The sequence below is a fragment of the Vipera ursinii genome (assembly GCF_947247035.1).
Source record: "Vipera ursinii genome assembly, chromosome: 1".
NCBI lineage: Eukaryota > Metazoa > Chordata > Lepidosauria > Squamata > Viperidae > Vipera > Vipera ursinii.
Window position 1 is genome coordinate 119967512 of NC_139512.1, and position 130261 is coordinate 120097772.

Sequence of the window (130261 nt, forward strand, 5' to 3'; positions counted from 1 at the left end):
TCTTTGGATGAGAGTTATGATGAGTATGTTTCTTCTTTGGAAGTCCTGACCAGAGAGGAACTGACATTGACTAACATTACTGGGAGACTGCTGGAAGAGTCCAGAAGAAGGCGTGACAGAGACCAGCTGAGAGAGACACAGTCACAAGAGGAGCAGCCATTTACCACTGCTTACAATCTCAAGAAATGTTTTTCTTGTGTGGCTAGAGGGCATATAGCCAAATTCTGTAGGAAGGGTAGAAAACAGAATGTGAATAGCAGTGGGAAGGCTAAGAAGGGCATTGGTTTGGCTATTTCTGGTGAACCAACATCCAGAAACAATGAATTGTGGGTTGTTGATAGTGGGCTTCACAATGCATTACTAAAGTGAAAAAGAGGTTTATTAATATGAAAAACAGCAACCAATATGTTTCACTAGCCAACGGTTGGAGGATGAAGGCCTCTGGTGAAGGTAATTCCTATTGTCCATGCATTAATGAACAGTTACCTATGTTATATATACCTAAACTAAGATTCAACCTGTTATCTGTAAGGGAATTGGTTAAAGTTGGGTTTGTGGTAACATTCAGAGGGGAGCAATGCACTATTGAGAGGAATGGAACCTGTGTAACCGCTAATTTGAAAGATGGTTTATTCGTTCTCACAAGTAACCAGGTTAGTACAGTTAAAGCTACCTCAATATGTGAGAACAAGAAGCCACATAATGAATGCATACATTTATTGCATAGGCGGTTAGGGCATGTAAACTTTAACTCACTACGTAAAACAGTTGAATTAGTAGACCGAATTAAACTGAAGCCATGTAGTAAGTATTTGAATTGCAATGCCTGTAATCAGGAAAAAAGTAAGGCAACTCCTGCAAACAGGTTAAATGGTTTCAAAACAACTGTTCCTTTGGAAGTTGTGTTTGCTGAGTTAATTGGACCCATGAAACCAAGTTTAGGAGGGTCATGTTATGTTTTAAGTATATTGGACCACTACTCTCGTTATGGTTTTTGTTATCTGCTTAAGTCAAAGGCAGACACTTTCCAACAATTTGCAAACTGGCTGAAGTTTGTAGAGAGAAAAACAAAGAGAAAGGTTCAGTGCATAATTACTGATAATGGTACTGAATTTACAAATAAGCGTTTTGTTGATATGCTAGAATCAGCTGGCATTGAGCATAAACGTTCAGCCCCTTATAGGCCTCAACATAATGCTTTTGTTGAGAGACGTGGGCAAACGTTACAAGCCATGATGAGAACCATGTTACAAGATTCTGGCTTAACAGATAGACTGTGGGGGGAGGCAGCAAAATGTGCAAACCATGTTCTGAATTTAGTTGTTAATACTTCTACTGGTAAAATACCATACACTATATGGCATGGTAGAAGACCAAACCTTGATTACCTGCACACGTTTGGCACCCCAGCTTGGGTCCACATTCCTGCACAACTCAGGAGTAAAGGCCAACATAGGGCTAGGCAATTATACTTCGTAGGTTACGAAGCTAACCATAGATCCTATCGTTTCTGGGAACGAGGTACAACTAATGTATATAACAGTGCGAGTGCAAAATTCCTTGAGCACGTTGGTTGGGATAGGTTAGAGCAAGAAACTGTTAATACTGATCCTCTAGTGTTTGAGGACTCCCATGATAACGTAACTAGTAATGATAATACTTCTCCTGTAAATATAAAAGATGAAGAGGAGATAGGGGAGATTAAAGATGAAACAGAGGAAGGAAAGGAGTCAGAAATTCAAAGCCCTGTAATTCCTTGGCGTTCAACGCGCATCAGACATCCACCTGATCGCTATGAAGCTAGTATATGTCAAGTTAGTTCAGTACCTTCTAACTATGATGAGATCAGGATGTATCCTGAAAAGGAACAGGCATCATGGAAAGCTGCAATGAACAGGGAGTTGAAGTCTTTGCAGGATCTTAAAGTTTATGAGAAAGCTAAACTGCCACCTGGTGAACAAGATCTAAATATACTGATCTTCGTTATTTAAATGTCAGACAATGTGTCAAAGATAAATTAATACAGCTAGAGTATTGTTCATCTGATGTAAGTATTGCAGACCATTTTACAAAGGTACAAAGTGCTGTGAAACACAATGCTAATTGTGAAAGAATGTGCATAAGATTGTAAGAGTTATATATTATTCTACCCAAAGGGGAGAATGTTAGGCATATGGTGTTAGCCTACAATGTTGGGTTGAAAATATATTAACCATAATGCTATGGCTTTAAGATGTTAATTGGCCAATGGGTGTGTAAGTGTTCTCATGGCCATAAGAGGAAGCTAGGAACGTAGCTTCTCTCTCTCTCTGAATTCACTGATCTCTACTGCTACTGTTTTTGCTCTGCTGTTGGTTTACTACTGTTGTAACCTGAACTGTGTATTGACCTCTGGACCGGTAAGAAGACTTTGTAGTTTTGGATTACTCTTTGGACTGTTGCTATTGTTTATGACCTGGACTGTTTATTTTTTTGACTGTGCATTTTTGTTTTTACACCACCCTCAAAGTAAACTACTTTTTACTTTTTATAACTCAGTGTATTTCTGTGTGTGACTTTTACTACTCTCAGTACCCTTCCTTGTCTGTGCAACTCTTTGGTAGCACAAGGAGACCTCTGCACAATAAATTCCTTAACAATGTACATGTATATATGTATGTATACTCGAAGTACGAAGAGCTTCCATTCTGTGTGACCTCACATTCCTACGCAACTGTCGAGATCAAAATTTAATCCCCACATCCTTCCAATTGAAATTCCACTCCAACTCTGCAGCCATCAAACGCATCCTGATAAGAACCGAACTGGCCCTAATCAGAAATGAACTCCAGACAAAAAGATTCCTCCTGGACCGAATCAACAGAGACCTCCTCACACTCCACCTCAAACTCAGCAACAAGATCCACCCCACACTTTGGGACAAATTCAAACAAATTGCTGTCTGGAGAGCTGAAACAGAGACTGCCTACAAAACAGACACACACACCAATAAACTCCGAAGACTAAAGGAACGCCAGAAACAAACCCCTCCTCTCTCACAGCAACACATGAAACAAACTGTGCACAACATTTCAGATAGGATTCTCACCAAAGCTGAAACCAACGTCCTGTCTAAAGGATTTAATTTTGCAGTCGCTCCCAAACACATTCCCACGGAAACCATTATATGCGGAGTCGAATCCAGCCTGACCAAAATTAACCCTGACGCCAACAAAATCAGACTCGAAGTTACCAACATCCTCTGCACCAGCAAACCACCCAAAAGCAACTTACCCAAAGAGGAACAGACAGCACTACTTAACCTAAAAAAAGACACCCGCATAATCATTCTGCCAGCAGACAAAGGCAACGCCACGGTGGTAATGAACTCATCTGACTACCATACCAAATTATCCAACCTACTCCGAGATTCCACATACAAACTCCTCAAGACAGATCCCACCACCTACCTGGAAGAAACCACAAAATCCAAAATAAAAGCCACCCCCATCAGTGAAGAGATCCAGCAAACAATCATTCCCAGAGAAAAATCATCCAGATGTCCCAAGCTCTATGGTCTCCCCAAGATACACAAAGAAGGAACCCCACTCAGACCCATAGTCAGCTCCATAGGCTCACCTCTACAAAATCTAGCCAAATTTCTTGCCAAACAACTACAGCCTTACGCAAATTCCATCACCTCACACGTACAAAACTCATTCCAATTCATAGAGATCATAAGTAAACTAAACTTACAGCCCTGTGACCTACTTGTGAGCTTCGATGTCATATCCCTCTTCACCCAAGTGCCAATCAAAGAAGCCTTCACAGCTATCCTAAATAAATACAACCCCCCAAAACACATCCTAGATCTGACCAACCACTGCCTATCAAACACATACTTCATCTACAATGGACAAAGATACAAACAAATGGAAGGAGCACCCATGGGATCACCCCTTTCACCTGTCATCGAAAACCTCTACATGGAACACTTTGAAACCCTCGCTCTAGAAAAATCCAACCACAAACCCAAACTCTGGCTCAGATACGTAGATGACACCTTCGTAATCTGGCCACACGGCAAAGAAAAACTGGATGACTTCCTCACACACCTCAACAGCCTACACCCCAAAATACAATTCACCATGGAAACAGAAGGTAACAATCAACTTCCCTTCCTTGATGTCTTAGTCTACAAGAAATCCAATGGCTCCCTAGGACACACTATCTACCATAAAAAAACACACACAAACCGCTACCTGAACGTACTCTCACACCACCACCCAGCACAGATCAACTCCGTAGCCAAGACACTCATCTCCAGAACAAAACACCTAGCTTACGAACAACACCTAAAAACCAAACTACACACTCTCACTAATGTACTAACAGCCAACGGATTCCAAATAAACATCATTACCAACTTAATCCGAAGAGAGACACCCACAAAAATCCAAGACAGAGAACAAAAAAATGGCAAAACCCTCCTCCCATACTTAAAAGGGACCACAGACAGAATCAGCAAGATCCTCCAAAAACACAACATCAAAACAGCATTCTACACAGACAGAAAAATATCCACCATCCTAAGAAACCCCAAAGACATAATTGGGTTAGAAAACCAAGGAGTATACGAAATCCCATGCCCCACCTGCCCCACCACATACATCGGACAGACCAACAGAAGAATAAGTGCACACATTGAAGAGCACAGGAACTCACTCAGAAAGGGAGAACAAACTTCATCCCTGTTCCAACACTTTAAAGCCACGGGACACGAAATTGATTTTAAAAAAACCAGAACTATTGCCAAAATTGAACATTTTAACAACAGAATAATCAGAGAAGCCATCGAGATAGAAAAACGCCCCCACAGCAGGAACAAACGAGATGATACCTCTCGCCTACCAGCCATTTGGAAACCCGCCTTGATTGACAGATTAGTCCCAACCACCAAGAATGATACCAGACCCAAACTCATGATAACATCACATGACATCAACACACAACCATTCAAAAAGCAAATCTGAACCCACAACGATAACGACACACAACCACAAAACAGAAACCTAACTACAGCTGCAACATTAGCCACTTTAAACCCCTCCAAACCACATAATAAGCAAACTGACACCCACTATAAAAATATGCCACCACCACAAACACGGAGCCGAACAAAAGCAGCACAACTCACCAGTTCAGGTCTAAGGCTGGCAGCTGAGACCAGCCCATCCACTCAAAACACATCCCCACCCAATCAGAACACAGCCCCCATTCAAAACACACTCCCACCCAATCAGAACACATCTAAGCCCCCCCCCAATCAGAGCACACCTCCACCCCATCAGAACACAGCCAAGCCTCCACCCACAGAACACACCCCCTCTGGCAGTTTAATAAAGAAGAAAAAACAGCCACTATCACACACTTCTCCCAGAAGAACGAAGCTGAAGTCACCAGCCTGAGGATGATGGATGAGATTTCGTCAAAACGTTGCCCTGATACCTCCAATTCTACGTGGGGAAAAACCCGAATGACCAAAGATCTACATATGTATGTATGTATATATTTAATTTGTATGGGAATCCCTATCTTAAAACAAGAGACTATACGTATGTATATATTTAATTTCTATAGGCACCCATATCTTAAAACAAGTGATTATATGCGTGTATGTATTTAATTACTATAAGCACCCTTATCTTAAAACAAGTGACTATTTAATTTCTATGGGAACCCATATCATAAAACAAGTGACTCGGGGCAGCAAACAATCATAAAACAGAAACAGTTCCAATATCATACAAAAATAAATATAGATGGCAAGAGGGGAAAAACCATCATCATAGATGTCAATATATCCAGGAAATGGGACCCTTCACCCACTCGGGGGCCCAGGGACAAAGCCAGGCCTTCAGGTCCTTATGAAAGGCCAACAGGGTCAGTGTCAGCTCTGAGGGAAGAATGTTCCAGAAGGCAGAGGCTACGGCAGAAAAGGCACATCTCCTAGTCCTCACCAGCTGACATTCCTTGTGTGACAGAATGCACAGCATATCCAGACTATTGGACCGAATTGAAATCATTTTGTTCCTGGGTTTTGGTTTCCTTTGAAAGTGGCTAACTTTTGAAAAGTTGGCGCTGCCTTGGGAGGGGAGGCGATAGACGGCTGAGCCTCTTGTTGTTTTACAAGCCTCCTGCAGCGATATTCTGCCGTTTCCAGCCTCGGAGAGGCTGGGAGAAGCGGAGGGGGCATCTTCGGAGGCGAGCTGTGGTGCAACCACCTCTCTGGAAGAAAGAAAGCACCCCGAGGATCTGGAGGCTTGAAAGAGGGCTGCGGTTTAGCAGCCCCGAAGCCAATGACTCGGCAGTTTGAGAAGAAGCGGGGAAGCGAGAAAGAGCAAAAGTGAGTTTAAAGACTTTCCGAGCAAGCGCGCCGGTGGGGCGCTAAGCAGAAGTGAAAGGAGCGGCAGCCAGTTAACAGGGGTGGTTTTGTCAACAATTCTTTTTTACCACTTTTGTTTTCTGCTGCTGTGGATCCAAATGCTGATCAGAGGCTTAAATGGACTTGTTTACGAATATGACATGATTGGTGGAAGCTTCTTCTCCCCTGAAAAAGCTAGCGTACTGATTTACGGACTTATAGAAATTCTGCTCTTAACTGACGGATATTGATGTGACTTTTTTTTTAACCTAAAGAGTGGAAGTGAAATTTATTTACAGAACGGGTTTAGATAAGTTGTGGCAGAAGACTTATTAGAAGGAAGTACGGGGTTATTGGTAGTTTAGGTGTTGGCCCTGACAAGTTTGTGATAAAGTATCTGGGAAGGATACTATACACCTGTGGTGTATAGTAGTGTGGAGAAACCTCCTGGGACAAACTGAAATGTCTTTAACGACAACATCAACTAAAACCTTAAAGAAGGCCCCCTCCTTGACAGCAGCGGCCTCTCTGGTTACGACGCCACCAGGGGTTAGGAAGTTGATGGAGAGCTTATCGGCGACAGAAAAATCTGCTACAATTCAAGGGATTTATACGATGCTAAAAAATATGCAGGATATAATGGAGAGGAATTTCAACAGCCTGAGGGCTGAGTTGGGGGACATGAGAGAGGAGATGAAGGAAATTAAAGGAAAATTGGGTGTAGTCCAGGTGACCCTGAATACGCATGAAGAGCGAATAAAAATAGTAGAAAAGGACTCTGAGAATATGGAGAAGGGGATGGAGAAATGGGAGCACGGGTACATGCAAGGATCCAAGAAGCTGGAAGATGATATGGTGTACCTGGAGATGAAGAAAGTGGCCTTTTTTTTTGCGCTTCCAAAACGTGACGGAAGACAGAGAAGAACAGTTGGAAGAAGTGGTAGGAGAAATGATCGCAGACCTGATGGGGAAAGAGAAAAAAGAGGTTCGGTGCGATATTGATGAGGCCTTTCGAGTTAATACTAATAATACTAATAATACTAATAATACTAATTATGCCAGGTGATACAGCCTCCCTAGGGAAGTGCACGTTAGGTTTACCAAAAAGGCGCTTAGAGATGAAGTGATCTATAGAGCTAGAGACCAACCAATTCAGTATAAAGGCCGTCCGGTTACAATTCTTAAGCAACTACCAAGAAGGGTCCGAGAGCAACATCAACGCTATCAATTTGTTACTTCGCAATTGAGAAAAAAAGGTGTGGCATATAAATGGCTGCTTCCAGAGAGGCTCCTGGTGATGTTGGAAGACCGAAAGATAAAGATTGAGAGTCTACAAAACGCACAAGATTTCTATAATTTTTTTGTGGGACTAGCGATCAGGAGAGTGATGGAGAAGTGGAGAGTAGAAGTCAGAGGGAGGAGAGGAATCCAGGGGGAGCGGAGGGGGGAGGGGGGAGGGGGATGGAGAGGGAAAGGGAGAAGAATACAAGAGGGTAACTAGACAGACTACCAAATCTAAGGCCCCACGTAAGTTAGTATGTGTCAAGGGGTGAATTTTCTGATGCTCAATGTTAATGGTCTTAATGCTCCTGTTAAGAGAAAAAATATCTTAACTAGATTAAGGAAATGTGGAGCCGATGTATTATGCCTTCAGGAAACTCATATTAAGAAATTCCAAACTAATCTGTTGAATTATCCTAAACTAGGGAAATTATTTGTAGCGTTTGCTGAGGAAAAAAAGAAGGGTTGGATATGGTATGGTTGTCGGATGGGCTGCTATCTTATTCGAAAGATGCCATGATTTTGACGAACGAATGGGCGGATCACAACCTGGTGGCTATTACATTGATAAGGGGGAGTAGAGTGAGGAGTAGATGGATGATGAACCTGGAGGCTCTAAAGGATACGGTTTTTGTACAAAAAATTAAACAAGAGATGAGCCTGTTTTTTTTAGAAAATAGGACGGAAAGGATGCCCCTACGAATAGTTTGGGACACGGCTAAAGCTTATCTGAGAGGCTTGATAATAAAACAGATGGCAGTTAAACATAGGAAGGAGGAGAAAAGTAGGAGGAAAATTGCTGAGCAACTTACTAAGGCAGAGAAGGCTCTTCAGGTAAACCCACAGAAAGTGTATGGGAAGGAGCAAGTGGATTTTTGGAGGCATAAACTCAACCTTGTGGATCAAGAGAAAATAGCACGTCAAATTAGGGTGGCGAGGCAGAACTATTTTGAATATGCCAATAAGCCAGGGAGATGGCTTAGCTATAGAATAAGGAAAGAGAACTGATCAGTTAGAAGATAAGAGGGGGACACTGATAGGAGATAAAGAAGGGAAAGAAAAGATAGCGGCTGAGTTTTTTACAGAATTATATCAGAAAGAAAAGGTTCCTGAGGAGAGGATTAAACATTACCTGACGGAGTCAGACCTTCCTAAGTTACTTCTTAATGAGAAAGAGGCCTTAGATCAGGAGATAACAATAGCAGAAATTGAAAAAGCGGTAAGACAACAGAAATGTCAAAAAAAAACCCAGGCACTGACAGAATTCCTGCAGAATTGTATGAGGTATTAGTGGAAGCGCTTGGAAAACATATGAAAGATCTATTTAATGAAATTTTGGATAAGGCTATAGTCCTGCAAACTTGGTTGGAGGCAAATATTAGTTTGATCCCTAAGGATGATTCCCCTTCGAAGCATATTAAAAATTATAGGCCAATATTCCTTCTTAATTGAGATTATAAAATATTTGCGACAATAATTGCTGATAGATTAAAAATTTACTTAAACCAATTCATACATACAGACCAGAATGGGTTCCTCCCCACCAGACAAATAAAGGATAATCTCAGAATTATATTAAATGTTCTGGAGTATTATGAAAGCCGACCAGATAAACAATTAGCTTTAATATTTATCGATGCTAAAAAGCATTTGATAGGGTAAATTGGGACTTCTTATTGTGTCAGTTGGAACATATGGAGTTTGGGGCTAACTTCTGTAATATGAATAAAGCAATTTATACTAAGCAGGAAGCGAGATTGTTGATAAATTTATTTATTTATTTTTTATTTTTATTACATTTATATCCCGCCCTTCTCCGAAGACTCAGGGCGGCTTACAAGCTTAGCAGTAGCCTTCATTCTATGTCTATGCCTGCTTGTTAGGGCTTTCACACACACCCCAAGCGGCATTATTACAAAGTCAGCTTAATTGCCCCCAACAATCTGGGTCCTCATTTTACCTACCTCGGAAGGATTAACTTACAAATTTGATATCTGTAAGGGCACTAGGCAGGGTTGTCCACTCTCCCCACTTTTATTTATTTTAACCTTAGAACCCCTATTAAGAATAATAAGGAAAGATGAGGAGATTACTGGGCTTCAGATAAGAGACCAAATTTACAAACTGCAGGCGTTTGCAGATGATATGGTTTTTGTTTTGGAAAACCCTCTGGAATCCAGCACGGAATTACTAAAAAGGATTGAGGAATTTGGAATGTGGCCGGTCTACAAGTAAATAAAGATAAGACGAATATATTAACAAAAAATCTTTTGAATAGAAGTAAACAGATGTTAGAGGACACTACAGGGTTTAAAATTGTGAAGAAGGTGAAATATTTAGGAATTTGGTTGACGGGAAGATGTTCAAGTATTAGGGAGGATAATTATTCTAAATTACTGATACAAACAAAAATGGACTTGGGAAAATGGGGTAGGATACAATTGTCATTTTTAGGAAGGGTAGCCACGGTGAAATCTTATATTTTGTCGAAATGGAATTTTTCTTTTCCAGACAGCACCGGTTAAATTTTCGATGAAATTTTTAAAAGAGTTAGAGGGGGTAGTTTCTAGATTCGTATGGCAGGGGAAACAGCCCAGGATTGGGGAAAAAATGATGCAAGAAATCAATGAAAGAGGGGACCTTGGCCTGCCGAATTAGGAACTTTTAATAATAATAATAATAATAATTTTATTTATATACCGCCCTTCTCCCGAAGGACTCAGGGTGGTGAACAGGGCAAATATATAAAAAATACAAAAATACAAAAGTTAAAAGAAAATTAAACATATGCCCGACTAAAAACAGTAAATACAAATATTAAAAATGACTATAAAACCCAACCCATCCCCCATCAGGCCAGGCCGGCTTGTTCAAATAAGAGTCTTCAGATCGCGATGGAAGGAGCGAAGGTCGAGCGCCATCTGGAGCTCAACTGGCAGCCGATTCCGTAGCTCCGGGGCGCCCACAGAGAAGGACCTCCCCCTGGGGGCCACCAATCGACATTCTCTGATCGGTGGCACCCTGAGGAGGCCCTCTCTGTGGGAACGCACAGGGCGGAGGGAAGTTGGTCAATGTGACTTTATTATCAGGCTGCCCTTTTAGTTTGGGGCAAGGAATGGATAAGTTTAAGGAATAATTGATTGTTGAGTTTGGAAGGATTCGATTTGTTGCAGGGATGGCATGCTGCTCTTTGGCAGGAAGGTACTCCTCCAAGCAAACAGTTTACTCATCATTACATAAGGGATATACTGATTCGGAATTGGGATAAGATAAGGGCCAAGTACTATGCGTAAATTCCGTGTTGGTTATCAACCTTGGAAGCCTTGACCCATCCGACCCAACTTAAGAAGGGAAGAAGACCAACTTACAAAGAACTTTTAGATAGCAGGGGAGAACTCAAAACGCGACAAGATTTGGCTCAGCAAGGGTTTCAACTGGAGTGGTGGGCCTACCTGCAGATTCAGTCAAGGTATAAGAAGGATCTTAATGGCGGCGAGGATGGGGTATGTTCAATTTTGGAAGGCAAATCATACCCCGCCGGATGAAGCTATAATTAGGAGAATACTTGATTGTGCAGAAGCAGACACATTGACCAAGAGGTTGAAGGGTAAAGAAGAGACACCAGCATTTCTATCATGGAATAAATGGTATATTTGGATGGATAAAAGATTAAAGAAATGAGGGTGGCTTGGAGGTTGGTCAAAAATGAAGTGATATAGTTTTTGTTAATGAATAAGCTTTGGAGCTGGATAGTTATGAGATTTAGTGAGTGGAATATAATTGTCAGTTTAGATGTAGATACAAATTGATTTTTTTTAAAATGGTTTCCAATTTTTTTATTTCTTCATTTTCTGTATATTGTATGTTTTTTTGTCTTTGCTGGTGTATGGTGTGTGTTTTTAACATGAAATATAAATAAAGACTTATTTTTAAAAAAAAGAAGAAAGAAAGTGGCTAACTTTTTAGAACAGATCCATTTACTTATTTTCTAAAGGACTGAGCCAGGATTCCGGGCAGAGTCATGAGCAAGCCCTCTTTCTTCCAAAGCCTTGAAGTTGCCAAAAAGAAAACAGGTAGTCCTCAACTTAGGACCACAACGGAGCCCCGAATTTCCATCGTGCCAGTCAAGGCACTCAAGTGACCATCTTTATGACCTTTTTTTTCTTTTTGGTGCTGTCATTAAATACGTGGGGCAGTTGTAAAGCAAACCAGGTTATAAACTCTGCCATAACTTCAAATTGGTACTAGGCAACCAGTCGTTACGTGAGAACTGCCTGTATGATAAAAAGTCAACCTGAATACGCAAGTGGGTCCGTGCAGCCCTCCATGCCGTGCGCTTTCAAGCTTGAAACATCTTTCAGAACTGGTGCTGAGATGGCCTCCTTCCTCCTGTTGCTGATGTGCTGCAGAATAAAGTAATTTTATTCTAATCGTTTGAAGCACTTCTCTCTCCAGGCCAGAGGTTCTGTGCTAATGAAAGATCTCTGCACAGAGACTTCTTCCTTGGTTCTGTCAAAAAGGGCTAGTCTGTCTCATCTATTAAAAATGGTTTGAATGCTTTACGGGTGACAGCTCCTCTTTCCTTCTGTCCTGTGATCTTTGAAATTCAGGCCCAAGTGGAAGTGCTTACTATAGGCTGTTCTTTTTGCAGGGATAAGCATGATAAGAACCATCGGCCACAGTTTCACAAGGTAGGTAACACGGACTAGTTGGCCAGGGCGTGTTTTTGAAAGCTAGGCAAGCAGCACAGGAACAACTCACTAAGGGGCGGATTCAAATGCAAAACCCGTTCTTGAAATGGAGATTTCTTTTTCTTATTTGAGAGCCAGCTGTGGGAGTGCTCACAACAATGATAACCGTTTTGAATAGATTCAGGATTGGGGAGGGCTCAGGAGATACTCCATATGGCAGATGACTAGTGGAAAAGCGCTTTCTGGAGATTATGCTGTTGTTTTGGTGGCCTAGTTGTGGGAAAGTATACTAAAGGTAATTATTTTGATTGTTGGAAGCTATGTCTTCCTTCCTGTTGAGCAAAACAGTTGTGCTTCGCCCAGATGAAGAGATGGAAGGCGAGTTGGAGAAAAGCACACAGATAGGAAGGAAAGCTCTCTTTTTATATATTTTGTACCTTACATCAGTAAATTATTTATGTGAAGAGATGTATCCTTTTTAAGAGTTCAGAATCTGGTGGGAAGCACCAGTCGAACCCTTCCTGTTAGGGTGGAACAATTGCACATCTCAAGAAAGCCCAAGTAGAATTAACAAATAACAAATTTTCAAACTGGAAATTCAGTCTGGTGATTTGCTGTGCAGGGACCTGCTCTGAAAATAAACAGCAACCAACGCTATGCCTCCACTGCTGTCACGGAGGCATTGATTCGTGAGATTGCCACTCGTGTCAACGTTCCTTTACAAGTAAGCATTTTAAAAAGTAAAGATTCCCTTTATCCATGCACTTTCATTGGCATCACTACACAGACTCCCAGTCTAGCCCGTATCTCTGGTACTCCCTGGGGTTCTCTGTCCCAAGTACTAAGCAGGCCTGACCCACTTAATTTCCAGGCTTCCAGAAGGTTGGCTGCATGGTGCCAATGGCTGCATGGTGCTTCAGCCGTTACGAACTGCCACTGCGCTACATCACTGTACACTCCACTGGGGGCAAATCATCCTACCTGCCAGGAACGGGAGATAAGGCCAGGGCTTTATAGTTAAATGCTAAACGAAGGGCTTCTCCCTCTGAAGATGTTCCCTTTTCATTTGGCGGTTCAGTCCACATTAGAAACTTCAGCTTGATTGTAGAGTTGGACTGGCCAGTACCAAGGATCTGAGAACCCCATTCAAAAGATTCAGTTCTATAGCCTGCTCTCCCTCCTTCATTGCTATCAAAAAGATTTGTCAGCTGTCTGCTCTTTTTTTTCTCTCTCTCTCATGTCGGTTACAGGAATTTATGGTTCGAAATGATTCTCCTTGTGGCACAACCATTGGACCCATCCTGGCTTCCCGCCTTGGTTTGCGTGTTCTTGATATGGGTTGCCCACAATTAGCTATGCACTCCATTCGTGAGATGTGCTGCACCTCAGGGGTTCTTCAAACCATCACTCTCTTCAAGGTAGGCGACAGCTTGGGTGCTTCCGTCCTGGGAAGGGGGCTGAAGACAGCATGCAAAGTTACTGCCTCTTCTTTCCTTTGCCCTCCACCTCCCAGTGAAGACTGGTTGATCTAAGCACCTAGGTAGGGTAGCAAAGCCCTTTTGCAGATAAGCACCCTCCGATCAGGACTGGGGTAGCAGATTTGAGGGCGCGAAAGGAAAGAAGCAAATGGGTTCTTTGTGAGATGGGAGCAGGTCCTAATCCCTGCCTTCCTCCACTCCCAGTTCCTGGGTTGAGGTTTGGGCTTTGGTTCTTGTAACTCGCTGGCTCTTCTTTGTAATCTTGTCTTCATGTTGCCATGGCTACAATGGTGGCCTTGAATCAGTGATGGGTTTCCATGGTAACACTGTGCCTCACGATTCTCTGGCTGCCATGGTGACGCCATTGTATGTATTGATAGCTGCCTGCTTTTTTCCCTTTGAGAGCTGTTCTCTGCATCCCCTCTGACCCTGACTTCTCTCTTTTCTCCTTCCCAGGGCTTCTTCAATCTGTTTCCCACCTTGGATCAGGCACTTCTGAGCAGCTGATGGGCAGCCTGAATGCTGAAAGAGGCTCTCCCTTTTCCTTAGGCTGGATAATAATTAAAGCAGCTTTAATCCAGTGACCTCTGTGCAGTTCAGAGGCTTGCTGAGTTTTCATTTGTTTTTCTGTCTCGCTTCAGAACAGAAATTACCTCCTAGTCATATTTACACTATTATGGCTGAGCCCAAGAGGCATAAAATAACCTTTGAACTCTTTTTTTTCTGTCAACAGTAAGACGGTGAAATTTAAATACTGGGCCCCGGAATAATTTTAATTATTTCAAGTGGGAAGTAAAATTACAGATGACTTTCTGGTGTTGGTAAATGCCGAATGATGCAGATCTCAGTTTCTCCTTCCTCTCCCACACCTCCTGCTTGCACAGGCTGTGTGAAGATAGCAAGGCGATGCTGGCGTCTCAAGTAACATACGAAGGTCACGTATGCAGAACTGCTCCACATAGATTACGTTCCTAGTATGCAATCAGATGGTAATGGGAGGGTGAGGCTATTGCATATTGTACTTCTTTGCATATCTCAAAAACTTTAAAATATAGCTATGTGGGGAAAAGAGCAATCCAGAGTCACAAACCTGGCTGATACTAGCAGAAGTAGTGCAGCAAAGATGCTGGCGGAACATTTCCTGTCACTGTCACCCCATTCTATTCATCTGTTATCACAGAAGAGCGTTCCCCAACCTGATACTCTCTAGGTGTGTTGATCCAACTCCCTAGTTCTCTAGCCAGCAAAAGAAATAGATTTTCTGGACAATTTAGTGGTATCACGACCAGTTTATGATTGGTGTTTGTGACCTCTAGAAGATATTAAGTGCCATACAAGATTGAAGGAAAATTTCTATGACCTTTATGATTTTTTATTTTACCACTGTTGAGAGTAAAAAGCCAATATGGTATGCATTACCTTAAAGTCAACATCCAGCTTGAGAATACAAATAAAACTCCAGGTTCATTCCATCTCTGAAAATCTGTTTATTGAATAAACTGCATGGTAATGTCGAAGTAAAACTAACTCTGAGGTTCCAACACCAAATCACATTTAAAAAATAATTTTCCCAGCCAAACCCCCAACATCTTACATAGTTCATATAAACAAGTTCACTTTGTTATGGGAACCGTCTGCTTCAAATCCACACTTGTTATAGTGTCCTTGAAAAGGTTTCAGGTTCTAACAGTCTTCAGTGGAATCGTACTGTTTTCTTTTGTTTTCTTTCTCTATCTAACCCATTTGTCAATGCTGTGACAAACCAAACTGAAGCCATTTTCATTTTGTCTTTGTTGCCACATTTTAGTTTAGAGATTTTAGATGAAGGAAGAGGGGTAGGGGATGTGTAGTTCTCAGTGAGAAACAAGGTCAGTGCTGATAACATTTTGGGGAGTTGGGAGGAGACCCACGTTTTGCAACAATCAGTGAATGTGATTTATGACAGCAATTTTGGGTGGGAATTGCAATAGTAACTTTGTAACCAAGGAGAGGGGATTTTTAGTCTTGGGTTCACCTATGCATATGCCGATATTTTGTTTCCTAATAAAATATATCTTTAAGGAAGACTTTTTGCCTTGAAGTTCTTTTAAATGGTTTCATCTATCGAAACCATTATACCACTCAAAAGTAACACCTCCCCCTTACTCTAAAGGCATGTTGAAATGCAGAGGCATGTGGCTGCCATAGTTTCATCCTTGATACTTACATTTTTTACTTGGATAAGTTTCTCTACTTTTACACACTTTTATTATTACTACATATGAACTCTTCAGCATACATGAGATTTTTTACAGCTGTTTCTCTGTTGCATTTCAAAGTCAAATTAAATTGATTGCAAGGAACCCTGTTTAGTTGCCTATCAAATTCTTAGAAGCACAGAGTTGAAAGAAATCATGGTGGCAGTCTAGTCCCAATGACTGATTGTCCTCCGCAATTGATTCCCCTGTTAGATCTTTTTCTAGAGTTAGAATGAGTTTCCTAACATTGACTTGAAATTTGTTTTCTTACTTCAGGATTGAATAGATGGGAAAAAATTCTTTAATGGTTGAAATTTCAGTTGGCAGGAAGCCAAAAGCATTCTTGGGCAATGTCATATTTTGTTTGCTATCATTTTCTTAAGTGTGTTTAAATGAGAAGTTGGGTGCTTTTTAGAGACATGTCTGCAATTGAGTTATCACCCAACCCAATTTGAGGGCATGGCAAAACAGATAACTGACAATAGTTTGTTCCAGTCTCATATAAAGTAGATCATCTGAAGATTAAAAAAACTTCCCTCCAGTTCCTCTCAATCACTAAATTGGTAAAATAAACCAATGTATTGAATGAATACTGAAGGAGTTTAAAAAGGAAGCAGATTCATAAAGGATCCTATCAAGGGCTAAAAACAGGCAAAATGCTAAAAATATGAATCCTTGCATTTCAGTATCTGGAAGAATGTTTAGATGTTAATCTGTGGCACCTTAAGCCTAATGCATTTAATATTGCTGCTCTGGGGTTGCCAGTTTTAGGGCCTAAGAACAAGACATTCACCCTCTAGCTGTGTGCCATGTGGGAAATGGTAGATATTGTCACCTTCAGGGCTGCATAAGCTTAGAAGAGCTACAGGTATATACTGAAGCTTCAAATGAGCAAAACCTAGGCTGTGCTTAACGCCTGCCTGCAGGAGGGATAATTACCATTTCCCTGCATTGTAGTTGATGCAGGGCTGAAACATTATTAATCAGGAGGGCGTCAACTTCGAATATTAATGCAGTTGATTGGAAGAGGCATTGCCAGGACTTGGGGACGCGCTAGGCTAGGTATAATAGCAGGTGGGAGAGGTGAAGCTTCATTTTTTAACGCGGAGGCGTAACCCTAAAAGTCGGGCGTGGCCAGGGAGAGTTAAGCCCCGCGTTTCGAATTCAGGCGTGTCCTGTTCCTGGGCTCTGATAGGCTAATGGGGCCGAGAATCCATTTTGCACGGGTCTTGAGATTGGTTGGTTTGCGGGGCGGTGCTGTGCCAGTGTTGGTCTGGAGGGGGCGCTGATTAGGGATGGTGCAGCGGCCGTGGAAGTGGCGGCTGCCCGGGCTGTGAGCTGGGGCAGCGGCCGGCATGGGGCGGTGGCGGAGTCCGCTTCGGGCACTGGACGGTCTCTGCCTTTCATTGCTGCTGCTGCTGCTGCTGCTGCTGTTGCCGCCTCCGTTCTTGGCGGCCGGCGCTGCTGGAGATCGCTCCTTGCAAGTGCTGCACGGTGAGAATTGAGGATGAGGATGCGTATTGAAAAGGGGCTGCCGGGAGGGAGGGAAGATGCCCAAAGGGGACCGCATAGACTTGGTTGGGATGCTCGGAGCTAGAATTGGTAGGATGAATCGCGCCCCCCACCCCCACCCCGGGGCTCTGTACAGTCGCCTGGTCCGTGTCTCCGCTTTTTGCCCTTTCTGGCGACCAGCCATAGCTCCTTTGCTTCCATATGGTTGGATGGACTTGCACGCCCTTATCTATTCCACGCCGGACAGAGGTTATTTTTCTCCCTCCCTCTCTTATCTGCGTCCCCAGAATAAACTTGGTGGGATATATATATATATTTTTCCCCTGGGGAGGGGGGCGTTGGGAAGCGTCTTTTCGCTGGGTGGGATGAAACGGTGCTTTTGAGCTGTAAAGATGGTGGGGATTTGGGGAAAAAAGAGGGTTCACTGGGCAGAAGGGCGGGGAAGTCTTCCACCTCTCCCCTTTTCTGCAGGCTGCTGCTTTCCTGGAAGGGGCGGCAAATGGGCACCTTCTATTAAAAAAAAATGCATCCGTCAGAAGATCCGGCACCAGCTCCTTGGAAACGGAACCGAACCACTTATCCGGTCCTGGTGGGCTGAATCCCATGCTATCTCCCCACCCCTTTTCCATCTTGTTTTGCCCTGAGAATATTGGGGGGGGGTTTCTCCCGCTAGGCGAGTTAGCACCGCGCAGCTTCCTCCCCCCCCTTGCATCTCCCCTCTCCTTTTTGCTGTTGCATAGGCTAATATATTCCCCCTCCCCTCCGCTTTTGGGGCGAGTTTTCCCAAGTGCGGATTCAGGCCCCCTCCTTCCAAAAGGAATATTGTCACCATTTTGCGTGGCTGCTTGTCATGTTCGCGTCACAGCGTTGTCAGGTTTGGCTAGCTGCGTGTCTCCCCCAGCCCCTGCACACGCAGCTTTCTGTATTCATTTATAGAGCAGATCCCTTCAACCCACCCACCCACCCACTCCCGCATACGCCGTGTTTTCCTGCTCAGTCAATTCACTGACGTCATTCTTGATGGTCTCTTCATTCCCCCTCCACTTTTCCAGCCTGGCCCAGCTGCCTGTTGCAAATATCAGCTGTTCCGGCTTCTCCCTCCCTCTCTTTCTCTCTGGCTGCTGCTGCTGGAGATCGCTCAATTGTTATTGAGAGGGAATTCCTGTTTGGAATTAGTTCTGCATCTCTTCCCTTCCTCACTTATGCCAGAGTGACTATGAAACACTGAAGGATTTTGACGTTGGTACTTTTCCATGTCTGATTGTTCATCTTTGCTACCTTGTAGGTATCCTATAGATCCCTTGCATGAGGTTGTTGCAAGCAAATCCATGCTCTTTGCTTTAGGATTGTTCAGTTTGGGTCACTAGTGCAAAAAGTCACTCCAGGGATTTTGTAATATTAACTGTGATGAGCTCCAGCCAGTGTAGACAATGGTTAGGATGTTGGGAGCTGTAGTCCAAAATATTTAGAAAGACCAAGTTGTCCTACTCTTACCTTAGAAACTACAGTGACTATGATTGAAGAGGCACGGATGAACCATTATATAAAACTGGTACAGACTACAGAGAAATCATTTCAAAAATCTGAATCCAGTTTTAGAATTAGCAAGAGGGTGAGATTTTGTCTACCAAGGAAGAAAATGTTAGCAGATGGGCCCCAGCTACCACATCACATTCAGGAAGGATGTACCGAGAAAAATGTTGAAAAGCAAATACTTTTCTTTCCACAGCATCTTATGAAACAGATTCCAATGGAGTCTTACAGAAATGTTGGTGTAATATGAGAAACAAAAGGAGCAGGCTTATAAAAGTAAAATAGACAAGAGCTGAAATTCTTCATTAATATAAATATTGACTAGATCTCGTGGGAAGATATATGTCCCATTTGGTCTCTTCTCATCCATAAATCCAGAAATTTAACCATCAGCTTGGATATAACACAGCAGGGTGGATGATTGTGTATAGCTATATTTTCTGCAGAGAAACTGACCTATACTTCTATCCAAACTCTCTCTCTCGCAGAAGTAATGATCTGGATTGGAAAATGATGACAGGACTAAGAAGTGGGCATTATTTCTTTGCTTGTGGCAGATTGGTTGATGTTATTGCCCGATGAGTGTAGTAATAATAAAAAGGTAAAGGTTCCCCCACACATGCATGCTAGTCGTTTCCAACTCTAGGGGCCGGTGCTCAACTCCGTTTCAAAGCCGAAGAGCCAGCGCTTGTCCGAGGACGTCTCCGTGGTCATGTGGCCGGCATGACTAGACGCCAAAGGCGCACAGAACGCTGTTACCTTCCCACCGTAGTGGTCCCTATTTTTCTACTTGCATTTTTACATGCTTTCGAACTGCTAGGTTGGCAGAAGCTAGGACGAGTAACAGACGCTCACTCTGTTACGCGGCACTCGGGATTCGACCCGCCAAACTGCCGATCTTCTGATCGACAAGCTCAGTGTCCTAACCCACTGAGCCACCGCGTCCCTAGTAGTAATAATACTGATAACAAAAAAAGTAATACAGATAATGAACCTTCATGGTTGATCACAGCCTTATTCTGCATACTTTTACTGAACCAAAAGAAAAAAAAAAGGTGGATGTTGTAAAAAAGTGGCATGCCATGGACCAGTACCGGGCCGCGGCATGCCAGCAACCAGGCCACACAAACTAGTGAAACCCCATCTGTGGCATGCAGGCAGCACACAAAACCATGCCCCCTCTGGTCCACGGAAAAACCTCTCTCCACAAAACTGGTCCCTGGTGCCCAAAAGGTTGGGGACCTCTGTTGTAAATGAAAGAACTTTTGGTAGCATGCATGTGGCAGAATCATACCTTTTATTCCTGCTGAAAGATTTATGGTCAACATTGGTATTATTCTAACTTAAGATGGCTGAGAAACTTTTTACTTTTCTAAATATTATTTCATACTCTCCCAAAGAGAGTAAACATCCTTTTGCTGTCCTTAGGCCAAGACTCTTACTGGGTAAATTTTCTTGGAATGGCTCATTGACAAGACCTTGATGTTAATTCTTTGTGGCATCATTATTCTTTAACCAGGCCAGTTACATCTGACAACTGCATTCTACACAGAATGATTTAGGCAAAAATAATAATTGCAAATAGCTTTTAAGTGGTTAATTGCTGTGATTTCTGCATAACTACTAGATAAACAGAATAATCTTGATACCCACTTGGTACCCATGTAAGAGGGACGCTGAACCTCAGCATGCTTAATTGAGTAACCCAGACCTGAATAGTAGATTACTATTTCATCAGATTACATTCACTGGTGATGAGAGTCAGGTAGGGAAGAGGCACAAGAAGTAATTTTTCAAATGATATAGTAATATTATGAGCTACAGCAGCCACAGTTAATAGGAAATAATACGGGTCAGATTCCAAAAATGGACAAGTTGCTTTCCCTCTTTTTCTATGATGACTAGTTCTTGAACAAGTGTTTTTCCTTTAATCAAACATTGGTAAATGCTATCACGGCCTTCAACATTTTGACTCCAAGCCATATTTTCCCCCCAATCCATTGGCTGCAATTATGTAAATGCCACACATACATATTCACACATGTGCTATCGGGTTTACATTTCAGCATGGTGGTTGCACGAAAGGCTATTGCCACTAAGGAATATGGGCATTGATGTACATATCAACAGCAGGTTTGGTTATAATATTATGCTGCTACATTGATGCCTTGCCTTGATTTCCATTCCATTTCAGTGGATAGCGTCTCTGGCAAAAAGGCCAGATTTAAAACCAGGAAATTCTTTCTGCTTTTCAAGCATATACGGTTTTAGCAAAATGCTTTCAATAGAAGATATCGGATGAAGGGTTCCTAAAGGCCTTTTGCTACTTTGTCTTGAGCTCTGGAAGGACAGGGCTGAAGCTGGAGACCCCAAATCGGTAATCCATAGCTTTTGAAGCCTTAAAACCCTGCTGCCTCTAAATGTTTTCATTAGTGATTTAAAGCAGTCCAAGCAGTCAAAGAGAAATGGCGGATACAGTAAACCAGGAATTCTTGCACTGTACCAATTCTCACCTTTGTATAGATGGGGCTTTTTTCCCCTCTAGCCCTGAGTTCTTCCTGTGTCCAATAGATTTCAGAATTTGGAGAGAGGAAACCCAAGCTCTGTTATGAGATCCTAGAGCCTTGGTGGAGCAGTGGGCTAATGCCTCCTTAAGTAACACCAGCTGCCTGCAATTAGTGCAGGTTCGCATCCCACCAGGCTCAAGGTTGACTCAGCCTTCCATCCTTCCGAGGTAGGTAAAATGAGGACCCAGATTGTTCCGGGCAATTAAGCTGACTTTGTAATAATGCCGCTTGGGGTGTGTGTGTGAAAGCCCTAATAAGCAGGCATATACATAGAATGAAGGCTACTGCTAAGCTTGTAAGCCGCCCTGAGTCTTCGGAGAAGGGCGGGATATAAATGGAATTAAAATTAAAAAAATAAAAATTGACTGGTAAGCGAAAATAAAAAAAGAGGATGTTCTTCTCAAATGAGCTGGGTGCAGTTATTCCATGTTTCCTTTTTTGACTCTTTGAGAAATGTGGGCTTCTTTCCATCATTCATTTTAATGAACAGGTTTTTGGGGAACCTTCTTCTAACCTTCTCCCACATAATAATAGCCAACTACCGAGTCAGGCTGACCAAATTAATTCAAGATGTTAATTTTTTTAAAAAAAAATGGCAATACACAGCAATTTTATTTTTAAAAAGTATGAACCAGGATCCACAAAGCACAGTCTTGACTGGTGGGAAGCTTTTGTATGTTTTTAACATGATGGTGGTTATTCCTGTGGACGTTTGGGGATACCAAAAACAGCATATACCAGTTTCTACTTGAATTTTGCAGTTTTGCTGCAGGCACTTGAAATCCCAAGAGGAAAATTATGGCATGATTGAAATTAAAGAATAAACAGGAAATCTGGGGAAAGTTGAAAAATACAGGACTGATGCTACATGAAGCTTGGAGCCAGTTTTGATAGAAGTATAGTGTTCTTACTTGCTTTACAATACTGGGACATTATTGTCTTTTCGCCTTATTTTATGACTGAAGGCAGCCTGATCAATTGGCAGATGGAAACAATGGGGATTAACTGGAACAAAGCTCTATTGTGATATAATTTCTGCTATTTTACCAACCCTGGAGAGAGATTTCCTTCCTTAAATCAAGCATGTGGGACTACCTAACATTAGAGAATCTCCCACTTTAGTAACAGATAGGCTACACTTGGTCAGACAGAACTGGCATGCAGCTGACAGAGGGTGTGTGTGTCAGTAACCTAGACTCTTGCTTCCACTCAACTACAAGCTGCCACCCACAGGTAGGAGGGGTTTTGCACAATTCCACTTTGTGCACTAATTGCAACCTCTCCTGAATTGAGAGGCCTCCTCTTATCACTCGGGCCTTAATCATTTCTCATTTGGATTACTGCAATGAACTCTGCGATTACATTTCAATACCACTTGAAAGCTGTAGGTGGTGCAGAATATGGCAGTGCAGTTATAGCAATAGGACTTAGACTTATATACCACTTCACAGCGCTTTACAGCCCTCTCTAAGCGGTTTACAGGGTCAGCACATTGCCCCCAACAATCTGGGTCCTCATTTTATCAGGAAGGCTGAGTCAATCTTGAGCCAGTGATAACTGAACTGCCAGCAGCCAGCAGCCAGCAGAAGTAGCCTGCAGTACTGCATTCTAACCACTGTGTCACCATGGCTCTTTATGCACATGCCTTGATGCTCATGTCCTCCACTGGTTGTCAGTTGGTTTCCAAGTACATTTCCAGGTGCTGATGGTCAACTATGATGGTCAACTATGCAGACTTTGGTAACTTAGGGATTTGGTATTTGTGGGACTGCAGATCTCCATTATCTCTATCCATCCTATCAAATCTGATAGGGTTGGCATGCTCCAGCTCCCATCAATAAGAGAGTCATTTTACGGGACCCAGGAAGTACATCTCTTCTATCGCCATGCCTGATTTTTGGAACAGCATTCCCCACTCACAAGCCCTGCTGTCCTGGCTCTTCCAGCAGGCACTGGGCAAGAACAATTTGTGAACCTGCCAGAGTGAATGTGATTTAAGTTTTTCTGTCTCCTGGCAGGGTAGCTGTAATACAGTTTTGTTACTGCTTTGTCAATTAATGTTAACCCTCTTTATAATCTGTCTTCAGCTACTAGTCAGGCATAAAAACAAAAATAATATAAAACAAAATAACATTTTTCTAAAAAAAATTAACTGAGCCCTTATTCAGGCTGACCAAATTAATGTACTGGAGAGGCAGATGGATTTTTAGGGACTGTCATGGCATCTATCATTTTAATAGTTGAAACTTTTGCCCAGTTATCCAATATTTTCTGCTGTTTTGGATTAAACTGCAAGTGGTGGCCATTGCTATATCTGATCTATGGTTAGGTGCATCCTGATTGCCTGGTTTGATGAATATGTTGCTAGAATTCGGCTCGTAGGTGAGTTGACATGGCCACAGATGCTGCTATGGTTGGCTGCAGAATACTACTTCTCTGGAGACCTCTGAGTCACACTGATAAAGACGTCAGAGGAAGTGCAACGTGTATTATGTTAGCCCACTCTGACTCAGAGTAGATCGCAATGATATTTCATATGGAGGTGGGTGAAGATAAAAGATCTATTTTTATTCTCTGGTATTCTCTAGTTTATCTTCTTTGGTATTTTTATGGAATAATAAATGCATGGGGTTAAAATCCCAAGTTATATTTATGTGCTTGGGGCTGTATACCTAAAATACCTGCTATCATGAGCCAAAGTTTCCTAGAGGAGCAGCAAATTGGCCTTCGCAACCAGGGTGGACTGTTTTTGTACATCTGGAATCTGACAAGATTCTGATTTTATCCTGATAGATTCAATGATTCCTTAGATTTTTTTCTTCACTCATGACAGCTAATATGGGCTATGTGATTCTGAAACTTTGGAACAATAGGAATATCAAAACACTGACAGTTGAATGTATGACTCATAGCTATTCTGATTTCTCTTGATAAGTAAGGATAGAAATGCTTAGGAAAAAAACTGAATAAAATCATTGCTTATAGTTTTCAGCTTCCATTTCAGATAGCTTTTAATAAACACACACACACACACACACACACACATATATATATATATATATATGTATATATGTATATATGTATATATATATATAGCTATAACTGCACTGCCATATATATACACACACACACACACACACACACACACACACACAAACACGTGTGTATTTGTACTCTAAAGTTATCAGTCTATTTAATGAGGGAATAAAAGATGGTATGTTTAGAAAATCAATATTGGATTGTTTTAGAGGATATTTAGCACCTTAAATTTGTTTTCACGTAACTGTGAATGTATGCATGAAAATACTTCCAACAGTTTTTCAATATAGTGTGTAACTTTAGAGAAGGAGGGTAAATTTATAATTGTATTTAAAACTGCTTCTTATTTAAAAAGAAGAAGAAAGTATCAATCACCAGAAGCCATTCCTGCATTAATCTTGAATTCACAAGAGAGATGGTGATCTTTACACCTTTCTTCAAAACATCCATCGACAATCTAAAATAATACACAAAAGGTGGGTCAAACACTTAAAAACAGCAGAAGCTTTAAAAGAAAAAGGTAAGTTTTCTTAAAAGAAAAAAATACTCAAACGGCTGTGGAGAGAGGAAGAAACTATTGTCAGAACCTGCTTGGAAGACATCAGTATGAATAAACTGTTTTAATTGCATAACATGAATTCACAATTATATTTCCTGATGGAGATTCACGCAGCAAAGGCCTGCATTGCGTAGCAACACAATAGCTGGGGTGGAGCAACGGTGAGGACAGCACATTACAAAGTCATCCTTAGTGAATCCATATTACCCTCAGGCTGCTTTTTAGTATAAGACAAACATTTTTATATTAATTTTAATTTTTATTGGGGAAATAATTACATTAATTAAATGTGTCCAGGATTTTAGATGAATGTGTATTGCTGGCCTGTTTCTGAGATTACCTTTTATAAGCCAAGATCTGTCCTATATCTGGGTTGTTCCCTCTTATTTTTTGCAATGTGAACAGCACTTGGAATACTATGAAAAAGTTGGGCAGAATGGGAGTTTCTTAGTTGTAGCTGGCTGTTTAGACATTGCTTGATCTTTCTGTAGACTAAGGTTGGCAAAGCTGAGTTCAAGTGATACAAATGATGTATAACTGAGGTGGAGAATTATGGTCCTTTTATGACTTGTGGACTTCATGGCTGGCTCAAGAATTCTGGGAGTTGAAGTCCACAAGTCCACATGTATAATGAAAGCCCTTTAGGGAAAGGCCTCTCTCTATTTTTCTGGATTTGGGGTCTGATATTTGTGGAGTGTTGTGTACTTGATAGAAGGACTGGGTTTGTTTGGACACAGCATTTTTTACTGTTTTTTAAAATTGTTTTATTTATACTTATTTGGTGGAAGCTGCTTAGAATCATTTTGGAGTCAGGTTGCCTCTAAATCTCAGAAATAGATATTTTGAAGTCTGAGATATAAGAGCAAGGTGCTTGACTTCTTCCCCATTCATATCAGTTGAGAAACTGATCCTCTATCCATGTGTGGAAACCCTGTGGTAGTCGTTTACTCTTAAATATTCCCTCCAGTGCAAGAATTATTGCAACTACTACCGGTACATCCCAAGTAGAAAGCAGACTGACTTCTCCTTATGATCTTACAATAAAGCAGAATTCTTTACCAAATCTTAAGGTGAGATGTCCCAGTGTTCTGTATTGTTTAATGTTGCTCTGGTTCTTTAGCAGAAATATGCTTCTGAAGTCCTCTGGAGAAAGAGAATACCTGAATCTGAATATATTTGTTTGTAGTTACAATGTAAGCTTTATTTTGGTACCCAGACCATGGTTCTTTTCCTTCATCTTTTTTATTTAATTTGATTGATGAAGGAAAAAAACACCTCTCCTACAACTGCAGTAGGAGCAGACATGGCATAATTCTACCCTCATGCTATAAATATTTTTAGTATATTTCTCCATGCATCCAGTAGAAGCCTATCTATGATGTTCCCATGGTTTTGCTGGCGTTTCCAGGAAGTTGCTTTTTTGAGAGTTGAAACAATTGCCTATTTTGGCTGTTGTCCTTGATTAATTTGGGGCTTTTTTGGTTAATTATTTTGGTTGGTTCATTTTACGTATTACAGTTGAATTCTATTTTGCATGTTGATCATGTCTGTCACCTTGTGAATGTGCATGTTTTAAAGCATTTTTGTTCTTTAGTAAAAAGAAGGCAACTTGCAAAATTTAAAAGGCACACGTATTTTAATAAAAAGGAAACAAAAAAAGATTGCATGCAACAACAAGATATAGCAGCAACAGCAGCAGAACAAAAGCATAAGCAGTAATTGTATTTTAAAAAGAAAAAGTAAAAAATCCCCATCTCCAGGTATCTTTAGAATTAGAAAAGGTTTTCAGCAGTGATGGGAATGTAAATAGTTTTTTAAAAAAGCTTTCTAGGGAATACATCTTTGGAGCAATCACTTTGGGCAATTCTGTCCTTTGAACCAAAAAGAGTATATAAAAGTGGACAAGAATTACATTAAATTTCCAGTCTAGGCTAAATGGTTAGGGCTGTTAGTTTTTGATTATCAGCATAGAAGTATTTGAGGACATCTTTGTTGGATGACTGGTGCATGTGGCAGATTCTCCCAGATCCAGTGCCATACACAGAAACCTCCATGAGAGAAGTCCAAATGTTAGATAGTAAATGTGTAGGTGAGGACCTTCGCTCCTTCCGGCGCGATCTAAAAACGTATCTATTTGAGCAATCTGACCTGGTCTGATGGGTTAGGGTTGGGGTTTTAATATGTTTTAATTATTGTTTTAACCTAGGGCATTTATTTAATCGCTTTTAACTTTTGTATCCTGTTTCTGTATTTATTGCCCTGTACACCGCCCTGAGTCCTTCGGGAGAAGGGCGGTATAAAAATATAATTAATAAATAAATAATAAAAATAGTAAAATATCCCACCAGGCTCAAGGTTGACTCAGCCTTCCATCCTTCCGAGGTAGGTAAAATGAGGACCCAGATTGTTGGGGGCAATAAGCTGACTTTGTAATAATGCCGCTTGGGGTGTGTTGAAAAAGCCCTAATAAGCAGGCATATACATAGAATGAAGGCTACTGCTAAGCTTGTAAGCCGCCCTGAGTCTTCGGAGAAGGGCGGGATATAAATGGAATTAAAATGAAATAAATAAAAAAATAAAAATATTGCACACTTTCCCCTTCTCAGTGCAATAAGCTCTGAAGATAATGTGGCTGTGTAAATAGAAAATGGATATAATTCTTTACATTTTATGATATATTTGAAAGAATCATAGCACACTTGGCAAACAATTGTTCTCTGGGAAATAGCCATCTACTCTTAAATGAATTTTCTGTGTTCTTCCGCTTTTCTCTCTTGGTCACTGTTCACATGCATTACCTTTTATAGATACTGTAGAAAAGTGAGTTGCCGTCTTGGGGAGGGAAGTAGGAAACTGCCAGGTTAACATAGGGAAAGGACACAGCAGCCAACACTGCCATGCTCCCTTACATCTGACTTTACCTTCGCAAACAGGGTTTTCTTTCTCCATCTCATTGAAAAGTATTTGACACTGGGCTTGATGCATCTCATCTGAGAGGTTTGCAAGAAAATTTGCACAGATATTTTGACGCGTGGACACTTCTTTATCATTCTCTTTTTTCTTTTAAAAAAAAGTGATAGGGCCCAGGTAAGATTTATTTATTTATTTATTTTAATTCCATTTATATCCCGCCCTTCTCCGAAGACTCAGGGCGGCTTACAAGCTTAGCAGTAGCCTTCATTCTATGTATATGCCTGCTTATTAGGGCTTTCACACACACCCCAAGCGGCATTATTACAAAGTCAGCTTAATTGCCCCCAACAATCTGGGTCCTCATTTTACCTACCTCGGAAGGATGGAAGGCTGAGTCAATCTCGAGCCTGGTGGGATGCGAATCTGCACTAATTGCAGGCAGCTGGTGTTACCTAAGGAGGCATTAGCCCACTGCTCCACCAAGGCTCTGTCACCATTGCCCTAGATTTACTAACCCTGACTCGTTCTTATATCATTAGGAATGGAGGATCTGCTCTTTCTTTGTAAACTGAGCATCTTTTGCTGGCTCCAGTTTTAGAGATTAGCTGTGGTGTGTTTCAGCACCATGGTTAGCTCCTGACAGTCATTTTTGTCACTGGCTTTGTTTAATTGTATGGTTAATTAAGCTTAGAATAAGTTTTTTTTATCCCCTGCTCAGTGTTAAAAGGAAGTACAACATCAATGCCATAATGTTGCATTCAAGGCATTTTCATTCTTGGGTTTTTTTTCTATTATGCAAATGTTTTTTTGTCTTGAGAACACCAACTTCTACTCATTCCCCTTAAAAAGAAACAAAGATAATAAAAAATTCATGTTTGGTTAGTGATTGTTGCTATGATATCCCTTAATTGCTTTTAATTAATTTGTTCCTGTTTCCTGCAAGCAGGGAATCTAATATTTTGGCTATTTCTACGTAAACCTGAATAATTTCTACAAATTATTTGTATTATATTTATGAGATTGCAAACAGTGATTCTGCAAGGATTCCACAAGGTAAAGAAATGTTTTGACTGCAGAGAGGAAACCAGTAATTATAATCTCCTCCTCTTGTCCCTAAAGGGAATAAGAACCAACTAAGGACAATCCAGAATGTCCATATCGCTCAAATGAGAATCAATTACTTTCTTTAAAAGGGGGAGAGAAAAATCAGGGAAAGCTACAAATTAGGAGACCTTTCAGGGAGGGATTAGGATGATTGCTCAGTAATTTATTGTGGATTATTATGGGCAGGGAGGAGGAAAGAGAAAAAAGAGTTTACCACCTTTTGATCAGAGGCAATATTAACAACTGTGTGGTAATCATCTTAATTCTGCATTCAGCAATGTGGAAGTCTTCCGTTGTGGAATCAAGTTGTCTGAGACTGCAAAGGTTGAACCTAAGAAGAGCTTCTCAGTAATAAATATACAGGATCCATGCTTAGTGTTCTGTCATCTTCATGAATCAAGTAATTAACAGGTAGATCAATCTTCTTGACATAAAATTTCCAGGAGAGTTTGTTTCTTTCCCCCCATCTTTTATTGTCATTGGTGGTGCCACCCAAATCTTTTGGGCTTCAGCTTTAGTAATTATTGACTAAACTGGTTGAAGCTTCTGGGAATTTTAATTCAATATATTTTAAGAATATTTTAGCAGACAAAAGCAGAAATTTCCCTGGCTCGCTCATGCAATAGATGCATCTTTTTCCTGAGTTTGTATGATACTCCCAATGGAAAGCTGCTTTTATGATAGACTGGAAATGGTATAACAGAATAACAGAGTTGAAAGAAACTTTGGAAGTCTTCTAGTCCAACCCCCTGCTGAGGCAGGCTATCCCTGTACCATTTCAGGCAAATGGCTGTCCAAACTCTTCTGAAAAGCCTCTACAAAACTGGATGCCGTATTCAAAGTGTGGTCTTACGGAAACATTATAAAGCGGTACTAACACTTCACATACGGTCACTTGATATGAGTGGGCTGTGTTAGGGTGCACCCATCTTCTAGAACAGCATCTTTCCAGAGGTTTGTATGGCCCCTAGTCTGGCCTCATACAAGCTGCCCTTAAAAAACTGGCTGTTCCCCCAACAAGTTGCCATGTTTGAAAAACACTGATTTTAAATGGATATACTCCCCACTACCACCAAGTCAGAACACTTTGGGGCTGCTTTGGGACAGCTAACTCACAAGGAGCCAGTGTTACATTTGTATTTGGCTGATTGCTTTGGACTCCTGAGTTGGAAATCTTTGAAAGTAAAGTACAGAGAGGCTAATTTCTCTTCCCTCAGATGTCTAATGGATTAAAAGTGATCCAGTTTCCATATGTAATTTGCTGGATTCATAAACATTCTTCTCCATAATTATATCTCCCCACTATATGTCCCTCTAAACTTCTAAAATTGAAAGCCAGACACATCTGGATAGATCCCAGTTTGGGGGGAAAATGGTTTAAATTTCACATTTGAGAGCCAGCACAACCTTTTCAATTAAAATCCAAACCAATTAGGAGTATTTATAATGAACAGAGTTATAATCCACTCTGTAGGAGATGACCAGGCCTGAGGGTGGGGTCAAACACATCATCAATTTGGAGTAGCTCAATTCCCATAAAGAGACTTGTCCGGCCCTCCTTGAAGTCCATTGACTCTTATTTAGTGCCAAATTGCCTTAACAGTTAATAGATCAGATTCTTATGTTTAGGGAGCATGTAATAAACCCAAAACACAGAACTAAGCTGTTGTTTCTGGTTACTTGCTCTGACACTGCAGTTCACTGGTGGTTAGGATCAAGTTCCTTTTGATGGGATGTGATTTGTATGCTATTAGGGAAGGGAAAATGACGTTTTGGCGTTTCGATTACTGTGTAATATGTCAAGTACCAAGCCAAGTTGTATTCTGTCTGATCTCTCTATTCATGATTGAGGCAATTTTTAGAAATCTGTTTACTAAAACTGATTAATATTGTTATCCAGGTTTAATAACAGGATAATGCCAGGAAGGCAAAACCTGAATAGTTCTTACTTATCCATCTTCTTAAGCTTGAAAGCAAAGTTGTTTTGGTTTCTGATTGCCAAGTGTGTGTTGACTCATCTTGTAATTCAATACCTTATTAGAAACTATAGATAGATACTGTGCTAATCATTCCTTTAAAATTACTTAAAACTCAAAAACTGAACTTAAGTTTCTAAGTATCTATCATTTTTAATATGCTACTTCATATGCTTCCATCCTGACATTCCATTCTCTGCATGTTTAATTCTCCCTTTGAATAAGGAGGGGTTTTTTAAGGGTTGTATGGAGCTGTTTCCAGTAACAAGAAAAAGAATATTTGGACTGATGATACATTTCTTAAATTAATAACAAGCAATTATTTGCTGTTTATTTCTATTATATTAGATTTTTTTAAAAAACATAGAAGGTAAACATTGAAAAAAATAGAAATGAACTTAAGAAAAAATAAGTGCAGTAGATGAGAGAAGAAAATGAGAAGAAATGTTTAAAGAAGCAACTTCTGATCTTCCCTACCACAGACCCTACTGATTGTTGTTCCTTCCCAATCAAGACTATATCATATAGTTCACTTCTTCCTCTATTCAACCCTTTTCAATCACCAAATTCTGAAATCATCATGTCAGTTTTTTCAAATTATTTTTAAAAATAATTTGAGCAAAAAGTCACTAAAGGATTATCAGTATTTTAAGAAAATGTTTATTGTTTCATCTCTGATCAATCTTTTTCCATTTCTGCTTATTCTGTCATCTTCACAGTCCAATCCTCCATAGTGGGTTATTATTATATTACTGTATTTTTCTACCTTTGCATATACAGTAGCTCCTCTGCAGTTACCATGTATAAAACCAATCTTTCATACGTCTTTTATAATTGGCTACTCATAAATCCTAATAGAAAAATAATCTGGTTTCATCAGAATGTTACTTAAATTCTTTGCCTCATCATATGTATTTGCTTATTTATTTATTAGTTTATAATATATAATACAAAAATATAAAAGAAAATAGTAGGAAAATAGGGGAAGAAAAACGAAAGGGAAAAGTGTGGGGCACTAAAAAGATTTTACCTTCCAACTCCCTTTGGTACAATAGAATAAGATAGTAACATCAACCCTCAGCTTTTTACTTTTACATAATAATATAAGCTAGCCATTTCTACAACAGAAAACCTATTAATCAGTAAAACCCCAAATCAACGTTTCATTTTTCCCCCATCTCAAACACAAAGTCCAGAAGCAGTTTCCAAGTAGAAACAAAATTGTATTTTTTTCTTTGATCAAAGCAGTCAATTTGGCCATCTCTACTAACTTCATCAACTTTTGCAACCATTCATCCATTGTAGGAATCAAAGTGTCTTTCAATTTTTGTGCGTAAAGTAATCTTGCTGCCGTCAACATTTATAACATCAAAGTTCCAAATTTTTTCCAAGTCTTTTTCCATTAAACGCAGAAGAAAAATTTCTGGTTTCATCTTTATATTCACTTTGAGAATCTTCTCTATTAAGATGTGAATTCTACTCAAATAGCCTCATCATACGTATTAGCAATCAATATTTTTCCAGTCTTTTGCAAGTCTGCCATGAATGGTAAAATATCCCTTCGTGCTTTTCATATTTCCAACAATGACCAGAATTATACGTTCTTTATACATCTTAGAATCTAAAAGTTACGTAATATCTCTGGTATCATATACCAGTGGAACATCATTTCATAGACATTTTCTCTTAAATTTTAAAACGCAATGTGAAATTCAGTCTTTTTAAACACACTTTTCTATCGATCCATCTGTATATTATAACCAATATTCTTAACCTGTTTCATCATTTATTCTTTAACTTGTTCTTTTTCTATTTTAAATCTCAAAAGACATTTATACGAATTAGTAATGGTTCCTTTTTTTAAAAAAGTCAGTTGTTTATTATACTAATAATATACATGACTAACTAGATGCGCCTCAACCCTATGTGGGTTGATAGATACATTGCCTTTGTATAGTATGGACAAGAAATCAAATGGATATAAAAAAACTAAATGTAAGAGAGCATATGTTGACATTTATTTATTCTGTCTCATTATTCCCCCATTAAAAATTATTTCCATCAAATGAGAGTGGCAGTCAATTTCTTCAGCTTGCTTTGTCTGTCAAGTTTCTGCAGTGTTTGGTGCTTAGTTTGCAGTAAACATTAAGGTGAATTTATATTCTTTTTCTGAATGATTGATGAGATTTTGCAGAAAGCATATTTTTGTCTATCCCTCAGTGAATGCCTTTCAGGTACTTCAATGTGAAGTGGATAGAACAGCTTGAAACTCACTCTTCTCACTGGGTAACTTCTCAAGGGTTTTTACAGTGGAATTGAAAAGTATTGTTGAGGCTCATATGTGTTCTGTGATCTTAATTAGTTCAAGTAAGGGTACAGTAACCTTTGCTAGCTTTCGTGGAATCACAACCTTCCTAGGGATTGTCAAAGGTAGATGGTGCTATGATCTATTTATGAGCAAGCCAGGACTTTCCAGGGTTTAAGAATTGCTTGCACTTTTTTTTACAATTTTTTTAATTATGTTCAATTTATTCAGAACTTATATCTTGGGTTCCTGTTTTGGGAGGGCCAATAGCTCCTTTGACATTTTAAAAAACATGTGGATACTCAGAGACCATGGCTGCACACGGATGGGCAGATTAGCTGCCATGGTGGGTATTTTAAAAAAATTAAACACTAGATTGGTGTGAGGACTCTTGAAGACATTGGGGAATTTTAGGTTTATTCTAGATTTTCTGTCTACTTCTATCACATTATTGCAGAAAGCTGCATCACTGAATTCTCTAAGCTACTAGTGGTGCCAAAAACAAGGCAAAAAAACATTCTTACTATTAATTTTAATGCTTAGAATTGGTACTTGTTTAACTTGCTTAATTGAATTCAGCCTTTACTGAGTATATGGCAGTCATCTGAGATAACCCCATTTCTAAATTACTATCCCATGTTTTAAGGAAAATCTCTCATCTTTGTTTTCCTTTCTATCTCTCTGTGTTGTTTTTTTCCTGCAGGCTGCTTATTTGACAGGAGGCTATGCTCTCAGCAGGAAGTCTGTGTGCAAGGTAAATTAATATAGCACAGGGGGTTTGTGGCTAGGAGACAATCAAAAGTGTTAAAATAGTGTGGGGGGAGGTAACTCCTGTTGCTGGGGAAAGATGTGAGCTGCCTTTCCTGAGCCTATGAATTCACGTTTTGTTCAGGGAGACAGGAAGTCAACAGTAGGTCTGGTCTCCCCCCTCATTGATTGAGACAACTTCTTTAAGTGTTGATGGATGCCTTTGATATTAAATCTGCCCTTGAGATTGCATCATATTATTATTATTATTATTATTATTATTATTATTATTATTATTATTATTATTATTATTATTATTATTATTGACCTACAAAGCCCTACATGGCATGGGTCCGGAATACCTTGGGGAGCACCTGCGGCCGGCGTCAACTTCCCTCCGCCCAGTACGCTCCCACAGAGAGGGCCTCCTCAGGGTGCCACCGGTCAAAGAATGTCGACTGGTGGCCCCCAGGGGGAGGGTGTTCTCTGTGGGCGCGCCAGATTTATGGAACCATCTTCCGGTCAAGCTCCGGATGGCGCCTGACCTCCGCTCCTTCCAGCGCGATCTCAAAACCTACCTTTTCGAACAAGCTGGCCTGGCCTGATGGGATGGGGTGGGGTTTTATTAATCTGTTTTAACCTATTTTTTAATGTGTTTTAACTTATTCATGGGCATTTTATTTAATCGTTTTTAATTTTTGTATCTTGTTTTTTAATATGTATTGCCCTGTTCACCGCCCTGAGTCCTTCGGGAGAAGGGCAGTATACAAATAAAATTAATAATAATAATAAATATTATTATTATTATTATTATTATTATTGATTTAATCTTCAGTTCGATTCACAGTCTGGGATTGGTAAAAACTTAACAGTTCAAGTCCTAATCAAGGACCTAAGAGCTGTTAAGGTAGCGTCTGAGTATATAGGCAGTTATTATTATTTTACATACATATTTGTATATTACAGCTATATAGAAATATCAGTCTCCCTGGGTAAATAAATGAAGAGGAGTCCAAGAGTACATGCTTAACTGTTGAAAACATAATGATTTTCCTTTTCCTGTTTCACAATGTACTGGGAGCGGGGAATCTGTGCGATCCCCACATTGCTAGGCTACTTATCACAGCATTCTTTTGAGTGACAATTCAATCTGAAGTCCTCCATTGTTAATTATTCACATTGTGCACCTTGACCTAAATGCTTGTCCCTATGAGTGCAAGAGGGCTTACTTCTGGAAAAGTCTGAAGCCTCGGGTCTTCAAAGCTTGAAGAAGTGTATAATTTGTTCAGACCCTTTTGGTTTTTAGTGGATCATCAGAGAAGATCCATATACAACCCACCATGCAAATTATATCTAGTATGCCTGGTATTATTGGGTGCTTCCTTTCTTCTTCTCCCCACTCTACCCCTGCCATTCCTGGTACATGTAGACAACTATCCTGTGAGTTTGTTATCTTTCCAGATGGTTTATTTGGCCAGTGCCAGGAAAGTTCATTGCGAGACCAGCCCTACTTTCAAGTCACTGCATCAGTGCTCCAGCGTTTGCAAGCTATTCTACGGCATCTTATGGCACAAGGTGAATATCAGCAGTTAGAGGAGAAGAGCTAAGGATAGGATAGGGAAGTGAGCTATCCCTGCAACAGGCAAGATTTTGAGTGCCTCCTTCCATCCTTAATACTAAAGTCAGAAACATTTTTTCTCTGTATCAGATTCATAACACAAGGTCCAGGAGGAATCTTCTGGCACCTTTCCAAAATTACAAATGTTATTAAAAGCATTAACTTTTATGAACTGCAATTTTCTACAGAGACATATTCAAACTATGCCTCTTACCAATTTTTGGAAATATCTCTTATATTAAACCTTGCATATGAATGTATGCCACTGATTAAAATGTTTACTCCAAGCTGCTAGAATCTACCCTAGCTAGAGTTCAGCTTTCTTCAGTGATTAGAGTAGGGTTAGACAATTTAGTTTCCCCCAGATGTTTTGAACTTTTAAACTCTTGGCCTGCATGGAGAACTGCAAGAGATAGGAAGTATAATGCAAAACATCTCAAGGTTATTGGACTGCTGGCTCCTGAATCAGAGGATATGTATCGTTTCAGCATTCGAGTCAATATTCCGTTTTTGTAGCCATGTACTAACTTATTTTAACTTTCTATTTTCCATATCAGGTTTATCATGGCAGGATGACTTTACACAGAATGTGATTGCCCAGGAGATGGAACACATCCCTAGGCTTTATCTTCCTTCTTCATGGAATTCTGCAGCCGAGGATAGGTAGGAAGAATAGTTTGAGATGTAGCTACCGCTATTTCTTAGCAAATATCTATGGTTTAGTTGTAGGTTGTACTCAACAATAAACTCTCTCCCTTACCTTCTTTAGTACAGCCACTTGCCTGTTCAGCAGAATGATGCGTAGAGTGTAAAGCACAACAATACACAAAGATAGTTTGAAAAACTGCTGCAGTGTATTAATTATCAAGCCAAGAATCAATCCAGATCTTTCCTTCACTAATTTGCCCTTCAGATACCTGGACTTCAAACCCTAGAATGCTCATCAATGGCTATCAGGTCTGGCTGGGGGATTCTGGGAGTTGAAGTCTGCACAGCTGAAGGCAACCAGTTTAGGATAAGCTGCTGTATACCTAATTGGGAGAAGGTTCCACTGAAGTCAGTAGAGTTTACTATTGAACGAAGGCAGGGTTATACTGGATTGTACTAATAAGACAACCAAGATGTGAATCAAATATCAACTGGAGGTAAGAGAGAGAGAATATAATATTTTTAAAAAATGGAACAAAGAAACAACATACCAAACCACAGTATAGAATGAACTAGGATTATAAAATGGAAGAACCCTCTTTATGCTCTTTCTAGTTATCCAAGAAGTGAATCACCTTATATATTATCAGGCCTTAGTGCACATTTTTTCCTTTTTATTTATTTATCAAATTTATATGCTGCTGCAGTCAAAGTCTCTTGTCAGATAATAAGGCATGAAAATACCATGAATGTAGAAGCTGAGACAGATAAACCCTAAACAAAATGCAGTGGTCCTCAACTTACAACCATTCGCTTGGTGACCATTTGAACTTACAGTGGCACTGCAAAAATTTGATTGATGACCGCTTTTCAGTTATGACCACTGCAGCATCTCTGTGGTCATGTGATCAGAATTCAGACACTGGGCCACTAGTATGTATTTATGAAGGTTGCAGTGTCCTGGGGTCATGTGATCACATTTTGCAACCATCTGACAAGCAGGAAGCCAGATTGACTTAACAAATGTTTTACTAATCCAACAATTGCAGTGATTAACTTAACAACTGTGGCAAGAAAGGTCATAAAATGGGGCAAAATTCACTTCATTGCTTAGCAACAGAAATTTTGGGCTCAGTTGTGGTTGTAAATTGGAGACTACCTGTATGTGGCATCAAGCTCTGTCTCCAGACTTTTCCAGAAGACACACAATGCAGAGGTGGGCGGATCTCCCATGGGAAGCCATGCTTTTTTGCTTTTGTTATAAATTGCCAAGATGAGGATTTGATTGAAAGAAAGGGAAGTTTCTACGCTGTTCCCTATTGTGATCCAGTTCCACACCTGCCAGAAAATAATCTTTTTGTCACAGCCGATGTTTGCAGTATGCACTGCTGGTGCCTGGATCACAATCTAATCAGTATTACAGTGAGGGAGATGCAAAGCTTTTCACAGCTCAAATTCCCACACTTGCATCAAAGATGTTTTGTTGGCTACTTAAAAAGCAGAACTAAATTGTGCCCTCTAGCTAGAAGGACTCCTCAGGCCCTATTATAACTATAATCATATGAAAGATACACTGGCAGAGTAGGGCTTTGGGTATGACCGTAAGTTACCATGCAGAAATTGCCCCTTGTTGAACTAGAAATAGGGAACTTTTGATCCCCAGTTTACCTCTAACCACAACAAACTGCTCAGAATCTTCCCAAATGGAGTGACATACAAGCCAGCTAATGGATGGGTAGGTGGGTGGACAGACATTTTACCCTGGAATGTCCCCTTTACAGGTTGCCAGCTCATCACCTAGTTCCCAGGAGACCCTCTTTGTCATCTCAGCCTTCCTCCCCTCAGGGAGCTCACCAGCCTCCTCTGCCCCCAGCACTCCTGCAGAAGTATCTGGAATTGCTTTTGGCCTCTCAGCCTGAGCTAAGTCACAAGAATGCGTTCCTGTCTTCTTATCCTCATTACCAGGTGTGTGTATTTCAATAAAGCTACTGAGCATCAAGGAGAATGGCCTCAGCCTGCTTACTGGCTGTGAAAGAATTGGATTCGATGCACTTGGAGAGCACAGAGTTAGGCAATGTTGCTATAGGACTTGCTTATTTCCCATTGCTTGGAAATCTGTGGCCCTCCAGATGTTATTGGACTATTATTCTCATAATCACAATAATTACATTATCAGGCTGGATGGGGTTGATAAGATTTGGAAATGAACAATATCTAGACAGTCATAGGTTCCCCACCCACTTTGTTTTCCTTTTAAAAATAGTTCCATTTAAATAATAGCTCTTTCCCAGAAGAACGCCGGAACAAAAGAGTCAAGTTACTGATTGGACCATTTCATGGTTCTTTATAGCAATACATGTAGCACTTGGACTTATATACTGCTTCACAGTGCTTTACAGCCCTGTCTAAGTGGTTAACAGAGGCAGCATACCGCTCCCCCAACAGTCTGGGTCCTCATTTTACCGACTTCAGAAGGATGGAAGGCCGAGTCAACCTTGAGCCGGTCAGGATTGAGGGAATCAAACTCCTGGCAATGTGAGCAGAGTTAGCCTATAATACTGCATTTCAACCACTGTGCCACCACGGCTCTTATGATTATCTCATCTTATCTGAGATCCCTCTTTGTAACAAGGAATTGATTATGGGGGCTATAAATGCAAGGCACTCTGTAACTAAGCTATGACACTCCAATAAATCAACTTCAGTTCCTAGGATTCTCAAGGTAAACTGAGAAAGATTGTTGTCTGAGAAAGGACCAGTGTCAGGTCCTATCCCTATTTGCATCTAACTAGGGCTGACAAGGAAGGCAGGAGAAGTGTGACAGCCTGGGCCACCCTGCAGCTGTAGGGGCTGCCCAGGGAAGGCTCTCCTGTTTTAACAGGCAGCCTCTGTGATCTCATAGATCATCTGTCTCAGTACCAGATTTTGACAGATGGCTAAAGTCTAGCTATCTGTCTTAATTCATTTACCCATCACAGCAGTGTTGAAAAAGGGGAGGGGAGCAAAACCAGAGCGTTTCTCAGATGGCTTTGCTTAACAATATCCTGCAAAGCTAAATCAGTATACCACCATCTCTAGAAGAAAACCAGAGTGGAGACTTTAGCGGAAGAATAGAGCAGCAGCGTTGTGCCAATATGGTGTGTTGGTGACTTCAGATTCAGCGAAGAAAACTTTAATTTGGCAGCATAGCTCCTGCTACCTCCAAGAAAATCTGGGGAAGCTTCATATCAGAAACCCGGAGAGCCCTTGCAAATCAAACAATGAGCTAGATTGTCTAGTATTGTGACTCAGTGTAAGGCAACTGGATTCATTTGTTTCTAAATCGCCTTTCTGTGTACTTCTACTTCAGTTCAGCTATCCAGATGGCACCTTCCAGGGCAGTTCTGGTGGTCACAACCCAAAGTCTCCCATTTTCTTAGACCAAGCTGCTCCTTCCAAGGTCTTCATGAGCGCCAGCACTGCTCCTTTCTATAGGGAACAGCAGGGGCTGGATGGAAGCCAACTTTTCCAAGACCTGGGGGCACTTTACTTAACCCAGGAACAGACAGGTAAATCCAGAAACAGGGCTGAGAACAAGCAAGATTCCAAGATAGATTATCCTCTTCAGGACAATGGTAACAACCTTGAAAACAGAGCAGAGTCTCAAGCACACTCAACAGAGCCAGGTGAGACTTTACTTATTTTTCATTGGCCCTCTAAGAATCATTTAGCTTATTCATCTTGGTTTGAAAGCCTTGATGATAACTCGGCTGCAGAAGCAACACCATCCCCTCCTTTCTGTCCACAGACAGACTCGTACAGAGGCTTACAGCAATATTTGCCAACTATGGGATTAAACCACAGGACATGATTCAGTTCCTTCAGAGTCCCAATAAACATGGTGAGTGGAGGAATGAAGACTTGGAACAGAAGAGGCAGCAGGAGGGATGGTTATAGCTGGAGGAGAGCGATTGAAGGAAAGCTTGTGTCTGGGTGTAAAACAGGAACTCTGTGGACTGAAGAGAGGAGATTCCGTGCTGTCCCTGTGCTAGCTCATGCAATCCAGGCTTAAATGTGTGCTGGCTTCACCCCAGAATCTGTTTTTCCTCTGTTGGTATTTTAGCTCTGGAGCCTATGACATGGCAATCAGAGAACATGCTTGATCCTCCGCAGAATGTCTTCCCTTAAGTGCAAGGGTAGGAAACTAGTAACTCTCTAATGGTGGACTGTGACTGCCATGACCATTGGCCAGGCTGGCTGGGGCTGATGGGACTTTGACAACATGAAGAAAGTTATAGATTGTTAACTTCTACTTCACTACTTTGAAAATCAACACATTAAACTTTAAGGTTTTTTTTCTCCCCCTCATCTTAGAAAATAAGCACTTTCCTTCTCTTAATTCTTTCCTTAGCTGGTAGGCTTGAACAAGAGGCTCTGGAGTCCAAGCGGGTAAGTTCACCAGTTTCTTGATATATATTGAAATCTTTGGGTTTCTACAATGTCTCGTCCCAAAACATTGAAATGTGCTTACCTCTTACTCATTGGAAGATACACTGTACTTGAACCAACCTCTGGATATGAGAAGTAGATTCCGCTAAGCTGCACTTGGTGGTTGTTGTTTTTTTTCTTCTGCCATAGCACACAACTGGGCTACTTGCATGTACGTGAGGCAGAGTCATTTTTGTTTTTGTGAGTTGGGGGAGGAGTTGTTAGTCTCCAAAGGCCACAGGAAACGTGGAGGGTGATGGAAGTTGTTTCTGAACATAGCCAGAGTGGGGGGGCTTGCCCAGTTTAGTAGGGGGGGTGGAGCGAGTTCAAAGAGCTCACTTCATATTTTTGATCTAAATCCCCGATTCATTCTCTCCCCCTGAAATAAGACCAAACAATTTGGCCCTGTCCACTTGGGGCAGGGACTTTGGAGATTTTCTGGGGCCACGTTTAGACTATAATTTGCCCGTACCATCAGAGAACAACCATCCCCAGCCAATTCTTACATAGGTGGCTCCTGCGAAGAGGAAGAAAAGAGATCATTACACATTCAATCTTTAGGATGGAACCAGCAGCCTGAGGCAGAATTTGAGAAGGGAATTTACAAGGCTGCCTATAGTAATAAGCAGGAGTTATCAAGATAGCTGTGGGTTGTTGGTTGAAGTGTTGAGCACTGATGGGTGACCTTTCCATCTTTATTCAGGTGACAGAAGCAGAAATGCAACACAGGGAGGAGCCAGAGCCAGTCCCTTCTCAAGAAGACTCTGTCAGTGTCATTCCCACAGAGGGGCAAATTCAAGCACACAGGGAGACTCTTGGCTCAGCTGGGGCCTCCATGTCAATGACAACATCTCCCCCAGACTCACAGAGGCCCTTAAGCCCCGGGGAAGGTGATACCAGCAGTCCTGAGGAGCAGGGGGTGATGGTGAAGAAGAGTCGCGTGGCAGTAGGTGTGCTCAATAAGGATGGGGAGCAGCCGGAGACACCATTGGCGGCAGAGGAATATGGCTACGTTGTCACTGACCAGAAGTGAGAGAAAGGAAGTGTCTGGGGAAATGAGGGAGGGGCAAAATAAATGGGCGGATCCAGAGAGCCAAGTTGTATCGATGATCCTTAACTTATGACCTATCACTTAGCGACCATTCAAAATTACAAAAGATTCCCCAGGTCTGAAATTCCAATGATTGTATCCTCCTCCCCCCCTCCCATGATCACGTGTCTGTATTTTGGGCTCTCGGCATCTGGCCTGCATTCACAGCTGTTTGCAGCATCCTGCAGTCGTGACCATATTTTATTGCACTTTTTGCTGCAAACTTAGCATTTACTTGTGGTTTTTCAGAACAATTGTTGCAAAACAGGTCGTAAAATCAGACTGGTGATGTGAATGACCCGCTTTACAACTCCATTATGGCCATAAGTCAAGGACTACCTGTAAGGCTTGGTTTATTCAAGGTGTGGATGCACTTGACTAATACATGCGTGAGATGGATTTGGATCAGACAAGTGCATCTTACATCACCCCAAAGCCATGCTAGGCTAGGCTATGCCAGGCTGGCTGCTAGTGCAGGCTGTCTGGGGCTAATTAAAAATGAATCTATCTGGAGTGAACAAGGTTGGGGCAACCTGAGCCATACATTGATAAGTTCCAGCAGATAATAGGGTGATACTTATAATAATTACCCTCATTTGCATCTGCGCAGTGGTTGGATACATGTATGTCCAGCCATACTATGGTTGATTTATTTTTCACTTGGTGTGACATGGAAAAGAGAATCAATGAATAAATTATGGTTTGTTATAAAGCAGTCTGCTGCAGTAGCAAAGTCAGGGTGCATATTGGGTTTTTAATTGCAATTGTGGATTAATATAACCTATAACTTGGGAGCACGGGATTTGTTGGGTTTTCTGGCTTGTTCTTGGCTGGCATTTTAGTTCCACTCAAACCTTTACCCAATTCAAAAAGATCTCCAAAGAAGACAGATTGAAAAAGAAGAGACAGCAAATGTAGGATGAGCATGTCTTGATTAATTAAAATTACTAAAAAAACTTACTCTGATCATTTGTAGCTTGTCCAGCAAATCATGGTTAAAATCAAGTATGGTTCAGTGTGATAACTGCAGTTATTGTGATGCTGAATACATATAATTAACATAGGTGGGACAATTCAAGCAAATTAGAGGAGTGGTATAAGGTGGAATAAGGGGAGGGCGGGTGTGTTGGAAGTCAAGATGTCAGCCCCAGTAGATAGGACAGACTACAAAATCAAATCCATACGATGGATAAGTCTACTTTGACTGAGATGGGCTATGATAACAGACCCTTGCAAATCTGATTGTATTGTACCTTCTCCCCTTCAGTAAATTAGGGAGGTCTTTGTCTGAGTCACTTCCAAATGTTGTCTCATTTTTCTGGACTTAAAATAGTGTTTCTGCCCCCTTTGTCGCAGTAACAATTCCTGCAAGATTATCTTCTTTACTCTCTACACACTGGGACATCCTGTGATAAAACTGAAGGTTGTAGAGGTTAATGAGTGACCCTATTATGTTTGATTCACTTATCACAAACTATACAGATTTTTCTTTTGTTTATTGTGGTATTTGGATAAGTCAGATATGAACCCCAACAAATGGCTGATATGGTTGAGGTACTTTTACCAGCAGAAGATCTTTGACTATGTCAGGTATGTGCCAGGTGATGATTAATATCCAAGATGGAACACCCACAGCAAGGATTCCCAACCACGGTAACTTTAAGATGTGTGGACTTTACTTCCTGCATTCTCAGCTGGTATCCAGCTGGGGAATTTTGGGAGCTGAAGTTCACACATCTTAAAATTAATTACCTAAAGGTATTATTTATCTGCTGTTTATTAACCCACTCCTCTATATGCTTTTCCATTAAGTCTTGACATACTGCATTTTTACCACCTGCAGGCCATTAAGCCTGGCTGATGGCATTCATCTCCTTGAGACCCTGGCTGAACGTGTTCACTTATCGACTGCCAGCTTCATCAATATTAGGTAAGTGATATAGCTTAGTTGAGGTCTAGAGGTCCAGGAGAATCTGAAGTGTGCTGTTATTTGCAGTGGTTCTGGAAAGGGAGGAATCTAAGGAGAAACAATCAAAGGAAGTACCACTGACATAGTTAGCCAGAGTGTGATGCAGTTCTCATAATGAACAGTTTACAAGGACTTCCTTGTACTCTTGAGGTAACTTTCCCCAATTTAATGCTCTTCAATACATTAGGACTGTAACTTTCAGAATCTGTAGCCAATTGGCTATCCCAACATACTTGTAGGGCGCCATATTGCTTTGGAATGAATTATATCTCCTATCCTATATCTCCTATCCTATTGAGTTCTCATTATTGGGTGGCTAACACAAAGTCTTTTCTTTGTTACATCTCAACAGGACTCCTTATTTTCTTAAATGATGAACCCTTGTGCATATGAGCAGGGACCTTTTTTTAGCAACTATGTATTTGCTCTGGATTTTAAACTACCATACTTTGGGCTTTAAAGCACAACTTGAGGTCTTTCATATTTAGTAAAAACTGTAAACCTCTGAGTTTCATTTATTTATCTAAGAAAATGTTTATGGCCTCCCAATTCACTCTTGGTGACTCCAGGCAGCTTATTAGGATAAAACCCAAAGCAAAAATAATACAAAAGCTCCCCAATAACAACACCCCCCATCCCCCTGGCAACAGCAATCATATGAACCACTTGGTGGGCTCCATGTCATTCTGGGGTCCCATGGTTCATTATCAGAACCATGACTGAAGAGAAAACTAAGATAACCTTACATAAAGGGCATTGTAAAGAATTGTGATGGGTAGCTATAACAGAGACATCCTACAGGAATGGTCAACGAAAGCACACTTGTTGACTGAATGATGTGGTTAGTGAAAGCAGAAATCCTAAATTCAAATCTCTCCTTATGTAGTGTGTTGGGTCCAGCTCTCACATTCCGCATCCGTCAAAACCACCAAAATTTGTCTCTGAATGATGTCGCCAATAGGGCAGGTAAGTTGAGAGCAAATCAGTAGTCCCAATTATACCAATTCTGTGTCCTAGCCTTAACAGGACACTAAAATATCCAGTTTAATAAGTGCAGAATACCTTCTATGCTAAAGTTGGTATTGGCATACTTTTTTGGAACGTGGAGCCATACCATTATTATTTCTATTACTTTTATTGTCCGTATTACTGTAAACATCATTTTAGAATGTTCTCTCCTTCACGGAAGGTATGTTCAGCCTATCAGAAGATTTGCTTGGCTCTTTTACTTTATTTTGCTTGTTACGGTGATCGTTTTTTTTCCTTTTTTTCAGTAAAAATCAATTTGGTTTGGAAAGATGATTTTGGGGTCCATTGTTGGGGGCAATTAAGCTGACTTTGTAATAATGCCTCTTGGGGGTGTGTGTGAAAGCCCTAATAAGCAGGCATATATACATAGAATGAAGGCTACTGCTAAGCTTGTAAGCCGCCCTGAGTCTTCGGAGAAGGGCGGGATATAAATGGAATTAAAATAAAAATAAAAATAAAAAATAAAAGAGGGAGCAAAGGACTTCCCTCTATCATAGTATTATCCTTTCTTCTCGTGTAATAACCCCACCATGCCAAACAGAGACAGACCAACCCTGAAGTAATGCTCCCCTATCTTCCATTCACTCAGTTCCTCCCAGTTTCTGTTCTTCACTCATTTGCTGCTTTGCAGGTGCCCAAGTTCAGTCCTCTAGTATGGCTTGTTCATTTCTATCTTTCCTCTAGCCCTGGTGAAGTCAGAGCTGGAATCGGAGGTTGGAGTAAAGATCCTACAGATGGGTGTAGGACAGGTAAGACTTGCCTCTGATTGACCTCGTGGCATTTTAAAGCTTGGGCAGTGTTTGGCCAAGAGAGAGTTCTGAGAATTCTGACTCATAAGCCAAGGCCTCAAATTGCCCGTTTGGAAATTTTGCTTTTGCGCTAAAGAAGACTCGGGAGCAGGAGAAGAGATGGATCTAAAAAATTTAACCAGCTCTTAGAAGAAGAAAGGCGTTGGCTGCAAAATACGGAAAGAATAGAATGAAAATTCAGCAAAGGTTCCAGGTTTTAGTAAAGGGGTGGGACAAAGCCTGAGGAGATGTCAGAAGACAGCAATGGGCAATAGCAATTTTGATAAGGCTCCATAATGCCAGGATGATGGAATGGCGATTAATAGCAAAGCATGTAGTTTAAACCAGTGATGGCTGTGACTGTTCAAATATGGTGGAACTACTGCTGCCTCTCCCATTTTGCCATTGGCCATGCTGTGGCAGAGGCTGCTGGGAACTAGATTCCAGTGACACTTGAAAAGCTACCATCTCCCATCTTGGGCTAGACTCTGTGCTCCATCTGCCTTTGGTGCAGGTGGTTCTTTATCCTAAGCTCACCTGTTCTGTGCCTGTCTTTCCACAGCGTAACGAGGCTGCAACGTACCCCCATCCTGCCCATTTCGGCAATACCTTCCACTCGGTGCTGCTCACCTTTGTGTTACTGGCCTGTGTGGCGGGCATTGTCATTGCTGCTGCTGTGGTCTTTTGTCTGCGCCAGCATGCCAAGCAGCGGGAGAAAGAGCGGTTGGCAGGGCTGGGGCCAGAGGGAGCGACTGACAGCACCTATGAATACCAGGTACCAGTGGGATTGATGGCAGGGAGGAACTTTGACATCACTGAGTCTGTCAAGATCACTCTACATGTAGCGCCATGGTTTATCAGAAAATCATAGGCTGGGATGCCCGGCATTCTCCATTTAGTTACTGAAGCCATTTTTGGAGTTCCTCAAAATTGACTGAGATTGCACAAGAGCCCCAAACAAGCCCTAACTAGCCTAGCATGTTATGCAGCGATATCCATTAAGGCTTTAACTGGTGTGATTAAGAGTGTTGGGTAAACGCGTTCCTAAAACTGGCCTCTCATTCAGTGCCAGAATACAAGTGCAAGGACAGATGGCCGCTAGGCATGGCTCCTAGCTCCTTGGGAGGATTCGACTGAGGTGAACTCAGTTATGCCTTTATTTTCCTACTGCTTTTGCATCTCTGAGTGGAAGAATTAAGGATCTTTGGATGATTGGAATGCTTTTTGCCTCTGTCCAACTCTCTGCTTTTCCTATCTTTTGTCTGGTCTCAGTGACCAGTGTGCATGGGTGTTGTAGCTGGGTCATCTTTCTACAGGAGCTCTGCCGACAGCACATGGCTGCCAAGTCGCTCTTTGGCCGTGCAGAAACCCCTCCGCCCCCTGCTCCTGCCGAAAACTCTCGTGTCAGCAGTGTCTCATCACAGTTCAGCGATGCACCCCAGGCCAGTCCCAGCTCCCACAGCAGCACGCCATCTTGGTGTGAAGAGCCTGTGCAGTCCAACATGGATATCTCCACTGGACACATGATTCTGGTGAGGAACACCCACACCCTACACATTTGTGTTGTTGGGACAGCTTGACGGAGGTTTGCAAGCTTGCCAGATGGAGCTTTACAGAAGACATAGATGCTTGGTGTCATTTTTGAAGTGAAACACCAACCTAAGTGGCCCCACTTAGTCAACCGGGGCCGATCCCAAAAGCTAAGCAAGATTGGATCTGAGGATAGATTTGATTGGAGACCAAGAGGAAATTCCAGATTGAGAAGACAATGGCCAGTGCAAAGTAGTTCCATACTGCTCCCTGATGATTGCATGGTTGTATACACGAGATCATCAGGAATTAGGTATGACTTTTAGGAGGCTGTACTTTTTTCCTTTTTTAATGAAATTAAAACGTAAGTAAACTCATAGTAAACTCAACATGGCAGGCTGGGGAATTCTGGGAGTTGAAGCCCACACTTCTTAAAGATGCTGAGGTTAAGAAACAGTGACCTAGATTTCGACAGCAGTGTGACAGTCATTAGATGTAGTGAGATTGTCGATTCTGGGAATTCAGTCCCCAAACTTCTTGAAGGTATCAAGTCAGAGAACGCTTTCAATAGATCTCAGTAATCTCTTTGGGGGGTGGGGAGGGAGATGGAGAGGTATATGTTTAAGTCCAGGATATGACAACTGTTCTGTTGCCACCACAGGCATATATGGAGGACCATCTACGTAATCGTGATAGGTTGGCTAAAGAGTGGCAAGCACTGTGTGCATACCAAGCAGAACCAAACACTTGTGATGCTGCCCAGCGTGAAGCCAATGTCAAGAAGAACCGCAATCCAGATTATGTGCCCTGTGAGTCCATACAAGCACTGCCTATGGGCACTAGAGAACGTGATTGTCCCATTTTATTCCTGTTCCTTGCTGCCTTAGCAGAAGGTTTGGAGTGTGGCCAGAGCATGTTTCTACGGTGATGGCTACAGGCCCACACTTAACTGGGCACCGGGGAGGGGAGTGCAGCAAGACTGCGGTATATGGGACAACAGTACAAAATGGGCAGTACATAAAGTGAGTAGAGCCACACCAAAGGGCAGATAGAGCCATGTTTTCTTATTTTCTCTGACTTGGGGTGGATTGTTTTTTTCCTTAAATACATTCAACCTATTTAAAGGATAATGCTCTTTTCACAAGCTTCCAATCTGCAAATAGAGGGAAGCTGGAGTCACATTACTGCTTTTTTTTTTTTTTTAGCAATCACAACCCTGAAATTCAAACTCATTTTGGAAAGAATTTGTAGTCACATGCAATTCTGGGGCTGTGAATTCCTTAACACTGGTCCAGAGATTCATCTCTGGGACCAACAATTCAGCGTTGGGGAGATGATACTGCTGCTTCACAAGAATTCCAGCCTCCTGCTACTCCGGCATCTCTAGACTAGACCATCGGCTCCTTGTTTTTTCTGTTGTTCCTAGATGATCACGCACGCATCAAGTTGAAAGTGGAAAGCAACCCATCGCGGAGTGACTTCATTAATGCCAGCCCCATTGTGAGTGACAGACACCCACGTTCCTCTCCTTGCTATTACACTCCGTATCCCACCAAATGCTGCCTCACTGGCTCATTTTTTAAGAGGCTGCCTCTGCCACTTTTCCTGCCAAGTCTAGTAGCAGCCATTGCTCAGCTAGAAAGGACACTCCCAAAGCCCCCTCAGCCCTGCCACTTTGGATTAAACATGCCACACTCATCATTTTTTTGAAGGTGTAATGCCATCTGTTCTTTTCAGAGTTCTTCAGCCAACAGTTCTACCTTCTGTTCCCGGGACGTATTTGTCAGCGGTGCCTCACAATTGTCTCTCACCTGCCTTTTAGAAGTAGATAGACTTCCTCACTTCCTGGTGTGAAGTCTTGCGGGTCCCAATTGGACAACTGATCCATTAAACTAGTCTCTCCTTTTTTTCAGTCTGTCTGCATATTTTCTCACCTTAGAGAGATATTCTGTGTCTTTCTTACTACCTTCCATCAAGGATATAATATTTAAACGGTGTCTCTCCACAGTGTTCTGTGTTCTGTTAAGGGTAATAGGTGGGTGCCTCAGGACAGCATTTATTTCTCTGGCTCAGATGTTTTCCTCTCTTTCCCCTTCTCTTCCCCAACCTGGCCACGATTATTTATTCTTCAGTCTAATTCATCCAGGTTCATCTTGATCACCTAGTTTGCTGCTTGTGGATAATTTAACCATAGGCAATACCATTTCATAGTAATACCTTGCACTTCTAATAACACACAGTCAAGTTTCGTTGCTTTATCCAGAATGAACTTGATAAGCAAAGTCAAATAACTGTATTCAGGTGTTGTGCCTCAACTTCCATAGGTCTCAAGAGATTATTGGGTGTGTGCCCAAACATCTGGAGGGTGGTAGTAGATCTTTAATGTAGATTCATCTACAGCTCATTCTCTTGAGCTCACTTTATCAAGTCTAATTCTCTTCTGTCCCTTCATTTTTAGAATTCCCAGCTAGCATAGAAGAACTAGGAACTGTAGTCCATACTCCGTCAGAGAGCATTAGGGTGAGGAAAGTTATTTTACTTCATACTCTGTTTCTTTGCAGATTGACCATGATCCACGGATGCCAGCATACATTGCAACACAAGGTCCATTATCCCACACCATTGCTGATTTTTGGCAGGTAAGACAGCCATGGAGATGTTTATTCTAAAGGGATAACTTTCTTGTGCTGCCTGATAGAGCATTTGGACTGATAGTCCCAAAGATGCTTTTTTCAAAAGGTAACTGGACTTCATTTTTCCTTGAAGACGTTTCGCTTCTCATCCAAGAAGATTCCTCAGTTCTGAACTCCGGAACTGAAGAAGCTTCTTGGATGAGAAGCAAAACGTCTTCAGGGAAAAACAAAATCCAGTTGCCTTTTGAAAAAAAGCACTTTCAGGACAACCATGACCTGGATGACTCAGAATCTCCATAGACATTTGGACTGATATTTCTCTGGCGCAGGGGGTTCTGTTATTCCTGGCATTATATTCAAAGCCTTTAGAAGAGAGGCGGACAGACGATAAAGAGCATGGAGTCCATCTTCCCATTCTGAAACAAAGGCAGGTTTCTGCTCCATAGCAACAAAATGAAATACTATGGCTAGATCATCTCCAGTGGCAAGCTCCTGGAGGCATGAATGTATGCATGTACAGTTTTATTTGAATTATGTTATGAATCGAATTGAATTGATTAAATTTATATGCCGCCCTTCTCCCTAATGACTCAGGGCGGCTCACAACAATAAAAAGTTAAAAACATAAAATACAAAATTTTAAAAAGAATTAAACAATGAAGTAAATACATAACAATAGACCCAATAAAACCAAATTTAAAACTACAGTCAGTCCAGGCCCGATTGTTGGAACATCCATGTCTTCAGGTCACGGCAGAAGGACCGAAGGTCAGGGGCCATCCTCAGCTCCGGGGGCAGTTCATTCCAGAGGGTCTGTGTGCCCACAGAGAAGGCTCTCCCCCTGGGGGTCACCAGCCGCCATTGCTTAGCTGACGGCACCCTGAGGAGGCCGACTCTGTGGGAGCGAACCGGGCGATGGGAGGTTGATAATGGCAGCAGGTGGTCTCGCAAGTACCCCGGGCCTAAGCTATGTAGAGAACGAGTAAGAAGTAAGGCATCAGAAAGATAAGATTGTCACACTTGATTCTGAGAAGCTGCTGGGTTCCTCTCTTCCCATTTAGCATTTATTAGACATACTCAATACGTTTCCAAGCTGACTTTGCAGCCCAAGGAAATTTAAATCTCTGTGTTTGCTTTGTTTTAATTGGAGGCAGAGGCATTCCACGGACTACACTCTCTTCCCATGTGCCTCTTTTTCATAAGGGGGGGATGGCATTTGCACTTCTTTCAATGTGGAGAAGTTGGACTGTACAGTATTATAATTGCTCAATCTCCTGCCTATTCTGTCTATGTAGATGGTGTGGGAGAATGGTTGCACAGTCATTGTCATGCTCACCCCCCTCGTGGAGGATGGCGTCAAGCAATGTGACCGCTATTGGCCCGATGAGGGATCCTCGCTTTACCACATCTATGAGGTAAGGCTGCCCAATTATGTCTTTGCAATGATCAGCAAAGAGTGGCAAGAGTTCCTCCTCTTTCACGGTGGGGAAGTCACTGAGAATGAGGTGATATCTGAGGTAGCAATGATGTCCTTTCCGATGCATCTCCCAGCAGTGTGAGAGCATTCTGCAGTTGGGCTAAACACAGCTGGGTGTGCAAGTTGATCTCCTGTGGAAGATTAATGAAATCCCCTCTATTCTTACGAATACATCATTTTCAGGCAGTCCACAAAAAAATCATGGGAATATTCTTTCACTTTCTCCCTGGGCCCCACAGCCATCTATATAAACTATGAAGCTTTCCTAGGCAATATAGCTGGTTGCTTTTTGTTTTTGTTTGTTTTACATTTAGTGTTGGAAGCCGGAAGTGGGATATCTATCAAATTGTGCTACTCATGATATGAAGAAAGCAGGAATATGTTTAGATTATTTGACATTACATGATTATTGAATCCCAGTGGCTGGAATTCCCCATTCTTTAGAAGAGGAAGATTGATTCAAAATGTCACACTGAATGGCCCACGCCTCACTGAAAGACAGCATCCTCAAAAGCTGAATCCTGATGACATAGATAAGCCATAGTGAATTCTGATTGCAGGCAGCAAAATTATGGGCACATGTTGCATCTATTTTGCTCTAGCCTTATGAAAAGAAAAGCAGAAAAAGGCATTTTAACTGACCCAATAGATCAGACATGTCAAACTCGCAACGCCATGTGTCGTTGCACGACGTATCAAAACTTTTCCCCCATTGCCGGCAATGGGGTGGGCGCGGTTTCCTCATGACCCATCCGGCCCGTGGGCCGGCAGTTTGACACCCCTGCAATAGATGATCAAATATTTAGAGAAGAATGGGAAAACAAGTTGAGGATTTAATAGGTTGTATATAGATGGCAAGACTTATTATGTGAAGGAGACTGCTGGCTGTTCTTCTCTCCCTTTCCAAATCCTAATATCTCCATTCAGGTGAACCTGGTCTCAGAGCACATCTGGTGCGAGGATTTCCTGGTGCGCAGTTTCTACTTGAAGAATGTGCAATCACAGGAGACACGGACTCTGACGCAATTTCACTTCCTGAGCTGGCCAGCAGAGGGCATCCCTACCACCACTAGGCCTCTTCTTGACTTCCGCAGGTAGAAAATATTATCTTCCTATTGGGAGCTGGAAGGGACATGATTTGTGAGGGTAAGATGGGGATTTGGCCGAGTTTCAGAAGATACTCCAGGCCCCGTCACTGATTTCCTTTTGCGAAACACATCCTGGGAAAGGTCCTAGACAATATTAGGAGTCTTGCTGTAAAATGAAAGAAGAGCTGGTCGCAAAGACAGCATATTCCTGTCTATTGACTCATTGAAAACAAGTAGCCAGGAAGAGAAGCTGAGTCCCTTCTGTTGAGGCAGCCATGCTTCAGTGAGCTTTGGAGAGAGTATGGTGGTATGGAGTTGGGGCTGTCGCTAATATAAGATGGTTTGTTCTCTCCCCACCCACAATATTACCATAGCTTGATGCCGATTTTGCTTCACACCCCTTCTACTGCTTGCTTCCCAGAGGGCTTCCTCAAAGGCTCTTCTTTTAGTAATCTTTCTAGAGCCTTGAAAGAGCTCCCTCCCATCTCTCATTCAATCACAATTGCAATTGGAAGCATGGGGTGTGATTTCCTTTTAACCATCAGCAGCTGAAATAATAGCCTGATCTTTGCTGTAAAAAAAAAGTCTTACGAGTAGCTGGGCACCAGTGCTGCTGGAAGCCCCTGTAATAGCTAGAACATTTAGGCCCCCTGGGACTATGCATTGCAATTAATTCAGTTCTGCTTAGAAGTGGCAATTGCCGTAGAGCTGAGCAAAATCCGGCTTGGAGCCCTGCAGGATGGATAGATGTATGGCCCCCATGATGGGGAGAGAGAGGCAGAAGATAAATCTGGTGCTGCTGCTGTTATTTTTTCCACAGATGAAGAACTTTCGACTGCTCAGTTGTATAGTGTTTACGAGTAGGCGTCACAAAACACCATACTAAACAAAGGCACTACATAACAGACTCAATAACACAATTCAAGGTGGTCTATGTAATGTAGATGCTATACCACCACATTAATATAAAAGAAAAGGAAATCTTCATGTGGGGTGGCATAATTTGAATTTTATTTAGAGGGTTCTGAGGACAGGGGCTGGTACGGTAGAGGTAGTAGGTTGCATACCGTTCAGGATCCCTGCAAGATCACAAGAGTAGCAATATTTGTCCCCATTGCTCCAGAAGCCTCTGATTGTGCTACCTTTGAGAAGCATATAAGAAAAAGGAGGCTCGGAAAACATGAACAGGAATCAGAGAACTGGTTTATTCCTTTTTTTTAACCTAGAACAAAATGATGGTGTGATTGGTCTCTCATTAGATTCCTGTTTTCAAAACTATTCTAATCTCTTTTATTCCCTATCTTGTCCTTTCCAGGTACTCTCATAAGCTCCTTCTCTTCTTGGATTCACCTGTTCCTCCCCTCCCCTCTCTGCCAGCAATTGGCTCAATACTTATGCAGGGAGAAGTTGGGATTGGGTGAGACGTAGGCTTGTTCTATCAGGCAGCTGTTAAAAGAACAACTCTGGAACATAATGTCACATCTGTAAATTGCAACAAGTTAGAAATGTGCTGTTCTGTGTGCATGTGACTTTCAAGGCTTGGAAATCAATGGGTAGGTGAGGACCTCATGGCATGGAGGTACAATAGCTTCTTCTGAGCAGTTGAGGAGCCCAGGGCACATAACTTGGCAAATTAAAACCAGAAGATCATCATTTAACTGCTGTTTATCCCTCTTGGTACCTCTTCCTCTTCAGTCTTGATTTGTAGAACATACACTATTTTTATTTATTTTATTTTAATTCCATTTATATCCCGCCCTTCTCCAAAGACTCAGGGCGGCTTACAAGCTTAGCAGTAGCCTTCATTCTATGTGTATGCCTGCTTATTAGGGCTTTCACACACACCCCAAGCGGCATTATTACAAAGTCAGCTTAATTGCCCCCAACAATCTGGGTCCTCATTTTACCTACCTCGGAAGGATGGAAGGCTGAGTCAACCTTGAGCCTGGTGGGATGCGAACCTGCACTAATTGCAGGCAGCTGGTGTTACTTAAGGAGGCATTAGCCCACTGCTCCACCAAGGCTCTAGGTCTTTCTGACCGCATTGTACCATGTTTTCTCTCCTTTACCACCTCCTCTCCTTCTCCTCTTCCTCTCTTTCCTCTATTCTTCACAGCTGCCAGTGTCATTTTTGTGATTTGCAGCTAGTAATCCTGGCCCAGTTGCATAGTCACAAAAGTGATCATTGGCTGCTGTGCCAGCGGCATGGAACAGGAAAGGGCCTGGGTTGCTGTTGTGTCCATTACCTGCTCTCTTGTCCTACAGGGCCAAAAGGGGAGATCCTGGTACTCTCCCTTATACAGATTTCTACTGGATAATAGTTAGGGATCAATGAAGGTTCTAAGCCATAGAGCAACAGGTGCCCTGAAAATCTTGGATGGGTTTTTGTGGGCAAAGAATCCTGAAGTCTCCACCAACCCAGCTGTCAATCCCTATAAAAGCAAGTGACATGGAGTTGGTTGATTGCTTTTATAGCCTAGTTACCAGTAGCATGGGTAGTTCAAAAACAGGTATATATTTTCAGCTATTCACTGCTTCTTTGGATGGTAGTTCTACAAATCACTCAAAAGACCATCTTTGAATTTGAAATGTGGCATGCTGCCCCAGAATTTCAGTAGTTCCTACTGTATATCACAGTGCTCAAAAGATATCACAACACTTTTAACAATGTACAGTAGAACTAAGCCTCCCTTTCTCATCCTAAACCCACTGTCCTAGAATAACCAGCAGCCAAACAACTGAAATATCACTTTCAATTTTTTTTTGTTTCATTTAATATATACCTTATTGTTGCCCGTATGACTTGATATGGGTGAATGGACAATACTCAGGCGATGTATGAGTGGAAGATTCTTCTGAGTAGGTAAAGATTTTTTCAGCTGGCTAGCAAAGAACACGACAGAAATAAAGGGTGTGTGGTATCAGCGGAGTCACCCTGGGGTGAGCAGAATGTTCTGTCAGAGAATGTTCTGACTTCACAATGGGCCATTCTGGTCTTGGAACAAGCAATTTTGAGCATTCTGGAAGCGATTCAACTGTAAAAGGTTTTACATACGCCTGATTACACCCACTGAGCTCTTATATATTCTGACAGCCTGTGGAGTAGTCCACAAATAAATCATTAGCACCATCATAGGCACCCTGATATTGAAATGGAACACTGTTCACTTAAATTGTGTCCATAATAAAACATTTAGATAATTTAATGCCAACAACTTTACTAGTTGTCGGAACAATCTGTACATATTAGTTTTCATTTTGGTACATATGTTAGGAGGGGTGGTGAACAAACCTCTTCCAAAATAATTATACCATGTTTTGCAAAAAAAAAAGGTACAATAGACTAAATCCTTCCTGACGCATGCATTTGTAGTCCATTCAGTAGGGAAATTCTTAGCTCTTCCTCCAAAGGCCTCCATTCAGCCCAGCTCCAGGGAAACAGGTCTAGTTTGGATCTGAATTGGGGGAACATTATGAGAAGCAGAGTTATCCACCCAGGCAGTCTTCCATTAAAGAAAGCTTTTAATAAGGCACCAATGAAACCTTTTCAACTAAAGAAGCCAACTGTCCAGATAGGAAAAGAAGGTTATTAGGGGGAGGGAGTACAGGAAAAAATAAGGGAAAGCAAGCAGCCAGATAACCAAATTCCTAGTAAAATTAGTCTAGGCAGCCTAGCTAAATTAGGCTTCTGTTTAAATGTCAATTGGCAGATTTTTTTTCTTTGCCTCTTTTGCCTTCCAATATTATAGAATGTGGGGGGGTCTCCTTGGGATATGGAGCAATACAATGGTCAACCAAGCAAAAATATTCCATATCCGGTGGGTTAACCCCTCCCCACCCTATTGAAGGCATTGTCAGGTTTCATTAGGCTATTGAATGGAAAGGATTAAACACATCAGATTTCAGGGAAATAATGGATGACTTTTGTCTCTTCTTGGCATGAAATCAATTTTCTGGATTCTTTAGAGGACACCATGATGCCATGCCCCAAAATAGCAACTCATCACAAAAGATGATTGATGGATAGATTGACAAGTGGATCAAGTAACAGGGTATTTTACTGTAGATTCTGTCATTTCGTACAGGAGTAAGTTACATACTGATGAATCAAGAGCAATATTTTCTTTCTAATATGATGTTTGTGACCAAAACCTGCAAACAAGATGTGACATAATGGTATCATTATAAGGGAAGGGATCATATTATAACCTTTTCTCTCCATTAGACAGTCATACAAGCAGAGCACACACATATTTTCCTTAGGTATGTTTTGTTTTCCTCTGAGAATGAATGGGAAGTTGCAAATCCATTCAGCTTGTTGACAAATTTCAGAGGGTTCACAAAAATAAGATTGGCTCACACATGGATCATTTACTCTTGATTCAGTTGATAATTTGGCATTTTCAAGTATTTCCAATGAATAAACAAAAATGGGCTCCTGTGTGATAAACTCAATTGAAAATCCACACTTGGTTTAGTTGGAAATAAGCTGAACATTGATATATGGTATATTTTGCCTTAGTTCCTTAGCCTCCTGTTGTATTTCTACCCTATACATAATTTGGCCATTTTAGGTATTGTTCCAGTTGCTCTGTCTGGGTGATATGTGAATGTTTTCCAGGTGACTTTATAATGTTTCCCATACATGCAATTTTCATATGTTAGATTACAACCACCAGCTGTAAGTGAAATACTTTTCATTTCCTGGATGTCTTCCTTGCTGCTTGTTCCTGCTTGGCTGTTCAGGGACAAAAAGGGAGCTTAATCCACATGGCTTCTCCCTAAGAGTTCATCTGAAACCCTGTCTGATCCCATCCTCTCATTATTCCCACAGGAAGGTGAACAAATGCTACCGGGGCCGCTCATGCCCAATCGTCGTGCACTGCAGGTAATGACCTGGTCAGGGGATTGAACAGATGTCATGAGAAAAAAACTACTTCATTTGGTGTTGACTTTTCAAGCAGACAAGGGATGTGAGATATTTTGTCAGAGGTGTGTGACAAGAATAAGGGTCCATTGGAGTTGGGAGGTAATGCATTCAAATAAATAAGTTATGAAAATTGTTGTGGCTGGGCAGGACAGAGCTAGAATTTTGTCCCTCATAGCAAATGCATTCCAGAAGTTCAAAAATCTGGTCAGGAAAAGGATAGCAGGTTAACCTGCCATTCAGGTTCACAAACATCCTTCCAAGAACTAAATGTGGGTTAGACAGCATCACCAGCAGATGGATTCGTAGCTGGCTGACCAGCCGTACTCAGCATATGGTCCTCAATGGAACAGCATCTACATGGAGGGAACAGTGTAGTGGGGTGCCCCAGTGCTCTGTTCTGGGCCCAGTGCTCTTCATCTTCATCAATGATTTGGATGAGGGGATAGATGGGGAACTCATCAAATTTGCAGATGACACCAAGCTGGCAGGAACAGCCAACACTCCAGAAGATAGGCTTAAGATACAAGAGGATCTGGACAGACTTGAACATTGGGTGCTATCTAGCGAAATGAAATTTAGTGGTGAAAAAAGTAAGGTTCTACATTTAGGCAAGAAAAACCAAATACACAGGTATAGTATAGGTCAGACATGTCAAATTCGGGACATTCCCCATTGCCGGCAATGGGGTGGGCATGGTTTCCTTGTGATGCATCCAGCCTGTGGGCCGGCAGTTTGTCAACCCTGGTATAGGTGGTACCTTGCTCAATAGTAGCAACTGTGAGAGGGATCTTGGAGTTCTAGTGGACAATCACTTAAATATGAGCCAGCAGTGTGCTGCAGCTGCCAAAAAAGGCAACACAGTGCTAGGCTGCATTAACAGAGAGATAGAATCAAGATCACGTGAAGAGTTAATACCACTTTACAATGCCTTGGTAAAGCCACACTTGGAATACTGCATCCAGTTTTGGTCACCATGATGTAAAAAAGATGTTGAGACTCTAGAAAGAGTACAGAGAAGAGCAACAAAATGATTAGGGGAACTGGAGGCTAAAACATAAAGGGAACAGTTGCTGGAATTGGGTATGTGTAGTTTAATGAAGAGAAGGGTGAGGGGTGACATGATAGCAGTGTTCCAATATCTCAGGGGCTGCCACATAGAAGAGGGAGTCAAGCTGTTCTCCAAAGCGCATGAAGGCAGGACAAGAAGCAACAGATGGAGACTAACAAAAGAGAGACGCAACCTAGAACTAAGGAGAAACTTTCTGACAGAATAATCAACCAGTGGAACAACCTGCTTCCAGAAGCTGTGAACGCTCCAACACTGGAAGTTTTTAAGAAGAGACTGGACAGCCATTTGTCTGAAATGGTGTAGAGCAGACATGTCAAACCTGCGACGTCACGTGACGTCACACAACATATCGGGACAGTTTTGCCATTGCCAGCAATGGGGTGGGTGTGGCTTCTGCATGACGCATCCGGCCCATGGGATGGCATTTTGACATCCCTGGTATGGTTTCCTGCCTGAGCAGGGGTTGGACTAGAAGGGACCTCCAAGGTCCCTTCCAACTTTACTATTACTACTACTGTTATTATTATTATTATTGTTGTTGTTGTTATATGGCATGTCAAAACTGAAGGCTAAGTTATAGCAAGTTTCAGCAGATTTCTGTGAGCTAGACCTTCCTCATGTTGAACTTGGTGAAGATTATGTAGCCTGCTGTTGTTTGAAACCTCAGGTGTGTTTCCTTATGTTTTACAGTGATGGTGCAGGAAGGACTGGAACATACATTCTTATTGACATGGTTTTAAACCGAATGGCAAAAGGTAAGATGGTGTGAGGAAGAGATTTGCATTTTCTGCAAACAGTTGTCAATTCAACATAAGAAGGTACAGGCTGCTGCAGCAGACAAATGGCCTAGCTAGTCTGTTCCCATAGCAACAAGCCTTTGAGAAATGGGAAGCAAGATTATTAATTCCTGCTGTTGATAGCCATGTCCAGCCTTCTTAAAGCTACTCCAATTAATGGATGTTACTGCATACTGCTATAGTGGGTAGTTTAACTACCGATATGTAAGGAAATGTTTCCATTTACTTATCCACCCATTACTTAACTTCTGTGATGATCCCTGATTCTAGTTATTATAAGAGTCAAAAAGCTTTCCCTCTGTATTTTCCTCACATAATATATGTATGTATATTTCATCATACTTTCCATTTTTCTAAGCTTAAAATCTACCTTCACTGACATCATAAATATATTACTCCAGAGCTTTTTTCCCCCCTCTCGGTCGTTCTAAGTAATGTTATTTAAAAAATTACAACCTCACTGCTCATTCCTTTAAATTTGGTTATTTAAAATTAACATGAACATTAGCATGAACTCCAGCATAGATCCTTTCTGGTTCCATTGTTGACAACCTAGTCACAAAAACTGATCACTATTCCTAATCTATGTTTATGTCGCACAGCCAGTTGCTCATCCATAATTGGCCATTCTCTTATTCTTTAATTGCTAAGTTTGCTCAGGAAACTTTAATGAGGAATATTAGCAAAAACCAAAAATAAAAAGTCAACATTTGAAAATTCAAATAATGTTCTTTTCCCCCCCTCCTTATCTACATACTGTGAAAGAACTCTCAAATAATATTTTATTTAATAACGCTTACTACCAAACAGATGTTCAGGTTGGATTAGGGTTAGGGTAGCTAGGCAAGACTTTTCTGAATCCTCTTAAATTCTTTCTAATACCGAGCATTACAGTAATAGAAAGTCTAAAACATTCATAATATTGTGTTTTAATGCCTGAGGTATTATTTTGACAAGAAAATATTACATTCCTACTAATTGATTCTATGACCAGTTAGCCAGACAATGATGGTCTCTGTGAAAGTTTTGCCCCTTCAAAATCTGGCTTTTTTAACTTGAAGGAATTAGAAAATTGTCATACTGCATGGACAATATTATTGTACTTAACTTTATATATATATTTCATGAATTTAATCTTTTTTCTTGACTCCATCCACTTTTTTGCAGCTCCTGATATACCATTTAAGGTCAAGTTCAAACCTTCAACCCAAAGAAAATTGTACAACCTTAATTTAGGATATTCAGAAATAACTTGTCAGTCAGAATGGTTTGTTCAGGCTATTTGAAAATAATTGAGATCACCTCTTAAACACATCTCTCTGAAGAACATTTTGTTTTCATTTTCCTTAAAATTCCTAATGTTAATAAATACCTAAAATAAATAGAGCATCCTGAGCACTAATAGCAATTATTTTTTGGAGTCCACATCAGATCTCTTCCCTGGAACAATCTGCCCTTTTTAAAAAAATGTATATTTTGATATAATGCTCTTGAAATAGAAACAACTCTTTCAATATTCCTTTCAATAGTTCATTTCCCAAGATATTGATTCCTTCCAATTGATCATTTTCCTTTTCCTCCAACTAATCTTTTTTCCACAAGAGATTAATTCTGTATAACAGCAAATTAACTTTCTAAAGACCTTAGAACGGCATCTGTCATAAGCCTCTCTGCTTCTCTCAACTTTTTGCTCTCAACAAACTTGCAGAAATGAACTTGTTCTTTTAGAGATCGTGCATAAATTCTGTCCAGCAAACAAGTAATGCCCCATTCCATATATTGGATAGCCCCTGTATCCTCCTCACTATCTTCATAAAGTATGTATTCATTGATTTATGTAGCTGTTCATTTACTAATTATTAAATTAGATTAAATTTACTATTAAAATTATTTACTATATACTTAGTAAATATATGAACTTATAGTCTGAATTTCTTCTTACTGTGATTCTCTTTCCCTAGAGATTGTTATACTAATTCCATAAGAGTGCAAGTATAACACTGTACACCACCACCGTTTGAAGGCTTTGTGGCTTTGAAGGCCACGTCTTTTCTATCTGCCATCTATTCTACATCTGTTTTAACCTCTTCTGTGTCTACTCACGTATTTTGAATGTGGGATTTATGCAAATACGAATGTCCCCCATAGAACAGTTCTTATTCACCCATTTCTGATTTTTACCTCCTCACCTCTATACTGTACTAGGTGTGAAGGAGATAGATATTGCAGCCACCTTGGAGCACGTGAGGGACCAGAGACCAGGTGTGGTGCAGATTAAGGTACGTCTTGATGATTCCTTGCTCACAAGAGTTCTATGCAGTCCTCTTGATGGAAGAGCTGACTACTTAGGAGAACAAATCAATGTCCTGGCTATATGTAAATATGAAATATTGTCTTTTAAGTGCATCATACGATTCTGGGGGAAGTAGGAGGCTCTCGGCCAAGAGAGAAGAGAGGTAGTGCTTATGTATAAAGGGTTCAAGCTAAAGTTTAAAAAGAAACTGGACTTTTTTTTTTAGAATTGTTATATTATTAGAGGGGGCAGTGCTTCTCCGTTCTAAGGGAAAGGGGGTAGAGAAGAGAAAAAAAGGGACCGAAATCCTTGTTTCTGTTGATTATGCCCATGCTACTTTACACACTTGGCTTTTGTATTCCCAGGACCAGTTTGAATTTGCACTGACAGCCGTGGCAGAGGAAGTGAATGCCATCCTGAAAGCTCTGCCACAATGAAGCCTCTATTCAGCATATCCCAACTTGGTGATTCCCCAACCTGACCCTTTGCCTCTGCTGTTGCTGTGTTCTTGCCTGGGGTGTTTTCCCTTTACCATGTATCATCTCCATGTGGTTCACCATGGCTGCATTTAATTGCCCTGTGGAAATGCTGGCCCCTTACCTACCTGCTCAATTGGGGCTCATCCAATCAACATCCTATAACCCTCATGCTGCTAAGGCCTACTCCACCCTGGTCTCTCTGGAAGCAGCCCTTGGTGGATAGAAGAGTGGGTCCCTTTTTGGACAGCCAGGTCACCTCTCTCGTGAGAGGATGTGCCATGGAGCAATACAGGGGCTGTAGTCCAAAGAAGAGTTAGCCTCCTTGTGAGATGCATTAAAGACCAGTTTTCTGAAGTGCCTACTTTATGTTTATGGGCATTGGTCAAAGCAAGTAGATTTGCAATGGGTGGGCTGTGGGCCCATTTCTTTTTTCTCTCCAGTATCCTGCTTAGCCCTAGTGCCCAAATGAAATGAGTAGAAATGGTAATGCCTTAGCAGAAGCTAGGTTACGTCACTTGCCGATTTTCATCCTTCTTCCATTCTTCCCTCTCTAAATTTCACCTCCTGATTCTGTGCCCACAGCAAGGGAAGAACTTAACACTGCTTCTGCGCTCATTGTTGTCCCACTGTTGTCCTCCTTCTCTGTTTCCTGCAGGCCTGGAGCCAAGCCTAGTCACAGCCATTTGCTCCCTTCCCTAAACGGAGGAAGGGAACGTCACAGGGAGATGGCCCTACAGCTGCTAATTGCTGTGTTGTCTCCCTACTTTCTCCTGGGTGTTACTTATCACAAAGAGACATTTCTAGAGAATCTAATTTTGTATTTGATGTGAATAAAGGTTTTGTGTCGCATTTGTGCAGCTGCAGCCCAGCCTCCCCATCTTGTGTACAACCAGGCAGAAAAATGTATCGTCTGCTCATGCCAAAAGCTTTATAGATAACAACTTGGAGTGCCAGGTATTTTCCTGGAAGTAGAATTAGCTTCAAAAGGACTGGCACATAGAGGAGTCAGAGAGTTGCCCACGTGGTGCCAAAGGGTACCCTAGTACCCCAGTCCTTGTTATATATGTGCTTGGGAATGGGTATGGGTATATATGTGCAAACACATACATGCACATATCCAATTTTGAAATGCTTAAAAATATAATACACCCTGCCTTTCTATCTGCTGCCCTTTCACAAGCAGAAGGAACACCAGGCATGTTCTGTCCGTGCCTAAGCCTTTTCTGCGCACACTTTAGCCCACCTAAGCACTAGCCTTGCCATCTTTTCCTGCCTCCTCGGCTTGATTTTTCCCCCCCAGATTACGTAGGCACCCATGATCTGAGCAGTCATGTTATCTGAGTCTACACGAGAACAGTGCAACCCAATTTCAAGTAGGTCCAATGAAAACGTTTTTAACTAACCCATCACCACCACTACCCCATATATACAACCGTAGAATTATAACCTGTGGTCAGGAAAGGGAGAGGGCGGACTACCTTTTGTGAAACAGGTAGTTTGTCTCTGACCCTCTTTGCCATAGCCAGCCATGTGTGGATGCCTTTCAAGGATACCACTTTGTTTCCCGAGCACTCTGGACCATACCAGTTGAAATTATTTTTTAAAAAAGTTATACACCTAAACTCTTTAACCTGTTCTATATATTTTCACAAGGCAATTCCTCTAGCTAGTTTTGTTCTTCATCCTTGAAGCTGTAAGAAGCTCTTAAGATTTATCTAAATGTAAGTGTATAGGGCAGGGATAGGCAGCCTCGGCTCTTTTATGACTCATGGACTTCAACTCCCAGAATTCCTGAGTCATGCTGAGTCATGCTGACTCAGGAATTCTGGGAGTTGAAGTCCATGAGTCATAAAAGAGCCGAGGTTGCCTACCCCTGGTATAGGAGATGGTAACCCTAAACACCAAGGAAGGAAGCAATCTTTTTAAAATATCCAACTCAGGCTTGATTTTATCCTCTGTTAAGAGGGTAATAAATTAAAGGAGGTAAAAAAATAACCTAAATACAACTGCAATTTGGTGAAATACAATGCTCACCCTGTGTGGAAACAGGCAGGATACCAAATGGGAGAATTTGGTCTTTGAATTACCTGTCATTGATAGCCTTTTTACCGATTTTTCAGAAAGGTTAAAATAATTCCTCCCTAACCTCTTTCCAAACATTTCTGAGACAGTGTTAATTGCAAATGAGTTTATTGATAAATGTCTTCCATTTTGTACCAGGCCAGCACTCTGCATTACAAAAGAGACCAGATCCACTCCAAGTTACAGACATGTTGAACAGGATTGTGTTATCTGTAGTCATTATTTCAAGAAAAATTTGCTAGAAGGGCCGAGGAGTGTGTGTGTGTGTGGGGGGGGGGTGTGGCAGGGTAAGCCACAGGCCTAGACCTCTTCTTGCTACCAAGAGAGTCCAACTTACTCTTTTTTGCAGTTACTGGTCTGGAAGAGTCCTTGCTGCTCTAAGGGAGAAACGTGATGTCCAACCCCTGCCTTTAGAGCAGCCTTGCTGGGACTGCAACTCCCCCAATTCTCTCGCAGCAGGGCCGTCATGCTAGCTAGGAATTCTGGGAGCCCACATATCATTCTGTATATGACTGCGGGTTGGGGAAGGTGCCAAGGCAATGTGCTCCTGGGCAGCTAAAGAAGATGCTGCAGCCCAGGCCTCTGAGGAGCTTCTGGCTTTCTTAACCCACCACTTCCTCTCTGGACAGACCATTCAAGACCACCCCCCACTCTTCAGCCAGGCTCTCTTAAGAGGGCAACGAGCAGCAGTGAAGAGGGCTCACGAGTATCAAAGGCCTGGGCTCTATGTTAATTCTGGAGCAGCAAGACAGCTCCTTCTACAGCAAACAGGCTGTAGCCTGCCTGAGCCAGTGAGTGCTACATGCTACGCAGCAGAAAGAACAAAGGGAGAAAAATCACACACTTGCCAGTCCGCCCCCCGCCCCCCCCGCCCCCAATCCCCCCCTGCAGGTTCAGGGAGAGAGAAGAGAAAGTGAAGTCCAGGCTTGAGCAGCCTTCGACGAGAACGAATGCTGGAGAGGCAATCCCCATGGCTCTTCCAGACTCAGAAGACACCTGAGGAAACAAGCAAGGAGACAGAAGGAGGGGCAGGGAGAGAAAAATACAGACGAGTGAATTAGACAACAGTGAAAAGTGGGTAGCAGCCAGCAGTGTCTGAACCGTGACGTATTCTCCAAAGAAAGCGGGGTGGGTGGATACTTTAGCATCAAGACAGTTGCTGCAACCCCATGAGGTCATGCAAGAACCACTCTGTTCCAACCTTGGTACGGCAAGGGAGGGGTGCACTGGTGTTGACCCGGAATTAGGGGAATTAGCATCCCACCAGGCTCAAGGTTGACTCAGCCTTCCATCCTTCCGAGGGAGGTAAAATGAGGACCCAGATTGTTGGGGGCAATTAAGCTGACTTTGTAATAATGCCGCTTGGGGTGTGTGTGAAAGCCCTAATAAGCAGGCATATACATAGAATGAAGGCTACTGCTAAGTTTGTAAGCCGCCCCGAGTCCTCGGAGAAGGGCGGGATATAAATGGAATTAAAATAATAAAAAAGGAATGTGTACCCCAGAAGAGTTACTATTAATGAACTACTGGTAGTAAAGAAGATTTCCACCTCTTTTTACTAATCCTTGTCTATTATTGATCACAATATTTGCTCTACCAAGACTCTATTGCAAAGGGAGTAGGAGTGGGTGGAAAGAAGGCAGCAAGGCCTCCAAATCTTGCCAATGGCTTTCTCCAAATGAAGGAAATTAGAGATGCAGTTTACCCAGCAAAATAAGAGATGAAAACTTTAGCTGGAGTTACACTTGTGAAGAGGAGCCCTGTAATGAACATACCAGTGAAACAGATTCTCTCCACCTCACCCATATTTATCTACTACCTTTGCACAGAGCTCACTGTTTGTCTATATGCGTACACAGACACAAAACCTACTCACTATTCATCTCAAGCTTTCCTTCCCATTTTGGCTACATAACTGTTTCCTTCCCATTTTGGCTACATAATTGAGTAACAAGTCCTTATTGGTATTTTGGAGGAGGTGTCAAAAATCTTTCCCAATTTAGAGCAAAAGTTTTCACATCACTTGCTAGATCCTGATTTACTTTTTGTGCATCTGTGAATGTTATCAAAAACATTTAATGAAATATTTATTTTGCCTCCACTTTGTTACGCTTGTACTTCTAATCTTGCCTTCATACAGTATCATCTGAATTTGGTGAATTGGCCTAACACAGCAAAGGATAACCAAGCCAATAGATCCCTCATAAACATTTTTTTCTTTCTCTGTCATCCTCCCCCAACCTCTTGCCTCCTTGTCAGGGTGAAAGCAAAGAAAATGGGAACACAAGCACAGGGTAGTTTGCACAGAGACAAGCAAGTTAAAACCAGGGTGGGGTATATTCTTATATTTTCCCTGAGCAAATACATGCATCTGCAACCAGAATAATCCAGATAACTCTGTAAATGTTCTTTGTTCTTGCCTCTACAAGGCATTTTTCAAAATAAACTTTAAAATCATAAACGGGGGGGGGGAATTAAAAAAAAAAGAATGGAAGGAAAGCTCATAGCGTTCCTGCAACCTGGAGTTTTCTTTAAAAGTTTGAATCATTTTGGACTATGGTATGTGCCAAGGGTATTACAAATATACACAGCCCTTCTGGTGAATGCTGTTTCAACTGATCAGGTAAAATAAATGTTGGAGGATTACCTGCAGGGAGCCAGCATGGAGGGGTGTCAGACAGAATATGCCTGTCCTTCAGGGTCTGTGGCATGGGAAGCACAGAAGGGAAGGATGGGCAGGCGAGTAGACAAGCAGCGGCGGCAGTAGAGAAAGAAAGAGGGCACCAACAAGTTACATTCCTACATCAAGCATCCACCGAAGCCTTTTCCAGGGCCTGCCACCAAGGGTAGACAAAAGGAAAGAGAAAGGCAAAGGACTGCAAACCCACCAGATCCCGTACCCTCACCCCCACCCTCCGACCCTGATGCAGAAGATGACGGGAGGTGGGGGGTGGCGGGAAGGAAATAGCAGGTGCAAGTTACCCACAAGCGATAAAGTGAGCAGTGAGCGGGTGGTGTCTGCAGGAGAAAATGCCATGCCAATAAATAAAAAGATGTACAGTCTCTTCAACTAGTGATTCGATTTGAAGATCACAATCTGGGGACAAGGGTCATGCAAGCAGTGAAGCTATCTAGGATTCCTTGCCCCCTGTACAGATAAAATAACGGGACTAAGACCTACAGTGGGAGGTAACGACAACCTGAATAGATCTGCATAGCAAATTTCTTGCCTTGCCTCCCTGTCCCCACTTTCTACTTGTCCAAGACAAAACATTCACAAATTGGGCTATTGGAAGACTGTGAAAACTGCCGATAGAGAAGGGATGCTCTGATTTTATAACATCCTGGGATGGTCTTTGAAGCAAAATTGAATTGAGTTTTTAATCTCCTTTATACTGTACATTACAACTCTGTCTGCACAATACGCTTGACGACAAATTTAATTCATTTCAGGATTCACCCAATGAGCTAGTGAAATGTGCTGGGTTCACACATAACACACTAAAGAAACCACAATTAGAATTAATCAAGTCTGTCGTATGCTACTGCAACCACTAGGTCCTTAACTGATCTGGTTAAGTATTTTGTGCAAACACAACCAGGCAGTTATTAGCTAAGGAAGGCACAGTGTTGGTAGTAAGGATGAGGAGAAGGTGGCAGAAAAAGGCCCCAACCCCCTAAGTGTGCTCTAGAATCATCCTCAAGGTTGACTCAGCCTTCCATCCTTCCGAGGTAGGTAAAATGAGGACCCAGATTGTTGGGGGCAATAAGCTGACTTTGTAATAATGCCGCTTGGGGTGTATGAAAGCCCTAATAAGCAGGCATATACATAGAATGAAGGCTACTGCTAAGTTTGTAAAGCCGCCCTGAGTCTTCGGAGAAGGGCGGGATATAAATGGAATTAAAATAAAAAATAAAAATAAATAAATTTAGGACAGGCCCAAACTCAGTCACTCCCACCAAATATAAAAAACCCTGGGCTTTAAATATCTCATTTTCTTCTCATGTTACCCAGGGCTCAACTATAACAGTAACCAAGGAGCAGCAGCCAATAATAATTCCCCAAGACAAATATCTCTGGTACAGCGGAACAGCAAGGCCACGCAGTCAGACCATGCAGTTAAGCCATGCAATAAAAAAACAAAATAGAGGGTGCAGCCTGAATTTGTACAACGAACCAGGGCTCTATAGCCCAGGAGATGCCTAGACAAGCCCCCTCCTTCCCCCCCCCCCGCTTTTGTGCCAAATTACACATACCAAGTTACAGAATCTGCTCCTGCCCTTTACTCAGTGGTACCAGCTTAGTGACTGGATGGGCCTGCAGGCTATCCTGTTAGCAACCAATCAGAGCCGTCCTCAAGATCCCACCCTCCATTGGCTAAGGTCCAGAACGTACCAGCCAATGAAATACAGTCTTGGTGAGCTCACAGGAGGCGGCACTGGGTGTCTTTCTTCTTCTTAGGTGAAGGGTCTCTGGTTTTGCCCCTCCCCTTTCCATCCCCTCCCACAGGCCCTGCGGGGCTTTTGGATGGGCCACCCGCTTGGCTGTCCGTGACAAGACTCCCTTGTGGCAACTGTGACTTTCCTTTGGATTGCTTTTTCGTGGGGCTTCTCGCACCTGCTCTGTGCTGGTTCTTGGCCTCCATCTCAGACAGGCTGTAGGCCATAGCAAGCTGAAGATCCTCATCCTCTTCATCGCTGTCTGTGTACAAGATCACTGGGGAGGAGCTCGGGGATGGGCGCTTGGGCGGTGGGCGCTGAGGTGATGTCACTGGAGAAGATGCTGACGGCCCGCGGTTCTGTAGCGCTTGCTGCTCACGCCGGCTCAGTTCCAAGCCTAATGCCAAGTCGTCTGGGATCCCTGCAAGGGACATGTTTCAGCCGACAGCTGCAGAAGTCATCCTCCAGTATCCCTTTCCCCCACTCCACCATATATGACTGCAGATGTGCCTATATCCATCCTGACACAGCATTAATCAGAAAAGTCAACAGCCCAGGAAATCTTTGCTGGATTACGATGCCTGAAATTTCCCAGCAAATATAGCTATGTGAGGTGATGTATGCTGACATCCCATTTGTCATAAAGACCCCAGATTTCTGCAGGTAGGCAGGCTGGGATTATGTGATCTGCAGAATTAGAAGCAGCGGCAACGCCTGTGCTATGTTCCCCAGACTTCCTCTAGCGCACAGTAAGAGACCCTGATTCCAAGTCCTGCCTTCACCATGAAACCAGATGAGTTGACTTTGGGCCAGTCACTCTCTCTCTCTCCCAGCCCAACTCATCTCACAGGGTTGTCAGGAAAATAGAAGAAGGAAAGTTGGATATGATGAGTTATATGTAAAAATTAAAAAGGCAGGATTATAAATAAATAAAAAGGACATATTTTAGAGGTGTGGCTACCATAAGGGGCAAAACAGGCACATTAACATTAAGTTTAATGCATGCTTTTTGCCCGAGGCAATTATTCCAAAAAAACCAATTCCAGTCCTGCTCACTTTGGTGACGATGGCTGTTCCTCCAAGCATTTGGGCCAAGAAGTTAAGTTTGCTGAGCCAGCTATTTGTTTTACTGCAAGCTGTTTACATTTATTATTGGAATTGTTTTGTTTTAACTTTGTACACAGCCCAGAAACGCTGCTGTGAAATGGGCAGTCATAAAACCATCAACCCCCTTTCACTCCGGAGGCCAAAAAAATATTCTGACCTTCTAATATAGAAGTTCTTAAGATATTCACAGTTCTCTTCCTCTAAAGCTACTCACCATTAATCTGGATGGATTTCAGTTCTCCATCTTCTTCCACTTCTACCCTCTCTTGTCCATTTTCAATCATCCTAATAAATAGGAGAGAGAGGAAACAGTGAAGTTATTTCATGAGACAGCGTAGAGCTCTAGAGCCTTGGTGGAGCAGTGGGCTAATGCCTCCTTAAGTAACACCAGCTGCCTGCAATTAGTGCAGGTTCGAGTCCCACCAGGCTCAAGGTTGACTCAGCCTTCCATCCTTCCGAGGTAGGTAAAATGAGGACCCAGATTGTTGGGGGCAATAAGCTGACTTTGTAATAATGCCGCTTGGGGCAAAAGCCCTAATAAGCAGGCATATACATAGAATGAAGGCTATTGCTAAGCACATTGGTTTGTGCTTAAATTGTAAGCCGCCCTGAGTCTTCGGAGAAGGGCGAGATATAAATGGGATTAAAATAAAAATAAATAAAATAAATAAATATCTGCTTACTTTGAACCATGTTGAGTCCATGTAATAAATAAAATCAACTCAACATGGCTCAAAGCTGGTTGATGTGCTATCTTCATGAAGTTACTTCACTTCTAATGAATAAACTAGTAATAAATTTAAATAAAACACATCTGTGTCACTGCAATCTAATGGACTCTCAGCAGCTTACATAGAAAGAAACATGCAAGCCTTCCAATATAAAAATAAAAATGTAACAGCAAATCCGAGAAACAGATCTTGATTTACCAATCATCCAGGGAGATTACTCCTTTCTCTCTGCTCAGATTAAAGAAGCAACTCTAAACCTGTTAACACCAGTGGCACAGCATACCACTGAAATCCTACAAGATTCAAAAACTCCTAATTGCTGATTAAAAATGTGACCGAGGCCAAAACATTGAAAATGGTTTTTTGCTTTGTAATGCTGGGCTAATAGAGTCAATTGCCTTAACTGAAAAACTTACTCAGAAGCTTAGAATGCCTTGTAATCATTTGTAAGCTTACCTCCTGCTTTCTGATCTAATGAGCCCAACAGTGGTTATTAAAAAAGGAAAAAAAAACTAAGGGCACAATGATGCCCCAAGAAAAGCTGGACTGGGCAAAAGCTGTCGTGTCAGCATTCAGAAGCACACCTGAACTGTAAATGTAAATTTTTTTCAAGAGCAATTGCAGCCCTGTACAGAATGGAATTCCCAGCCACCATGTGAAAAAAGTTACAGAGCATCACACTTGTGTAAGAGACATGCAGTATTCAAATTTAAAACAAGACATGGGTCTCAAGTGCACTTCCGTCCTGAGTCCATGCAGCCATGTTTTGAGCATGGCTCCATCATGGAGCAACCTCACAATACAGTTATATACATACATAAGGTAAAGGTAAAGGTTCCCCCGCACATGCGTGCTAGTCGTTTCCGACTCTAGGGGCCGGTGCTCATCTCCGTTTCAAAGCCGAAGAGCCAGCACTTGTCCGAGGACGTCTCCGTGGTCACATGGCCGGCATGACTAGACGCCAAAGGCGCACGGAACGCTGTTACCTTCCCACCGTAGTGGTCCCTATTTTTCTACTTGCATTTTTACGTGCTTTCGAACTGCTAGGTTGGCAGAAGCTGGGACAAGTAACAGGTGCTCACTCTGTTACGCAGCACTCGGGATTCGACCCGCCAAACTGCCGACCTTCTGATCGACAAGCTCAGCGCCCTAACCCACTGAGCCACCGCGTCCCTTATACATACATACATACATATATAAACTGATGCATCTAAGAAAGGAGCTATGCACAGTTCAGCTTACCCCCCATCACTTTTCTTGTCTCTCTATTCCCTGCACTCCATAATGTTTAATTTCCAAAATATTGACATTAAAAAAGTAAGATATTTACAGGACAGCCCTTGATCAAGGCAACTGTCACACCCAACTCTGAAATACAGCTATATCCCAGTATCCAACAGTGTTGTTGGGCTAGATGGCTATTGGTCCAAGTCAATATGTACAATATGATCCAATTCCACACTGCACTAAATTATAGCTTATTTAATCATTACTTAAAATGTGAAGTATGGTGGTCTGAGAGCACAAAGCATGCTAAACCTAAATTGTTTGGGCTCCAAACAAAACAAGCTACATTATTTTTCACTAGAATGGGTGAACAAGTCTGTATCTCGCTGCAGGCTTTTTATACTGGGCAAGCAGTAAGCCTCCACTACGGATAAGAGATGAGTTATATGAGGCGCTTTAAGAGGAAACAGAAACGAAACAGTAGAAATGAAGCAAAAAAAATGGGTAGGCCCCAGAAACATGATGAAAGAATGGGCCCGAACATCCTCGAAGAGGATCACAAATCTGTCCTACAAGACCAGAAGTTGACAGAAAGGTAAACAAGGAACAAATCAGATTAAAATGCCCATCAAACACTAAGACACAAAGAGATTCCCTGTCCAGAACGGGTGGTTCCAATGTGACAAATAAATAAACGGTAAGTTAAACTTACCTCTTGGTGGTAATGCGCTTGCCATTGATGAACCTCGTTGAAGTGGAGACAGAGCGGAAGCCCATCCCTGCATTGAGTCCTGGACCAAGCGAAGATGCGAAGAACTCTACAAGGGAGAGCACCAGAATAACTTGCAAGGGATGGCACAGTGGTCCCCGGCACCAAGGAAAAGGAAGTACTCCAGCAAGGGAACTGATACACAATACACAAAAGCTTTCTTTTGAGATTCCAGAGTAGGCAAAGAGAAATGCCGCTTGGGGTGTTTGTGTGAAAGCCCTAATAAGCAGGCATATACATAGAATGAAGGCTACTGCTAAGCTTGTAAGCCGCCCTGAGTCTTCGGAGAAGGGCGGGATATAAATGGAATTAAAATAAAAAATAAATAAATAAATACTGGAGAAGTTACAGAGACAAAAAGGGGCTTAAAACCAGTTAAGTGACAATTGGCCGAACCCAATGAGACGAAAAGGGGGAAGAAGCTAACAGATAGTCCTTGACTTACAACCATTCATGTCGTGACCATTTGAATCTACAATGGCACTCAAAAAGTGACTTATGCCTGCTCCTCGCACTTCTGATTAGTGCAGCATCTTTACGGTCACATGGTTAAAATTCGGAGGCTTGGCAACTGGCATGGGTTTACAACAGTTGTGGTGTTCCCGGGGCCGTGATCACCCTTTGTGACCTTCCCAGCTGGATTCCAACAAGCAAAGTCAATGGGGGAATACGTTTAATGATTCACTTAACAAACTGGCAAAAAAAAAGGTCACAAAATTGGATGCCACTCATTTAACAACCGCCTTTAGTAACGACAATCTTGGTTCCAAATACGCTGTCTATATTCCAGCTGTTCTTTTCTTACCTGATGACGCAGGAAAAGGGGAAAAGAAAGGCCCTGCTGCAGGGTGCCGGGGCACAGGTCCACGTAAGTCTGCAAATGGGTCATCTGGAATGAAACAAAGAGGTGGAAGCATCTGTAGCTCCCAGGACATTCCACCACAGAGCAGCCTTCTCAAGTCGTACCCCCTGCTTTACAGGAGTTAAGGTGAATGAGAAAACTCCTCCATATTATAGGAAAAAGTAATCTATAGGATTAGAGTTTCCAAAAAAAGGAAAACAAGAAAAATATCCTCCGTGCTTTTGGTCTAATCCTAGTCAATTTCTTTTTCTTGTTTTGATGAGCTGTGGTGGCGCAGTGGTTAGAAGGCAGTATTGCAGGCTAATTCAGCCCACTGCCAGGAGTTCAATCCTCACCGGCTCAAGGTTGACTCAGACTTCCATCCTTCCGAGGTCGGTAAAATGAGGAGTCAGATTGTTGGGGGCGATACGCTGACTCTGTAAACCACTTTGAGAGGGCTGTAAAGCACTGTGAAGCAGTATATAAGACTTATTGCTATTGATACAGTCCCTTATCTCCTTTCAGAATCTGGTTACTTGTACTCTCAGCTATGCATCAAGGGAAAATTAAATTTGAGCCTTTTTTCTCTCCCATTCTTCTCCAAGAAAAAAAAAGACTAGTTTGAACATTACAAACAGCCACTTACCAAAAAAGTCAGCAAATGGATCTCGCCCTCCAAAGAACTCTCGGAAAACGTCATGGGCGCTACGGAAAGTGAAAGTGAATTCTGGTCCTGGATGAGCTCTGGAGCCACCAGAACCAGCTAGGAAAAAGTGAAAAAACAATATTAATATGTCTGCTTAATTAGCAAAGAAAGAATGTGACAAAGCTGCAATATGTGCTGTAGGTGTAAGAAAGCAAAGATGTTGAAATATTGGAAAATTAAGAACGCTACATCCTGGCTCCTAAGTTGGCTAGCAGTGGATTGCAACTAGCCGTTTTTGCGGGCCCAAGCAAACAGCTTGTAAAAACAGCGACTTGTACCTGGTCAGCCAAGAACAAGGCAAAAACCTAACGTTGGATAAACCCATTTACAAAAACATGAAGAGCTTATAATTCATAGAAATCCCTTGGACCAGGGGGATTTTAGTTAGTCAAACTTTACAAAGCTAGATTTGCACAAAAGGTGCCTTCGTTTTGTCCCAGCAGCTAAAGATCTCTCTCATGTTCTCTTCCCAAGGCTCAAACTTGCACACAAGTCGTCCTCCATCTTGCTCGATCTGTGTAGAACAACTGTGCAAGGCATTTGAAAGGGGTGTTCTTGCAAGGTGTATCTGTATCCATAAAGCAAACTTCTTTAAAGTGTTAGAGCATCCGCACCCACCGGTGCAACTGATTTCAAGATTCTCCCCAGTTGTCTCCATATATGTGCCCATGAAAAACTGTTTGTCATTCATGTGTTATCTGTGCATGTTTGGAAGAAACAGCCATCCCAGTATGGTCATAACAACGTTTGGACACTTTTAGTAAACTCCAAACAGCCATTTTAAACTTAAAACACAATGTTTTGAGTTCCAAATGTTCTGGACTTGAAACATTTTGCCCACTACTTAGAGGTTTGTGACTTTTGTTGAACTTTCATCCCATCAATCCCTACCCTTCTTGGCAATACATTATTATGTTTCTTTTAATCACCCAGCTTGAAGCACAGAGTTTACATTCACTTTAGTTCAACGAAACCCCAGTACTCACCTGCACCCATGAGCCCTTCTTTGCCATATCTGTCGTAGACTTCGCGCTTGCTCTCTGAAAGAATAAACCACTCAAGTTCATAATTACCCCCTTTAGAAACGTGTGGGTCTGGAACAAGCATCTCTTCTCTTAACCTGACCATTGGCCGAACACATCAATTTCGACACAAGAACTATTGTTGAGATTAAATTGGTCTGAGCTCCTGCCAAAGCCAGGATATCCATTCAAGAAATAAAAGGTAGTCCTCAACTTAAAACACTTCGCTTAGTCACCGTACAAAGTTACAAGGGAAAAAGTGACTTATGACTATTTTTCACAAAGTGCTCAGAGAATTGATGCTGCCTTAATGTTTACATCATTTCATCCTGGAAAAAGCCAGCCCAAGTTAGAATCGCAGTGCAGCTGAGAAATGAAACTGAGAGAAATTTGTCAAATGGAGTTTTAAACTTAAAAGAACTCCATTTAAAAAGTCCACATTTGTTTGGACAACTTGCCCCAAAGTCAAAAGTCTTCTAGAATATAAGCACACTTAAAACTGAAGGAGTAAAACAAATACCTGGACCAAGATCTCCAAATTGCCAAGCTCCCTAAACAAAAATAATGGCCTGCTTAAGCTTTGCAGATGCTGGCTCGTAAGTTATTTTTAATTAGCACTTGTGTTTTTAAACAGGAACTAGAAAATAACTGCAAAAACTAACTAGTGCCGACTTCCACTTTACTATTCTGCTTATCCATCTATAAGCAGAAAATATAACCCATTTTTTGATTGGCATTTGACATTTATTATACAATTATTTAAAGTTGTACGTATCCTCCTTTGGTGAACAGAATACTATAGTTCATCGCCAGTACTGTTCAGATAAATTTGGCTTAAGTAGGTTTGTCGTCTTGACTCGTAAATTAGGTCATGGGAGATTTTTTTCTCTCCTTCAGAACCTAAATACACTTCTTTCATTTAATAATTAAGTCCCCAAACTAGATGTGGGAACATGCTCTATTCACTTCTAACCTGCTTTTCATTGATAAAATTAATATTAAGAGGAGATTTCCTTATACTGTAGAAATCAGGGCCAGTTTGGTCTGGTAGTTAAGGCAGCAGCCTAGAAATCAGGGCACTATGGGTTCTAGTCCCAATTAGATAACTATCAGCTCACCTCACCTCACAGGGTTATTGTAGGGAAAATAGGAGGAAGGAGTATTAGGTATGTTGGCTGCTTTGAAAAGTAAGAAGGCAGTATGAAAATCTAATAAATAAGTAAATAGTCCCACCTATTTGGCCAGTATCCTGCATAGAGACCAAAGCAGTCGAAATGGCTGAGGAATGAGGGAAGAAAGCCAAAAGCATTTTGCTTACTGTCAGACAGAACCTCATAGGCCTCTGCTATCTCCTTAAACTTCTGCTCAGCATATTCCTTGTTATCTGGGTTTTTATCTGGGTGCCATTGCAGGGCTTTCTTCCTGTACCTGCGGATAACAACACAGAGGGTAGTATATACCTGCGAGGGATCCCATTCCATGAGATTCCAAAATGCCTTAAAAACCATCCTATCATAGCTGTATCTCTCTGTGATTTCTTCCTGCTGACAGCCATGGGCCTTCAAGAGAACAGATTCCCCTCAGGTGGCATGAATGGGTTCCTTCTTTGTATGAAGCTTATGGTATATTGTGCAACTGCCCGGCTTCAAACCTGGGATTTTTTTTTATTTTTTATTTTTTTGAGGCTGATAATGGGTCAGTTTTAAAAAGGTCTTCTATCTGTAACTCTCCCAAGCTTTATCATGGCTGCTTTCTTCTTTTTTTCTTGACAAAAATACTCAGGGAATGGATAGCTCCACCAGGCCTTTTGACTGGTAGAACCAGAAAATTTCCATTTAGAAGCATTTCTTCTGAGGGAGTTATCCAAAGAGCCCAGGCATCATAAGATAACAAAAAGTGAACACTTTCTTGCCAGTCCTGGACTCCCACCTACATCCCCTCCAGTTGCTTAAATATAACCAGGGCTTTTTTTTGTCATAGAACACTCAGAACGGGGGAGTTCCGGCACCTTTTTTGGATGGAACCTTGTAGGGTAGGCAAGGCGGGTTGCATGACATGTGTGAGTTCTGGCACCTTTTTCTTTTACAAAAAAAGCACTGAATATAACATTTCCAGAAATGATCCATAAAAGCTTTTCTGTGGCAGAGATAGGAAGCTATGAACCTCTAAATACTATGAAAGGAAATATATGTGTCCCAGCATACTGTTACAGGATCCAATTTGGGTCAATCACCAGGGTTAGAGGTTTAGTCTTCCAAGCTTTCAGACATGGACTCGTGCTACAGCCCATCCCCAGGGAACGTCTCTCTCCCCGAATGTGTAGTCTAATACTATTAAGACTCCAGTTTCCAGCAGATACTCTTGATCACACGATCAAGGACAGAGATCATAGAACCCTCAGGCTAAGTTTTCTGTCAAGGCTTCTCATATGTTCTATTCAGATACTCCCTCATATGTTCAATTCAACATCCAGACAAAAGTAAACAACCTCTCCCTTTCCTAGCTGATCCAGCCTATAAGCATAGAAATGGTCTCCAGACCTACCACACAATTCTCTGCAGTAGGCAACTTAGCTCCGTACAGTACATAATCACTTCCGTAGGAAAGTGTGTGTGTGTGTGTGTGTGTGTACTCAAAGGCACTGTAAATAATTTGTAAATAATCCTGCTGTCAGCCTGGAGATCATCTCTTCACTTACATCACTTGTGCAGCTAGGAGACAGAAGGAGCTGCTCACAACTTCTCAAAGGTTCAGATGAACTGGCATGCACAGAGGACAGGCAAGTAGCCAAGTTATTTGTTCATCTGGTAACTTACTTTAAGAGCTGGTGGGATACCTCCAGCCTGTCTGATCTGCTTTAAGATCCCTTCCACTTGTACTAGGAGAAACAGATACTTCTGTTCTTTCAATTAGAGAAGCTTTTCTTACACACTAGCAATGCAACTAATACAGCACAGTTCCCCTGTTCGTTGGCAGAACCTCTCTTTCCTGGCTCTGGGACTTCCTCCCAATCCTTTTCATTCTGGTTAGCTTCCTACTGCCTAATCTAGAACAGAGGTCAGGTCACACGTGTGTGTATGCATTGGGAATAAATGTACATACATAGATTTAAAAGCTAAAGTTTGATGAAATCTCACGTTGGAAACAGAGATTTTACAAAATTTGGCAAGCGCACAGATTTGGGGATTTATTTTAATATGACAACAGTAGCACTATGGTTTGGGAGATCAACAGATGCCATCTAAGTGAATCATGTGGCTATGGTTTCAATGTGAATCTCACTGCTAACACAAGACATAATCTATTGCTTGGCTATCTTGTGCCTTTGCAAGCTATTATCAAGGCTACGGTAGAACACAGTCACCAGGCACAAGGTTGTGAAAAATGTTATCTTGCCACTCATGTGGATAGCCTCTGGTAGAAATAAAAAGAATGCAACTCACGCCTTTTTTATGTCATCTGGAGAGGCATTGCGGGGCACCCCCAGCGCTTCATAGTAATCCACCATTGTGTCCACGTATGTTATGTGAGGAAACTAGATTAGGAGACAGAGGAGAATATAAGGCATTTCTTAACAGTTTGCAGTAGGGAAGCCCAGAGAATAACTTTGATAATTTGCAACAAGCCAAGGAGAATGAGTTATCACATCAGAGTTTTTTCAGAAACACACCGTCAATGAAATTCCCAAAATAATCTCTCTAAGACAGTATCACCCAATGTAGCTCACAGCTCATTTTGCACTTCAGACTGACTGACATCTGAACCAGAAAGCCATGCAAGAGGGAATTCTGTGAATAACCTAAAAGCAGCATATGGAATCATACCCGTTCTGGCCCTGCAGTATGCTTCTCTAACCAATTTATCTCAGAGCTTTTTCACAAGTTAAAAATAAGTTGGCAGAACACATATCAATTATGTAGGGTGTGTAAATATACTTAAAATGGGAATAAGAGCACAAGAGAGACCTCTCATCTTAAGTGTATGTACACCCCCCCCCCAAACAGTAGCATGCAAAGGCTCAGGAATTCTGGGAATTGAAGTCCACGAGTCATAAAAGAGCCAAGGTTGCCTACCCCTGGCTTAGGCAGTCTGAAGAAACCTGATGCTTCAATGAATCCCTGAAGGAACGGAAAGTGATACAAACCTCTGTGTGAAACATCTTTCTGGAAACATGCAGTTGCTTACAGATTCAAATAAGAAAACAGTGGAAATGGCTGGTGGGATTATTTGAAAATCCTCCTTTGGCAAAAAATAAAAACTGTCACATGTGTCCTATATCCAGCTAAGAGTCCCTTTGAATTTTTCCCCACTCTTCCTTGCAGTAGCTCTCTAGCTCAGAAACAGTCTTAGATTTCCTTGCAATGCATTGCATGTTTGAGATCTCCTTATTGATTTTCAGTAAAGTTCAAGTCTAGGAATTGCGAAGGCTTTATAAAACCTTTATCTTTCGTTCCAATAAAGTATGTTTTGCTGAAATATCGGGTCTCTTTTCAGCCTGTTTCCCCCCACCACCACCACCGACTGGCTAATTTCTATCCAGTCTGAGTTCAATTTATAGCCCTTCATGGCCCAAGACAAAGAGGAACTAGTGGAGCTTCTTTTCTCAGGGGTCCTTCCCTGAAATCATCTTTGAAAGCCCTGCACCAAGTACTCTCCTATTATGCATTGTAGAGAGTGGCTACTTGGAAGCAGGCCTTTTCCATGGGATTTCCCCCTCCATATTGGCATGCCTTCCCTCTGAGCAGTGGCACTCCTGGGATGCATGGTTTGTATCAACGTTAGGGAAAATAAGAATAGGGTATTAGAATGCAAGCTTCTCCTTTCCCCTCTGCATGTGTATTGTATCTGCCTTCAAACAGGGCGGGGCTGGTATTTGCAATGTTCTATCCGCCATCTTGCCAATTCTGCCCTTCTCAAGAGACACTGCTATTAGTGAAGTATGTTGCTCTTCTGAATTCAGATCTTTCTACAGGTACTCCTTGCTTAGCAGCTAAAATTAGGATTGGCAACTCCGTTGCTACACACCACGGTCACTAACCAGAAAATCACTTGACCCTGACAGGCTTACAACATCACTTCCCATTCAGTCATTATGTGAAGTAATTTGTGTGACCCACAACTTACGGTTTTACTTCCATGTTCTGCCTTAACTCTGCCTGCCGCAAGTCAATTGGGAAGCATGCAAGTGACCGCAGGACTCTGCGATGGTTATAAATGTGAAGAGTGATCGCAAAGCTATTTTTATAGGATTATAGTTTTGAATGGTCACTAAACGAGACAGTCTGTGAAGATTACTGTATTTTTTCAGTAATCTTAACCAATTGATATATTAATTTGTAGTTCTTAGAAGCATTTTAATTACAGACTGCTTTTATTTTTATTTAAATTTAATATTTCTGAACCACACATTTCTCTCAGATTATTTCACTCTTGTAGTACATTTTAATTATTGTGTTAATAATTTTGATAAAATTGGTGTATTGTAAATAACTGAGATAAACCTAGTTTTCAAGGTTATTCAAATTTTTAATATAAAAGGAATTTTTAAAATTATAATTAATTTCATAGCTTATCCATTATGTGGGTAAAAAATAATTCAATCTGTTTCCTGGATTGTTGTAAACTAAACATCTTGTTCTAAACTAAAAACCTGAGATCCTCCTAAAAAAAACTTTACAAATGAAATTTTTTAGATAAGAATTTCAAATAATTCAAAGACCAAAGTCTTAACACTTGTCTATCACTCGCAACTCTATTCTAACAGGACATGATAGGCATCACCTTTGCCTCTACCAAACTCGTTCTTAAATATTAAGAACTATTACATCTCTAATACTTAATCTACCTAAATGAAATTACGCAAATATTATAATCTTTATTAGACAGGATTATAATGGATCCATTTTAAGTTAGCAATTTAGCATTACCAAGTAGAGTATGCTCTTTAAGCAAGAACTGTTGCCCAGTAATGGCACTCTTTCCTTTTGGCTAGCATTCCCCAATCAGCCCACAGCTGCCAGATGTCAGTGTCACAATTCTCATAAATCTCATGGGTGACAAAAGCTGTTGTTTAACAAGCCTAATGTTGATGACCAGATAGGGAGAAGACGACACAGGCCAGCAGATCAGTTCCAAAACCATCAAATCAGCCAGCAATATTTAGCTATTTTCACAGGAAGCTTTATTTGAAAAGAAAATAGTTTGACTTATTGCAAAGTAAAAATGAAACTCATGTATCTGAGATGTTTATTTCTGTATCAATGTTTCTCTTTCACTTCCTTTCACACTTGAGTAGAACCAAACAGAACACCTCAATAGTGAATGACTTGTCACATATGAAATAAGGTGATGAGATACAAGAGGACAGGAATCCCAAACTTGGGAATGAGAACAGTTTGCCTCTGGGATGCCGCCTGTTTCCATTCTCAAATTAAATCTCACCCAGAAGCTAAAAAAGCAGCTTGTGGCTCAGGGGTGGCTTTAAAGGGCAAAGCAAGTGCATTCCAATCCCCACCCTCAGAACTGCTACGAAAGTTTTGAAATGTCAGCCGCGCCCTATAGGGTGATGGACCAGAGTCACCAGATGACCCGTAAAGCCCTTCAGAAGATACAGTGGTTGAGATGCGGCCCATACACAATACAGTCAATATGTCCTCGACTTACAACAATTCATTTACTGACTGTTCAAAGTTACAACATCATTGGAAAAAGTGACATGATCATTTTTCACATGTATAGCCGCTGCAGCATCCTCACGGTCTTGTGATCAAAATTCAGACACTTGGCAATTGACTCATATTTAAGACTGTTGCAGTGTCCCAGGATCATGTGATCACCTTTTGCAATCTTCTGTCAAGCAAAGTCAACAGAGAAGCCAGATTCACTTAACCACCATATTAATAACGCCTGAATCAGAATAGTGCTGGAAGGGACCTTGGAGGTCTTCTAGTCCAGCCCCCTGCTCAAGCTTGAGATACTATACTATTTCAGACAAGTGACTGCCCAGTCTCTTCTTAAAAACTGGTGATGAAGCACCTACAATGTCTGAAGGCAAGTTGTTCCACTGGTTAATCGTCCTTGCTGTTAGGAAGTTTCTCCTTAATTCCAGGTTGCTTCTCTCCTTGGCTAATTTCCATCCACTGTTTCTTGTCCTGTCCCTGGTGCTTTGCATTTATCACCTGCAGTGATTCATTTAACAACTGAAAATGGGGCAAAATTCACTTAACTGATTCACTTAGCAACAGAAATTTTGGACTCAGTTGTAGTGGTAAGGACTACCTGTACTCAATTGCCTATATCAGCCATAAATATCTATAGAGCTGAATTTTACCGAATACATTACATAACACTCGTAAATAACTATTTCTCATACAACATCATAAATGCATAAATGAAGCCAAACCTGAGCCAAACTCCTTTCTTATATCCCTTCTCATGCCATCTGGATCTGGCCAGCAAAATGAAAGAACCATAATTCCTTATAGGGCCACAATCTACTTTACAAAGGATTAATGGCTTAGGGAGAGGATAACATGGTATCTCCAATTAAAGGTAAAGGTAAAGGTTCCCCCGCACATGCGTGCTAGTCGTTTCCGACTCTAGGGGCCGGTGCTCATCTCCGTTTCAAAGCCGAAGAGCCAGCGCTTGTCCGAGGACGTCTCCGTGGTCATGTGGCCGGCATGACTAGATGCCAAAGGCGCACTGAACACTGTTACCTTCCCACCGGAGTGGTCCCTATTTTTCTACTTGCATTTTTACGTGCTTTCGAACTGCTAGGTTGGCAGAAGCTGGGACGAGGAACAGGCGCTCACTCTGCTACGCGGACAGAGGTCTAAAAGTTGTTGCTTTTCTAAAGGAAAAATACACAACTCTGCCCCTGGTTAATATAAGGCTTCCTCTTTTTTTTAAGATGGGTTTTTTCCACACTGCAGCCTTCAGGTGCTTGAAACCTGTGCATATGCTGTACCATTAGAAGAAACAAATACCACAATTGTTCAGTTCTTCCCCTCCCTGTTGTTGTTGTTAGCTGCGAAGTCGTGTCCGACTCATCGCAACCCTATGGACAACGTTCCTCCAGGCCTTCCTGTCCCCTCCCTAGAAAGGGAAATTTGGTAAGACTCTTGTCCATTTCCACCAGGTCAAAGAAGGGAAAGACACTGTTGAGCAGCTAACCAGCCTTTTAAAGCAGCCAGCCCAGCAGGCAATGGATGCAGTCAAATGCAGGCAGTGGGGAGAGGGAGGGTGGACTGGGGGTATGCCAATAGGTATGGAGGGATTTGTGTAGGACAGAAGGAAGCCCAGCAGGCAGACTACGTTGCTGAGCTCACATCAGGAGGAGGAGGAAACACCTCACTTGTGACATGGAGAAAAGGTTTCCCCTAGGGGGTAGGCTGAGACCACATCACCTGTCTTGCCCTCCTTAAATAATAGGTGGCCTGGCCTTGTGCTGTGGCAAGAAGGAAGTGCAGATCAGCCCTAATTTGCAGAACAAACGGGTCTGACAAAGCTGTGCAAACCCAGGTAGTCCTCAACTTACGACCACAACTGAGCCCAAAATTTCTGTTGCTAAGTGAGACATTTAAGTGAATTTTGTCCCACAAAAAATTTGCAACCTTTCTTGCCACAGTTGTTAAGTGAATCGCCGCAGTGTTAGTTAAGTTAGTGACAAAGTTGTAAACTGAAACTGGCTCCCCCATTGGCTTGGCTTTGTCAGGTCGCAAAAGGTGACCACATGACCCTGGGACTCTGCAAGCATCATAAATATGAACCAGTTGCCAAGCATTTGAATTTTGATCATGTGACCACAGGGATACAACAACAGTCATAAGTGTGAAAAACGGTCATAAGTCACTTTTTTCATGCAGCTGTAACTTTGGATGGTCACTAAACGAACTGTTGTAAGTCGAGGACTACCTGCATTGGCAAAATGATATATATCACAGAGATCTTTTGAATGGTTTTGCTTGGCCTGCATCAGGATCTAAAACTATATTTTGGTCTCGGTTCCTATAACAATCCTCTCTGATCCCTCTGGAGGCACTTAAAGTGCCTGTGTTTAACACCTGGTCTTTCCACCTGCAATTCGGCCCCTTGTGCCCAATTCAGACACACAATCATTTACTCCTTGATACCCAACAACATGGCGTTACCAAGCACCATCTGGGGAGCTGCTTTTGTTTACTTCAGCCACTGCCATCTAACATCTACTCCACAGAATTGCCTCAACTAATGGGGAGTTCCTTCCCAAAAAAACCACCCGTATTCTGTCCTGGGTGTCAGAGATGGGGAATCCCAGATCTCGCTGTGACCCATTCCAACTCAAAGGCAGAAAAGAAGAGCACCCAAGATGACGCAGTCTCTAGTAGGTTGCTGTTGGCTCAGATCTTCTTCATTAAGTATCATTAAGTAGTTTAACAATTATGTCTCAACAGATGGCAGTACCTGGCTGACCTTGAGAGCTAAGCAGGGCTGGGCCTATTTAATAGTTGGATAGAAGGCTTTCAGGAAATCCCAGGTCTGCAGACTAAATTGGGAAGTCCAGACTCTTGGAAGAAATTACTACATGGATGTGTCCATAAAGTCTTCAGAAGTATGTCTAGATCTTTAAGAGACAGAAGGTTGCAGGAAGAACAAGAACAGCTACTCTGACCACACTAGACAAGAAAGGAGAATACAGGTAGTCCTTGTTTAGCAACTGCCTCATTTAGCAACCATTTGCAGTGATGAAAAAGTAATTTTATGACCAAGCCTTATATTTATGGCCTTCTGCAGCTCTGTAAAGCCAAGGAAAGTTGAAAGTCATAAGCACAGTTGTTGTTCCCTTAACAACTGCTTTGCTTACCAACCAAGTTGCAGGTCCCAAATGCAATTGCTAAATAAGAACTACCTCTATTGATCCAGCAAAGTTGCACCCTTGTTCGAAAGTTCAGCTCGGTTTAGACTCTTCCTAGCCTCATCATTCAAACTTGCAATCAGAAGTCTGCAAAGGAGTTACATCCTACAATGAAGTGTCATATGGACCCAACTGATTGCTCCTGAATTCAGAATATTCATTTCATACTCCTTGCAGTACAGATACTAAGATGATCTCCTGGACTAAACAAAATGACCAGTTAGCTCATTTGCATCTCTGTTAATACATCTGACACAAAATACATTGTTTCCTCTTTGCTGATATTTCCTTTATGATTTCCCACTCTTCCATCAATGTCTCTTCTACAAAATAAGTAAAGATTGAATAGATGGGGCAACAAGCAAAAATGCTCCCACCCTACATTTCAGACAATCCCTAGATTTTACATTCTCTTACTTCACTCTGCCTCAAAGAATAATTTAAAGCAGATTGCACTCCAGGACTTTTAACTAGGGCACACTGTCAAACTTACTACGTCATGTGACATGTCACATTGCCTTTTTGCATGGGGTGGGCGCGGCTTCGGTATGATGAAACTGGCCCGCGGGCCGGCAGTTTAACACCCCTGGTCTAGGGAAAAAAGGAATGTGACTCTTTTCTTTCCCTACTGCTAAGTTTGTAAGCCGCCCTGAGTCTTCGGAGAAGGGCGGGATATAAATGGAATTAAAATAAAAAAATAAATAAAATATAAAGATGTAGAAGTCTTTTATTACGTGATGGCAATACGGATAATCAATAATCAAACAACCTTTCCCCAAATTTTGCTTCTTTCCTTACCTTTTTGTCTCTGATGTGATGAGCTAACAGAAACAGCTTTTCCTCTAGAAAAGAAGCAGAAACAATCTCATCCTTTATTGCTCATTCAGCATCCCTTTGCACTATAAATTCTTCATGATGCCTCCTCCCCACATACACCAATGTACCACATACACTAATTAAATTGGAGCTTCAGAGCTCATGGCTAGTTCTCTGCAGTGTGCAAAGAAATGATACTAGGATCTGTTTTGTCTCCGTCCATGGATATTTTAGCTCTATAATGACAGCCTGGACATCTATTTTGTTCTAGGAATGATTTTCCAGGCTTCAATATGTGGAAATGCTGAACTGTCAGATTCTCTAACCAAGAACCTTGCCTTCCTAGAAAGGCATGATAATAACACCACCCCTTGATATGTCAATTTCAAAATGTCACTTGTCACCAGTCATCATGATCTAAACAAATTTTATCAGATTACTTTTCTGGAAATTAAATCCTTCTACCAATCTCACCAAACCTATGTTCCAAATCATGAAAGCACGCCTTGCCTTTTCAATTCGTCCCGCTTAATTTTTCTTATTAACTCTTCATTTGAGGGATGTGTATTTATTTATTTTTTAACCTAAATACTCCGCGGCAGCTCCATCGTGCTCACGCCAGTTTACAATACGGAGTAGCAACCTGCTGCATTCAGACGGGGGGAAAAAAACCCGGACTCCCTGCGCTCTCCCGCAGGGAACTTGAATCGGTTTCCCTAATGAAAAATGCTTATTTTGCTAAAAAAGGAGAGTTGCGGATCTTGCTCTGCTTTCGTTTTGTTTTTGTTTGCTTCAGAGGACCGAGAGACAGCATCCGGCCTTAGAGGCGGATCGCGTTTCAGCTTCTCGAGGATTCTAATGGATGCCGCCTTTCTCCCTACTAATGAGACCGGGCACCGTGCACTCGATTTCCCGGGTGGCAAAATAAACCACACACACCTCCCCCAGCATTTACTTTGGGCTGCTGGGGCTTCTTACCTATACATTTGGAGATCGACGCAAACCCAGACGCCGGCTGTCTTGGGCCCGCAGCCCCTTTCCACCAGCTCAGAGTATTCCCCTTTAGTACGGGTACGTAACAGGGGGAGGACGCTCCTCATTCTCCCTTTTACTGCACGGGAATAGTAACCATCCACTGGCGCGCACATCGAATGGAACCGAACCGAGCCATCCCTGGCACTACTTGCTCCGAAAAGGGGGGGGAGGGGAAGGGGGGGCTCATCATTTCAAGTCACCCCAGAATCTGTGAATTACTATTATATTTTTTTTAAGTCCCCTCGCCCATAGATTTGCAAACAGGAGCCCCTGTTTCTCTCTTGACCGATGACTGCTGCTGCATTTGTTTTTTTGTTTTTTTTTCCTATCTTGGGGAGGGGGAGCAGATCTGCACGTGCAGGGGTCTCCTTACTGCTAAGGTCCCGAGGGCGCTACTACTACTGCACGCTACTACTACTAACGCTACTACTACTGCACGGCCAACCCGTGCGGGGTAGAAGGATGCAGCGGGTTGCTAACTCTCTTTCAGGAGGCACCAAGGCCGGGACTCACCTTAACACCGGAGGGGGCTCCGTCCGGATTCCACCATGGCCACGAGCAGCTCTACGCGCGGCCCAACGCGATTTATTTTATTTTATTTTTTTCCCCTCTACGTTCCTGCCTAGCTCTTGCTGCTGTCAAGTGAGAAAGAGGCCGGCTCCTGCCTGGTCCCGCCCAATGATTGGCGGGGCCCGCCACCAATAGAACGCGCAGCCCCATTGTGACGTTAGACCGTCGCCCTTTGAACTGGTGAGGTAAGGCCACCCGACCCAGACAACAGCTGCTTTTAAGAGCCCGCTAGAACTCTCCCGACTGGACGCGCGGAGCCGCATCTGGCCGGCGCAGGCGGGCATCCTTGCTGCATCACCGTGTCTAAGCATTTGCAGTCAGAAGCCGCGCTGGGTTTTTGTTTTTTTGGGGGTGGGGAACAAAAAAACAAAAAAAGATTGAAATTCCTGCGCGCTTGTCAAGATTTAATTAGGTATTCCCCACGGATCTCGATTTTAGTTTCTCTTCTGAATTTACTGCCCGGGACCAAAGTCTATCGACTGGACTTTATAATGCGCAGTAGGAGTAGGGAGAAGGATTTATTTTAGAGCATGTTTATATTTATTTATTTATTATTTATTATTTAAATTTATATACCGCCCTATTCCCGTAGGACTCAGGGTGGTTTACAGGGAAAATTAAAATACATAGTATACAAAATTAAAATCAATTAAAACTATTAATTAAATTACAATCCCTGAAGTTAAACTAAAACCCAATTAAATATATCACCCTGATATTCAAGCAGCCTACACAATCTAATATACTGAATCAAAAGATTGACGTTTTTTAAGATAGTCTGACAGAATCCTTAAGTTTTTTGGCTTAAATTTTATTTTTTACTATTATAGAGTTGTGTGAAAACCTGCAGATCTGCTTGCGTATGAATGCAGTAGATTGGATGGCAGAAATTGGCAATAGAGACTCACCTTTTTGGGTTACTGCTGCTGCTGTTACTGGTGTTTTTAAATTTTTATCTTGCCTTTTTTTATATACAACTCAAGGTGACAATCATACCTAATGTTCCTTCCTCTATTTTTTTTCTCTCCACTACTACAACTCTGAGAAGTGAGTTGGGCTAGAAAGAGTAAATTGTTCAAGGTCCCCCAACTGGCATTCATGCCTAAGGTAGGACTAGAAGTCAGTCTCCTGGTTTCTATGACAGCATTTTCACTAGAACTCCAAACTAGTTCTTACTGATAATATGGTAGTATTGTCAGACCTAACACTTCAGAGTTCCCAATCTTAAAAGTTAAAAAACAAAATGGGGAACTTCTTTCTGCAGAAAGATTGAAATCGGCAATAGAAGGACTGAGCTGTGATGCCCCAGAAATCTGGGGAGCTGAGGGGGAAAAAAGTGTCTGGATAAGGGTTGTTGACATTTTTTTTTAAATCCCATTTATATCCTGCCCTTCTCTGAAGACTCAGGACGGCTTACAATCTAAAGCACAAATCAATGTGCTTAGCAATACTTTAATGTGTTGTGTGAATCCGGCTATGGCTTCACATGTCAATTGTGTCAATTGTGCTTTATTCAAAATCAGCAGTCTGACTTGCATGCTGAGACAATTGGAAAGTCTCATATAAATTATAGATCAGTCACAGTGCACAATTGCCTTGTTGGTTACTGCAGGTAATTAGAAATTATCAAGTCTGCTGGACTACTGTCTTCATAGTTGTTTTTATTCCAGAGTATCATGGAATATGGAAATTACGTATCAGCTCAATCATCAGATTTATCTTTTATTGACCTAATGTATCATATATCAATAGGGACAATCTTTCTTTGAATTTAATAATTTGAATGGAAAAGTAATTGCAAATGTACAGGATAAAGGCTTGTATCACTGACAACTTTTCCATATGCCTAGCAAAAGAATGTGAAATTTAGTAGCATATAAATGTACATGCCTCTTTTTATTTTTAGAACAATCTCTCTGAAACAGGTATAGCAGCAAATCTCATGGTTTTCAAGATTAATGTTCTTGACCCTTAATTATGGTCCTTTTTTAAATAAATTATGGCGTCTCTTCCAAGTGGATAAAAAGTAAAAGTTTCCTGAAGGTGAGTTGAACTTCTGGAATTTTGATAATATGAAATAGTTTGCCTTCTTTCAAACAGATGGATAAAATATCAGATTTACCCTTTTATAGTGCGTAGCACAATAGAACCCATACTTGGTAGTTTATAATCTACAAATTTTTATTGTTTATTTTTAGTCTGCATCTACAGTTTTATCTTATGTTCTACAGTGGAATTTCTTATATGCAAGAATTTGAAATTACTCATCCTGTATTTTTCTAGGATGACTAGAATTAAAAAGAATCAGCATTTTCAGTGATTGTATCTAAAGTGGTTTAACAGGCCTGGTTACAGGATCATACTTTAATTCCTTCTCTAACCAATTTTAAAAAAGCAGAACCCTGACCAACTGTACATGTTGTCTGTGGTGGTCCATAATGTCTGTACAATATTTATTTGTGAAAGAATTTGATGGTGGAAGGCCAAACTACCTTAAAAGTTCAGCTAGATTCCTTAGTTTCATTGAATTTTTATTCAGCCTGTTTCCTGTCACAGGCACACCTTCTGCAACATCATTTAATTACAGAGTTTACATGAAAAAAGATGATAACCCTGAATTTAAGAGCCCTGAAAAAGGAACATCAAAGAGGAAACCAGTTGCCCGCTTTCACTATCATATTCTCTGCGGATCTAAAACAACCTGTTTATTGAAAATATTGGTGGAAAATGTATTTTGGGGTAAATGCTAACACCTGTGAATGATGTCTCTCCTTTTATATATTGGGGGCAGATTAAAACGCTGGAGATGGCAGGCTTTTGGTTTCTTTCAGCAGGAGGATATTGTTTCTTTTTTTCTTTTTTTTGTTAGAAGGAAATTTTCAGGAATCCAGACTCTTCCACGATTTAACTAAAGCATTTTCTTTTGAGAATTCTTTAGATGTGTACACTATGAAATGCTAGCTTCTATGTTCTGGACAAATTATGCAGATTAAATTTATACATTCCATTGAGTTTAGACATTTGTTGTAACTCCCAATTAGTAGTACCATAGCAGAGGAACATCTAGAGAACTTCTCCAGGGAATAATGCAATTATGGAGACCGATAGCCAGATTGTTACCTTTAATGGAGACAGGTTGTTCCCTTCCTGCATTCTTGAATTCAGAGAATGATGCACATGATAGATTCTCTCTCTCTGCGGGAAGGAACAATTTCAGGAAAGACATACTGCACATCATTAGGGGCAGTGTGGTCTTTCACTGTTGGGCTCTTTGGTACCTCAGCAATGATTTCTACTTTTGGCAGTTCAGGTGGCTTGTGTTTCCTCTCTTTCACAATGTTGTCTCCTGCACCTGGACTCTTGGCTCTGATGGCCAATGGAGCAGAAGCCACTTCCTCACTAGGTCCCAAAGTTCTTGTGTGTGTTCGTCGAGTGGTACCCCGTCTCTTCTTGGAGCCCTGGGCAAGTGCTAAGTACTGCCCTACATTCTCCATTTCAGATAGACTACAGGCCATTGCCCGATGCAATTGTTTGTCTTCATTGGTAGGGTAGGCATGAGAGAAGTCAGCACTCTGCGATCGTGGTAGAGCACAGATGTCTGCTGCAGAGCTCAAGACCTCAGGATGCTCCTGCTGGATAGGCTCTATTGGGGCTGTCAAGCTGCTGCTGGGATCTGAAAGAGAAAAGCAAAGGGGTGAAAAGAACAATATTCCTTTATATTCTCTTCAATTTTACCCTATGTGGTTCAGGAAGCCATTAACACACACACCCCAATACAGATTCCATATTACAGTATTAAATGGAAAAAAAGATAACTGAAATAGCATTTGTATAAAAATGTGAGATATTGAGATTCCTTTTCCTAGCCAGGGCTAGGCAACCTCGGCTCTTTTATGACTCATGGACTTCAACTCCCAGAACTCCTGAGTCAGCTGACTCAGGAATTCTGGGAGTTGAAGTCCATGAGTCATAAAAGCCGAGGTTGCCTACCCGTCCTAGCCTGTCCATCTACTCTAGTTTGGCTGAACAACACAAGGCTGGCCTACTTTGCAAATAAATATACAATTCTGAGCTGGGTAGGAACAGAATTAGGGAAAGGGCTACCTCTTCCCACAAGAAGGCAGGTGTAAAAAATCCTAAGCTCTCTCTTTAGAAGAATACACCTACCATTACAGGATGTCCTGATTCTGGTGCAAGAAAGAGATGTATAAAGGAAAGCTGGCTCATGGCAGTCTAACCCAGAAATGTGTAACCTATGGCTTTAAAGTCTTATTTGTTGGACTTCAACAACATTTCCTACTCTCCCAGTATCAACTGCTGTGGGGAAAATATGAGGAATCAGCCACATGTGTTTGTATATTCAGAGTCAGGCAGGGATATGAAAGGGTGACAAATATGATTATGCAGAGGGAGAAAGGCAGGAGAACATGGAACAGCATGTAGTTCCAGGAGGTTAGAATGTGGCCCACGTCTAGTCTAGTCCTTGCATAGGGGCCACTGGATAACGAGATGACGTCTCCTCTTGTCTCTCTAAATTTCATTGACTAGAGTGAGTTATGTAACTGGTCTATGCCTCTCGGGAGGTTACACGAGGCTGGATCCTAGCAATTATCAATGCCTCACTAAGTGAAGGGTACTTCCCTGCCGCCTTGAAAGAGGCGGTGGTAAGGCCCCTCCTTAAGAAACCTGCATTGGATCCAGCTATTTTAAATAACTTCCGTCCTGTCTCCAACCTTCGCTTTCTTGCGAAGGTCGTTGAGAGCGTGGTGGCATGGCAGCTCCCTTTGGTTCTGGAGGAAACTGAGTATCTGGATCCGTACCAATCGGGTTTCAGGCCCAGGTATAGCACGGAGACGGCATTGGTCGTGCTGGTGAATGATCTCTGGCGGGCCCGAGATAGGGGTTATTCCTCTGTCCTGGTCCTATTAGATCTCTCAGCGGCTTTTGATACCATCGACCACGGTATCTTGCTGCGTCGACTTGAGGAGTTGGGAGTGGGAGGCACCGTTCTGCGGTGGTTCTCCTCCTACCTCTCCGACCGTTCGCAGATGGTGTTGGCAGGGGGGCAGAGGTCAACCCCTAGGCCCCTTAGTTGTGGGGTGCCTCAGGGGTCAGTACTCTCGCCTCTCCTGGTCAACATCTATATGAAGCCGCTGGGAGAGATCATCCGTGGCTTCGGGGTGAGGTATCATCAATATGCTGATGATACCCAGCTTTTCATCTCCACCCCGAACCAACCCAGTGATGCCCTCGATGTGATGTCCCGTTGCCTGGAAGCAGTACAGATTTGGATGGGAAAGAACAGGCTCCAGCTCAACCCAGCCAAGACTGAGTGGCTTTATGTACCGGCATCTTGTTTAGTCCAAGAGGTTCCATCTTTGGTTATAGGAGGAGAGATGTTACCTCCCGTTGATAGAGCACGCAATCTAGGCGTCCTCCTGGATTCACGACTCAGTTTTGAAGATCATATTGGAGTCGTGGCTAGGGGGGCATTTGCCCGGATTCGCCTGGTACGCCAGTTGCGCCCCTTTCTGGACCGAGATTCCCTACGCACAGTCACCCACGCACTCGTTACCTCCCGTATAGATTACTGCAATGCTCTCTACATGGGGCTGCCCTTAAAGACCACCCGGAGGCTTCAGCTGGTGCAGAGTGCGGCTGCACGGGTAGTGATGGGAGCACCCTGATACTCCCATATTACACCCCTCCTGCGTGAGCTGCATTAATTACCGGTTGCCCTTCGGGTGAGATTTAAGGTGCTGGTACTTACCTTTAAAGCCCTACATGGCTTAGGCCCGGGATACTTGCAGGACCATCTGCTGCCGGGAACGAATTCCTATCGCCCAGTACGCTCACACAGAGAAGGCATCCTCAGGGTACCGTCGGCTAGACAATGTCGGCAGGCGACCCCCAGGGGGAGGGCCTTCTCTGTGGGAGCACCAGCCCTGTGGAACCAGCTCCCCCCTGAGCTTCGGATGGCCCCGGACCTCCAGTCCTTTCGCCGCGGCCTCAAAACACTCCTTTTCCACCTGGCTGACCTGGACTGACAGGCATTTTAATTATGTTTTTAATTTTTTAACTCTAATTTTTAATTTATTTTAATTTTAATCTTTTGTACAGAGGCCTTTAATTTTAATTTTATCTTAACTTCTGTATTTATTGTATGTTATTGTTGTTAGCCGCCCTGAGTCCTTCGGGAGATAGGGCGGCATATAAGTCCCAATAATAAATAAATAAATAAATAAACTTCTTTTCCTCTGTTGCAGGTATTTGTGCCAAAACCCTTTCATCTCCCCTCCTAGTGCATTTATGTTCAGTGGTTTTCTCCAAATCAGGTGTCTTACCTTGTACTTCTTCCACTTTGAGAAATCCATTCTCATCAATTTCTACTTTCTCCTGTCCATGCTCAAGAATCCTGCAAAAGAGCCCAGTTTCCTCTTTTATAGAAACTGAAACGTCAACCCCAGAATATTTTCGCCAATTACCACAAGTCCCCGGGCCTGTCCCTTCAAAGGGGCAACATTATTTCATCAGTAGCTTTCTCCATCTAAGAATTATCAGCCAATACATTCTTCAAAAGTGTCCTACAAGCTTATTAGTTTGACTTGGCTATAGTAATGTGGCCCAGGGTGTATGGTTTCAAGGTATTTATAATCACATATAAATAGCTTTTAATTCATGTCTATAGCTTACACTTATATAAAATTTGCAAGAATTGATGGATTAACTTTAAACTAATAATATGACCATGGGAAAAGAATATAATAAATAGTAAAGTTCTATTCATCTGTTCCTGAAGAACGTGAAAATGAACAAGGATAAATCTAAACATCTGAAGACTTCCTTTTGGCTATTTACAGATAAACAGTCCAGATCCAGAAATCTTCAAACCAACTAAAGATAAGTTGCAGTGGGAGAATTTTCATTGACAAAAGCTTCCTGGATAACTTTTAAATGTTTTTTTAAAAAAAACAACAACATCATTTTTAAAAAGGTATGGGAATAAGCAAGGCAAAAATAGCAATCTTTTGGAAGAAAGCAGGTTTAAGTTACACGGTGGTATTAATGTCTTATTACCTCTGAGTAGGAAGTATGTTTGTGCTTCTAATCTCTAGCATTATTTCTACTACTATCTTTTCATAAAAGTTCCTTAGCTTTAGTGGGAATGATTGAGGGGACAAGCTATCCCAAGAATTATGGGGTTATCCTCATCACCTCACCTCTTGGTGGTTATCCGTTTGCCATTGACATATTTTGTAGAAGTGGAAATGGAGCGAAATCCTATTCCGAATTCAGCACCAGGCCCAAACGTTGTGTAGAAATCTGAAAAGGGAGGAAGAGGAGAAGGAGGAGGAGGAGGAGGTGGTGGAGGAGAGTCAACATTTATTGCTGAGGAGAGAGACAGAAACAGACAGCGGGATAAAGGATATAGAATCACAGAATTGTTGCAATGGCCCCACAAAGATCATCTAGTCCAACCCTCTGCAAGATGCAGGAAAACCAATCAAACCATCCTGTCTAACCTCTTAAATATTCTCCAGAGCTGGAGACCCTAAGGCTTCTATAGATAAACTGTTCCACTCTTACTATCAAAAATATTTTTAAATGAAATAAACCTAAACAAAATCTAGATAGCTGCACTTTTTATTTGTTATTTCTGCTCCTAGTTTTTTGGGCCCTGGAAAATATTCTTGTTCATCTTTTCTTTATGTATCTGAACATGATCATAATGGGGTGGACGCGGTTTCCTTGTGACGCGTCCAACCCATGAGCTGGCACTTTGACACCCCAGATCTAGATCATTAATAAAAATGTTTGACTAATCCCCTAAGAAATGATAGAAGTTTTCCCAAGTCAATGGGAAATATTTCGCTAAATAAGGAACAAGCAAAAACTGGTTTCTTTGCCATAATGTCGTTTGTCTGCCTTGGCGCAGCATATTATACGAACCCAGCCATTATAGTTTTTGAAATCACGGTTCATGGATTAGTATGATATATAAACTCATTCAACTATAAATTATTCAACAAACCATGTTGAGCAAACTCTAGCCTGGTGCAGTATACGAGCCCATCCTCCAGTGATGGATTCTGAAAATCATGAAATTACCATACACAACAATCGGGGCACAAAGACTATTCTGCTGGTTGAGAAAGCAAGGGAAGGGGAAATGCAAAGCCTTACCTGTCTGGCCTGGAGCATTATAGGAGCAATAGGAGAAAGTAGCACTTCCGGGCATGGTCCAGGTAGATATTCCTCCAGGTGCATCAGTATAGGATGAAAAGTCTTCTACAAAGAAAAAAAAAAGATTAATAAATATCATGACACACTGCACTAGGTGTGGTTGTTTCAAACAGTAGATTTATTAGTGTGGCTGTTGTATGCCTTCCAACGTTTGAAGATTATTTATAGATAAATAATAAAAATCTGCAATTATGTTAAATAAGCTTCAGCCGAGAGTGAAGTTTGTTTTTCATGAAATGCATCCTTCATTGAAGGTTTGGGGTTCAGATAGCTAAGCCTATAGCTAAGGAGGTCAAATACTGTACTCAAAAGAAAATGGAAGTTGTGATTAACAAAGCTAAAAGGGGGGAAAATAGGCTTCAGCTGTTAGGTATCAGGGGTTTTTTTGTATGCTACCTTACTGGTTCCCACATACCTCTTAAGGGAGAATACTCATGATCAACGATGTCAAAATTTAACAACCCTGAATACAGAAGTACTTTTGTAAGACAGGTACTCCCATATTTGCAAGAACTGATGAAGGATATTTTCAGAAAGTTTCACTTTTTTCCAGCTTTTGACTATCTGGAACTGTTTGGGTGACATGTCACTATCTAGATTCACATAAGTGGTAGATCCAAAAAGTTAAATCAAGTGGCCCAGCAGTTTGTTTGTTTTTATTGAACTGCAGCATACAACTTCTAAAGAATGTTGGGCATGTTCTGAAACACGACGTTTATGCAAAGTAACCCATGCACAAATTGGCACACATTGTGAACTCATGTAAAAAAAGAAAACCTCAAGGCTTGCGGTCCTAGTTCTTTAACCGTTTCTTTAATAGATAGATACATTGCATGGAAAGAGATTTCTGGTCATAGAAAGTTGACCTTTAGTGGCCCAGTAAATGAAAGACCTGGTTTTAAGCTTATATACTAAAGGTGAGTACAGTTCCTAGGCAAGGCACCTTTGCTAAGCTTTTGTTGCTCAGCCCTCACAGGGCAAGGCGGATTGTTGCAAGAATGCATGAGATCACATAACTTCAAAGATCTTGTTTGCAGGTGCTAGCTGTAATAGTTGCATATGTTGCAATACAATAAGCCCTAACATTGGAATGTCTGTTAATTAAATGGAGGCCTGATAAAACCTCAGATAAGGTGGAGCTTGGTTGGTTGTAAATACCCACTCAGGTGAGCTTCTTTTTGGGAATGGCCCAAACCATGACTATGTTCACACATAGTCTGTCGAATAAACTAGAATTTGAGTGAATTCACACAACATGATTTACAAAATAACCCCTTGGATTCACAAAATATTATTTGTACACTACAGTGGTTTCATGTGTTACCTACATCTCTATATATGGTATATAGATGTTTTCGCTGTTCCTTATGACTGATTTGACTCTGTATCTAGGACATGATATATGGGCAGCTGTAAATAATCTGGCTGCAATTTCCTGTGGTTGGCACATTTTGCATTTTTTATTAATAGCTGACTACAGTAGAAAGTAGCTTACCTTCAACCTTGTCTTGTATTTTTCATTAATGTGTAAAGAACAATTGGTATTGTATGTTAATTATTGTGTTATTTTCATTGTAAACCTCTACAAAATAATAGGTTGTATTCAGGGCCACCTGGGCTCTTCAGCTTATTGATCCCTCCATTAAGTTTCAGAATGTTCATTGATGCTCAAATATTTAATACATGAAAATAATTTAATAAATACTACTTTAACTAATAGAACTACGAATAACAACAACAGGGTCAACAACAACAACAATAATGGATATTGACAGCTTTGGGCAACCATGCTATAATGAGAAAAGTTTGTTGGTTCAATGGCTACATGTTTTTGGAATTGGCACTAAGACATGCATTGCACCGATACGAATCCCAGATTTTGTGTTGCTCTTCTTGTTTATGAGTCTATACATGGGAAGTGTTGTGTAGTGGGTCCTCGAGAGCAGGAAGGACGCCGAGACGATGAGTACAGCATAGCAACTCTTCATTAGGTGAAGGGACTGTACTGGGGAATAGGGGCTACCTGCACTCTTATATATACCTGGCCAGGTACTCAACCAACCAATCGGTTTGAACCTCTGTTTCCCGCCGAAATGCTTCCCGCCAAAACAGTTACAGTTCAACGCCTCCTGGTGGTGACTCTTATATACAGCTTTAGGTGTTGCAATAAAGCTTAATACATAACAGGAAGCAGCAGGCATTCCCCCCCCTTTCTTTATACAACCAAGGAAGGGCTGCAACTCTTCTCCTGCCATTCGTCTGGCGCTTTATCCCCTCTTCCTGAAGTAGAGAAGAAGCAGGGATTTGTGCTCCTTTTCTTTTCTTTAGGAAAAGAACTTAAATGAAGGAGTAACGCCACTGTCTTCTCTCCCAATTGATTTTTCTTCATCTTTTAATGTTTTAAACAACTTTTTTGAGTCCCAGGCTGAAAATCACATGCACTGGCTGGTCATTGTCCAAAGATATTTGTGAACAGTGCTTTTTTTGTAAAAGAAAGAGGTGCCGGACCTTACACATGTCATACAACCCACCTTGCCTACCCTACAAGGTTCCATCCCAAAAAGGTGCTGGAATTCTGTTCTGAGCGTTCTATGAGAAAAAAAAAGCCCTGTTTGTGAAGCAAAGGAATATTATTCTCCAGTTCTGTACAGCAGGCAGATTTCCTGCTGTGTGATTAATTTTCACCAAAACTCCAACTTCTCTGTTGATTGCTATATGCTTGAATTCCAAGGCCAGACCAAATGTTTTGCTGCCAGAGGCAAATGGCAAACTGGAGCTTCTCATTTCCCCCCGCCCTCCCGTAGGTAGACTGGACTGGTTGTTGATATATTTATTATTCAATGGTTATATTTATATTCCATCTTTCTTTCAGAGCTGGGAGCCCACAAAGCACTCTCTCCATTAATTTTTATCCCAACAATAACCTTGGAAAATGAATTGTGCTTCATGATCATGAGCTTCTTTGGCTAAACCTTTAAGCTAGATTTCTCCAGGGTTAGTCCAACACTTCTTCCATATGGCTTTTAACTTCCAGGCTTCCTAGTCAGCATGCCCATTTCTAAGAATCTTGGAAATCAAAATTCACATGTTTGGGTGGCACCTAAGTTGAAGGAAGTGTTACCACTATACCATACTGGTTCCTGCATCATCATCATCATCATCATCATCATCATCATCATGTTGGAAGGGACCTTGGAGGTCATCTAGTCCAACCCCCTGCTCAGGCAGGAAACCTTATACCATTTCAGACAAATGGCTGTCCAGTCTCTTCTTAAAAACATCCAGTGTTGGAGCATTCGCAGCTTCTGGAGGCAGGTTGCTCCACTGGTTCTAACTGTTAGGAAGTTTCTCCTTAGTTCTAGGTTGCTTCTCTCCTTGATTAGTTTCCATTCGTTGCTTCTTGTCCTGCCCTCAGGTGCTTTAGAAAATAGCTTGGCTCCCTCTTCTTTGTGGCAACCCCTGAGATATTGGGACACTACTATCATGTCCCCCCTCATCCTTCTCTTCATTAAATTAGACGTACCCAATTCCAGCAGCCGTTCCTTTTATGTTTTAGCTCCAGTCCCCTAATCATCTTTGTTGCTCTTCTCTGTACTCTTTCTAGAATCTCAACATCTTTTTTACATCATGGTGACCCAAACTGGATGCAGTATTCCAAGTGTGGCCTTACCAAGGCATTGTAAAGTGGTATTAGTACTTCACGTGATCTTGATTCTATCCCTCTGTTAATGCAGCCTAGCACTGTGTTGGCTTTTTTGGCAGCTGCAGCACACTGCTGGCTCATATTTAAGTGATTGTCCACTAGGACTCCGAGATCCCTCTCACAGTTAATACTATTGAGCAAGGTACCCCGCTGTAGTATACCTGTACATTTGGTTTTTCCTGCCTAAATGTAGAACCTTACTTTTCTCACCATTGAATTTTATTTTGTTAGATAGCGCCCAGTGTTCAAGTCTGTCAAGATCTTCCTGTATCTTAAGCTTATCTTCTTGAGCGTTGGCTATTCCTGCCAGCTTGGTGTAGTCTGCAAATTTGATGGGTTCCCCATCTATCCCCTCGTCCAAATTGTTGATGAAGATGTTGAAGAGCACTGGGCCCAGAACAGAGCCCTGGGGCACCCCACTACACACTTCCCTCCATGTAGATGCAGAGTACGGCTGTCAGCCAGGTACAAATCCATCTGATGGTGATGCTGTCTAACCCACATTTTTCTATCTTATCAAGTAGTAGGTTGTGATCTACTTTATCAAATGCATTACTGAACTCCAAGTAAATTATATCCACAGAATTCCTCTGGTCCAGTAATTTTGTCACTTGGTCAAAAATGCAATAAGATTTGTCTGGCATGATCTGTTTTTGACAAACCCATGTTGGCTTTTAGTAATGACTTTGTTTGCCTCTAGGTGCTCGCTGATTCATTGTTTGATTATCTTTTCCAGAATCTTCCCAGGTATTGAGGTCAGGCTGATAGGTCTGTGATTTCCTGGATATAGTTCAGTGGTTCTGAGATCACATCTGCCAGTTCCTTGAGACCCTTGGGGTGTAATCCATCTGGTCCTGGTGATTTGAACTCGTCTAGGCTGAACAGGTGCTCACTTACTATTTTCTTGCCTATCTTAACTTGTATTTCTATTTGTTTTTATAGCACTATTTTTAATAGGTTGGTCTGGTTTTTTTCCCTTTGTGTAAAGACAGATGCAAAAAACGAGTTAAATAGTTCTGCTTTCTCCCTGTTGCTTGTCACCTTTTTGCCACTTTCACCCACTAATGGACCAATCATTTTCTTCACTTTTTTATTGTTTTTTACATGTTGAAAAAGCTTTTTTTGTCATTTTTGACTTTGGTCACAAGCCTTAGTTCATTTTGAGCCTTAGCTTTCCTGACTTCGTCTTTGCAAGCTCGGGCTATTAGCTGATATTCTGCCTTAGTTATGTGCCCCTCTTTCCACTCTCTATACTTGTCCTTTTTATCTTTCAATTTATCAGAGAGTTCTTTATGCAGCCATGCTGGTTTCTTTTGAGAGCTGTTATTTTTCCTCTTTGTTGGTATTGTGCTAGACTGGGCTTTTATTATCTCACTTTTCAAAATTTCCCAAGCTTCTTGAGTTGTTTTCCCCTTGAGGATTCTCATCCATGGAATCCTTCCCAAGCTCTCTTTAAGTTTATTGAAATTAGTTCTCTTAAAGTCCAAGACTCTTATTATCTTGATGGCAAGGTAATTGATGGCAAGGAAGCATTCTCTCTGCAGCCCACTGCATCCAAGAACAGAACTTGGCCTTGAATAGAGAGCAGGCTATGGGATACACATACCACAAATTTGTCCCCTGTGCTGCCAACTGCTTATTTGATATTCTTGCCTAACAAATGAGATGACTGTTTCTATTTAGTATGTGACCATTTGGTAACAACTTCTTAATAAGTAAGACATTTGCCTAATTAATTTCACTTTGCAGGTCTGTTCCTTTGGTAAATAGTGGGCATTGGCTAGAGAATATTTAAAGTTTAGGATAATTCCTGTTTAAGAAAACCAAGGGCATCCATAACAAACCCGTGGCATCAAAATGGCAAATCTATAATGATGACGTCACACAAATGCTGTATTTATTTACTTATGTCACACCGCATACAATTATCTAAGTAGTGGCATTTGCATGGTAACATCTTTATGCACAAGTTATCTATTACCTGTACACACCTTGGCTTTGGGCTGGTTGGGCTGGCCAAGACTACCTCAGTGAAACTTTGAAGAAATGGTGCCCATCAACAATGGCAGTACTAAGCTAGAAGTGCAATTTTCAAGACAGCTGGTTTCTATGTCACATCCCCTATGTACTTGCTGTACCTACCAAGGATTTCAGTGAAGGGGTCTTGTCCTTCAAAAAATTCTCTGAAGACCTCATCAGCATCTCGAAATGTGAACAGGAGATCGGAGGTCGCTGTTGAGCTCGGGCATGCTCCCGTTCCTAGCAGAAAACAAATCAGACACCTGGCCATTATAAATTCCAACTTTCCCAAAGTAAAGAAAGGAAGGAGATGATTTGCTAAAGACAGCTGGGGCTGGGAATGATCGCGTTGCCCACAGCAGGTTGGAAGCAGAGCCATAAGCAGGGAGGGAATCCTCTGCTGAATTGGAAGGATGGGAAGAAGACCTCCTAACTACAAAAAATGCATATTTAGAATGCTGTAAAATGAGGGCATCATACATGGGCGCGTGCACACACACACATGTACACACGTGGATAGTTGTAGAAGCATTGATCAAATATGAAATCCCTCTTCATTTTGAACAGTTTGGCCTTTTTGACAGGGGAATGTTCATGAAATTGTTCAAATTCTATCTCCGATAGAATAGAAACTGCCTGGATGCAAACATGGGGTGCCATGTACAGGATGGATACTGCCCTGAGGTGCTAAATGAATTCACATCCTTACAGGGTAGTAGGGGGAAGACTAACCTCTATATGTTAGGCTAATTATGACAAGCACCAGCATTAATGCATGAAACACAGCCAAAACATGCACAGAGAATATGGCCTCTTTTCAACTATTTCTCTGAATCATCCAAAATAGGATGCTTACCTGTACTTAGATTTAGAAGACCCTCCACTCCATAGAGATCATAAAGGTCACGTTTATAATCTGGAAGAAAGACAATGTAAAGGGTCAAAATTCCTATTTTAAGCACATTCATCTTTTGCTATACTAGTTGCAGAATCCCACCTGTATATCTAACCCACGGGTCTTCAAACTTGGCCGTTTTATGACTTGTGGACTTCAACTCCCAGAATTCCTCAGCCAGTGTGAGGCATGCTGGCTGAGGAATTCCACAAGTCCAATAGCTATAGCTATAATTCAACATCAGAAAACATAGAACTACTCTTGGATCCTTGGCAAAGTCTTCTGGTTCTTAGCAAGAGGCAAAGGGTAGCCAGGAAATCTAAGGAAAGCACTGTGGGTAACTTGGAAGAAGAAAAATCAAGGAATGGGGGTTGCGCAGCAAAATGGCATGTAATAAATTATTCTGTAGGTGAGGACTATTGTGTCACACAAGGAACGAAAGCTAGAAGCCATCCTAAAATATACAGGAAGTAGTTCAGAGAAGAGCAATGTTGAAAGCAAGATGGAGCGCATACCATCTGACAGCACTTCGTATGCTTCCGCTATCTCCTTGAATTTTCTGTCGGCATATTCCTTGTTCCCTGGGTTCTTATCTGGGTGCCATTTCAGTGCATTCTTCCTGTACCTAGAATGTTCCAGGGAGAGAGAGAGAGAGAGAGAGAGAGAGAGAGAGAGCTAATTATGATAAACCATTTCATGCTAAGCCAACAGTGAGATATCTGATCACAGTGTGACAGCCATCAATTGACAGCCAAATAAATGAAAATTGAAAAGCCTCTCTGACAATGTTCCCAGAAGGTACTAATGGTTCATAACTACACCAATTTCAGTTTTCAAACTTTATCCGAATTTATATATTTGTTAAAGGGTGCTTACAGTAACAATACAGCAAGCAGAATCCCCACAAAAGATAATCACATTGTACCTATTATTTCATATGTATGGCTAAACAATGTTTCTTGGAGCTTAAAAGCCAAGTTCTCTGCATTCTCACAAAAAGTCAAATATTAACCTCCCTTGCATCTCACTCCAAATGTCAGTAAGAACACTAAAGAATGTTTAACTATATGTTGTTGTTCCTGTCTCATACAATAGGTAGTAGGGTTGTGCAAACTATTTGAATCTGAACTGTTTGGGTTTGAAATGCTACACCTTACTCTGAGTGCTAGTTCTTTTGTCTGACAGGCCATTTACAGCATTTTGAAAGTGTTTGAGCTTGAAACATCTATTTTAACCTCAAAACACTTCCAAAAAATTCAGAGATACCCATTATGCAGTTGGAATGAGTGCACATTCAAACATTCAAAATAGGTGTATATTCAAGCTTTCAATTCAGAATGCTTAGAAATGACAAGTTTCTGTAGAGTCTTCTCCAAACTGGAACTCTCCCAGAGATGTTGGATTCCAACCACCATCAACAAACACAATACAAACAGTGATACGCAGGACTTTTTTTCTCATAGAATGCTCAGAATGGAGTTCCGGCACCTTTTTTGGATGGAACCTTGTAGGGTAGGCAAGGCGGGCTGTATGACACGCATGAGTTCCGGCACCTTTTTCTTTTACAAAAAAAGCACTGGTGATACGTATTGGCTTTAGGTCATGAAAACTGTAATTGTGTAGCCCAACACAAATGGAAGGTAGTTTTAGCTTTACAGATAGGCAAAGGGAGCTCTGAGCAAGGACTACTTACGCTTTTTTAATATCATTTGGGGAGGCAGTTTGTGGGACGTTGAGTGCTTGGTAGTAATCAACCATGGTGTTATTTCTTTTTGGTGAGGCTGGCTGGAAATCAAGAAAGAAAATGAGTTGACTGTGATATGTGTTATAGATTTACACTGCTGTCCGGCAGTTCAGGTATACAAGTACACACTCATGCTCTAAATAAATAGGTCTCAATACTGGGAGACTATACCAAAAACATAAGTCCCTTTCCTGAAGAAGATGAAAGGGAAATTGGTCTTGCAGAAGAACAGATTGCAGTCACCAGACGTAAAAGAATTCTACAGCAAAGACACTCAAGATACAACACTACATTCAGCTACTACTACAGCTACTGCTACTACTACTACAGTTATGTCAGGAGCACTGAAGTGCTTCCAGGTTGAAAGAATTGAATGGTGATTATCACAGTTTCAAGGGGGGCACCCAGTTGGGAGCTCCTTTCATGTCCCTGTTAAATTGCACACCGAAGTGGTACCCATCTATCTACTCGTGGTCGCCCACTTTCCAACTGGGTCAGCAGGAGTTAGAGCAAGTGATGGGAGCTCGCCCTGCCACGAGGCAGCAACCAGATCTCAAACCTGAGCCTGCTTTTTGTCACCCCAGGGTCTTAAACACGTGAGCCACCGTGCTCCTTTTAGCTTAAACATTAGGACAGGCGCCACAACCTTTGAGCTTTCCTTCCTGAAGCACCACACCACTATCTTGAAATAGTGGGGTGGAGAAAACATTTTGAATTTGAAACATTTGAAAATGCTCCGTTTTGAGTTTGAAATGGTTACTTTGAGTTCAAAACGAGTTGCTCTCTCACCATTCTACAAAGGTTCTTAGCTTGTAGGAACCCGTTTTGGATTCAAAACAATAGTCAGTAAGCCCACTGCAAACTCATGAGACCTGGAAGAAAGCTGCCACCTTTTGCAAAGTAGGGGAAATATCATTGCTGATCTCCATATTCTATTTTGCTGGCAGTAGTTATGCAGCACCTGTCTATCCTACCTCTGCCACACATTGTCCATAATTGGCAATAATAGTTCATGTACCATAGGAAGCTGTCTCACACTGAATCAAACTGATTCATCTAATGCTGTATTATAAACACTGACTGGCTGCAGGGGCAGGACATTTTTCCAGTCCTACTTGGAAATACTGAGGACTGACTCTGGGACCCTCTAATAAAATATGAGCTCAATCACTGAGCTAGATCAGTTTCCCTATCACTTTGTGTTAAAAGAACTGAGTCAAAGAGGGAGGCTATTGGAGAAACAGTAGGATGCGGTATTATAATAGGTTTAGAATCCCTGCAAAGTTAGCTAGAAGTTCTTAGAAATTAATGCACTAACAATACATATTTTTTCTGTAAATTTCACTGAAATGAGTGAGCTTTTCTTTTACATTAATGCATGCAAGTTGAGTTGTAGAATATCAAAGATATGCTTTGTAGATCTGTACAATTCACAAATACCTGAATTAGTTAGCCACAGCCATCCATCACAGAACTGCTAATATAAGGTGAAATAATGCAGTTGTCAAGAATCAAACTAAACCAAAACTTCCTTATCCACTTTGTATTCTAATGTCTCTAACTCTTACTTTTTTCCATTTATTGCCTTGGATATTTAAGCCATGGCTTAAAAAGTGTTGAACCTGTTTCCAAGGACACCCTCATTCGACTTAGTTATTGCTTTAGGTTGAGAACAATAACAAATGAAACCATGCCATATGTGTTGGGCTCTTCATACCTGTAAAGGCCTCTGTTTCTGCCTCTTGACTGCCTTCAATATAGGAAAGGACAGTGGGAGCCCTCCATCACCCTTTTACCTTTATCCTCTTTTGATCAGCAGGTGCTGCAGCCAATGGCAAGCTTGTGCAGATTATGATGTCAGGGGTGTGAGCCAGGGCTTCTGGTCTTGGTCAAGGGAGATGGGAGTAGAGGGGGGAACACAAGGTCAGCAAGAGGCTCTCACAATGTTGTACTGCTAGGTCTCAATTAATGCAGTTAATAAATCCCACAAAATGATCACTTTATTTAAATTCATTGTAATGTATCTATGCAAAATAGGGTAATTGGTCCCAACGTGAGGTACCCCAATAGGCTATGAGAATGTTTAAACATAAATGTGTATGTGTGTGTGTGTGTGTGTGTGTGTGTGTGTGTGCGTGCGTACCCACACACACAAACACACACACACACATAAAGGACAAAAAGAAAATTCTTATAATTTAAATTTATTGTTAACTAAGGACAGAGTAGCTATTGAAATCAAAATTAAAAAAACTTCTAAATATCATTCCTTCACACAACTAAAAACATCTTTAGTGCTCTCAAACTCCTTGAAGATGTTTGCAAATTCCAAAAAAGGTTGTGCAACTTTACCTTTTCTTCTCTGAGTTTTATAGCATTGCACATCATAAATTCAGGCATTCGAAGATCTTGTCCTAGTTTACTTTTGCTGTGACCACCTTCATGTCATTTATTTACATCAAATTTTTGCTCTAATTAATAATGAGTCTCTTGGTTTTTTGAGCTTGTACCGTTTTCTTCGTGACAGAATCTTCCTCTTCTCCATTTTGCACACAAGAAGAGTAGCAGCATCTAAAACCCCAACCACATCAGTGTACAAACTAGCCTTTCATTAACCAAACTTTGAATTGAACTAAACATGACCTGGTATCAATTTACAGTTCACTCTAAACTTATTATTGCATTACTTGAACTTGCATTAATCGAAGTTTACATTCAGGGTTTAATAAGTGAGCTAGAAGTGTAACTAGAAATAAGGTAATGCTGTCTAACAAAAAAAGAATGAGTGAAACTGTAAAACAGTCAAAATTGTGGCACTGAGTAATGCGGTTTTGTGTTTTTGTTTGCTGAGGTTGCTAGGATTCAGGGGGCTTAGACCTGACTTGGACTTAAGCTGTCTGGCAGCTTGTGCAGCATATTATTATTTTTCATTAAATTGAGGTGTTACCTCGTGGAATTGTGGGGCAAGTCTTTCCAGCAAGCAGCTTGAAGGCCATCTCTGATCCCAGCTCTCTGGATTTTTAAATGAATATTTTATGCATTTTCTGATAGAACACAATAGCTGGAGAGTTTCATTCATAAATTAATAAATTTGCCAGAAGGTGATGCTTGGGAAAATAGTAGAAACAGAAACAGAAGCACTAGTAATAGTCCTTTCTTTAGGGATGTCTGTCTTCCAAAATGAGTATAGACATGGAATCAATGTGAGCTGCAGTTTGGATAGGAAACAAGACAAGTCTTTCCTGTTTGTAGGGATAACAGCTGATGTCACAACAAATTAAACAAGAACAAAACACAGTCCTTTTCAATTCCTGTTTGTCTTGGTTGAAAATATATAAATATTCACAAGCCAAACTGTAGATTTAGATGTTCATAAGTGTTGATTATCATGTAATGAATAGGAGGATATAATGAACAGGTAGTGTGGGCCTTGTCTATTAATTTCTGTATTTGAAGGTATAAGAATTATAATTAACAAAGACATCCTAGAGATGCCTGCTTGATTTCTGCATGCAAAATAACACACGGGCACACTATTTATTCACTCAGTTTATGTACTTTATTGTATCCACAAATGATATAATTTAATTTGTTAAATTTATTTGCCACCTGTCATGCCGTGCGGCTACTCTAGGCAACTCACAACAAAAATGGAGAAATGAAAAGAAGTGTAAACGTAACAGTAGTAAAGTAATGGAACAATAGAATAAGGAAACATTGATATTGTGATAAAAGAATAATGTTCAACCTCCGTTTAAAAATAGAGGTACTTGCAAAAATTATAAATGACACTCTTAAGTTACAGTCCCTGACATTATGATTCTAATGCCATTAAAGTCAATTTTTAAAAAGAACAGCATTAAGCAAAAATAGATTTCACATGAGAAACAGGGAATACAAAATTACACTGAATGTTGCATGCAGTAAAGAGGTCTTGGATTTAGTAGAAGCCCACCTTCCAGTAGGAGAAGACAAGTAATGTTACCAGCATTCTTCAAGCAATTCCATGACAGACCAGATCCACTGGCTTTGAACTGTAGCAAAATGGCTGAAGTGAGATACAGTTGTGGTCAAAGCAGGAATGGAGTGCCCATGTATGTTGGTGTAGGTGTAGAGAGCAAAAGGAAGTGGAGAGCATGGCGGGTAGACAGTCCACTGGGATTGCCAGTGAGATAAAGTGAGCCAGTCTATTGATCGATGCATCTCTACTCTTTGTTGGTTCTGGTGTGGCAGATGTGATGGCATAGAGTAACAGCTTGTTGGTGGTGGTCGTTACCTTTAAAGCCCTTTATGGCATGAGTCCAGAGTATCTGAGGAACCACCTTATCTTGATGGGATTAACCTGTCCCTCTTGTTCCAGTGGAAAAGGACTACTACGGATCCCGTTGGCAGAGTCCAGGAGAAGAGCTTATTCTGCTGTGGCCCTTACCCTCTGGAATATTCTCCTGAAAGAGGTGACATCCACTTCTACAATCCTGGCCTTCCAGAAGAGCCTAAAAACCTGGGTCGCTTATTGGCTCGGGCCCCCAATAGGGACCTACTACACGGGGTGGCTGACAGGGTAGAGAGGAATCTCACTGTCAGGCTACCCATCATCCTGGCATTCAATTTTTAATTTTTTATTCTAATCTTAATTGATTTTTAACACTTTAAAGCTTTTTAACACATTGTAAGCTGCCTAGAGTCACTGTATTAGTGAGATGGGTGGCACATAAATTTAATAAATAAATAAAATAAAATAAACATCTTGGACTTGAACTAGGGATAGACCACGGGTCCTTTTGCAACCTGTAGGATCTTGAAATCTTTGATATGAGAGGAGAAAATGCCACCAGATGCATCTACTTATCTGCTACTTCTTCCTATCGCCAATAGGTAGGGAAAGAAGTTTGCACCAGGTGAGCGGTAGTGTTGAGAAATTGCTTTGTTTTGGCCAAGCATGTGTTGTTGTTGTTGCTGGTGGTGGTGTTTTTTTTTTTTTGTTGTTGTTGTAAAGAGACTTTAAACCGGTTGGGAGCTTATTTTTGCCTCTCTTCTGATCTGGAGAACTCCAGACTCCTGCTGTCCAATCCCATCTCCACCAGAGTGAGATCATATATCCCATGTTTCAGTGCTTTCCCTTTCTTTGGCTACTTATCAAGAATCTTCCCCTTCCCGAGTAAGTCTGGAACTTCCATCAACAGAGAGCTGTATGTGTTCTGCAAGTACTTGGCAAGAGCATTAGATAAGTAAAATGGGTAATGGGTAATGCATCGAGTGCTTTCTTTTCTTGGCATGTGTTACTTTGGTTATGTTGTATTATTTTGGTTTTGGTCATGCAAGAACTCTTTCCTGGAAGGATGTCTGGGTCATGGCTAGAGCGCAGTCATAGATATGATCTATGTAGCGATGCTAGAGGCATGCAGCTATGACTGTATGCATGTTCTTTCCATGTGCATGATTATAAGGTGGGAGTATGGCAGTAATTACTTGACTACTAGGTTATGGCAGAATTGTCAGGCATGGTGTCCATATGTCTGATTTTTGCACAGTTGTTTTATTTTCTACTTGGGTTTTTCTACTTCCCTTCTGATCATGCACTAAATATGTCAGTCATTTTGCCAACATGGCAAAATCTGCTTGCTCAAAATGTTGCTCATTGTTTCAAAGGATTTTATGACCAGGTGGACAATATTTCTTTTGAAGCTGGGAATTAGTCTAATCAGTGCTTTTTTTTGTAAAAGAAAAAGGTGCCGGAACTCACACATGCTAGAGGCATGCCGGAACTCACACATGTCATACAACCCATCTTGCCTACCCTACAAGGTTCCATCCAAAAAAGGTGCCGGAACTCCGTTCTGAGCGTTCTATGAGAAAAAAAGCCCTGAGTCTAATACTAACTAAGACATAAGACAGAATACAAATTGTACTTCTAAGCATTAATTATAAAATTAAAGGATCTGAATCCACATTCTTTGTCATATGAAAAATATATCTGTACCCTCCTTGTGGATTAAACTAGTAGATATTTCTTTTAAATTTTCATGTTGGTGAATTGCATGTGTCCTATCAAATACAATACTTAAAGCATCTCCTGCTTTGATTCAGTGTGCAAGGCACAGGTACATCTCAATTAGTGTGGTTAATGAATCCTACAAAATGGCTGTATTATTCAATTTTGTACAATTGAAAGTGATATTTCTATGGAAAATTGGGTAATTGGTTCCATCTTGATGGAAATAGGCAATTACGCTTTTTAAACATAATTTTAGTATGTTTATTAATATATCCTTTACAACGATGAAAGAGGATAAACTCATATCCAAAGCATACCTTTTGTAAACTGCCCAAAGTTGCTTTGGAGAGTGAGATAGGTGCCTCATAAATTTAATAAATAAATAAAAATAAATACCTACCATCTCCTATATTCTGCTGTAGTTCTTCAAGATGAACTTCTTTTTGGAGCTTTCCTCAAACAGAACCTTTTCTCCATATTGCAAACACAATGATTAGAACCGCAATAACACTTGTACATGCATGAGCCTCAGCTGCACACATGTGAGCCTTATGTAACTGAATTTGGGCTCACATTAAACACAACATCCTATCAATTTATAATTTGTACTAAATTGAATATCACACTATTCAAACTTGCGCTAATCATGACCTACCTGAATAGCATTCATTAATTTGTCATACATCATTTCCAGATATGGAACTAAATTAACCATTCAGCCCTTCTCATGCACAATATGCTGATCTTTGATGACTAAGAAGAGACTAGCAGAAGACAGATTTAAAAATGCAAATAAGCATTCTGGCCAATGTAGGGCTTATTCTCAGACCAAAAATGAATGTATTATTATTATTATCTGCTTTTCAGAGCTATTGCCCCTCAAAGCAGTATACAAGTTAGAAGACTAGAAAGACAGAATAGACTGTGAACCTACTGGATCACATGAGTTATTTCTGAAGGCACCGTATCATTCTCTTTTGTATGAGAACCTAATAGATCTTGATGGAGATCTTATTATAGAACAGAATAACAGAGTTGGAAGGGAACTTGGAGGTCTTCTAGTCCAACCCCCTGCTCAGGCAGGAAACACTATGCCATTTCAGACAAATGGCTGTCCAATCTCTTCTTAAAAACTTCCAGTGTTGGAGTATTCACACCTTCTGGAGGCAAGTTGTTCCACTGATTAATTGTTCTGTCAGGAAATTTCTTTTTAGTTGTTGGTTACTTCTCTCTTTGGTTAGTTTCCATCCATTGCTTCTTGTCCTGCTCTTATCACTTTGATAATCATTTCTACTCTGTTCTATTACCTCCATTCAAGGAAATATACTGTAGTGTTATGTAATGGGTTAAATGAGAACAGTTGCAACAGCTGCACAGCCGATACCACCAGGTGGTGCTGTGCCGAAACTGCTGTGACAGGGATCAGCTTTCGGCGAGAAATCTGAGGTTTGAAATGATTGGTTGAATGCGTACCTGGCCAGGTATATAAGGGGCACAGGTAACCCTGATTTCTCAGTACAGTTTCTACCACCAATAAAGAGCTGAATGATGTACTCCTCTGCCTGGTGTCTTTCCTGCGTTCCAGAACCCACTACACTATACAGTATATAGTGAAGAGCACATTTCTAACTTGGGATATGTAATATATCCACTCAGAACTAAACCTAAATCCACGTTCAAAGGCAGCCTGTAGTGCAATGAATGGAGATGGGGGAACAGGAGGCCCAGCTGGGGATTTCCGATTGGTGATAGAGAGGGAGAAGATCCAGGCCTGTCAACACAACCACTTCTCTAGTTCTTTTTATTCAAGCATGTACGTGGGGGTAGATTTCCAGAATTAAAGACATGAGCATTCTGTGTGAACCCCATGTCTCAAAAATGCAGCATTGTTTTAATGTTAGTTTAAGTAGCAAGGAGAACAGGGACACTCAAAGATGGCATTCATTCATTCCTCTTCACATTAGCCTAAATACCAGGAGTTCCCCTGCTGCATCTGTAATCATCTTCCTATCTCCTTAAGTAGAAACATGTAATAGAAACCAAACTTGACTTTCAAACCATTCTTTATTGAAAAGCTGCTGTACGTGGAAACTTCTGTTCTCTGCAACAAGTGTCCAGCACTTGGGCATATTTTCACAGACTATGGTGAAACCACTTGCACCAGCACTGGGAACATCTTGGACAGGAAGATGAGACATCTGAAGTATATATTTCAGTGGGATTGTTTATATGCGGCGGCCAAGTCTTCCTCTCCTGAAAAGAGACACCAATATGTGGAAGGTAGTTCTTCTTCAGATGCATTTGGTTTATTCTATTCCATGACTGGATGTTTGGCCCCTGGTTACTACGCAGTGTTGGATTTGTTCCATATAGTTTTCTTTTATCTGATAAAACTGTTTGGCCATACAGTAATTCAGTCATCCCGCCGAATGGAAAGCTGCTTGCATTTTCTGCTGGGCCAAACCAGACAGTAGCTGGTACTTTCAATGTGTAAGATGGTCTGCTGTTCTCCACAGCCCTCTCTTTGGCCTCAGGGGCTGTTTTTTTCACTCTCCCATCAGGCCATCTACTTTTCCTGACATTTATCTTGCTCTTCCCAGCCGGTGGTTCTCCTCTTTGGACATCCACATTGTTCTTTATAGCATGCAAATCATTTTTCTCAATGTTCATCTCGCTCTTCCCAGCGTGCAACTTGCTTCTCCTAGTCTGAATCTCTTTCTTTTGAGGATATCTTGCCTCACCAACTTTCAGCTCACTTTTTTGTGATTGCACATCTGCCTTCCCATTCTCTCCTCCCTTTTGCGGGGACAATGAAACAGTATTCTTTCTGATAGGTCTCATGTATCCAGGAACTGAATCAGGTTGGTCAAATCTTTGTTTCTGCAAAGTTGGTTGCCCAGTTCTGGTATCCAGCTCCTCTTTGGGGCAAGATCTGCTCTTCTGTGCTGGAGGCTTCTTAATTTGCAGCTTTCCAGGAAGACCGTCAGCCTTCCCTTTCTGAAACTTTTTCTTGCTGTGATGTTCAAATTTCTCATTCTGCTCTTTTTTCTTAATGGCAAGCCTCTTTCTCTCCCCACTATATTCTTCAGTTTCCAATTCTGCTCTCCCAATTTGGATCTCCTGGTTTTCATCCTGTTCATTTTTTTCTTTGTCTGGCCTACTTTTTTCTGTCTGAGCCTTTCTCTTTCCGTTGCAATGCTCACTATTCTCACTAAGAGGTTCTCGGCTGAACTTCCTGTTCTTAGCACGGAGCTGGCTTTTCACACCAGACCCTCTTTTCATCTCAGTCTGCAACCCATTTCGTCTCCTGAGATAATTCCTGGCCTGAAAATCTGCTTCTTTGGCAAATAATTTATTTTGCTTTGTCTGGGACTTCTCTCGCACACATACGGGAAGGGACTTGGCAGGGTCTGAATGGTTAAACTCAGATTCTGGGTCTGCACTAAGTTCAGTGGACTCACTAATTTCAGAACTGGACTCAGATTTTGATTCGCTATGTGACTTTCTAGATTCAAGACTGAGATTATCCTCCGACTGCGATGACTCATCAGCAGATTCAAAGGTTGAGTCGTCATATTCATAACACGAGCCGCTGTCATTCTCTGAAGTGGACTCAGTTCCTTGAACGCTCTGTTTATCCAATTTTGTATGGGATTCCTCTTTTCTTGGGCTACTGTTCTTGGGTTTCTCGCGAGCAGACAGCACACCTGGAAGAAACTGGATTTTTAATCTAATTAAAAGACTAACTGAGCATCTCAGAACATTAAAAAATCCCAGCCATCCAGGATACAAATATTTGTGGTGTTCTTCCTGACCACATCTGACTACCTACTCATACACCCCTGAAGGAATTCCATACCTAAAGGCTTAAGTGGAAAATATAGTATACTGCACTAAGACATTAGAATAATTCAAAGTATTTCATTTATTATGTTTAACTTACTCTGGACTTTCAGTGTAGGAAACAGAGCTAGATAAATATACATTGTGGATAATACAGGTAGAGCTAGAACTTACAACCACCACTGAGCCCAACCTTTCCGGTGTTAAGTGAAACAGTCATTAAGTGAGTTTTGCCTCAGTTTACAACCTTTCTTGCCACAATTTTTAAGTGAATCATTGCAGATGTTAAGTGAGTAACGTGGTTGTTAAGTGACTTTGGCTTCCCCGTTGTTTGTCAGAAGGTCGCAAAAAGTGATCATGTGACCCCGGGACACTGCAATTGTCATAAATATGAACCAGTTGCCGAGCATACAAATTTTGATCACATGACTTTGGGGATGCTGCAACAGTCGTACGTGTGAAAAAGAGTCCTAAGTCCCTTTTGTCAGTACCACTATAACATTGAATGGTCACTAAATGAAATGTTGTAAGTCGAGGATCACTTGTACCACAATTGTTTTCCTATTGTTTCTGCTAGCTTCTAAAATCAAACCTAAACGCCCTCACAAAAATATTCAGCGTAAGGATAACAACTTAAATTTTTTAGGAACCACAGAAGGAGTTGTTTACACTTTGGAGGATCAAGAATGATATTTTCTGTGTTCAACATCATTAGATATGGCTCATAGTCATGAAATCATCACAAATGCAACACAGAGGACAGAGTTTATTCAGTAGGAACTTTTGGAATACATGGATTGTAATCAGTATGGTACAGAAGAGAAAAATGTACTGCTCTTGTCAAACTGATACTACTTTGTGTCCTTATCAATATCTGCCAGATCACTTGAAAGCAAAACACATTCTGTATTTTAATTGTTTTGCTGCTGCCTTGATGATCTAGGACTCTACAGTCTAGCAATACCTAAAATTTCCAAGGGAGTAGGACAAGGCTGGAGTCAAAGCATGAAAGCTACTTTGCCATTTCAGTTCTGCTTCAGGGTTAAAATGTCGGTTGTGAAGATAAACTGTCAGACACTGACATGCATCTCTCTGGCAATATTTAGTAAAAAAGAAGGCTGGGTAGTGTGTATTGCTATTGCCTTCTTCAACGTCCCTAAACGAAGACAACAGAGTGGAGTGGGGATTGTAAAACTGACCAGAATGACACCATTAGTGTCTTCATTAACTAAATGTCATTATACCATGTTGTAATAAGGAAACATATGTCTTTGGTGACCAGCAGTTCCTCATAAGTATCCTCTGATATTTATCCTCAGGTGTGACTCTGTAAATCAGGAGAAGAGCCACAGAGACACTTGTGAGTTTAATGTTCCTCCATTTGGACTTGGACAACAGTCAGCTAAGTTGCTAAATTACTCACCAGTTTCATTCTGTTTATCGCTGAGGGAACAGGGAAGGTTACGTTTGTTCTCTGAAAGGAAAAATGTACCCTGAAGTTACCTGGTGCAAAAATTAGTAGAGTTATTCAGGATTTTGAACAATACCATGTGTTTATACAAAGAAACAGTAATTATCTAAACATTCAAACACTTTGATGCTACAAAATGTATCAAATGCAAAGAATATCAATGCATAAATATCAGTTAGGAACAGCATTGCCACAAAAATATAGAGAACATTTTGCATATGTTTATAGTTGGTTGCTGCGGAAATTGATCATAAGCCTCTAGCTAGTATTTAAAGAAGTCCTGTTTCATACACTTCTATGCTCACAAAGACTATAACCAACTCCTTTAGGAGAGCATTTTCGTTAACTCCAGTTAATGTCCTCCTCATAGTGCTCTTGGAAAGGAAATATAGGGAAACTTTATATGAAACCCAAGACTGCCCCCCCTCCCGTGATATGGGTACCATAGAAACCACAGATCATGTTCTTCTGTACTGCCAGTTCTACAGGGTCATTCACCAATGGTTGATTACCCCTCTTTTATTTAAATTTCCAAGGCACTCTGATAACTTTTATTTGTACTGTTAAATAATCAAAATCAATTTATTTCCCTAAAAGTAAAAAAAACCCCTTTGCTTTGCCCACAAATGGTTGCTAATAGTTCTTGTTGTTAGAGAATAGTTTTGTGTTATTCATTTTATTGATTGAACCTTTATTGATCAATGAATGAAAAAAAGATCTGACTGTCTACAAAAGCTTTTTTTTTTCATTGTAAATTTGTGACTTTCTCTTTGGCAGCAAGTTAATCATAGATGATATTCTGTTCTCAACATTCCTTAGAGGTAGGGGTGATTCTGAGCAGAAAAGAAGCAGATTCATATTTATGAACTGTATACATTAACTCCAGCTTCTGATCCTATTTGTGGAGCAAAAAGCTCCAGAAAACTGACAAGATTTTTCAGGATATAATGCGATCATAGGAGAAAGTGTGTACAAGAGGTTTATAACATGTGTAATAGATGTTGCATTTTAGATATAACATGAGAAAATCATTCTTTGAACAAAGGATATGACTGAAGTACATTCCTGAGTGATAGTTAATTATTAAACATGAAAATGGCATGTTCACACAGTCATTTATTGTCCTGATATTAATGGAAATAGAAACAATTTTATAAGGGATTGTTGGTATTACAAAGAGAGATGATAAAATCTAAATCTAACTCATCTATAAAGAATCTGTTGAGCTCTTGGTTTAAAATTGCAGTAAATTAATTTAAATATAAGAGGCAACAACTTTACTGGTTTTAGATTAGATTTAGATTCATTACCCAGAAATATGTGATATATACTGAATTCTAGATTCATTATTCATAAAATAAAAATAGTTTTAATTAATTAAATAGATTTCATGTTAATGGCTAAATGTACTTGGATCCACACATATACTGCATTGATACATTACAATATCCTAGATTCTTAGGGAGAACATGATGTGTATGAAGGCTAACACAAACTAAAGAACTGGCAGTTGTGACCTCACATTGTTGTATGCATATAATAATAAAGGTTAGTTAGCTGCTGGAACAAGACTGCACAGACTGATTGCAAACAGTGGCATGACAAAGTAGCAACAATGGTGTATTGCAGGCATGTCAAACTCACGACGTCATGTGACGTCGCGCGACATATCGGAACTTTTTCTCATTGCCGAAAATGGGATGGGCGTGGTTTCTTTGTGACGCTCCGGCCCGCGGGCCGGCAGTTTGACACCCCTGGTGTATTGGAATATCTGCAGAAAATGCCACTTACCTGAAGCAAGAATTGTGAGACCACAAAATATTATATACAAAGTAATAGAAAATGAAAATGAAATGCTGTGGGACTTTAGAATTCAAACAGACAAGCACCTGGTTCACAACACCCCAAATTTAACAACTGTTGATAAGAAAGACAAAAAAAAAGTCTGGAAAGTAGACACTACAATATCTGGAGACAGCAGAAGAGAATAGAAAGAACTGGAGAAAATCACAAGATTTGCAGTAGAAAAACTGTGGCAAAAGAAAGCCAGGATGGTAGCAATAGTAATAGGCACCAAAACATCTGAAGCAACACTTGAACACCATCAGCATCAATAAAATCATCATCAGTCAATTACAAAAGGCATTTTTACTTGGAACAGCTTACATCCTGCCCAACACCTTTAATATTGTTAAACATCTGCTATCCAAGGTTCTTAGGAAGGACTATACCGACAAAAATGCTAAATCCAGTGTAAACATCTGGCTGACTGCATGACCAGCCTTAGTATATTAAATCTATATGCTGCTCAATTCCCAGTGATCCATCTAAGTTTGTGTCACCTGCAAACTTAATAATTATTTTCCCTACCTCTCTACCCTTCATTATTAAAATTATAGAAGAACAGAAAACTCAGGACTGAATGTTATGGCAATTAACTCAATACTTCCTTCCAATTTGATGAGAATCACACTCTGAATAATGTTTTCAAACAACAATGCCTCTGCTACTTCGTTGTTACTGGATGCCATGTAGCCCATATTTAATAGGCTTGCTAATCAGCAGATCATGAGGAACTTTGTCAAATATTTTGCTGGAGTCAGGTTACGTTATGTTGGCAGCATTCCCACAATCCATTTATGGAAATTATAGTCTCAAAAAATTACATGACAAGATTTGTTCTTCATAAAACCATGCTGACTTTGGCAGCTGGTAGTTTCAAACATTGTCTTCAATATGTTTGTGAACTTTAAGGTTTCCTCTGGAAACTTCCCAGATATCAGTGCCAAATGCACCAGCCTCTAATTCCTTGCATTCTCTGTTTTCCTTTTTTGTTTATGTTTTTTGAAGATAGCAATGTAGAAGAATAGGCTGCTTAGAAAAACTGGACAAACCTATGCTGCCTTCTTCCCCTCTTATTTGACCTTTCTTCCCAGTATCAGCACGGCAAAATTGCCAATAAAGCTGCAATCTTTAAAATAGGTATGGGAGGACAATGGAGGAGGCATTGTTTTTGAAGCTCTGGAGCCACCAGCAAACAGAATAAATCAGCCCAATAAAATAAGGCATATTTCCTTCAGTGGAGTAAACGGTCCAAAGGAAAAGCAGTATAGAAGGACAGCAAGGGAAAGTGCAGGTATAAAAGCTCAGTGTGGAAAATTGCAAGTACTCTACATGCTGGCCAGTAACAAAAAGAAGAAATTTCAGAGAGAGACAGTGCAGTGTTCATACAACTAAAACATTGCTACGTAATAGTATTGTAATAGTAATACTAATATTGTTTGAATAGTAAACCAGTAGTACAATAAAGAGTGCAATAATTGTTATAAAATTAGTGGTTAGCAGAATGGAATGGAGTGGAATGAATGTAATAGAGTAGAGTAGAGTAGAGTAGAGTAGAGTAGAGTAGAGTAGAGTAGAGTAGAGTCACATATAGACTTGTAAGTTTACTTTTCACTTTTGTACCATTTTTTCCCCAAAATAAAACATCTCCCCATCCTTATAGGGAGATATGAATATCTACCTATTCAGAGTCCAGTGAATCTGGGTCAATTTAACTGAGTACAATTTTTTTAAAGAGAAAAAAAGGAACACTTGATAAGGAACATTTGCTCTTTTCCTTTTATATGGCAGTCCACTAGTTTCCCCAGAATTTCTCAAAAGTGATACATAAGCACTGGCTAGATCCACAGCATGTTATATCAAGTTCAGAATAGCTGCAAATAAATTGGAATACAATTATTAAACTTGTATTGCAGAATGCTGAATAAACAAACATTTGTTTGAAATGAATGTGGCAGGTTAGCATGTCTAGAATAAGGTAACTTTCTGCAAAGTTGTTTTTCAGAAGAAAACTTTGTGTAAGAGTGCCATCACATGCTGTGTTCAAATGAATAAGGAAAAACAAAACAAAGGAGGAAAGTGTATTATGACAGCGCACCAAAACTCTCACCACAATTGAACATCAATGGTATTGAATAAAAGCAAATAGTGGAATAATTGAAACAGCAGCAACTGGGCAGGTTGTTCCACATTCTTGAATTATGGACCTTTGTGCAGAATTTTTTTAAAGGAGATGAAATTGATACAATCTATGGCATAATTCTTCAGTAGAATTAAGGACAAATAGGGAGACTGCTCTTTGTCTGTGGTGGTTAATGTTGTGTACTGGGTTCGTTGCACAGGAATGAAGAAGAGGCGAGTGAGTTCAGCAAAGATCATGGTTTATTGCTTGCAGGATCTGAACTAGAGAACAGGGCTGCAGATGCAGCAATTTATACCCTGGCCCCTAGGCAGCGGCCAATAGGTTTGACGCAACCTATTGCCGCCCTAGGGGCAACCAATAGCAGCGCTGGAGACGGGTTGTCTGAGGAGCTGGGAGCCGTTAGCTAGCTTCCCTGTTAAAACAACCTTCCAGCAAATACCACATGGTGTTCCTTTAACAAAAGCAAGCCCAATACATTACACCCCTCCCCCCTAGAATGAACAAACATTCAAACAGACGCTGATGGTCGGGCTGTCTGTGTACTTTGTTGACTGTGGTGTCTTCTTCAGGGTCTTCTGTATGTTCGGCATCCTGGTGGACGGCTTCTTCGCATTGCATGGTTTTGGCTGGCCGAATAGCTCATACAGCCCCACCGGCGGCTTCGTCCACCATGACTTCCTTCTGTGCGTCCAAGAATGATAGGACCTCTTGGGTGAAAAGCTTCTGCTGTAGTTCTCGGTTGCGAAGGCTGCAGACAAGCCAGTCCCATAGTGTCTCCTCGATGTCGGAGAACTGGCACAGGCATGCGGCCTGCCTCAAGGCCACGATGTATTCGGATGCAGTTCCAGTTGCTGTATTCTCTGCTTGAAGGCGTAGCGCCATGCAATCACCGACGTCTTTGGCTGGAAATGTTCCCCAAGCTTCTTTTTCAAGTCCACGTGGGATACGGACTCCAGCGGCGTTGGCACAAACAGGTTTTCGGCTAAGTCGAACGTTGCTGGGCTGCACACACAGAGTAGCGTGGCGGCCTTCAGTCTGTCCTCAGAGACCTGGCTTGTCCGAAGGTAGTTCTTGACCTGGGACACGTATGAGGGCCACTCTTCTGGCTGCTTGATGTTGAATTCTCTCAGCTTTCCAACCTTAGGCATTCTGCTGGTCTTCGCGGCTGGGTTCCAGCGTCTTCGAATCCTGCTCCTCCGTTGCCCAGGGACTGGTCCTCTGAGCGCGTGGTCACTAGCGTGGCTGAGCTAGCCGACCATAGGGGGGGAATTAGCTTTCCCACCAGGTGTGTGCTGCCTCTCCCCTAGTGACTTTCAGCTTCGACGGAGAAGCAGGATCCCACCTTTGTCGCCAGTGTTGTATAAGGACAAATAGGGAGACTGCTCTTTGTGGTGGTTAATGTTGTGTACTGGGTTCGTTGCGCAGGAATGAAGATGAGGCGAGTGAGTTCAGCAAAGATCATGGTTTATTGCTTGCAGGATCTGAACTAGAGAATAGGGCTGCAGATGCAGCAATTTATATCCTGGCCCCTAGGTGGCGGCCAATAGATTTGAAGCAACCTATTGCCGCCCTAGGGGCAACCAATAGCAGCGCTGGAGACGGGTTGTCTGAGGAGCTGGGAGCCGTTAGCTAGCCTCCCTGCTCAAACAGCCTTCCAGCAAATACCACGTGGTGTTCCCTTAACAAAAGCAAGCCCAATACATTACAGTTAAACAAAATACTAGCTAAGGAAGTCAATATATAAGCATGTAGCACCAAAATGATTTAGCCATTATTTAATAATTTAATTTAATAATTTAATTTGTATACCGCCCTTCTCCCGAAGGACTCATACATTATCATACATAAGTAACAATTATATTTCAGTTAAGTGTTTTATTTGTTTGTATTTGTAATTAGAGAATGTATAGTGATTTAATAGTAGTCTTCCTTGAATGAACTAGGATCTTAAGTACAGAAATGACATACATGGACAGTCATAGCAGTCGAAGGAAGGGAAGGAAGAGAAGATGCTAGAAGATTGGGAAGCAGGCCAATTGGGGAGGCTGCACTGAGCATGGCAGGAGAGGGAGGGAGACATGCATTGATTTCACCCTATTCAGTCGAAAAAGTCATTCCAGGATCCTTTGGGGATCTCTCCACATGTGACTTCATTCAAAATCCAGAATTGCCAAAGCATTCAGATCTGTTTTCCTGTTGAACCAGGTCAATCTGAATCAGCAGAACTTCTGGAAAGGAATGTTTTTCCCAGTTTCAAAACAAAACATATTTTCCATTCCATGTGCACTCTTAATTTTGAGTTAGAACAATTAATCAGCAAATGGGATGGAAAATCTGCTTCCCTGATTTGACTCCTCATTCCTTCCTTGACACTGCCTAGCATGCCTCTTATTTGACTATAGAGATGTTCTCAAGGTGTGATTCCCACAATCACCCCTTCTATTCTCTGATAATAGAGTCCATATGCCAAGCTGCATATGGTCTAGCAAACTACGTGGCTTTCGTTGTTTCACTTATATTACAGCCAAACTATGTATTTCAGTTTTCTGTCTAATGTTATTTATTTAATTCATACATTTACATGTTAGAGAATCATCAAATACCATAAAGAAAATCCATAAAACATAAAGCTGAATATGCTGTATGATGTCATCTCATAAAATCCATTAAAAAAAGCTAAAATCAAAACAAAAACTCAAAACACATAGCCCAAAAGGAAAATCCAGGTCTCCCATGAGTATCCCAAAGGTCATATGAATAAAACCTCAGGGCGTGTGACTTACTTTCTGAGGTTCTCTTGGAAGAAGATTTTTAAACTATATTATTAAAGTAACACAAACACATCTAGAGAAATACAGAAGTTTGCTGTATATCAAGAATAATAATACTGTATCTGCCATTTCAAGATGGGAGATTATCAGAATTTCTTCCCAAATTTTATACCTTGTATTTCAAGTTCTGAAAACTGGGCAGTTATCCTTTATTTATTTATTTATTTATTTATTTATTAGTTTTTATAAACCGCCCTTCTCCCGAGGGACTCGGGGCGGTGTACAGAGGAAGGACGAAGAATACAGACCGAACAATAAAATAATAAGAAACACTAACACAAACTGGGACCCCAATTAACGCTATCATGCCAGGCCAGCCTGCTGGAACAAAAAAGTTTTTAAGTCGCGACGGAAGGTACGGAGGTCAGGGGCCATCCGGATTTCGGTAGGTAAGGTGTTCCAGAGGGCTGGCGCACCCACTGAGAATGCCCTCCCCCTGGGGGCCACCAGCCGACATTCCTTGAGCGGTGGCACCCTGTGGAGGCCCTCTCTGCACAGGACGGTGGGGTGCTGACATCGGCAGAAGGTGCTCCCGTAGGTAGTCCGGACCCATGCCATGTAGGGCTTTGAATGTCATTGTTAGCACCTTGAACTTCACACGGAAGGCAACCGGAAGCCAGTGCAGCGCACGGAGGAGAGGTGTGATATGGGAGTATCGGGAGGCTCCCAAGAGTGTCCGTGCCGCCGCACTTTGCACCAGTTGAAGCTTCCGAGTGGATCTCAAGGGCAGCCCCATGTAGAGAGCGTTACAATAGTCTAGGCGAGATGTCACAAGGGCATGGGTGACTGTACGTAAGGAATCCAGGTCTAGATAAGGCCGTAGTTGGCGAACTAGTCGAACCCGGGAGAAGGCCCCCTTGGTCACAGCTCCAATGTGGTCTTCCAGGGAGAGCTGCGAGTCTAGGAGGACACCCAGGTTGCGGGCCCTATCAGCAGGGGGAAGTAACTTGTCCCCAATGTTAAGCAGTGGGACGTTCTGAATCTCCTGGCTTGCCGGTACGTACAGCCATTCAGTCTTGTCCGGGTTCAGTTGAAGCCTGTTTCTCCCCATCCATTCCCGGACCGCTTTCAGGCAGCGGGACATCACGTCTAGGACATCACTGATATTGTTAGGAGTTGAGATAAAAAGCTGGGTGTCATCAGCATACTGATGGTACCCTACTCCAAAACTGCGAATGATCTCACCCAGCGGTTTCATGTAGATGTTGAACAGGAGAGGCGAGAGGACCGACCCCTGAGGGACTCCGCAAGCGAGAGGCCTCAGGGTCGACCTCTGTCCCCCTGTCAGCACCGACTGCGAGCGACCCTGGAGAAAGGAGGAGAACCAACGCAGAACCGTGCCTCCCACTCCCAGTCCCCTGAGGCGTCGCAGCAAGATACCATGGTCGATGGTATCGAAAGCCGCCGAGAGGTCTAATAAGACTAGGACAGAGGAATGGCCCCTGTCCCGGGCTCTCCAGAGATCATTCATCAGAGCGACCAATGCCGTCTCCGTGCTGTAGCCTGGCCTGAAACCCGATTGGTACGGGTCTAGATAAACCGCTTCATCCAGGATCTGAGGAAGTTGGTGCGCCACCACGCTCTCAACAACCTTCGCAAGGAAGCGAAGATTGGAGACTGGACGAAAGTTATTCAAAGAGGATGGGTCCAAGGTGGGCTTCTTGAGGAGAGGTCTCACCACCGCCTCCTTCAAGGCGGTGGGGAAGTGACCCTCACTCAGAGAAGCAGAGATGACCGCTAGGAACCAGCCTCGTGTCGCCTCTCGAGCTGCATAGGCCAGCCAGGAAGGGCACGGGTCCAGTAAGCATGTGGAGGAGCTCAACCTTCTCATAATCCTGTCCCTTAGGAGTTACAGGATCAAATTCTTCCCAGATGACGTCGACAAGACTGTCCATGTCTTGTTCTTCCATCTCAGCCCAGTTGGAGTCCAGACCAGTTCGAATCCGAGCGATTTTATCCAGCAGATATTGACCAAATTCCTCGGCTCGACCCTGCAAGGGTTCCCCCCTCACCTCTTGGTTTAATAGGGAGCGAGTCACCCTGAACAAGGCAGCCGGGCGATTATCTGCGGACGCGATGAGGGTGGAAAAGTAGTTGGATTTTGCCACCCTTATCGCAGCGAGATAAGACCTGGTGAGGATTCTTAGTCGCAATCGGTCGGATTCGGATCGACTGGACCTCCAACGGCTCTCTAGGCCCCGTCTCCGACGCTTCATCTCCCGGAGCTCCTCGGTGAACCATGGGGCTCGCTGGGATCTGCGCCGGGTCAGAGGCCGCAAGGGTACAACTCGGTCCAGAGCCTCCGTGGCTGCCTTATCCCAGGCTTCCACTAAGGCTTCCGCCGAGCTGTGAGCAGGGGGTGCATGCGAGTCCCTAAGCGCTGCCTGGAACTTATCAGGGTCCATTAGGCGCCTAGGGCGGTACCATCTGACTGGCACCGTGCACCCACGGTGGGGGGTGGCAAGGGGGAAGTCTAGCCGCAGGAGGTGGTGATCGGTCCATGACAGGGGCGTAATAGTTGTGGCACCCCCACTGACATCATCACGCCACCGTCCAGACAAGAACATCAAGTCTGGGTTGTGGCCTCTCTCATGAGTCGGCCCAGAAATTATTTGCAACAGGTCCATGGCCGTCATGGAAGCCATGAACTCCCGAGCCAGTTCGGACGATCCTCCCAGGGACGGTAGATTAAAGTCGCCCAAGACCATGAGTCTTGGGAATTCAACCACCAACCCTGAGAGGACATCGAGTAGCTCGGGCAGGGCCGCCGCTGCACGATTAGGTGGTAGGTACGCCAGCAGCAGACCCAACTGCGCCCCTGGGCCGAATCTCAGTAGGAGAGACTCACACCCGACCATCTGAGGGACGGTGGTCTCTCGCGGGCTAAGGGATTCCCTGATGATAACTGCCACTCCCCCGCCCCTCCCATGAGCCCGGGGCTGGTGCAGTACCTGGAAACCTGGCGGGCAGAGGTCAACCAGAGGAACACCCCCCTCTGGGCCCAGCCAGGTTTCCGTGATGCAGGCCAGGTCCGCATGCTCACTCTCCACTAGGTCACGAATGAGGTGAGCTTTGTTAGCTGCGGACCTTGCATTCAGGTAGACCAGCCTTAGCATGGGAGGGTGCGCACCTTTGCTCCCGGGTCCTCCGGGGGAGAACAGAGGGTCGGAGCGTCTCACCGCCTGTACAGGGCGGAGATGACACTCCCGGTGACGATACGGCCCTCTGTCTGTGCACCTTCCTTTGAGGTAGGAGTTCCAAAATATCCTTTTGGGGGATGTGTGTGTGTAAAAAAATGATCTTTTTATTCTAAGAAGCACCCATGAAAGAGCAGGGTTTCAGAGGGTGCAGTTTTATTACTTGTAAAAAAAGAATAAATGGGAAGATTATTATACAAGTAAAATATACAGTATTTAGAAAACTAAAACTGGCCCTCATTTTGTAGATTTCAATTAAGGAGGAATTTAGATTTTTTTTAAAAAAAATGAAGGCAACTGATGTGAACTTCTAAATCAGTGGCCCGAGGCATATCATAGGATAAAAAGAATATTTTCCCTTTTCTAATCCATGTTCAGCATTATGAAGAAGTGGAGGGCAGTAACACACTGTCATATTCTCATCCTGTCATCTTATGTGCATGCAAACATAATGTCTTCCCTTTGCAAGCCTTTGCATTTTCCTAAAGGCTCTGTTCTTTTTAATTTCCATTTTTTTAAAAAAAAAAAAACCCTCATTAGATGTAAAAGGTCTCATGACAGTTACTGCTAGGACTTATCCATCTAGAATGATGCTGAATCAGTGTGTTGGTAATGCTGAGCAAGGGCACCCCTGAAAGGAAGGTAATCAAAGAAGGTTGAAGATGCTGGATCTTTACCATTTGACAGCACTTTGTATGCTTCCATTATCTCCTTTGACTTCTCTTCAGCCTCTTTTTTGTTATCCAGGTTTTTATCAGGATGCCACTTCTTCAGCTGCATTCTGTACCTATTGCAGTTAGAGGGAAGGCCACAAATAATAAGTCTCTTGAGCAAACTATTAATTCCATTCTAAGCTTTCTTTCATTCTGGAATACTTCTCAAAGGATCAGAAGCAAGCATATTGGACAGACACTCCCACTAGTAACAAGGACAATATAGGTAGTTGTTTAGTGACTGCCTCATTTTAACAATCATTTGTCATTACAATGGTGACAAAGAAGTAACTTAACTAATCTTTCCATTTATGAATTTCACAGTTATAGAAAGAAAAGCTGAAGTAAAATCGTAAACACAGATGGTTTCACTTGGGGACCATCTCACTTAGCAACTTTAGCAACTGTGATTGCAAAACAAGGACTACCAATGCTAAACAAGGACTTCATAAACAAGGACTATCATGCTGATGATGGCTTTTCTCAGCACATTTCAATCCATTATTTCTATGCTCGGGCAGAAACACAACACAGCTCTTTTCAAATATTTACAGTAAAGGGACAACAGGAAAAAGTAAAAGTCCCACCATGCTGAGGCATTCTTGCTTTCTATGTTTGTGGCAAAGAAAGTTTCCATCCTACACATAATGCTTTTCATACCAGCAGAAAATTTTGTCAAAATTATAAATCTAAGTATAGAATCCTAACCTTTCTTAAAAATGACTTGAAATTTGAAAGTGTTTACTTGTTTGACTTTGTGGGGCCTCTGAAAGGTTCTCAGATGACCCTTCAAGAACAACTGAGAAAGATGATTAGGAGAATGCATCATTTCCGAATAAATTCATTTAGGTGTTTTTTTTACACAGAATCCTAGGCTGTTCCAAATAGGACTTCCTCTGTTCCTATGAGAATAGTATCATCATAGATAAAGAAACTATATCTGAATGTAGGGTTCAGGCCAAAAATTCTGGAAAGCAAGCTAAGATGCACCTTTTCAATGTAGTCTTCTGAATAGTTTTAGTGATTATATTACTAGATTATTAGTACTTTTTATGCTATAATGCTTGTTTATTTTTTATTTTGATTAATTCAGCATTTTATTATTTTGTTATTAGATGCCATGAACATCACTTCAGGGTAGAAACATGGGGTATCCATCTAAATAACTAATTAATCAAACCAAATCCATGCTTTTATTTACTCCAAGCTTTGGGGGTTTTAGCAGTCTTATTTGGGTTAAGCATTGCTTAAAAACTATTGTCAAACTTACGGTTTTCAAAAACCTACAAATATTTCCTGCTTTATTTCCTGCTTTCCCCTGTACTTTGATTATCTGCCATCAAATCACTGTTGAACCTTAGCAACCACATATATTTTTTCATGATGTCCCCTATACTAGGGGATTGTCACTATTGTACCCTACTATTTAATGGTGATGGTGTAAACTTGAAAAAAAGCCTAATTCTTAATCAGCTTCAGTGAATAAGTAAAGAAGGTGATCTTGCTAAATTGAAGTTTTAAAAACAAGGATTCACAAGACATAGTACTCTAGATATAATTGCACTGTAACACCCACAATTTCTCACTAATGGCCACATTGACAAGGAATGATGGGTGCTGGTTCAATAATATGTGGAGATTGCTGGTCCTTATTTTAAAAGAATGTTTCAGACTTTTGGCTCAGAATTAAGAAGCTTACTCCTCAAATGAATTTCCTTCCCCACCCTCTAATTTTAATTTAAAGGAAAAGAAACAGAAAGTAAAAGCTATTGAAAGATACAGGGAGTTTATGCTTGCTGAAATTTAAATTTAAACAAATTAAATTGTATATGCTTTGTTAATTTTCTTGATAAAAACAGAAGATCCCAGAAAGTATAAACGAATGCTATCTGCCCACATGGAGAAACTGGTGGCTTTGGGAATGATCCACACGCTCACAGCAGGCACTGAAAGCTGGACGGCTGAGCATGTGGAAGGCCAACTTACGCCATTTTAATATCATCATGGGAGGCATTTGGAGCGACCCCCAGGATCTTGTAATAGTCTATTCCATCTTTTGTCCATCCTTCAAAGAGGATGGAAGGCACCCTGGAAGACCTTGGCAAACTCATGTAAGCTGGGAAGAAAAAGAAAATAACGGTCTTTGAATGAATGGGTACACTTTACATCTATTAATCTTTTCCCACTGCTGAACTTTAAGTGCTATCCGCCTATGGTGAGATCAATATAACACTACAATAATATGATGTCTTTTATCCACATTGCCATACTTACCTTGTTTCTATTGTCTCTGCCTTGAGTCAATGCGGCTGCCTCCTCTCAAGGCAACGGGTGACAAATTTATTATGGAAAGGAAATCCAGCCTTCCCTGCCATTCAGCCTTGCCTTGTTCCTCACACCCCAACCTCACAGCCACTTCCAGGGCAAAAGGTGAAAATTTACGCTAAAACGAAAAGTAATAAACTTGACAAAAAGGTCGAAATTGGCCAAAAGCAGCAGCCCATTCAGGTGAAGGTTTCTTTTAGATGACAGAGATGTCACCCTTAATGAAGAGGAGATTCTTCCTTCTGTGTGACTGCCACTTTTATCACAATGTGAATTAAACAGCAAGCCAGTTGAAATGATAAATAAGCGGAGGGGGGGAGCACAAAATCCTAGGTTTCATTAATAGAGGGATAGAACAAGATCACGTCAAGTTCTAGTACCGCTTTACAAAGCCTTAGTAAGACCACGATTATAGGAATTGGATATGCCTAGAGTTTAATGAAAAGAAGGATTAAGGGAGACATGATAGCAGTGTTCCATATTTGAGAAAATTGACTTGTGGCCATTTTTGACAGCTGATTGCTCTTGGAAATAAAGTCCACCATCAAGAGGATGATGGAGGTACCACGTTTTTGTGGGTTTTTATGATTTTATGCTTTTGGTTTTATTGCTGTGAGCCACCCAGAGTTATGTTTAAGATGAGCAGTCATACAAATCTTTAAAAAAACACAGGACGATACAGAAAAAGAATTATTATCAGGGCATATCTGCAGTATGTTAGGTATAGGTCAGGGGTGTCAAACTGGCAACCCGTGGGCCAGATATGTCATGCGCAGGCCATGCCTATCACGGCTCCACAAAGGAAAAAAAGTCACAATACGTCATGATACGTTATGGTACGTCATGATATGTCACGTGACACGAACAAGTTTGACACCCATGGTACAGGGGGATAAAGTTCAAAGACTTATTTAAATTCTGAACTTCTTGAATCAGCTTGGCTCATTCATTTAACTGTAGCTGGTCCGCACTCAGAGCAATTGCAAAGCAGATAGAAATACAAAAGTCAAAGAAAAGTTTGAGAATCGGAGGAAATCTCGACAGGTTGGAAAAAAAAATCTGCCAGATAGAGCCACATCATAAAAACGAAAAGTAGGGTATTTTAGCAGTGAATTGTTTTGCCAAAATCAAGTGTGATAATAAATTACCGGTATCAGTATCGTCTTTTCTTAAAAGCCATAACCTTATCTCTCCTCCTGTTTGACAGCCATGTTTTTTTCTTAGTTAGAATTTTAAAGATTGCTAGAAGAACATAAAGCCCTTGTACACATAAAAATTGTTTTAAATAATGGGACAAGGACGGCAACAGTTTTCCATGCCAAAGGTCACTTATGTCTCCTCACATCTTTCCTAGGAATCTTGAGTAGGAGTGTTGAAAGGAAAAGAGGAAGCAGTGAAATTTCCTTTTTTTCCAAACAATAGATTATTACACATTTTAAGATTATATTGTCATTAGCAATGAGAAACCAAAGATCTGGTTCCTAGTCAGATAATTAACTTGCTAGTGAAGACCAGTTTACTGATTTCTTGTCATTAATGGCAGAGGAAATCAGTGATCCATTTCCCACTGTAATCCAATAGAAAAAATGAGCAGAGATCTTCACAGCCCTGAGTATTTTGTGAATGAAGATTGCCCTTGCTTTCAAATGAGTATTAAGGCCCTCTCCTACAGAAACAGTGAGTGGAGCCTTATTGAAAGGCCAGTGTTTTAAAGACAAACACTTTCAGCCACAATTTACAACAACCGAACTGATGAAATTTATGTCCTACCTTACGGTGCTAAAAAGATTTTCCTGTGTATTATCTTT

At 41.5% G+C, this 130261-nt stretch overlaps 4 protein-coding genes across 6 annotated transcripts in view; 2 read left to right on the forward strand and 2 right to left on the reverse strand.

Moving 5' to 3' along the window:
• The window catches only part of LOC310632717 (aspartyl aminopeptidase-like), a 16704-nt gene extending 1980 nt beyond the window's left edge, over positions 1-14724 (forward strand). The window contains exons 2-5 of the mRNA XM_083350105.1: positions 12336-12375; positions 12998-13099; positions 13626-13793; positions 14310-14724. Of these exons, the coding sequence (XP_083206231.1) occupies positions 12336-12375; positions 12998-13099; positions 13626-13793; positions 14310-14360 (361 nt within the window). The 3' untranslated portion in view covers positions 14361-14724. The remainder of the gene's footprint in view (positions 1-12335; positions 12376-12997; positions 13100-13625; positions 13794-14309) is intronic.
• Positions 14725-17363: 2639 nt separating this feature from the next.
• PTPRN (protein tyrosine phosphatase receptor type N) lies at positions 17364-63099 on the forward strand. 3 transcript variants are annotated; one of them, XM_083352454.1, is made up of 24 exons: positions 17364-17584; positions 34302-34352; positions 35807-35920; positions 36521-36626; positions 38393-38576; positions 39961-40276; positions 40399-40491; positions 41002-41039; positions 41782-42107; positions 44012-44098; positions 45024-45103; positions 45851-45915; positions 46517-46729; positions 47271-47486; positions 48146-48293; positions 48911-48984; positions 50046-50123; positions 51413-51532; positions 52522-52688; positions 57517-57570; positions 59372-59436; positions 61684-61757; positions 62137-62235; positions 62906-63099. In XM_083352454.1, exons 1-23 carry the CDS (start codon positions 17446-17448, stop codon positions 62206-62208), a joined length of 2880 nt encoding a protein of 959 aa, XP_083208580.1. In that variant the 5' UTR covers positions 17364-17445; the 3' UTR covers positions 62209-62235; positions 62906-63099. The 3 variants fall into 3 exon arrangements, with proteins under 3 accessions (XP_083208580.1, XP_083208579.1, XP_083208581.1); XM_083352453.1 differs by having other exon boundaries at positions 62137-63099; XM_083352455.1 differs by lacking the exon at positions 35807-35920 and having other exon boundaries at positions 62137-63099.
• Positions 63100-65193: 2094 nt separating this feature from the next.
• LOC310640412 (dnaJ homolog subfamily B member 2-like) lies at positions 65194-87600 on the reverse strand. Its single transcript, XM_083362626.1, has 11 exons — positions 87432-87600; positions 85866-85909; positions 78619-78710; positions 76494-76603; positions 75140-75193; positions 74094-74210; positions 73412-73495; positions 72550-72655; positions 70094-70164; positions 68951-69193; positions 65194-65328 (listed from the first exon to the last, which is right to left on the reverse strand). Exons 3-11 carry the CDS (start codon positions 78681-78683, stop codon positions 65318-65320), a joined length of 861 nt encoding a protein of 286 aa, XP_083218752.1. The 5' UTR covers positions 78684-78710; positions 85866-85909; positions 87432-87600; the 3' UTR covers positions 65194-65317.
• A 3049-nt stretch (positions 87601-90649) lies between these two features.
• LOC310642237 (dnaJ homolog subfamily B member 6-like) lies at positions 90650-104107 on the reverse strand (the record flags this gene model as incomplete). The annotated part of the gene is made up of 8 exons (XM_083365800.1): positions 90650-91161; positions 93833-93903; positions 94709-94811; positions 95673-95777; positions 101578-101694; positions 102311-102370; positions 102865-102974; positions 104043-104107. 8 exons carry the CDS (start codon positions 104105-104107, stop codon positions 90650-90652), a joined length of 1143 nt encoding a protein of 380 aa, XP_083221926.1.
• Positions 104108-130261: the final 26154 nt, after the last annotated feature.

Excerpts from the sequence above, each read along its gene's own strand:
- PTPRN (XM_083352453.1), top strand. The coding sequence starts at position 17,446 with ATGGGGCGGTGGCGGAGTCCGCTTCGGGCACTGGACGGTCTCTGCCTT. Across the intron at positions 40,277-40,398 it reads AGCACACTCAACAGAGCCAG|ACAGACTCGTACAGAGGCTT; the intron begins GTGAGACTTTAC and ends TTCTGTCCACAG. Across the intron at positions 61,758-62,136 it reads CAGGTGTGGTGCAGATTAAG|GACCAGTTTGAATTTGCACT; the intron begins GTACGTCTTGAT and ends TTGTATTCCCAG.
- LOC310640412 (XM_083362626.1), bottom strand. The coding sequence starts at position 78,683 with ATGGTGGATTACTATGAAGCGCTGGGGGTGCCCCGCAATGCCTCTCCA. Across the intron at positions 75,194-76,493 it reads CTATGAGGTTCTGTCTGACA|AGAGCAAGCGCGAAGTCTAC; the intron begins GTAAGCAAAATG and ends TTATTCTTTCAG. Across the intron at positions 70,165-72,549 it reads AAGCGCATTACCACCAAGAG|GATGATTGAAAATGGACAAG; the intron begins GTAAGTTTAACT and ends CCTATTTATTAG.